This window comes from Vanessa atalanta, chromosome 29 (assembly GCF_905147765.1).
Source record: "Vanessa atalanta chromosome 29, ilVanAtal1.2, whole genome shotgun sequence".
Taxonomy (NCBI): Eukaryota; Metazoa; Arthropoda; class Insecta; order Lepidoptera; family Nymphalidae; genus Vanessa; species Vanessa atalanta.
The window spans coordinates 446,783-567,351 of NC_061899.1; the positions used below are offsets into that span (position 1 = coordinate 446,783).

At 36.3% G+C, this 120,569-nt stretch overlaps 4 protein-coding genes, 1 long non-coding RNA gene and 1 pseudogene across 10 annotated transcripts in view; 2 read left to right on the forward strand and 4 right to left on the reverse strand.

The window, feature by feature from the left end:
• Positions 1-2,143: 2,143 nt before the first annotated feature.
• LOC125074943 (acetyl-CoA carboxylase 1-like) lies at positions 2,144-3,348 on the reverse strand. Its single transcript, XM_047686427.1, has 3 exons — positions 3,343-3,348; positions 2,405-2,794; positions 2,144-2,327 (listed from the first exon to the last, which is right to left on the reverse strand). Exons 1-3 carry the CDS (start codon positions 3,346-3,348, stop codon positions 2,250-2,252), a joined length of 474 nt encoding a protein of 157 aa, XP_047542383.1. The 3' UTR covers positions 2,144-2,249.
• A 3,391-nt stretch (positions 3,349-6,739) lies between these two features.
• LOC125075029 lies at positions 6,740-9,181 on the reverse strand. The gene is made up of 2 exons (XR_007120178.1): positions 9,039-9,181; positions 6,740-8,961 (listed from the first exon to the last, which is right to left on the reverse strand). It is a non-coding gene; the product is annotated as an uncharacterized LOC125075029 (long non-coding RNA).
• Positions 9,182-15,263: 6,082 nt separating this feature from the next.
• On the reverse strand, positions 15,264-15,985 carry LOC125074944 (acetyl-CoA carboxylase 1-like; the record flags this gene model as incomplete). The annotated part of the gene is made up of 2 exons (XM_047686428.1): positions 15,264-15,512; positions 15,590-15,985. Coding segments are annotated over 2 exons (474 nt in total), but the record flags the coding sequence as incomplete, so codon positions are not given.
• A 5,078-nt stretch (positions 15,986-21,063) lies between these two features.
• Positions 21,064-104,869, reverse strand: LOC125075027 (acetyl-CoA carboxylase). Of its 2 annotated transcripts, XM_047686574.1 has the most exons (53): positions 104,556-104,869; positions 93,112-93,212; positions 90,998-91,167; positions 65,029-65,146; positions 64,578-64,685; positions 63,166-63,306; positions 62,584-62,764; positions 61,984-62,091; positions 61,409-61,503; positions 60,895-60,988; positions 60,693-60,808; positions 60,236-60,409; positions 59,672-59,834; positions 59,173-59,335; positions 58,641-58,785; positions 58,167-58,276; positions 57,500-57,666; positions 56,959-57,170; positions 56,304-56,409; positions 54,122-54,259; positions 53,489-53,595; positions 52,966-53,102; positions 52,734-52,820; positions 52,212-52,294; positions 51,709-51,818; positions 51,498-51,626; positions 51,223-51,405; positions 41,565-41,704; positions 40,539-40,749; positions 39,200-39,292; positions 38,661-38,818; positions 38,395-38,575; positions 37,746-37,861; positions 36,868-36,988; positions 36,291-36,387; positions 35,864-35,970; positions 34,634-34,735; positions 34,281-34,383; positions 33,901-34,001; positions 33,337-33,507; positions 32,992-33,211; positions 32,028-32,166; positions 31,603-31,816; positions 31,349-31,535; positions 30,726-30,853; positions 30,402-30,516; positions 30,052-30,229; positions 28,323-28,438; positions 27,937-28,029; positions 22,081-22,175; positions 21,784-21,849; positions 21,389-21,706; positions 21,064-21,311 (listed from the first exon to the last, which is right to left on the reverse strand). In XM_047686574.1, the coding sequence occupies exons 1-53, from the start codon at positions 104,647-104,649 to the stop codon at positions 21,234-21,236; spliced, it is 7,188 nt and encodes a 2,395-aa protein (XP_047542530.1). In that variant the 5' UTR covers positions 104,650-104,869; the 3' UTR covers positions 21,064-21,233. The 2 variants fall into 2 exon arrangements, with proteins under 2 accessions (XP_047542530.1, XP_047542531.1); XM_047686575.1 differs by lacking the exons at positions 90,998-91,167; positions 93,112-93,212; positions 104,556-104,869 and adding an exon at positions 73,575-73,844.
• LOC125075028 lies at positions 40,112-49,484 on the forward strand (annotated as a pseudogene).
• Positions 104,870-110,471: 5,602 nt separating the features above from the next.
• Positions 110,472-120,569, forward strand: part of LOC125075035 (RNA-binding protein 26) — a 20,482-nt gene continuing 10,384 nt past the window's right edge. For 2 of the 5 annotated variants that reach the window (XM_047686582.1, XM_047686587.1), the window contains exons 1-12: positions 110,472-110,704; positions 115,304-115,422; positions 115,959-116,105; positions 116,319-116,440; positions 116,792-116,860; positions 117,288-117,385; positions 118,322-118,414; positions 118,705-118,845; positions 119,355-119,437; positions 119,619-119,865; positions 119,941-120,017; positions 120,123-120,256. In XM_047686582.1, the coding sequence (XP_047542538.1) occupies positions 110,646-110,704; positions 115,304-115,422; positions 115,959-116,105; positions 116,319-116,440; positions 116,792-116,860; positions 117,288-117,385; positions 118,322-118,414; positions 118,705-118,845; positions 119,355-119,437; positions 119,619-119,865; positions 119,941-120,017; positions 120,123-120,256 (1,389 nt within the window). In that variant the 5' untranslated portion in view covers positions 110,472-110,645. The remainder of the gene's footprint in view (positions 110,705-115,303; positions 115,423-115,958; positions 116,106-116,318; positions 116,441-116,791; positions 116,861-117,287; positions 117,386-118,321; positions 118,415-118,704; positions 118,846-119,354; positions 119,438-119,618; positions 119,866-119,940; positions 120,018-120,122; positions 120,257-120,569) is intronic. The other 3 variants (XM_047686584.1, XM_047686585.1, XM_047686586.1) reach the window with 3 other exon arrangements.

The following is a 120,569-nucleotide window of genomic DNA, read 5'->3' on the forward strand; positions in this document are numbered from 1 at the left end:
AATTAGTAGAGATATGCAAATACTGACCTAGACAATAACCCCCCCCCCTCACCGGCAAAATTTAACAAGAAAATAAGCAATAAATATGTTATTAACAGGAGCCTCGATACAAAGAAATCCATTTTGTACAAATATATATCAAAAACTTCATCGCAGTAAACGTTCTGTTCGATCGATATTCACTACGTCGGCTGTTCGATATGTTTCCGTAACGCACGAAGCGGATCGAAAAGAGAACACGTCTTAGAATGAGTTAATAAATTAATTAAAAATGTACCCCGACAGCAACTATCACACAGGGAGGCTGTACACTGGGAGCACTCGCGTCTAACGTAACTGTTATGTTACATAAGCCTATTGTTCTAGACAATTAAAGAATGTTCTAGAATATTTCTGTCCCATTGCTAATTACGTACTTTCGACAACTGCGGGCGGGCGAGCTAGGTGTAATAAGGAAAATAAATTAATAAATACACATAAAATGCAATTAGTCTAAATGAATGAATACGTGTACCGCTGGTGTCTGAACGTTAAACGCGAATGCTCTCCGTGCGTTCTCCTTAAAACCCAATTATTATTTATTACGCTTTAATTGCAATTAGAGTGCGTTATCCAACGGCCGTGACGTACCGAGCGACGAGGGCGCGCCTCTTGTTATATATGTATATTTAAAGCCATACATACATGTACTATATGTCAGTGACGGTACTATTAAAGCAACGAAAATTACCGACCCAACAAGAAACGATTGCGTACAGTATTGTCGAGTATTGGTCCAATAATTTGATGTACCGTCAGAAGAAAAAATTGTTTCCTTTGAACTTTCTCTGAAAGATATTACAATTGCTATGAGTTTGGTCACATTTGAATATTAAATATATATTCGTCCATATCGAACGCCGCCAGCTCGCCACGAATACTCGCTACGTCACGTCACGGCCCTCCCGCAGCTCCCATCAACAAACTTACAATTATATTTATATTCTTTCAAGTGGATAATTCGATAAAATTCGCTAACATCGGACGGACCTATGTTCATGTAACTTTTACACCGAAATAGGCAACGCATGAGGATATTATCTACTTACACAATATTTGTCATGATACGCGACGCGCGAATGTCAGCCATTGCCGAAAACGTATTTTCACTGAGAGATAACCGACGATCTGATTGCGTTTCGAATCATTTTTACAATTATTTTTGCTTCCAAATCAATAATTTTAGTTGTTCAAATGTATTTAACTTTTAACAATTTTTCTATCACGATTCCTAACTTAAATAATTCCATTTGATTTCACCCCCTAACAGAGAGGGACACGTAACGGTTACTTTTTACATAAATCGGAACTGCGGCCTCTCCTTTGCGTACCACTAACTACGTTACAATATACACGATAAATGATTTTTAAATCATTTTAAATATATAGCTATATATTTATTGCTTCAATATGGCAGTCATTCTAGTATTCTATGTACATATAAAAATCCGTGCGCCATGACTTTAGGCACATTGCATTTCTCGAATACGAAGTTTTAACAATCACTGAAGATTCGTCACGGAGCTACCCCGTGACAGCAGATTCAGCTCCACACCCCATTCCAACCGCAAGAGTAGAGATCAATAAACCACTTCTATGCTGATCTGACGCGATATCATTGGCCGAGGCCGATAATCTATGACATTCTCTATGGACGCGAAATAATTGCGTCTTCAAAGCCGGCAAAGCTGTCGTCGGAGCTTTGGAAGTTAAATTAAAATGGGCATAAAGTGAAACAGTGTTATCTTTACTCCTTCCGTTTGGAACAGTGGAGATCCTTTCATCTCGATACAGTTCGAACTATTCAAACTATTTTACTTCCGTTAATGTAGACATATTTGGCATTAATTCTTCAAATTGGACAAGCGGAGCCGGGTGCGCCGTTACGTCACGCGGCTGCAGTATATTGTCTCATATTAACTATCATATAAATCTATACACGACGTCTCAACGCGGTCGATGAAGAACATGTGACAAACGGTCACGTCGCAAACACTTCCCGACATTAAAACTGTCACTTGAAGAGTTTACGTAAAGTGATCACGCGTCACGTGCTCCTCGGCAACCTTCGACGATCGAGAAGACAATTGAACAACTAAAAGTATACAAAATAAATAGTATTTATAAAATCCCAACATTACAATCGATTCTCGACTTCACTACATAACAAATAGGATGCATTTTCCTCGCAAAACTGCCACCGGCGACGATCAGTTGCTGAAGTCCGGTTCCATCCCGAGGGTCGTGAGTTTTCTCACGAACTCCGTGCGCTGAGACGGCGTCAGCTCCTGCGAAGGTGGATCATCGGAATGAAACTCTATTATAGTCTATTCGAGGCGACATCCGGCCCGAAGGAGCAACTCACCATGACGAGGCGGTTGACGGTCTGCACGACGGCGTCCTGCTTGATGGCGCGCAGGTTGCGCTCGAGCACCGAGTCGTGGTCGTCGGCCTGCGCCTCGAGCCAGCGGCAGACGGCCTCGTTGTCGTGCTCCCACTGGTGCGACTGCGTCTCGCCGCGGTCCTCCGTGAACCAGCGGCGCAGCGTGGCGGCGGCGGCGCGCTGGTCCAGCGGCTCGGGCCCCGCCGCCGCCTGCACGCGCCGCTCCTGCGCGTTCTGGCGCAGCAGGCGGCGCAGGCGCCAGTGCAGCAGGCGCCGCGACGCGCGCCATGGGACGATGTCCTGTGCGCGAGCGGGCCCCCTGTACTCTATTGTAAACAGAAGATATAGTAGTGGGCAGGAAGCTGAAGAGCACTGTGGGAGTTACAAAGAGAGAAATGGAGTTGGTTATAGAAGATTAGACTATAACGCAGATTTATACCCTAGAAGAGGTAAGTCATTTACATGTAACTTATTGAATATTCATGTTAAACCAATGTTAGGATATAAGATGACTGGATACGTAGCTCTTTTTGTTTTAAATTCGCGTGTCGGTATTGACCTCGCTGTGCACGAACCTGTGTGTTGTCGGCTGTAATTCTGGAAATCATATGAAACACAATTGTATGTACATTGTAAAATAGTCTTCCCCTCGAGAGTAGAGTTACTTATTTCTTGGGAGTTACCGAGTAAATTAGAAAATAATGTGTCAATAATTTAATTTTTGATAAGCTTTACATAATATAATATTTTATATGAAATCATTAATCATATATCATCAAGACAAAGCAGTCAAATAAAGAAACACCGGTGGAGCCTTCAACTTTGGCATGGAGTGAATTTTAAATACAATAAGTTAAATATCTTAATCTTGAGGTATAACAATGAGACAAAAGTATTGCTGCTTCCTGATGTTTACTAACGTCCATTATTGCAATTATTCCCAGGCGTTAGACGCGGGGAAAGCAATCGAAGTAAAAGACAAGAAAGCGATTACGAAGAAGATTCCCAAGAGGAAGAGTCGACCAATACTGGCGACGATGCAGATGACTACAGCAGACGGAGAAAACGGTACCGCCTTGTAATAACGTTACAACATCAAGTAACACTTACTTGCGCATTTATAACATCCCACTTAACAGCCTGTCCGTAAACTTAACATAACAAATTGCTATTTAAAAGGCTTATAACTTTTTGAAGACAATCTAACACCTGAATTACTATAGTCTTAAAGACCAAAGTGACAATGACTTTTTGAAAATAATTCGCTTATAACTGTCAACATTAACAATAATTACTTAAAATGAATAACAAAATACAAATAAAACGGCATATTTTCTATGACTCGGAAATAGTATGTCCGAGGCACCCAAACTTCGCGCCAAAAATTAACCACAGCGTCTGTGAAAGGCAATCGCACTTTTTTTTTAATGTATTACACTACAAGGTATTGATGCAGGCGGTTTGAATATAACATTAAGCATTTTTCTTGAATTTTAACATAAGCTTTAAATTTTGTTAATTTAAGTGCAATCGAAGACCAGCCTGAACAAAGTGCCGAGCATACTGAGCAAGCTGAGCAGGACTACATCATTACGCTGCGCCCGACGCAAATAAGGACTTTCATCGTAATGTTTGAGAGAAAGAAAGATTACACTTTATAATACTGATACTCAATAATCTCTATCGCTTATGAAGTCAATTGTATTTCTAAGTAAATTATTAAATAATGAAGTAAATCTTATTTGTTTAACTCACCTTCTTATCCCTTTGTATCCGATTTATCTTTCATTTTAAATACTAATATTTGTGCTAGCCTGTCTGGGTAGGCACCACCCACTCGTCAGATATTCTTCCACCAAACAGCAGTGCTCAGTATTCTTGTGTTCCGGTTTGGAGGGTGAGTGAGCCTATGCAACTACTGGCACAAGAGATATAACGTCTTAGTTCCCTAAGTTGGTGGCGTATTGGCGATGTAAGGGATGGTTAATATTCCCCACAGCGCCATTATCTATGGGCGGTGGTGTCCACTCACCACCAGATGGCCCATTTTTTCGTCCGCTTGCCAATACCACAAAAATGCGATGTATTAAAAATCATTCTGGTCTCATCGCAACGTTTAAAATTAAAAGCTAAAAACTGGTTTTAGAAGCGACATTACAATGGCTGAGAAAAGCCGCAACCAATCTACTGATTTCGTATCTAAGCAATAGAATTCAGATGGCAAATGTATCTCTCACAGATATCTGTCTGGATAGATATATAGCTTAAACGAGGGAGTCCCACAGGGATCACTTCTTGGTGCATATTACCTCCAAATAAACATTAATGACTTAGTTTAATACTTTAGGTGACAAACATGAGATACTATCGTAAGCTCGTGATACTATAATTTTTTTTTATCAGTAACCGATGATGCAATTAATGCACTTTAATGATATTCGTTTAAGTGTTTATAATAGAATCAATAGTAAGCCGTTCAAGCATTATGGAACAAAGTACCCGAACATATTAGAAAAGCTACCTCTAAATTTACTTTTAAAACTCGTCTACGCGAGCACATATTGTCAGAAAGCCCCTCGCTCTAATGACTTCTGTTATGCGCTATTATTATTTTGTTATGTTATATGTTTTTACTATAGACGTTATAGATCAATTTTTATTTTGTAGATACTATGTAGGTATGTATGTATATGTTTTTTATATAGTTTTATGTATTAGTATGTGCATATATTGTTAATTCATTTTTAATTACCGCCTTCATGGTTGTCTGTTTGACCTAAAGGTTAGTCAACCTTGAGGCAGAGAATGCCTTCAGGCATTAAGTCCGCCTTTTGACCCATTAACTTTATGGTGGTCAATAAAGTATTTAAATAAATAAATAAGCTAACTAAACTTATTAAATTTACTACTCGAAATGTAAATTGCACTTTTTATATATTTCAACGGTACTTGGTTACGAGATTGTTACGCGATGTACTCTCACCTATCGGTTACAGTCTTGCGGTTAAAATTTCTGTTCTTCTGAGCACCAACTTGTCGTTTATGATTCCGCGATGAGACGCGAAATTAAACAGTATTTTTTATATTACTTATTGACCGCGACTTCGTTTTAGGGATTGATAAGTTTTAGGTATAAAGAGTAGCCTATGTCCTTCCTTAAGGTTCAAGCTTGCTTCGGTTCAGTGGTTTAGCTGTGAAGAGTAACAGACAGACAGTTACTTACGCATTTACAATCAGTGAGCCCAGCTACGTCACATCCCGCTAACACTGGCGAAAGGTGAACCAAAATAAAACGATAAACATAAAATTTAACAAATATTTTATTACTATAAATAGCGAGTACTACAACCGGAATCGATACCGTATCACACTTCGAACCGCAAGCGAAGCGGGCGCTGCGCTCCACGCGATCCTTAATCAAACGAATTAAAAAAAAACAAACAAAAACATTCTTTCTACAAACCAAAACAACAACTAGTTTATTCAATATATAAAAAACAGGAATGTATACATGTATGTTTGTACGTCGACAGGAGTAAACGATTTTCTTGTGACAAAACTTCCATTGAATTCAATGAGAACGAACAATTATACAATTCTGATATGTTAAAACTACCCGCGTTCCTTAAACGATCAGAAAGACAGACATTATATATATATATATATATATATATATATATATATATATATATATATATATAAATAATATTCGAAATTAGCAACGTATACTCACCAACATATACTATGTTTATATGACGCATTCAACGTGAAAAATATATAATTCGTAGTCACACAGACATAAGTCTCTTCGAAGACTCCTGTAACACGCTTATTGCTCATTTAAAAATCACACCAAAATCGGCTTAGTCCCTTGTCTCGTCTGACTTTAAAATACAGTCCGTGTGCTCTGTATAAACACAGACAGACAATTGTCATTTGTCAAACTTTCAGTTAAACCTGATTGACTTAACATACTGAAGTTTTATCAAGTTATTGACGATAAAAAGCTTCGTTATGTATCTCACATTAGTTGAGAAGCTTTGAGGATATTAATTTATCACTTTTGTAGCTTTCAACAATTAATTGTGACTTTAATTATAATTCAATGAAGCACGCTCATAACGTGACATTATTGTTTATACCAAATTAGTAGAGATATGCAAATACTGACCTAGACCCCCCCCCCCTCCTCACCGGCAAAATTTAGCAAGAAAATAAGCAATAAATATGTTATTAACAGGAGCCTCGATACAAAGAAATCCATTTTGTACAAATATATATCAAAAACTTCATCGCAGTAAACGTTCTGTTCGATCGATATTCACTACGTCGGCTGTTCGATATGTTTCCGTAACGCACGAAGCGGATCGAAAAGAGAACACGTCTTAGAATGAGTTAATAAATTAATTAAAAATGTACCCCGACAGCAACTATCACACAGGGAGGCTGTACACTGGGAGCACTCGCGTCTAACGTAACTGTTATGTTACATAAGCCTATTGTTCTAGGCAATTAAAGAATGTTCTAGAATATTTCTGTCCCATTGCTAATATACTTATTGCTAGACGACCTTCGACAACTGCGGGCGTGCGAGCTAGGTGTAATAAGGAAAATAAATTAATAAATACACATAAAATGCAATTAGTCTAAATGAACGAATACGTGTACCGCTGGTGTCTGAACGTTAAACGCGAATGCTCTCCGTGCGTTCTCCTTAAAACCCAATTATTATTTATTACGCTTTAATTGCAATTAGAGTGCGTTATCCAACGGCCGTGACGTACCGAGCGACGAGGGCGCGCCTCTTGTTATATATGTATATTTAAAGCCTTATATACATACACGTGCTATATGTCAGTGACGGTACTCTTAAAGCAACGAAAATTACCGACCCAATAAGAAACGATTGCGCACAGTATTGTCGAGTATTGGTCCAATAATTTGATGTACCGTCAGAAGAAAAAATTGTTTCCTTTGAGCTTTCTCGGAAAGATATTACAATTGCTATGAGTTTGGTCACATTTGAATATTAAATACATATTCGTCCATATCGAACGCCGCCAGCTCGCTACGAATACTCGCTGCGTCACGTCACGGCCCTCCCGCAGCTCCCATCAACAAACTTACAATTATATTTATATTCTTTCAAGTGGATAATTCGATAAAATTCGCTAACATCGGACGGACCTATGTTCATGTAACTTTTACACCGAAATAGGCAACGCATGAGGATATTATCTACTTACACAATATTTGTCATGATACGCGACGCGCGAATGTCAGCCATTGCCGAAAACGTACTTTCACTGAGAGATAACCGACGATCTGATTGCGTTTCGAATCATTTTTACAATTATTTTTGCTTCCAAATCAATAATTTTAGTTGTTCAAATGTATTTAACTTTTAACAATTTTTCTATCACGATTTCTAACTTAAATAATTCCATTTGATTTCACCCCCTAACAGAGAGGGACACGTAACGGTTACTTATTACATAAATCGGAACTGCGGCCTCTCCTTTGCGTACCACTAACTACGTTACAATATACACGATAAATGATTTTTAAATCATTTTAAATATATAGCTATATATTTATTGCTTCAATATGGCAGTCATTCTAGTATTCTATGTACATATAAAAATCCGTGCGCCATGAATTTAGGCACATTGCATTTCTCGAATACGAAGTTTTAACAATCACTGAAGATTCGTCACGGAGCTACCCCGTGACAGCAGATTCAGCTCCACACCCCATTCCAACCGCAAGAGTAGAGATCAATAAACCACTTCTATGCTGATCTCACGCGATATCATTGGCCGAGGCCGATAATCTATGACATTCTCTATGGACGCGAAATAATTGCGTCTTCAAAGCCGGCAAAGCTGTCGTCGGAGCTTTGGAAGTTAAATTAAAATGGGCATAAAGTGAAACAGTGTTATCTTTACTCCTTCCGTTTGGAACAGTGGAGATCCTTTCATCTCGATACAGTTCGAACTATTCAAACTATTTTACTTCCGTTAATGTAGACATATTTGGCATTAATTCTTCAAATTGGACAAGCGAAGCCGGGTGCGCCGTTACGTCACGCGGCTGCAGTATATTGTCTCATATTAACTATCATATAAATCTATACACGACGTCTCAACGAGGTCGATGAAGAACATGTGACAAACGGTCACGTCGCAAACACTTCTCGACAAAGTTAGCGATCCGAACTGCTGATCCTATAAACTAATTTGTCAAACGACCATTTATAAAACTGTCATTTGAAGAGTTTACGTAAAGTGATCACGTGTCACGTGCTCCTCGGCAACCTTCGACGATCGAGAAGACAATTGAACAACTAAAAGTATACAAAATAAATAGTATTTATAAAATCCCAACATTACAATCGATTCTCGACTTCACTACATAACAAATAGGATGCATTTTCCTCGCAAAACTGCCACCGGCGACGATCAGTTGCTGAAGTCCGGTTCCATCCCGAGGGTCGTGAGTTTTCTCACGAACTCCGTGCGCTGAGACGGCGTCAGCTCCTGCGAAGGTGGATCATCGGAATGAAACTCTATTATAGTCTATTCGAGGCGACATCCGGCCCGAAGGAGCAACTCACCATGACGAGGCGGTTGACGGTCTGCACGACGGCGTCCTGCTTGATGGCGCGCAGGTTGCGCTCGAGCACCGAGTCGTGGTCGTCGGCCTGCGCCTCGAGCCAGCGGCAGACGGCCTCGTTGTCGTGCTCCCACTGGTGCGACTACGTCTCGCCGCGGTCCTCCGTGAACCAGCGGCGCAGCGTGGCGGCGGCGGCGCGCTGGTCCAGCGGCTCGGGCCCCGCCGCCGCCTGCACGCGCCGCTCCTGCGCGTTCTGGCGCAGCAGGCGGCGCAGGCGCCAGTGCAGCAGGCGCCGCGACGCGCGCCATGGGACGATGTCCTGTGCGCGAGCGGGCCCCCTGTACTCTATTGTAAACAGAAGATATAGTAGTGGGCAGGAAGCTGAAGAGCACTGTGGGAGTTACAAAGAGAGAAATGGAGTTGGTTATAGAAGATTAGACTATAACGCAGATTTATACCCTAGAAGAGGTAAGTCATTTACATGTAACTTATTGAATATTCATGTTAAACCAATGTTAGGATATAAGATGACTGGATACGTAGCTCTTTTTGTTTTAAATTCGCGTGTCGGTATTGACCTCGCTGTGCACGAACCTGTGTGTTGTCGGCTGTAATTCTGGAAATCATATGAAACACAATTGTATGTACATTGTAAAATAGTCTTCCCCTCGAGAGTAGAGTTACTTATTTCTTGGGAGTTACCGAGTAAATTAGAAAATAATGTGTCAATAATTTAATTTTTGATAAGCTTTACATAATATAATATTTTATATGAAATCATTAATCATATATCATCAAGACAAAGCAGTCAAATAAAGAAACACCGGTGGAGCCTTCAACTTTGGCATGGAGTGAATTTTAAATACAATAAGTTAAATATCTTAATCTTGAGGTATAACAATGAGACAAAAGTATTGCTGCTTCCTGATGTTTACTAACGTCCATTATTGCAATTATTCCCAGGCGTTAGACGCGGGGAAAGCAATCGAAGTAAAAGACAAGAAAGCGATTACGAAGAAGATTCCCAAGAGGAAGAGTCGACCAATACTGGCGACGATGCAGATGACTACAGCAGACGGAGAAAACGGTACCGCCTTGTAATAACGTTACAACATCAAGTAACACTTACTTGCGCATTTATAACATCCCACTTAACAGCCTGTCCGTAAACTTAACATAACAAATTGCTATTTAAAAGGCTTATAACTTTTTGAAGACAATCTAACACCTGAATTACTATAGTCTTAAAGACCAAAGTGACAATGACTTTTTGAAAATAATTCGCTTATAACTGTCAACATTAACAATAATTACTTAAAATGAATAACAAAATACAAATAAAACGGCATATTTTCTATGACTCGGAAATAGTATGTCCGAGGCACCCAAACTTCGCGCCAAAAATTAACCACAGCGTCTGTGAAAGGCAATCGCACTTTTTTTTTAATGTATTACACTACAAGGTATTGATGCAGGCGGTTTGAATATAACATTAAGCATTTTTCTTGAATTTTAACATAAGCTTTAAATTTTGTTAATTTAAGTGCAATCGAAGACCAGCCTGAACAAAGTGCCGAGCATACTGAGCAAGCTGAGCAGGACTACATCATTACGCTGCGCCCGACGCAAATAAGGACTTTCATCGTAATGTTTGAGAGAAAGAAAGATTACACTTTATAATACTGATACTCAATAATCTCTATCGCTTATGAAGTCAATTGTATTTCTAAGTAAATTATTAAATAATGAAGTAAATCTTATTTGTTTAACTCACCTTCTTATCCCTTTGTATCCGATTTATCTTTCATTTTAAATACTAATATTTGTGCTAGCCTGTCTGGGTAGGCACCACCCACTCGTCAGATATTCTTCCACCAAACAGCAGTGCTCAGTATTCTTGTGTTCCGGTTTGGAGGGTGAGTGAGCCTATGCAACTACTGGCACAAGAGATATAACGTCTTAGTTCCCTAAGTTGGTGGCGTATTGGCGATGTAAGGGATGGTTAATATTCCCCACAGCGCCATTATCTATGGGCGGTGGTGTCCACTCACCACCAGATGGCCCATTTTTTCGTCCGCTTGCCAATACCACAAAAATGCGATGTATTAAAAATCATTCTGGTCTCATCGCAACGTTTAAAATTAAAAGCTAAAAACTGGTTTTAGAAGCGACATTACAATGGCTGAGAAAAGCCGCAACCAATCTACTGATTTCGTATCTAAGCAATAGAATTCAGATGGCAAATGTATCTCTCACAGATATCTGTCTGGATAGATATATAGCTTAAACGAGGGAGTCCCACAGGGATCACTTCTTGGTGCATATTACCTCCAAATAAACATTAATGACTTAGTTTAATACTTTAGGTGACAAACATGAGATACTATCGTAAGCTCGTGATACTATAATTTTTTTTTATCAGTAACCGATGATGCAATTAATGCACTTTAATGATATTCGTTTAAGTGTTTATAATAGAATCAATAGTAAGCCGTTCAAGCATTATGGAACAAAGTACCCGAACATATTAGAAAAGCTACCTCTAAATTTACTTTTAAAACTCGTCTACGCGAGCACATATTGTCAGAAAGCCCCTCGCTCTAATGACTTCTGTTATGCGCTATTATTATTTTGTTATGTTATATGTTTTTACTATAGACGTTATAGATCAATTTTTATTTTGTAGATACTATGTAGGTATGTATGTATATGTTTTTTATATAGTTTTATGTATTAGTATGTGCATATATTGTTAATTCATTTTTAATTACCGCCTTCATGGTTGTCTGTTTGACCTAAAGGTTAGTCAACCTTGAGGCAGAGAATGCCTTCAGGCATTAAGTCCGCCTTTTGACCCATTAACTTTATGGTGGTCAATAAAGTATTTAAATAAATAAATAAGCTAACTAAACTTATTAAATTTACTACTCGAAATGTAAATTGCACTTTTTATATATTTCAACGGTACTTGGTTACGAGATTGTTACGCGATGTACTCTCACCTATCGGTTACAGTCTTGCGGTTAAAATTTCTGTTCTTCTGAGCACCAACTTGTCGTTTATGATTCCGCGATGAGACGCGAAATTAAACAGTATTTTTTATATTACTTATTGACCGCGCCTTCGTTTTAGGGATTGATAAGTTTTAGGTATAAAGAGTAGCCTATGTCCTTCCTTAAGGTTCAAGCTTGCTTCGGTTCAGTGGTTTAGCTGTGAAGAGTAACAGACAGACAGTTACTTACGCATTTACAATCAGTGAGCCCAGCTACGTCACATCCCGCTAACACTGGCGAAAGGTGAACCAAAATAAAACGATAAACATAAAATTTAACAAATATTTTATTACTATAAATAGCGAGTACTACAACCGGATTCGATACCGTATCACACTTCGAACCGCAAGCGAAGCGGGCGCTGCGCTCCACGCGATCCTTAATCAAACGAATTAAAAAAAAACAAACAAAAACATTCTCTCTACAAACCAAAACAACAACTAGTTTATTCAATATATAAAAAACAGGAATGTATACATGTATGTTTGTACGTCGACAGGAGTAAACGATTTTCTTGTGACAAAACTTCCATTGAATTCAATGAGAACGAACAATTATACAATTCTGATATGTTAAAACTACCCGCGTTCCTTAAACGATCAGAAAGACAGACATTATATATATATAAATAATATTCGAAATTAGCAACGTATACTCACCAACATATACTATGTTTATATGACGCATTCAACGAGAAAAATATATAATTCGTATTCACACAGACATAAGTCTCTGACTTCGAAGACTCCTGTAACACGCTTATTGCTCATTTAAAAATCACACCAAAATCGGTTTAGTCCCTCGTCTCGTCTGACTTTAAAATACAGTCCGTGTGCTCTGTATGAACACAGACAGACAATTGTCATTTGTCAAACTTTCAGTTAAACCTGATTGACTTAACATACCGAAGTTTTATCAAGTTATTGACGATAAAAAGCTTCGTTATGTATCTCACATTAGTTGAGTAGCTTTAAGGATATTAATTTATCACTTTTGTAACTTTAAATAATTAATTGTAACTTTAATTTAAATTCAATGAAGCAAGCTCATAACGTGACATTATTGTTTATACTAAATTAGTAGAGATATGCAAATACTGACCTAGACAATACCCCCCCCCCCCCCTCACCGGCAAAATTTAACAAGAAAATAAGCAATAAATATGTTATTAACAGGAGCCTCGATACAAAGCTATCCATTTTGTACAAATATATATCAAAAACTTCATCGCAGTAAACGTTCTGTTCGATCGATATTCACTACGTCGGCTGTTCGATATGTTTCCGTAACGCACGAAGCGGATCGAAAAGAGAACACGTCTTAGAATGAGTTAATAAATTAATTAAAAATGTACCCCGACAGCAACTATCACACAGGGAGGCTGTACACTGGGAGCACTCGCGTCTAACGTAACTGTTATGTTACATAAGCCTATTGTTCTAGGCAATTAAAGAATGTTCTAGAATATTTCTGTCCCATTGCTAATATACTTATTGCTAGACGACCTTCGACAACTGCGGGCGTGCGAGCTAGGTGTAATAAGGAAAATAAATTAATAAATACACATAAAATGCAATTAGTTTGATTGAACGAATACGTGTACCGCTGGTGTCTGAACGTTAAACGCGAATGCTCTCCGTGCGTTCTCCTTAAAACCCAATTATTATTTATTACGCTTTAATTGCAATTAGAGTGCGTTATCCAACGGCCGTGACGTACCGAGCGACGAGGGCGCGCCTCTTGTTATATATGTATATTTAAAGCCTTATATACATACATGTACTATATGTCAGTGACGGTACTCTTAAAGCAACGAAAATTACCGACCCAATAAGAAACGATTGCGCACAGTATTGTCGAGTATTGGTCCAATAATTTGATGTACCGTCAGAAGAAAAAATTGTTTCCTTTGAACTTTCTCTGAAAGATATTACAATTGCTATGAGTTTGGTCACATTTGAATATTAAATACATATTCGTCCATATCGAACGCCGCCAGCTCGCCACGAATACTCGCTACGTCACGTCACGGCCCTCCCGCAGCTCCCATCAACAAACTCACAATTATATTTATATTCTTTCAAGTGGATAATTCGATAAAATTCGCTAACATCGGACGGACCTATGTTCATGTAACTTTTACACCGAAATAGGCAACGCATGAGGATATTATCTACTTACACAATATTTGTCATGATACGCGACGCGCGAATGTCAGCCATTGCCGAAAACGTATTTTCACTGAGAGATAACCGACGATCTGATTGCGTTTCGAATCATTTTTACAATTATTTTTGCTTCCAAATCAATAATTTTAGTTGTTCAAATGTATTTAACTTTTAACAATTTTTCTATCACGATTCCTAACTTAAATAATTCCATTTGATTTCACCCCCTAACAGAGAGGGACACGTAACGATTACTTTTTACATAAATCGGAACTGCGGCTTCTCCTTTGCGTACCATTAACTACGTTACAATATACACGATAAATGATTTTTAAATCATTTTAAATATATAGCTATATATTTATTGCTTCAATATGGCAGTCATTCTAGTATTCTATGTACATATAAAAATCCGTGCGCCATGACTTTAGGCACATTGCATTTCTCGAATACGAAGTTTTAACAATCACTGAAGATTCGTCACGGAGCTACCCCGTGACAGCAGATTCAGCTCCACACCCCATTCCAACCGCAAGAGTAGAGATCAATAAACCACTTCTATGCTGATCTCACGCGATATCATTGGCCGAGGCCGATAATCTATGACATTCTCTATGGACGCGAAATAATTGCGTCTTCAAAGCCGGCAAAGCTGTCGTCGGAGCTTTGGAAGTTAAATTAAAATGGGCATAAAGTGAAACAGTGTTATCTTTACTCCTTCCGTTTGGAACAGTGGAGATCCTTTCATCTCGATACAGTTCGAACTATTCAAACTATTTTACTTCCGTTAGTGTAGACATATTTGGCATTAATTCTTCAAATTGGACAAGCGAAGCCGGGTGCGCCGTTACGTCACGCGGCTGAAGTATATTGTCTCATATTAACTATCATATAAATCTATACACGACGTCTCAACGAGGTCGATGAAGAACATGTGACAAACGGTCACGTCGCAAACACTTCCCCCGACATTAAAACTGTCACTTGAAGAGTTTACGCAAAGTGATCACGTGTCACGTGCTCCTCGGCAACCTTCGACGATCGAGAAGACAATTGAACAACTAAAAGTATACAAAATAAATAGTATTTATAAAATCCCAACATTACAATCAATTCTCGACTTCACTACATAACAAATAGGATGCATTTTCCTCGCAAAACTGTCGCCGGCGACGATCAGTTGCTGAAGTCCGGTTCCATCCCGAGGGTCGTGAGTTTTCTCACGAACTCCGTGCGCTGAGACGGCGTCAGCTCCTGCGAAGGTGGATCATCGGAATGAAACTCTATTTTAGTCTATTCGAGGCGACATCCGGCCCGAAGGAGCAACTCACCATGACGAGGCGGTTGACGGTCTGCACGACGGCGTCCTGCTTGATGGCGCGCAGGTTGCGCTCGAGCACCGAGTCGTGGTCGTCGGCCTGCGCCTCGAGCCAGCGGCAGACGGCCTCGTTGTCGTGCTCCCACTGGTGCGACTGCGTCTCGCCGCGGTCCTCCGTGAACCAGCGGCGCAGCGTGGCGGCGGCGGCGCGCTGGTCCAGCGGCTCGGGCCCCGCCGCCGCCTGCACGCGCCGCTCCTGCGCGTTCTGGCGCAGCAGGCGGCGCAGGCGCCAGTGCAGCAGGCGCCGCGACGCGCGCCATGGGACGATGTCCTGTGCGCGAGCGGGCCCCCTGTACTCTATTGTAAACAGAAGATATAGTAGTGGGCAGGAAGCTGAAGAGCACTGTGGGAGTTACAAAGAGAGAAATGGAGTTGGTTATAGAAGATTAGACTATAACGCAGATTTATACCCTAGAAGAGGTAAGTCATTTACATGTAACTTATTGAATATTCATGTTAAACCAATGTTAGGATATAAGATGACTGGATACGTAGCTCTTTTTGTTTTAAATTCGCGTGTCGGTATTGACCTCGCTGTGCACGAACCTGTGTGTTGTCGGCTGTAATTCTGGAAATCATATGAAACACAATTGTATGTACATTGTAAAATAGTCTTCCCCTCGAGAGTAGAGTTACTTATTTCTTGGGAGTTACCGAGTAAATTAGAAAATAATGTGTCAATAATTTAATTTTTGATAAGCTTTACATAATATAATATTTTATATGAAATCATTAATCATATATCATCAAGACAAAGCAGTCAAATAAAGAAACACCGGTGGAGCCTTCAACTTTGGCATGGAGTGAATTTTAAATACAATAAGTTAAATATCTTAATCTTGAGGTATAACAATGAGACAAAAGTATTGCTGCTTCCTGATGTTTACTAACGTCCATTATTGCAATTATTCCCAGGCGTTAGACGCGGGGAAAGCAATCGAAGTAAAAGACAAGAAAGCGATTACGAAGAAGATTCCCAAGAGGAAGAGTCGACCAATACTGGCGACGATGCAGATGACTACAGCAGACGGAGAAAACGGTACCGCCTTGTAATAACGTTACAACATCAAGTAACACTTACTTGCGCATTTATAACATCCCACTTAACAGCCTGTCCGTAAACTTAACATAACAAATTGCTATTTAAAAGGCTTATAACTTTTTGAAGACAGTCTAACACCTGAATTACTATAGTCTTAAAGACCAAAGTGACAATGACTTTTTGAATATAATTCGCCTATAACTGTCAACATTAACATTAATTACCTAAAATGAATAACAAAATACAAATAAAACGGCATATTTTCTATGACTCGGAAATAGTATGTCCGAGGCACCCAAACTTCGCGCCAAAAATTAACCACAGCGTCTGTGAAAGGCAATCGCACTTTTTTTTTAATGTATTACGCTACAATGTATTGATGCAGGCGGTTTGAATATAACATTAAACCTTTTTTCTTGAATTTTAACATAAGCTTTAAATTTTGTTAATTTAAGTGCAATCGAAGACCAGCCTGAACAAAGTGCCGAGCATACTGAGCAAGCTGAGCAGGACTACATCATTACGCTGCGCCCGACGCAAATAAGGACTTTCATCGTAATGTTTGAGAGAAAGAAAGATTACACTTTATAATACTGATACTCAATAATCTCTATCGCTTATGAAGTCAATTGTATTTCTAAGTAAATTATTAAATAATGAAGTAAATCTTATTTGTTTAACTCACCTTCTTATCCCTTTGTATCCGATTTATCTTTCATTTTAAATACTAATATTTGTGCTAGCCTGTCTGGGTAGGCACCACCCACTCGTCAGATATTCTTCCACCAAACAGCATTACTCAGTATTATGTTCCGGTTTGGAGGGTGAGTGAGCCTATGCAACTACTGGCACAAGAGATATAACGTCTTAGTTCCCTAAGTTGGTGGCGTATTGGCGATGTAAGGGATGGTTAATATTCCTCACAGCGCTATTTTCTATGGGCGGTGGTGACCACTTACCATCAAATGGCCTGTCAATACCATAAAGAAAAAATATATACAAATGCGATGTAATAAAACTCATTCTGGTCTCAACGAAACATTTAAAATTAAAAGCTAAAAAACTGGTTTTAGAAGCGACATTACATGAAATGTAAATTGCACTTTTTATATATTTCAACGGTACTTGGTTACGAGATTGTTACGCGATGTACTCTCACCTATCGGTTACAGTCTTGCGGTTAAAATTTCTGTTCTTCTGAGCACCAACTTGTCGTTTATGATTCCGCGATGAGACGCGAAATTAAACAGTATTTTTTTTATTACTTATTGACCGCGACTTCGTTTTAGGGATTGATAAGTTTTAGGTATAAAGAGTAGCCTATGTCCTTCCTTAAGGTTCAAGCTTGCTTCGGTTCAGAGGTTTAGCTGTGAAGAGTAACAGACAGACAGTTACTTACGCATTTACAATCAGTGAGCCCAGCTACGTCACATCCCGCTAACACTGGCGAAAGGTGAACCAAAATAAAACGATAAACATAAAATTTAACAAATATTTTATTACTATAAATAGCGAGTACTACAACCGGAATCGATACCGTATCACACTTCGAACCGCAAGCGAAGCGGGCGCTGCGCTCCACGCGATCCTTAATCAAACGAATTAAAAAAAAAACAAACAAAAACATTCTCTCTACAAACCAAAACAACAACTAGTTTATTCAATATATAAAAAACAGGAATGTATACATGTATGTTTGTACGTCGACAGGAGTAAACGATTTTCTTGTGACAAAACTTCCATTGAATTCAATGAGAACGAACAATTATACAATTCTGATATGTTAAAACTACCCGCGTTCCTTAAACGATCAGAAAGACAGACATTATATATATATAAATAATATTCGAAATTAGCAACGTATACTCACCAACATATACTATGTTTATATGACGCATTCAACGAGAAAAATATATAATTCGTATTCACACAGACATAAGTCTCTGACTTCGAAGACTCCTGTAACACGCTTATTGCTCATTTAAAAATCACACCAAAATCGGTTTAGTCCCTCGTCTCGTCTGACTTTAAAATACAGTCCGTGTGCTCTGTATGAACACAGACAGACAATTGTCATTTGTCAAACTTTCAGTTAAACCTGATTGACTTAACATACCGAAGTTTTATCAAGTTATTGACGATAAAAAGCTTCGTTATGTATCTCACATTAGTTGAGTAGCTTTAAGGATATTAATTTATCACTTTTGTAACTTTAAATAATTAATTGTAACTTTAATTTAAATTCAATGAAGCAAGCTCATAACGTGACATTATTGTTTATACTAAATTAGTAGAGATATGCAAATACTGACCTAGACAATAACCCCCCCCCCCCCTCACCGGCAAAATTTAACAAGAAAATAAGCAATAAATATGTTATTAACAGGAGCCTCGATACAAAGCTATCCATTTTGTACAAATATATATCAAAAACTTCATCGCAGTAAACGTTCTGTTCGATCGATATTCACTACGTCGGCTGTTCGATATGTTTCCGTAACGCACGAAGCGGATCGAAAAGAGAACACGTCTTAGAATGAGTTAATAAATTAATTAAAAATGTACCCCGACAGCAACTATCACACAGGGAGGCTGTACACTGGGAGCACTCGCGTCTAACGTAACTGTTATGTTACATAAGCCTATTGTTCTAGGCAATTAAAGAATGTTCTAGAATATTTCTGTCCCATTGCTAATATACTTATTGCTAGACGACCTTCGACAACTGCGGGCGTGCGAGCTAGGTGTAATAAGGAAAATAAATTAATAAATACACATAAAATGCAATTAGTTTGATTGAACGAATACGTGTACCGCTGGTGTCTGAACGTTAAACGCGAATGCTCTCCGTGCGTTCTCCTTAAAACCCAATTATTATTTATTACGCTTTAATTGCAATTAGAGTGCGTTATCCAACGGCCGTGACGTACCGAGCGACGAGGGCGCGCCTCTTGTTATATATGTATATTTAAAGCCTTATATACATACATGTACTATATGTCAGTGACGGTACTCTTAAAGCAACGAAAATTACCGACCCAATAAGAAACGATTGCGCACAGTATTGTCGAGTATTGGTCCAATAATTTGATGTACCGTCAGAAGAAAAAATTGTTTCCTTTGAACTTTCTCTGAAAGATATTACAATTGCTATGAGTTTGGTCACATTTGAATATTAAATACATATTCGTCCATATCGAACGCCGCCAGCTCGCCACGAATACTCGCTACGTCACGTCACGGCCCTCCCGCAGCTCCCATCAACAAACTCACAATTATATTTATATTCTTTCAAGTGGATAATTCGATAAAATTCGCTAACATCGGACGGACCTATGTTCATGTAACTTTTACACCGAAATAGGCAACGCATGAGGATATTATCTACTTACACAATATTTGTCATGATACGCGACGCGCGAATGTCAGCCATTGCCGAAAACGTATTTTCACTGAGAGATAACCGACGATCTGATTGCGTTTCGAATCATTTTTACAATTATTTTTGCTTCCAAATCAATAATTTTAGTTGTTCAAATGTATTTAACTTTTAACAATTTTTCTATCACGATTCCTAACTTAAATAATTCCATTTGATTTCACCCCCTAACAGAGAGGGACACGTAACGATTACTTTTTACATAAATCGGAACTGCGGCTTCTCCTTTGCGTACCATTAACTACGTTACAATATACACGATAAATGATTTTTAAATCATTTTAAATATATAGCTATATATTTATTGCTTCAATATGGCAGTCATTCTAGTATTCTATGTACATATAAAAATCCGTGCGCCATGACTTTAGGCACATTGCATTTCTCGAATACGAAGTTTTAACAATCACTGAAGATTCGTCACGGAGCTACCCCGTGACAGCAGATTCAGCTCCACACCCCATTCCAACCGCAAGAGTAGAGATCAATAAACCACTTCTATGCTGATCTCACGCGATATCATTGGCCGAGGCCGATAATCTATGACATTCTCTATGGACGCGAAATAATTGCGTCTTCAAAGCCGGCAAAGCTGTCGTCGGAGCTTTGGAAGTTAAATTAAAATGGGCATAAAGTGAAACAGTGTTATCTTTACTCCTTCCGTTTGGAACAGTGGAGATCCTTTCATCTCGATACAGTTCGAACTATTCAAACTATTTTACTTCCGTTAGTGTAGACATATTTGGCATTAATTCTTCAAATTGGACAAGCGAAGCCGGGTGCGCCGTTACGTCACGCGGCTGAAGTATATTGTCTCATATTAACTATCATATAAATCTATACACGACGTCTCAACGAGGTCGATGAAGAACATGTGACAAACGGTCACGTCGCAAACACTTCCCCCGACATTAAAACTGTCACTTGAAGAGTTTACGCAAAGTGATCACGTGTCACGTGCTCCTCGGCAACCTTCGACGATCGAGAAGACAATTGAACAACTAAAAGTATACAAAATAAATAGTATTTATAAAATCCCAACATTACAATCAATTCTCGACTTCACTACATAACAAATAGGATGCATTTTCCTCGCAAAACTGTCGCCGGCGACGATCAGTTGCTGAAGTCCGGTTCCATCCCGAGGGTCGTGAGTTTTCTCACGAACTCCGTGCGCTGAGACGGCGTCAGCTCCTGCGAAGGTGGATCATCGGAATGAAACTCTATTTTAGTCTATTCGAGGCGACATCCGGCCCGAAGGAGCAACTCACCATGACGAGGCGGTTGACGGTCTGCACGACGGCGTCCTGCTTGATGGCGCGCAGGTTGCGCTCGAGCACCGAGTCGTGGTCGTCGGCCTGCGCCTCGAGCCAGCGGCAGACGGCCTCGTTGTCGTGCTCCCACTGGTGCGACTGCGTCTCGCCGCGGTCCTCCGTGAACCAGCGGCGCAGCGTGGCGGCGGCGGCGCGCTGGTCCAGCGGCTCGGGCCCCGCCGCCGCCTGCACGCGCCGCTCCTGCGCGTTCTGGCGCAGCAGGCGGCGCAGGCGCCAGTGCAGCAGGCGCCGCGACGACCGCCATGGGATGATGTCCTGCGCGACAACGGGCCCTATGTAGCGCTACGTTCGTCGAACGAGGCCGTTCGGCGGTTTGGGATTTTGCTACTCACGAATATGCAGCCCTTTTCCAGCATCCTCTCGGCCGTGTCGTGCAGCTCTGCAAACTGGACTGCGATCTGTCCGGAAAAGTATTAATATAAAGACTGCGCAGACAGTGATAGAGATGACTTGTCCACATCTACCTTGAATTAATAATACACAGCTAGTCGAGATCTACGTAATCTTCTGTACGCTACTGATTCGAGGAAAAATGACGTCCAAATTTCTACAAATTCCGTTCAGCGTTGTTGCATTTCTCAACAGAACAGACTTCATTCCGACCGAGAACGATTCTTTTCAATACTCACTTCATGGTATATGGGCGCCAGTTCCTTCTCCCTCGCCTTCATAGTCTTATCGGCTGCTACCAGCTCGGTGTCCAACTCACGGACTCGACTTTCAGCTGAAAATAATATTTGATTAGTCAAGACAATGTGATTATCACCGTTACAACTGTTACCGTTACTATTCCCAGAATAGCAGGGTTACAGGGGACCAGGGGGTTGTGGTTTTTTGCGTTATTCATTTGGGGGTATATGCCATAATCGCCACACTTGGCATACGGGTTGGCGATCGCAGTAAAGTGGTCATAGTACTTAAGAGATACTCTGCAGCCCGTTCTTTTACTTTTACGACCGCCCACAGGACGAGATGGGGTGGTGATATAGTTACGGGTTTTTTTTTAATCATTTATTTTAAAGAGGGGTTTTTTTCTGTAAGAAAATGCCACCCTCATAGTGCTTACAAAACATTAAATTTAACAAATTGATTAATTACATCGATTCATAAAAACACCATCCACTAATTTGTACAAAACATGTGCTGGTTCTGATGTAGGGTCAACGAAGACACTATTACATGCCCCTACCTAACCGCAATGATTGATTAAGCGTACAAAAATAAATTCTATCAGCCTCATTCCGAGCACTCTCCATTATTACATGGTACGTGTCTTTTATGATATTACATGCACTACAGTTAGGTGAAGGTGTTTTACCCATAAGAAAACCAAAGTTATTTAATGGAATGTGGCCGGAACGAAGTCGAAAAGCTGTGACAATTGAAGGCCTGCTCATATTGGCTCCATCAAACCGAAGACTTTTCTAGGTTAGGTTAGGTAGTCCGGGCTGCATAGTTCTGTACCAGTTCCCCTTAGTCAGCGATCGCTCATCAAAATACTTTTCCTTTTATATTTTTGTTTAGCTAGATATAATAATTCCGTATGATATGGTAGGCAATGGTAGTAAATACCATTTCGTCCTGCATTTTTTGCGAATATATCTACTTTTTCATTATCCTCTAGACCAATATAAGCAGGAATCCACTTCAACATCACTTTTTTATTTTGACGAGAGAAACTTAGAATAGATTTTAAGATAGTATAGGCTATCGGAGCTCCTCGAAAGGTCGAGGTAGACCGAGCCACATGTTGGAGAGCACTTTTGGAATCCGAAAAAATTACAAATCTATCACAATCTAATGTACTGATATATGATAAAGCCTCCAAAATGCCTAAGAACTCTGCACGCATCACAGATATCTTAGAATCTACTCTAAGTTGACAACTAGTACTAGTTTGAGGGTCATAAAAAGCAACACCAATATCAGAGCTATCCTTTGAGCCATCTGTAAACACTTTATAAAATGATGAATATATTTCTGAAATTTCTATATTTACTTTTACTTTTGTCAATTGAGGCTAAAGAACATTTAATGAGAGAGGATAAATCCACACTGCTAACCCACGTGTCTAGACTAAACATTTCTAGTTTATTACTTTGGTGGATTTTGGGAGCATTGTAATCATTGTGAATTAATTAAAGAATTAAAATAAGCAATGGTTGTTTTTTTTTTATTATTCTTTATTGTACAAATAAAACATGTACAGAGGGCGGACTTAACGCTATAACAGCATTTTCTGCCAGCCAACCCAGAATAGTGTAGGAGAGTAGTCAGTAGGGTGTGCACAGAAGTTAAAGAATAATTTAAAAAAATATATACATAACAATACATGCCTATAAATATTTCGCCAGTAAGAGTTGGTACACATATCTTGGAATATAATTAACAAATTGATAATTTCATTGTTAGCAATAGATTTACATTTTAGCCAAAATTTAACTCCCAAATAATACCTTCTGATCGACAATGGCGGTACGCAAAGCTCATTTTCCATTATATGGATCGGTGTAGTTGTAACAAAGCCACCAATAAATCTGGGACATTGATTCTGTAATACGTCGACTTTTTTCAAATTTGTGTTACAACTATTATCATATAAGAAGCTGGCATAATCTATTCTGCTACGAATCAACCCAAAATACAGCCGCCTTAAATGAATTGGATGAACGCCCCAGCCCGGTCCTCTTAGAATTTTAATAATATTTAATAAATTAAAAATTTTGCCTCTTAAGTAATTAATGTGTATCGACCATCTCAATGAATTGTCAAGCCACACTCCTAAATACTTAAAAGCGTTAACCTCTTCAATTATATTGTCATTCTTCATCTTTACTGCATATTTTTTACGCCCCTTTTTAAATATGCAAACTTTAGTTTTAGTAGTCGAAATCTCTAGCCCTATATCTAATAAGTGGACAGCCATCGTGTTCGATGACGATTGTAGTTTATCAGAGCTTTCTGTCAAATTATTTCATGAGAAATCAAAGAAAATCGTCCGCATATTGCAATATATAAACTGGGCTGGTACTTTTGCAGATTTTATGGGTCGCGATATTAAACAACAAAGGCGCTAATGGATCTCCTTGAGCCAATCCAAGGCTGGTACTTCTTGCTATTGTGTTTCCGTTAATAAGAATTTTAAGAATTCTATGGTTTAAAAAATTCCACAGATAACGGCAAAATTTTGACCCTACCCACAAACTATCCAGAATCGAAATGAGTGAAGCTTTATTGACATTGTTGTATGCGTTATGGATGTCAATAAAGCACGCAATGGTTGGTTTATTTTCCGAAAATCCAACTGAAGCTTTAGTTATAAAGTAAGAAAGATTGTCCGCACACTGATATGATTTTCTAAATCCTGTAGTATTTATCGAAAAAATGTTATTCTTTTCGCAGAACCATTCCAATCGCTTATTAAGAATACTATGGACAATTTTAGATAAGCAAGACATTAAAGCAATCGGGCGTAGTGACGAAATAGATTCTGAATCTCTTCCTGCTTTCGAAATTGGGACGACGATGATATTTTTCCACTGGCTAGGAAGAAAGCCTTTCTTTTAAATAAAATGTAAAGGATTGTTAACACATGTTTACTATTTTTTGGAAGATGTTTTATCATTAAATATGTAATTCCATCATCACCAGGTGCTGTATTTTTAGATGGAATACAGCTTTCTAGCTCAGTCATACATATTATGGAACCTATTTTATTATTATGAGAACGTAACACAGGGCGCATAGGGGAAACATAATCGGGAGTTAAGCTACGCAAAAGTTTGTTTACTAGATTTCCATTTATTTGTTGTTTAGGAGTTTTATAGCCCTTTATCCACTTCATTTTAAGCCATAACTCTGTTGATGTAGTTTTTTTATTTACAGGCGAGCAAAAATTTTGAAAACATTCGCTTTGAGAGTTACGCATCAGGTTTTGTGCAGAGTTAATTTTATCTTTCAATATATCCAAATTACGTGAGATTGGATTACGACGGAGTTGTGATAAAGCCCAACGTCTCTCAGACACTGCTCTAGATAAATGCTGATTCCAGTACGGCTTGGGGGAGAAGTTCGAAGTGGGGCTTTCATTAAATTTTATTAGAGGGATAGATATTTCTGCAGCTATATTTATATAATCTACGAAAGAGTCGTAGTCTTTTTGGGGGTCATTAAGCCAAGAAAAATTTTTGAACAAGTCTTCAAGTATTTGCGTGTATAAATTTAAAATTTCTTTTATATGTCGATGGATATGAATGACTGAAATTGGTTGACATTTTAATAACCCTGTGGTAACTGCCCAAAGTTTCATTAAGAACTGAATAAGTGAATTGTAGCGCAATATCAGAGGTTACTAAAGAAATATCAGGAGAGTACTCTTAAAGAGCACCGTTATCTTATTTTACCCTAGTGGGTGTGCGGTCATTTAAGGTCACAAGCTGATTATCAGAAAGCGCATCGAATATTTGAAGGCCTCTTTGATCAATTTTTTGTGACCAGTTAGTGTGATGCCCATTAAAGTCTCCAATTATAATTGTTTTAGAATTAGCTATCGAGAAAATGGCGTCCCAATCAGGAGTGCTGGTTCGGGCTGAAGACGAGCAATAAACAGAAATTACATTATCAAATTCTCCGCAATTCAAAAGCTTAACGTGGATGATCTGGATTAATGAATCAATATGTGTATGTGGAGGGATAGCCATAATACAATTATGGCTATCCCTCCATACGAATCAACACGATCACATCGGTGTATATTGTAATTTTTAATATTTAAGTAACTATTTGGCTCTAACCAAGTCTCACATACGGCAGCAATATGGAACTTCTCCTGCCAAAGTAAATTTTCAAAACTTGTCAATTTAGGTCTAAGGCTTTGTGCGTTCCACTGAATTATGTTTAGCTTTGTGAATTTATGTGTTTAAATAGTCTAAAATTAACTTTAAGATAGGCCAATCAGAAATATTTTCAACAACAATTAATGTCTCTATCTAATGGTTTTTTGAGGTTTGCATGATGTAATTCTTCAGATTCGATTCTAGAATCAGGCAGGTTATAGTTTATAGATAGGTTTGTAATTTCGGTTCTAGTCGCTTTATGTTTTTAAGTACATTTTCGGATTTACGATTTATTCTTGGAATTTTAGTCTGTTCACTTGAAACTTGTGCCGAAGAGATGTGTTTTACGTTTTGTTCCTCTTCTGAATCCACGTGAGTACACACATTTGGATGAATGTATGTTTGATCAACGGTAGTATTCAGTTTGGATTTTGTATTTATGGTTCGGAGAATCTGGTAACATTGTACGAGCTTTCCTGTATGTACAATTAAATTGAGACATGATCTCGCGGATCTTATTTTCATTCAAGAAAACAGGACATCCTTTATTGAGTGCCATATGTGGACCTTGACAGTTAACACAAACAAACGTCTTTGTCTCGCAATTTGCATGATTACCACCACATTTAGGGCAAATAATCTTATCTGATGGGCATCTAGATAGTGAATGTCCTAATTTCCAGCACCTGGAGCACTGAGACACCGGGAATGTTGAAGAGGCAACATTAATGCGGAGACTGTCCACGAAGACATGTGTAGGCAAATACGAACCTTTAAAACAGAGACGGACTCTCTCGCCGTCAATCCAGTTACCATCCGCATCGCGTCGTTTCAATCTACGCACTGAACTTAATTCCGCGCGACTATCACATTTAATGCGAATGCAATTTTAATTTCTTCTTCCGTTAAATCGAGGTCCACGTCCTTGATTGTACCACATGTAAAATTGACTTGAAATGCTTTTTGAAATTTCCACCCCTTATTTAACAAATCTTCACAAGTCATCATTCTATTCATATAGTTGACATTATCAAATTCAGCCCTAATTTTGTAAGTATCAAGTATTTTATTTTAGTTATATCAGTAATTTTCAACTGTTTTAATAATTTTGCAAGGGCAAATTGTTTGGGAAACTTTTCTTTACATGAAATGTACATTTCCATCTCTGTGTCTTGAGTTTTAATTTTTTTTTTTCTTTCATAACTGTCTGCCAACCTTCGTCTTCGTCTTTATCATCTCTTTCTCTTTTATTAACTCGCGCTGACCACTGTTCTAAATCATCTTCCATGGGTATATATGCTATCCCTTTCTCACAATGCTCTTTTCTTTCCGTAACATCTCACTTAAGTAGATAGTCGGGCTTGGAGTCCTCAACTCATTATTCACACTGTTCTCATCAATCGGAGCATCTTTTTCATCCATGTATAATAAATGAAAAAATTCGTAGAATTAATACAGCTACAATGATTCAATAGTAAATTGTTCGATAGATAAGCGGCACCGGTCGGCCCGCACGCCAAACCGGTTTCACAGTAATGAACTAATGAGTTGTAAACAAGAAAGTATGCATTCAATACAACAAACGTCCACCTCGCACGAGTACCGATACGAGACTCCTGGTTACGGTTTGATTATATGTATAGTATTTACCCTGTTTCCCGGCCTCCGTCTTGATGAGAACGTCGTCTATCGAACCGCGTCGGTCTAGATTTTTCGATATCTCTTTTATTTGATCCTTGATCTCTGTAACAATACGTAAAATATTAATAATAATACTTAATGTTTTTAATATTTAGAAGTTTGTTCATGTACATCATTAGTATCATTATTGCCTGCCTAACGCTGCGGAATGCGTAAGAGAAAGGGAAGGCAGACAGACTGGCGACGTAACGCGTTACGTAACGCCTCCCATAACACGTCATCCCTTTAAAATATAGGAAATAATAACACAAAATGTCGTTTTCAAAATTCCAATCAATGCCGGTTGATTGAGTGATCTCGGTGAGTCTCCTGAGAGGATGGAGTTCAGGACTTACCCGACGTCCTCGCCCCCAACCTGAGCAGCTCGGGGTCGAGTCTGTGCATCGTCTTCAAGATGTCTCGCTGCTTGAATTTGACTTCGACGATGCCCTCAGCTTCCAGGACTCCGCCTCTGAGGGTGACAATAATGATTGGATTTTTTTATCATATAGGTTTGTTATTTTTTTATCAAAAAGGTAACCGGACAAGAAAATTGGCCACCTTTTGGTATGTTGTCAAAATCGCTCTTAGACACAAGCGATGTAATGAATTCCATAACCATAACCATTCCTTACATAACGAATGCGCCACAAACCTAAGGGCTAACATGTTAGTCAAAGTCAAAGTCAAAAATCTTTATTCAATATAGAAGTGTTTACACTTGCTTATTGATTGTCAAAAATCTACCACCGGTTCGGAATTTAGCACCTCGGACCTGAGAAGAACCGGCGAAAGAAACTCAGCGGGATTTTTTTTTAACCATTTTCCGTGTACTATGATAATTATATTTTAGTTATTTGAAACAGCCTGGAGGCGATCATTTCATTCCCAAGGTGTGCAGTCAACTAAAAAGTCATTAGTGTTGTAATATCCTTTAGCACACAAACGCTCTTTAACGATTCTTTTAAATTTTATAATTGAATAAGTTTGAACGTTTTCTGGGATCCTGTTGTAAAAACAGGTATACATTGCCCCAAAAAAGACTATACTATACTAACCCTGTGTAATCGGGTACTTGGACTAACAATTTTTTTCTTGTTCCTAGTGTTAATAGAATGTACGTCACAATTTCCGGGAAAATCATTTATGTTTTTGCGTACATACATAACATTATCAAAAACAAATTGAGAAGCGACAGTCATTATTTTAATTTCTTTAAATTTACCTCTTAACGAATCTTTTGGGCCCAGGTTATAAATTGCACGAATAGCCCTCTTCTGCAGTACAAAAATAGTATTAATGTCAGCTGCATTACCCCAGAGTAGGATGCCATACGACATTACACTATGGAAATAACTGAAGTATACAAGCCGAGCCGTATCCACATCAGTCAAAAGTCTAATTTTTTTTACCGCATAGGCTGCAGAGCTGAGTCTATTCGCCAATTTATATATATGGGGGCCCCATTGGAGCTTAGAGTCTATTGTCATACCAAGGAACTCTGTTGATTCTAAAACATCTAATGCTTCCCCGTTTAAACGTACACTCGTTTTGACACATCTTACATTGGGAGTAGTGAATTTAATACATTTAGTCTTTTTACTATTTAACATTAAATTATTAACACTAAACCAATTTACTATTTCAGAGAGAGTATTGTTCACATCGTCATATATTGAAAGACGTCTTTTTATTTTAAAAATTAAAGAAGTATCATCAGCAAACAATACTATCTCGAGTTTATCACCTAGGAGATGTGGCAGGTCATTTATATAAACAAGGAAGAGAAATGGTCCAAGAATTGGTTATGTCTCCTGTGCCGGTAGTTGCACAGGCTCATATGAGTGGGTGGTATCTACTCAGACAGTCTTTCACAAAGCCTTATCACCGACTATATAGCAGATATGAAATGAAGATTTTACAGATTTTTTTTATATCTTTTCATAGCTTTGTTTGAACACACGTGTCACGTCTTTACCGATAATCGCAGCCGACCACCTTTGCCATGGTGAAATAACTTCCAAACATATCCATTTAAAGAGGTGTCTGCCCAGCAGTGGGACTTTTGCGGGTTGTTACACTAACCTGGCCTCCGGATCAGCGTACATCTCCATGCGTAGGTTGTTTACACTGGGGTCCACCACGGCCCACGCCCCTCCACGCAGCTCCGCCCCGGGGGGGATGTAGACGAGCACGGGAGCGGTTGCGCCGCGCAACGCTCGCACTATCTCCGCACCGAATTTCAGGATTTGCTCGTACATATCTGCGAGAAATAAACTCCATTCGTTAAAATTATAAAAACAAAATAGATACAATTTATACTTTTCAAATCCTATAGACATATAGTATACTATATATATATGTATATTGATCTCCGAAACCATCAAGATGGTCATACAATAATTGTATAGAAGATTCTGACACTATAATCTCACCCTTCTGTCCTCCACTGAAGCCTCGCCAGTTAGCGAAGATGAGTATCGGGAGGTTCTCTCGGGAGAAGTCGTTGATTGCCTGCGCCGTCTTATACGCTGAGTCCGGGAACCAAACCTATGGACGAGCACGTTATTACTCACTGATTAATCACGAAATCTAAGAAACTATAACACCTACAAACTTGAAATTTGGCAGGTAGGTTACTTATAGGGATTTTACGAAAGTCCACCCCTTAAAACGGGAGTTGAAGATTTGTGTTTTAAAAATTTAGCGCGGTTACAGCCGCAGGTTCAGCTAGTATATGTATATATGAGTCCCCTCACCTGTCCGGCTTGCTGCACAGTCTTCGATTCCGAGTCATAATTGGCAGGATCAGCAGGCAACGTGATCTCCACGGTTCGCGTCTCCACCGCGATCACCCCCACTGGGATACCACCCAGCCGACCGCGACCTACATAACATTTATATGTCGTTATTGTATAAGTGAGTTTGTATAAGTTATAGGTGAATGGCGATGCGCTTATTCAATCTTGAATACAATCTGTAGAACAATTTTTCTTAATCCATTTTTCCGTCTTTGGGAGAGTAATGTTGGCAAAAAAAGCTTGTATGTATTGTAAAAGTTCATGAATCATTTTCGTCACTAACAGAATTTCATATGGATGAAGTCGCGGGTTTTGCTAGTATTATATAAATTATTCGTGACATATGTGTTCCTATATCAATACGATATAGTAGTCTCACGTGCAATTATTACAAATAAGGCATATAAGCGAAGGAGTTGGAGGATACAAGCAGTGTAGAAACAAACTGATTTCGAATGCTAATAGCTTCGTGCATACCCAAATTTGTGGTCGTAATTTACGATCTAGACGTTCCACTGAAGGTTACACAGACGTTATTTAAAATAAAAGGCGGCTCAACCGAGGCACAGGGCAGTACTGACCGGTGATGACGGTCTGCGCCCAAGGTTTCATGATCTCGTCGAAGGAGCCAGCGTCCAGGAAGCCGGCCCGCGCGTTGTCTCCCGTCAGCATGAGGCGGGGGTCGTGTGCGGCGCGGGGGGGCACCCACTCCACGGGCCGGTCGATGGGATCGGCGCACTTCATTATGGGCACCATGCTCGTCTTGTCCTGGAAGCAGAGGGCGTGGGTAGCGAGCGATCGGGCTCGGAGTTGGGCGGGCCGGCGCGGCGCTCACCCTGGGCACGTAGGACAGCCAGCGCACGGCGGTGCGCACGGCCTCCAGGTCGGTGGGCGCCACGGCGTGCGTGACGCCGTTGTTGTGCATGATCTGCACGCCGCCCAGCTGGTTGTTGCTGGCGTACACGGCGCGGCCCAGCACCTTGTTGAGCGCGGCGTAGCCCGTCAGGATTATGTACGACGAGTCCACCTGGATCACGCGGTGCCCGAGCCTGGGGATCGGAACGATTCATTCTACAGGTTGTACGTTTTTAATTAACTAATTCACCTGCCGAAGAAACTGGGACCATTCATTGATCATTATGTTTAAAATTGATACTAAAGTATCAAATTATCTCCATACACTTCTCATAGAACATCAATCCCATAAACTTAACATAAAACGTATCCATGTAATATAAGTAAATAAAATATAGTACCGACCTGACCACATAGGATCCGATACCGATGGCCCTGCACGTGACCACGGATATGGTGACGATGTCTTCGTAGGCCTGCGCCGTCTCCCCGGCTATGAGACCGGCGTCTCTCAGACATTCCACGCCGAGACCGTCTTCCTTGCCTGCGAGTGAGAACGTCTACATCAGTGTACTATTCCAAGCGCGAGATTAACATGATACTTCGCCGGCAAAGCAATAGGTTATTTGACTGGCTTTTAAAATACACTTTATACTATTTAGTAGAGGTTAAGGAACCCAGTAAAAGTTGTGTTTTTTAATTCTAGTACATATTTACTGAAAAATATCAAATTAAAAATTATATATTTAAATAGCACGCGAAAACGCTACTTGACAATATAGCGGTGCCATGGGGTCGGTGACGTCATGTGCCTGTATTGTAATCTATGGCACACATAATCCACATACAGTAAGCGAACGAGGTTATCAAGCATGTGACGTCATCATAAGCCCGACCAATCAGGAGCTTTTTGTGTCACGTGACAAACGTTTAAAAAAATGCATTTTTATGTCTAGATTTTTGAATAAATTAATTATTATTTTCAACTTTCGTTAGTAAATAACCATTTTTAAACTTAAAATATATACTGATTACAATAATTGACACTTTATTTTTCGCATTGTGAAATAGCGTATTAGTATTGGTATGTATCTGGTATGTTTGTCTATAGAGATAGGACAACGTCTCATGGGTATTGCTAGTATAATATAACTCCAATATACATATCAATATGTGAGTAGTATTGGTTGATTTACCACCAACACCCCCCCCCCCTTTCTTGAACAAAACTAAACAAATTTTTTTAGCAAATCTTTGCACGGTATCTTTCGATTAATATTAAATCAATTCCTCTCTTTATATGTAAAAGTAAAAAAGACGACTTTTGATCACATAGTAACATATAGATCGTTTAAATCAGGGCTGGCACCTATGATGTCGGTGATGCGGTAGCGGGCTTCTCCCTCGTCGTCGATGAGCTCCGTCTTGACGCAATTGAGCGCGGCCAGCCTGGAGTAGGCCTCCGGCGACAGGTACAGGTAGCGGAAGCCTCGCTCGGGGCGCTCCCCGTCCACCCAAGCCACCTGGAACTCGCCCTTCAGCTCCTCCGCCACGCCAATACGCGCTCCGGAGTTCACGCTCACGTACAGCTGGCAAATATAATCATTGGAATTATAATGTGTTTACTTCATACAACAAACTTGACTGGTTCAAAATAGTAAAGTGTTTTCACAAATCCTTCGATATTATATAATTGAACGCAACCGCGACGTACCCGCGGGATCTTCCTCTCGCGCGCGTACTCGGAGGCGCGGTAGAAGAGCCAGTCCTCCTGCGGGCCGAAGGAGCCCATGTAGTGCGTCAGGTCGTTGGCGATGAGCACCACGTCGCGCCCCTCGGGGCACTCCGGCGTGCACAGCGACAGGCGCCACGCCACCATGCCCACCTGCCACATACACATACATACACACCGTACAGGCTGCACTTCAGCACTACTCGTACACTCTTTAATCTCTTTAAAAATTTGGATTTGATTCTTTATTAAATAAAACAACGAACACAATTGTCTGGTATTGTTCAGTCGTGTAAAAATGCCATTCCACACGAATCGACATATAGAATTTCATGGATTTTTATTAAATACCAGTGGTTTATCAACAGAATCAAAATTAGACAAAACCTCATGTTAAATAAACCAAAAAAACCAAATTGAAGTCCAGTGGTTCTAGCGCAGTCTACGACTAGCTTCTGGCACCTTTTTTTTTTTCTCGGCACGTCGTACATCTCTTGTTTATCAAACTCACAGCTAGAGTCCAAAGCGAACAGGTCCAATACTCACGGTGTTCTGTCCGGGAAGCCTTGTGACTTCCACCACGCGCCGCTCGCCGTCCGGTTCGATCACCAGCTCCACGGAATTCATGACGTTGTCAGGAGGGGGCCCTGAGTAACCACACAATACTCAAAGTCATTATTTAAGTATTTGAAGAGATATCTTCTACCAACTACTACTACTTAATACAGCGTTTTTTTATTGTTATTGGTGTCAGTAAAATAATTAAATTATATATCAGAAATGTTAAATTAATATAATTAAATACGATTATTACTTCATACCAATAATAGACACTATGTCACCTCGAGGTTTTCAATTCGCTTTGACTTTCATTTCTACCGAGTTAACAATTTATTACATGACCAAATTAAAAAGTCCAAACTCACCATCAACGGTGCCTTCGTCGATGCACTCCCGCCACCGCTTCTCAACCACTTGTCTGAACATGTCCGGTATATCGTACACGTATGTGGTGCCTTGCGACGTGGCCTGTGGAAAAAACGGATTGTTTCAATTTGGGCTACGGCACTTTTGATAATGTTTGGAACTTATCGGTATTTATTTATCTGGCGAAATTATTAGCACAAGCTCCTAATTTAGCGACATATTTTTTTTTAAAGAAGAAATAAGTCTCCCTTGATTTAACATTCGAAATATTTATTTTTTTATTATTTATAATAATATTTTGTGCTTGCTCAGACAATCTCTTTTCTTTAAAGGTGATCTTTTAAAAGCTTACCAAAAACCTCTTCTGCTGCAAATAGTCTTTTGTGACGTAGGGAGTCGATATCGGGAGACCGTGCATCGGACCCTGCTTCGGTCCGAACGATTGGAATATTATCTGTAAAAAAAATTATTATACATGTTTATACTTGTAACAAAAGCGCCTCATTGATCAAGTGGTTAGATTAAAAGGCTGCAGTTACGAATAGCCCTGGGTTTAAATCCTTGGTCGTGTTAATAAATAGTTGTTTTAGATTTATTTTCAAGAAACTGTGTATAAGAGCCGAGATGGCCCAGTGGCTAGAACGCGTGCATCTTAAACGATGATTGCGGGTTCAAACCCAGGCAGGCACCACTGAAATTTCATGTGCTTAATTTGTGTTTATAATTCATCTCGTGCTCGGCGGTGAAGGAAAACATCGTGAGGAAACCTGCGTGTGTCTAATTTCAACGAAATTCTGCCACATGTGTATTCCGCCAACCCGCATTGGAGCAGCGTGGTGGAATATGCTCCAAACCTTCTCCTCAAAGGAGAGGAGGCCTTTATCCCAGCAGTGGGACATTTACGGGCTGCTAATGTGTTATAAAAGAGCCAGACAATAGATTGTCTTTATTTTCAAACACACAGTTGTATACACAGTGTAATAACTGCGCACAGTTGGCAAATCTTTAAGAATGACCATAGCCGGAATGAATTCTTCACTGACGTCCAGGACGACATTTTTTCGATAATCCATTATGAATACCTGAATTATAAGAATAATTGACGCGATACCATTGGTCGAGAGCTCTTGCTCTTAATGTGAAAGAAGTTAATTCATCTTTTTTAATAATATATCGACATCCATACTCATTTATAATATTATAAAGAGGTCATATTTATTTGTTGTTTGTTCAAAATCTAAATATTCATTATTCATGTGGGCTCATTCAGTTATTCAGTTTTTTCACTAATAGAAATCTACATTATGGAGTTTTCTTAGATTTTCGCGATTATTACACATTGAAATAAAATTAGTTTTTAACGGATTTAACGGCAGGCAGACTGTCTGCCCGTGACCACGAACACTGCAAAGTGCTCGAAACGTCGGGATGTTAAAATAATTAATATACGCGATTAAATCCGTTAAAAACTAGTTTTATTTCATTATGGAGTTATTATATTATTATTGAGTGTTATGGTAATAAATTCTACCCGTGCGAACCCGGGTCCGATCGCTAGTGTATAATATGTCTAGGTGCTCACCACGCCGGTCCTCGGGTCGATGACCTCCTCGTACGTGTACACGTCCAACGAATAGCCCGAACCGTTTGAGAGACAGAGACGGATATTCTTCGTCGGAGCTCCGGGCCCTTGGAACAAAGGAAATTATCAAAACACATGTTTTTAAACAAAAATAGCCGTATACATAAGTTTGTATTAATTTAAATTTAGAAAAGCAATCGAAGTAATGCTTTGTAGTTGCTATAGCCAAAATTCGGTATTAACTCAATATCATCTTTTATTTAAAAAAAATCAATGTGATTTATATTATTTTTTGTAACCATAAAGTGTGCAACATAGTTGCGAACAGCGTGCGAGTAAAAACGATAAGATGATTCGCCATTTATATAAAAAAAAACAGTATTAACAATTCCTTCTGTATAAGGTATTGTTCAAATATGTCACTAACCAATTCTGAGAGTAAATCTGATCTCCGCCTGCAGGACTCTCAGCTTCCAGAGCCGGGGCCCGTACCTCATCACCATACCGAGCACCGACTCTTCGATCTGTCGAAGAGAAACATATCTATTACAATTGTTTATAAGCAAACTATAAAATAAGGACAGGAACAAACGTAAATGTCCTGTAGCCCTTCTACTGAGAATAATTATATGAATTATTATGCCTTATTTTTCTTCCAGTGCAGTTTGGTGGGTAAACATGTGTCATAATATCCTACACATGCAGGTTTTCTCACGATGTCTTTCCCCATCGTCGAGCACGAGATTAATTATATATAAAGTCTAAATAAATTCCATTAAATCTTAATGATGCATGTACGGATATAATTAGAACTAAATATATTTAAACCCCAGTTTTACCTAAATATATTTAAACCCCAGTTTAACCCCCTCGAGGGGTGAATTAAAAAGTAGCCAATGTCCTTCTCCGAAACTCAAACTCTCTACATACCAAATTTCATCTAATCCGTTCTAGAGTTTAAAAGTATTAGTTAGTACTTAAATATGTTATGTATGTATGATAACCTTAGCGATATCCATGATGACGGTGGGACCGAAGTTCAAGAATATGTGGTTGCAGTCGGTCCTCTTCGCGAGCTGGTGAGAGAACGCAACCTCCAGCTCGTCCATCGCTTCCAACAGCACTCTGTATACATAAACAAATCAAGAATATAACAAATGTATATACTTCACACGAACAACTACATTTTTGTATTGAACGGAGGCAATCGTAATTAAAATTATGACAAATTTAATTTCTTCTTTTGTCACCAGTACTGATAGTAGTACGTGCAATAGTGTTGTTTTGTCACCAGTACTAAAACACTCACGCAAAAATTTAAACATTCACAATTTATGTGCAATAAAATAAACACCGTATAGTAAGGTGTGAAGTTGTCTATTTCGAGTGACTTGACATTTAACTGACGGTTTAGCGAGCACCTTCGCCGTGTAGGCAGTCTATCATATAGTTGTCACCCTATGAACGCGTATTATAAAAATTCACGGTTACTTTTTCATAATGCGCCTAAGGAAGTATTAGTTTACCAAAAAGAAATAACATATTGTCTATTCCAATGGCAGGAGGAGTGAAGAGAAATAGACGACTATGACCTTGAATTTTAAATGTCGTCGAAGTTACTAGAACTTTGGAATGAAAATCAAATTAATTCAAGGTTTGTTTAATTTTACTCCTCTCGCTATTGAAATTGAAAGTTCGAGCGTGACTGAGCAACAATCAACAACACTGTCATCTCATCTACTGCATCTGTCTTAATATGCCTTGCTAATCAATCTGTTGCGTCTGATAGCCCTTTTATTGAGAAAATATTAATAATACATAATACTAAGACGGACCGTGAAACAGGGCGTTTAACGTGGATTAAGCTACTGCCAATAGTTACCTCTCCCCCTCGTTCTGTAGATATTCGAAGGACGCCTCCTTGGTGATAAGGTCCTGATGCCTGATGATGGAACGTATGAAGAACCTGAAGTCCGTAACCTCTTGGCCTTTCTTTACCTACAGATGATAATATTTTTAATTAATAATTCTATTCATTCAAGAGCTCGAACGATTTTACTAGCTTCGAATTCTTTTTTTTTTTATGTTATAGGGGGCAAACGAGCAGGAGGCTCACCTGATGGAAAGTGATTACCACCGCCAATGGACATCTGCAACCCCAAGGGGGTTTCAGGTGCTTTGCCGGCCTTTAAGGAATAAGTACGTTCTTTTCTCGAAGGTTCAAGATTCGGATCCAGATGTTTTTCATTACATTTTGTAAAATTATATACTTCGTTATATTACAGGATTCAATTGAATATTAAAGAATGCAACTACCGCTTCATAATGTAGATTCTACCGAGAATTGTAAAGAAACTCAGTAGTTTCTGAAACATGACAATGGTAAAGGATAATCGCCATCCACAGACATAAGCGCTGTAAGAAATAATACTCATTCCTTGGGAATAATGTCCTTTGACCTGTAGTTACATTGACAGTGCCACTGATGGTACTCATCAGTTATAATTTAATGACTACCTGATGGTATATACCTTGGCTTTCCCTAGATACAGGTGCATCTTCTGGTTGCTGGTCGGCAGAGCCTCCAGGTCGTAGCTCCTCATCCGGTAAAGCTCCAGCTGGAACGCGGAGGCGGGCTCCAAGTGGCGATAGATCGTGTCCTCCTTGAAGTCGTTACGCGCGCGGTACGTGAAGAACTTGGGGAACTGACGCCTGCGAACGTTTAATACGATATTAGATCCACCGGCACGCGGCGGGGTGCGGCGGGGGGGGGGGCGAGGCGGGGGCGGCGGCGTACTTGATGAGCAGCATGAAGGTGATGCGGCGGATGCGCTTGAGCGCCAGGTCGCGCGCGTGCAGGCGGCAGAAGTGCCCGAAGCGGCGCGACACGGCGCCGTCGTCGCTCTCGCCGCTGTCGCGCACGCCGATCATCAGGATGTGGATCGGCTCCAGCGGCTGCCGGGCGCCCGATACGCATTACATTTCTCGTTTTTATGACGTTAGGGAATATGCGTGTATATGGCATAGCTTATATAGAAAAATTCCGGCGGTGTGACGTCAGAGTCTATGATAAAAAATAACTCGTGATCTCGTGTAGAAGCGTTGTGCTCTGCGATGTTGACATGATTGTAGACTGTGACGTCACGTTCGATCGGGCCAACATTTAATTTCGCACTTATTTTTGTAATAAAAAAAACCACATAAATATTAAAAAATATTTATTGTGGATTTTAGAATCACACGCATATTCCCTATTTTCACTTCAATATCGACGGAATCTTTATAAAGTACTGTCAATCAAAATACTCTTATTTATTAGAACAGCCCGGTACTCACCACTTCTTCCTCAATGTTCGGTTTCAAATCGTGCCCAACGTTGATACTTGTGCTGTCCCTATTTTCACTGCCATCCTGCAGCGCTTGTAAATCCTACAACAAAATACCATTATAAATAAATAAGTCAAAATATACTTTATTAAGGTTGGTTTTTACTAGTACTTTTGAATTATCGCTTTAGAGAACTGTATCTAGTCCAAAGGTAAAACCAAAATGTAGATTTGACCGAGAAGAACCGACAAAAAACGCAGTAATTACTCATTGCCAATATTAAATTATTTTTAATAACATTGCACAAAGGTCGTTTGAAAATGTATTGTGAGTTAGTACATTTTTAGAAATGATATACAATAGGTATCAATTATCTTAAGAAGATTTGTTCCACAGATAATAAAGATGTTTGCTTTATTTTATTAAAGTAATAAAAAATTTAATAAATAAAATTATTAGTAGATATTTTTTTTTGGAAATCAAAAATGTTTGGAAATGCAATGTTATGTTTATTTATTTTACAGTAATACCCCGACTTACGCTACCTCGACATACGCGAATTTGGAGTTACGCGATTTTTTAATTTTCTAGTCTATTTGTCTTTCGGAAAAAACTCTGTCTATTTTTTTTCTGTACTGAGACGCAGGCAGAATCAGTGCCAGGGCCTGACGAAATTGGTAATGTGATGAGAGACGTTGTCGAACTTGTTAGACAAATAAATTTAAAAGTGAGTAGCGATGACGTTCAAGAATTGCTGGATTCACACAACCAGGAGCTTAAAATTGATGAGTTAATAAAAATGCGTAAACAAGAGGAAGACATTAAGAATCTTGATTCTTCGGGCACAGTTCAATTGACAGTTGGAAACTTGTGTGAAGCCCTCAGTTCAATTGAGAAAGGGTTAACAATTATGGAAAGCATATGTAGATTTCGAACGAAGAGCGCATTTCTGTTACAAAACAAGGAATAAAAAAATTACTAGCATGCTACGAGCAGATTTTACTGGAAAAGAAAAAATCATTGACTAGTCAGAAGACTTTGTTAGATTTTATGAAACCCCTTACAATAAAATAATTTCGAATTGTGTTTATACAGTTTTTAATAATATATTTTGTCATATTATCTACAACTAGTTACACATTTATTTCCTAAATGATTGTTTTACTTACTCTCCGGTCCCAACTAAACATACTTTGTGTGTCTTTATATGCAAAATTGTACCCCGACTTACGCGAATTCGACTTACACGCATAGCGCTCGGTCCCACCTATCGCGTAAGTTCGGGGTATTACTTTATTAACTCTCTATTGCACCCAAACTTAAAACTAAAAATTTAACTCAAATTCACCTCTTTCCTGACGGTGGCTGAGCTGGCAAAGTCGTGCACGAGGTCCAGCAGCTCGTCCGCGTACTCCACAAACTGCTCGAACGAGTCGAAGGCGGCCAGCGCCCCGGTGCGGTGGTGGCACTTCCTCATCGCGGCGGTGGACAGCTCCGCGGGAACGCCTTCCTGATCCTGGGCTGACGCCAGCTCGATCTCCGATTGACTTATTGGTATTCTGGTAACGAACATTTATACATATAAATATTTATTCGTTTTCATTTACATTATTTAAAATATCAAAGAAATATTACATACCGATTAAGAACTGTCTAAAAATATATATAAAAAGAAATGTATTCGGTATTGACACCAAATTAAACTGAAAGCATCCGCTGAAATATTCCAACTCACAGAAACAATTAACAAAATTTATAAAGATTGAAAAGAAAAATACATTTTTGTAGCGACTGTACATCATTTTCTGTATTCTTTTCAAGACGTTTCAACATACAGATATGGAATCAATTTACTTTACTTTATCAATTATTGTACACTACACAGAGAATATAAATATTTATAACTTAGATCCAGTCTAAATAAAAGACGCGGACAATTTTGGCGACCTTATCGCTACATAGCGGTCTCTTCCAATCCAACGGTTGTTAGGATAGCTCATAGAATTAATTAACCAATTTATTAATCTTTACTTGGTGGTAGGTCTTTGTGCAAGCCCGTCTGGGTAGGTACCACCCACTCATCAGATATTCTACCGCCAAATAACAGTACTCTGTATTGTTGTGTTCCGGTTAAAAGGGTGAGTGAGCCAGTGTAATCACAGGCACAAGGGACATAACATCTTGGTTCCCAAGGTTGGTGGCGCATAGGTGACGTAAGGAATGGTTAATATTTCTTACAGCGCCATTGTCTATGAGCGGTGGTGACCATTTACCATCAGGTGGCCCATATGCTCGTCTACCAACCAATACCATCAAAAAAAATGTTGATTTGTAATATATTATTTCGTTCGAAGGTACAGAAAACTTAACAAACCTATTCGGATGACCAGTCGGTAGCACGAATTGGAAATGAACGACCCCCAATTCGCCGGACAGCGCCAAATGCTGCAGACACGTGATGTCGTAGGACGTGTACGCGCGACGGACGTATACTTCCAGCGCTGCGTTACATACCTGTAGGATAATGTAAATATATAATACCACTGTACTGTTCCAACGAATTGCCCAGTGACGGAAAAGTCTTGGAATTCTGTGAAAACAATTCCCAGCTCAAAATGTCATGTTTTATTTGGTGGGTGGAAGAAGATTTCGGTCTTCTGGTATATTACATTTTGAATGGATAAGTGGCTCTTAATTATTCCAGAACATATACTAATACAGCATCGTAATCTGACTATAACATACTATAACAGCATAAGAGATAATGCATTTAGCCATAAATTGGATTCATATGTCCTGAAAAGTATAATAACAATAATATTACGCAAAAATTCAATTGTTTTTCTTTTGTTTCATCCTTTTTATTAAATTGAAAAAATTAATTCGTTTGTTACACTTAACGTCTTAATTACTCAAGTGATCATAGTGAAATTTAGCATTCGCATTGTGACCAGAAACCCCCCCCCCCCCCAAACGCATCACACGCGGCTACAGTCACGAGCAGAAACTAGTTCCTAATAACTTTTAATAAGCATAATTCAACTTAATAAGAACTTAATTCATTAAGATATTATTTTATTCCGTTTGATTTATTACATCGAAAGGTTATGACAATTTTTTATCATTAAATAATTTCTATCATAAAGCTCAAACACTAATTGCTAATTTAATATTAAATAAGATATTATCTATAGTAATATAATCGCAACGATTCCTTTGAACACGATATGCTTTTACACATTACTTGTATTGCCTGAGGCATTATCAAGGATGCCAAGAACGACCAAGCCGAATATTTGTAGCAATTTATTTCACACGAGTTGGTAACAGTACTGTAAATGTTACACTGCTAGACGAAGGCGTTCGCAAATTTTGAGAGCTTATTTCACCAAGCATTAATGAGGCAAAATTTCATCTGATACACGATCATCGTCCTCCTGCCCTTGTCCCAATTTAACTTGGGGTCGGCGTAGCATGTCTTCTTCTTGCATACTTCTCTGTCAGACGTCATCCCACAAGTAACATTCTTTCTAACCATATCGTCTTTCACACAATCCATCCATCGTTTCTTTGGTCGTCCCCTCCCTCTATAACCATCCACATACACTCTCAAAACCTTTCTCACAACATGCTCCTCATTCCTCCGCATGACATGCCCATATCAAGACAGCCGGTTTCCAGATAGCTTCTCATTCCTTACTCTATCCATTCATCTGATACACGAAATTAATTAAAATACATTTTAAGTAGAAACAACTTACGGTGCCCAACAGAATACTATTTATTGCCAAAGGTTTTTTTGAGAAATTTCTTTGAATAGGATCTATGGTATATCGGTCAATGTATTAGGTAGCAAACGCAAGATCAGATTTAATCGTACTGAGAGCGATCATAATTGAAACTATAACTTGAAAAACTTCTTGGCGAGTTTTAGTTTATTCTAGATCAAAATGTCGCCTACGATTTACTCCAAAATCCAAACTGGAATTACTCCAAAAGTCTGCGGAAATATATCTTTGACATAACAAAACTTAAAACGTCAATAGTTCAACGGCTTTATCGATCGATGTTAATTGCAGTAATTGAATCCTGACCATTAGAGCTACTGTAGTGTCATTTCTGACACAAGTTTTACTGTTAGATTAATTGGAGAAAATATTTGGAATGGACAGACATTTTTTTCATATATAAAATCCTAGACACAATTTCTGAACACCCTGCTTGTATACTTATATGAGCAATTGAATAAAAAGCTGTTAGATACGTTATCTTTATAGATATCCATTAGAAACTTTACAAGATGGACGACCACAAAAGCAGCAAGAATAATAATAAAGGTAATAACAGCTAATGATCGGTTTCTGAAACTTTTACCAAAAAAAATCTATCTATTCTTTTAAAATCAAGTTAATATTTGCTTTCGTTTAGCGTTCATAGTTGCTTTAGCAGCTAGCTAATAAGGCGAGGTCCTTGGTTCAAACTCCACATCGGCACGTATAAAAGCTATTGGATGTTTCTGTGTAGTTCGTGGTTTAACCCATAAATACTGCCCAAGACCTCTCATGCTAATGATAATATATACCCAGACTTCTTATGACACGTAAACCAAAACTTTAGATATCCTCTACAAAGCATAAAGTCTATTAATATTATAAGCTAAGTAAAATTAACACGATACTCTGTATGACTGTCTATCCGTCTATGCTCTTTCACGGTAATACCACTAAATTTGATGAAATTTGGTATGAAGCGAGCTTGAACTTCAAGGAAGGACATAGACTTTTTTATACCTAACACCTGAATATCAACCTTCACCAGCGAAACCACGAACGACAACTAGAGAACAATATATAACATAATATAATTTTATAGAAATAATTTACACGACCTTTGTTGACACGTACAAGATTATACCCTTCGTGATGGGAGTCGGGTTAATATACCCGAATCCGAAGACGGAGACGCGACGTATAGTCGGTATATGTAAGTATCGTTTCACTATTTTATCTTTTCTATATTAACTGGTCTTCAAGTATTGACTGAGTTTCTTGCCGGTTCTTCTCGGTAGAATTTACATTCGGAACCGATGGTAGCTTTACTTTAAATAGTTTGTTAAATGACGATTCAAAAGTGCTTGTAAAAGCCTACTTGAATAAAGTATATTTTGATTTGATTTGATTTGGTGGACTAACATCTCCTATCCTATTAAGAAGATATCATCTTATTCTAGGCTGATCCAAGTATGGCAAAAGTTTAATTGGAATTATGTAAATTTAAATTTAAACGTTATTAAGTACTAAATAGAATTCACTTTTGCCAGCAAACTAAGCGTCAAAGCAAACTTTTGTTACAGTATCTAGTTTCCTATTTCATTTCCAGTGCTTGTCCTAATTAGTGTTGTACCTTTATCGATAATGATTCTAATCGATATGTACAATTGCTGGAAGCGACGTGACATCATCAACATCATCAGACATAGCACTGTCGTTGGACCGTTTCTCGGGGGTATATTCAAGGTAAGTATATTTCATAAATCAATTAAAAAAGAAGGGGTGAATAAAGTAATTTCATCCATAGTGCCTAATTTTAATTCTAGACATATTATACTGAGCAATAATTATTGATTAAACTTAACCTAATTAATATATCATCAAGACTATCTGATTTAGATAATAATTTGTATTTCAGACAGCATAAATAGATATATCGAATAGATCAATACAATTATGTACTTTAATCGATATTCCTCGTCTGTCTAAAGTTCATGTTTAGTATATCGTTATACAATATCTTATTTTTTAATCAAAAATACGTGGCATTTGGGGAAATTGACTTAATGCTCACCATGATCCATATATATAACACTGAAAGGAGTCGAGAGGGCCTAGAGTTAACGCGTGCATCTTAACCGATGATTGCGGGTTCAAACCCGTGCTCGGCGGTGAAAGAAAACATCGTGAGGAAACATACATGTGTCTAATTTCAACGAAATTCTGCCACATGTGTATTCCATCAACCCGCATTGGAGCAGCGTGGTGGAATATGCTCCAAACTTTCTCCTCAAGGGGATAGGAGGCCTTAGCCCAGCAGTGGGAATGAATGTACATTAACAATGTAAAAAAAAGCTCGAGTTGGTAACAAAGAATCCCATTAAACGAGTTCGTAAAATCAATTCATAAAAGCCAACATTTGCCAAACAGCGACAAACGTTGGTGTCAAACTTATAACCGACGAACATGAAACAACGCAAGAAATAGCGACTTAAAATTGACCATTACCCCATCAGATGTTCATCATGTACTACAAGAAGATACCCGCAAAGGGAATCGTCGACGAAATCGACAACGACTATGCATCCTTTAACAGCCTACCCCCCAGTTACAAGAGTATCATTAACGAGAGCATATCCAACAGTTTGTTGTACAGCGAGAAGTGCTGGGCCGTCACTGTTATCACTTGTGTCATGACGTTTCCGTTCATGGCTGTCACGTTGAACATATACAACTTCCTTTTCAAATCCGAACCCACAAAGCACATGGTACACGACCTGATCATACCATTTATGGAACCGGAGGGGAGGTTCGATTCGCCGACCTTCGAAATAATGTTCATTTACATGTTGTACGCTTGCTTGTTATACGTCATAAACTTCACCGGGTACGATGGATTTTTTGGACTATGCATCAACCATGCTTGCTTGAAAATGGAGCTGTATTGTAAGGCGGTTGAAGACGCGCTGAGAGCAGCTAGCGAAATGGATATCCATGATAGAATTGTTGATGTTATTCGAGAACAGAATAAATTAAAGAGGTAATATAAACACATGTATATGTTACTGTAAAAGCTGGAACTACGGTAAATATAACCTAAGATTTACCGATTATGAATGGTAAATGGCCATAAAACTTTGTGATTTGAACTTTTACCATCATTCACTTGGTAAATCTTAGGATTTACATGTTAGGTTAGGTTGAAATGGTGAAAGTCCGAAAAAGTCGTCCCTTTATAATAAATACTTACATTTACCAACTCATATCGGTAAATCTTAGGTTTTACTGGAAAATCTTAAGATTTACCTTAGTTCGAGCTTTTACAGTAACATATATACCAATTTAACTCCATTAGCACGATCACTTTTGGATTCGTATGAATGTAAATATATTACAGGTTAAGTATGATTCAGAGAAGAACCGACAAGAGTGAGAACTTCTTCACGTTAGTTTAATTTGGAGACACAAGTGTGAGAGCTTACTTGTTGACTTTCAGACAGGACGTAGTAATTATATTTAACTGTAATTTTTTTTTTTGGAAATGATGCTGTTGTTCTCGGAATCTACGTTCGGAACCGGTGGTAGCTTTACATTTGATACCGTTCTGTAAAATGGAAATTCAAAGCTACTTGTAAAAACCTACTTAAATAAAGTATATTTCATTATTATTATTAAATAATATATGCTAAATAATTGAAGGACGAAATGATAGAAAGCATCGACCTCAGTCATGTCAGAACTTTCAGAACATAATCTGAAACATGCAGGATACTTGACAACATCATCATTTACTTGGTGGTAGGGCTTTGTGCAAGCCCGTCTGGATAGGTACCACCCACTTATCAGAAATTCTACCGCTAAACGGCAGTATTCAGTATAGTTGTGTTCCGGTTTGAAGGGTGATTGAGCCAGTGTAACTACAGGCACAAGGGACATAACATCTTAGTTCCCAAAGTTGTTGGTGCATAGGTGATGTAAGGAATGGTTAATATTTCTTACAGCGCCATTGTCTATGGGCGGTGGTGACCACTTACCATCAGGTGGCCCATTTGCTCGTCCGCCTACCGATATGATAAAAAAAAACGCTACAGCACACGTACGATAGTGTTGCTTGCCTGAATTTCCAACCTGAATCCAACAACTGTTTATTCTTCTCTTCTTTCCTAATATTTATGCGACAACCGTATGGTATGGATAGTGTCATATTTAATCATAATTCACTTGTTTTAGATATGTAGATTTAATCCAGGATACCTTCAACATTTGGCTCGGCCTCATTTTAATCGCTACAATGATACAAATTGGAACTTGTATGTATCACATAACAGAGGTAAGCTGTAGAGCAATAGATTATTTGATATAAGTCGGACGGGCAATTGGGCCACCCGATGGTAAGTCGTTAACCACTTACCGTCAGGTGACCCACTAAGTGTTTTTGTGTTCGGGTTTGAAGGCTGAGTGAACTAGTGTAACTACAGGCACAAGGGACATAATATATTTGTTGCCAAGGTTGGTCCCGCATTGGCGATTAAAGGAATGGTTAATATTTCTTACAGTGCCAATTTCTAAGTGGATCCACTTAATATGAGGTACCTCATTAGCTCATCCGCCTACCTTATACATAAGAAAAACCGTCTTTACATCTGTCTATATCAAATAACCAGTTAAAGTAATTATAATATTTCTATAATTTTTTTCACTTCCAGGGTTACGGTTTGGATCTTCGGTACATCATTTTCATGACTGGAACAGTCATACATATATACCTACCGTGTCGATATTCAGCTAAACTTAAACATATGGTAAGTATACATTGTAAGTACAGAGAGTACCTAAATCCTCAACGAGCGGACGAGTGGACAAGTGGGTGTTCCAGCACAGACAAGACACGAAGCCCTACTTTACAAATTCGTTGTTTATTTCAGTCCAAATGAGCCGAGATGACCCAGTGGTTAGAACGCGTGCGTCTTAATCGATAATTACGGCTTCAAATCCAGGCAGGCACCACTGAATTTTCATGTGCTTAATTTGTGTTTATAATTCATCTCGTACTCGGTAGTGAAGGAAAACATCGTGAAACGGAAACCTGCATGTGTCTTAATTTACAGGTGGAAATTTACAGGCTGTTAATGTAAAAAAAATTGAATTTCAGTCCATGGAAACTGCTACGTTAATATACTGCTCGGGATGGGAGATCATACCTTCGAATAGTATCCGGAAAACTCTACTATTCATGATTGCTAGGGGCCAGGTACTATTTAACACATATTTCCTCTAAAAATAAATCACCAACAGTTCATGTGTGATTTTTCAACTAATAAAAATATATGTCATCTAGCTACGCTAGCATAGGGTACCATTGTAAATCAGCTTTGGGTTTTTGGAACCCCATTTGGAAACTGAATGGTGCACCTTAGGCCACGATTACTATCATTGCTTACCAAATCTCTTTTCTTGTATTTCTTTCCCCTTTTTTGTTGTTTTATTTTTTGTACATTAAGTAGTGTATTCTTTATTTTATTTTTTTATACTTTTTCTAATAGTGCCTTGTCCTAAATAAACATTTCTTTCTTTTTTAAACGCAAGGGTATTTCTATATAAGTGTTATAAGTGTCGCTTTTTTGGGGAGCACGCTTACGCGAAGGTTTCATCTTAGATTAATAGTTTTAGAACGTATTTAAGACTAATATCCAATATATTATAACAATATATTCCCTTTTCGAAATACTTGCAGTATTTCCAATATCGTATATCCATGACTCATCCTTGGTGTTTGACTCATGGGATGAACCATAATAATTATTATTTACAGATACCCATCGAGATAACAGCGTTTAATATAATGATATTCGACATGGATTTATTTGTAACCGTAAGTTAATTTAGTATATATAATATTAATGTCAATAAAAAAAATAAGTTTCAAGAATATGAGTAGAGAGAGAAGGGGGGGGGGGTGTATGGGCGAATAGATTCACTATATGAGAATAGCTCTTTTTAAAATGAACACGAAACAATAAATAAAAATGTCTTGACGATGTACTGCACAATTGATCAGAGAATATCAACAACATCGCTTATATTGAATAACTATTGATTGTATGCAATGCAAATATGGAAGTATAGAAGCCGAGATGGCCCAGTGGTTAGAATTCGTGCAACTTAACCGATAATTGCGGGTTCAAACCTAAGCAAGCACCGCTGAATTTTCATGTGCTTAATCTGTGTTTATAATTCATCTCGCGCTCGGTGAAGAAAAACGTCGTGAAGAAACCTGCACGTGTCTAATTTCAACGAAATTCTGCCTCATCTGTATCCACCAGCCCGCATTGGAGCAGCGTGGTGGAATATGCTCCAAACCTTCTCCTCAAATGGAGAGGAGGCCTTAGCACAGCAGTGGGAAATTTACAGGCTGCTAATGTAATGTAATATGTATGGAAGTTACCAATTATAATATTTTAACTATCTTATTGTTACAGATACTGAACTCTTCGTATTCCATGTACACATTACTACGATCTTAGAAAAATTATTAGAGCACTTGAATTTTATACATGTTTTAAATACATTTATTTAGCAATCATTCTGTATTTTTTAAGCTTAATTTTATTATATTAATGACGGACAAATGGACCGACTGCTGATCACCACTCAGACATTGGCGCTGTTAGAAATTTTAACCATTCCTTACATTGCCTTTGAGATAAGGTGTAGTTACACTGGTTCTCTCACGCTTCAAACCGAAACACAACGATACTAAATTTTGCTCCATTGGTTTAGAATATGTGATGAAAGCGTGGAGCGCGGATAGACCTACTTAATATAATATTAAATAACGCATTTGTTTTTGCTATTCAACAAAACGGCCATTCAATTACATTTTACTGAAAATGATTTAACTCGCTAAAGTAAGTTCCACATTACTGATGTATTCGATACGTAGTTCAACATTAAGCTGCCTGACAGCCGCGGAGCGAAAGAGAGGGAGAGGTGTTGCGGCGAGAGAGGGACAGCGATATTTCTAATAAACTGTGGCGAGAGAGGGACAGTAATACTTGTATCTTTAGTTGAGCTGTTTTGAACTTTACTTATCTGATGTCAGCTTCTTATTGTATTAATAAAAATAAATATTGAAATGAATTGTTTAACTTTTAGTTACTGTATGTACAATAATGTTACAAATGCGAAAGTAACTCTGATGTCTTTGATATGAGGCGAGCTGTAACTGCAAGGACAAAGGCTTATTTCTAATACCTAACATCTCACGACTACTTCTAAAACGCGAGCGATAAAAAAAATCTTGATTAAATGTACAGTCGGGGTAAGAAAAGGTTCGTCACCTTAAGGTCTATTTTCGTGTGCTCAGTATGAGCGATAATCTGCTTTACCGATTGAGTTTGACATATTGCGTCGCAATGTACACTATTTTGAACCCAGTTGTCATACTGTGTTAGTGTAATTGTATGTGCATTAGCAGCCCGTAAATGTCCCACTGCTGGGATAAAGGCCTCCTCTCCCTTTGAGGAGAAGGTTTGGAGCATATTCCACCACGCTGCTCCAATGCGGGTTGGCGGAATACACATGTGGCAGAATTTCGGTGAAATTAGACACATGCAGGTTTCCTCACGATGTTTTCCTTCACCGCCGAGCACGAGATGAATTATAAACACAAATTAAGCACATGAAAATTCAGTGGTGCCTGCCTGGGTTTGAACCCGAAATCATCGGTTAAGATGCACGCGTTCTAACCACTGGGCATGTATGTATGATTTAGTTTCATAAAGTACTAAAAGTTTACGACTTGATAAAGGTTTTCTTACTCTGACTGACGTTGAAATTTCGCTAAATCCTCGTTCCGTACGCATATATTTTGCAGTACTAAAGAAAGTTTTGTTTCCAAACAGAAAACAAAAACCAAATATAGAACATTAGATAGAGGAAACCCTTTTTTCGTTGAAAAAACGCTCTTAAGCGTTTTCCCTAAGTGAAGAGGGATGCTGGAAACGACTGGTGCTACCGCAATACCCTCTAAAAGACCAACGATACCCACTCCGTCTCTTCAAAGGGGCATCACAGGATCGCTTGCTCATGCTACCGTGAAAAGCCCTTTGCTCAGAAGTTGTTATAATTTAGTTTTTAATTGGAATTCTTGAATAACCGACAAGAGCTGTATGAACTTATCATCATAAACTAATTCCTTTGGGCATCCTTCGCGGTCCGTATTGATTAATGTAACCCCCAATGAAACGTAATCTCGCTCACCGCGGCGTTCGTGTGGTAGAAGAAGTCGTGCAGTATGTCGAAGATGGACGTCTCGGAGAGGATCAGCTTCTGCAGGTTCTCGGGGTGGAAGTCGTGGCCGTACATGTCGACCGCCGACAGGAAGATGGACTCCATCTGGTTGTGGCGCAGCTCGTACGCGGGCTGGTGCGCGGCGATCAGCACCTGCGACAGTCAGCGAGCGTTCACAGCGCTGTCGCCCCACCACCAGCACCACCACCAGCACCACCACCACCGCCACCGCCGGCGGGCCGCACCTGCCGCGCCCGCAGCGCCACTCGGCTGTGCTCGGCGCGGTGCAGCGACGTGAGCTCGTTGAGCGTGGCCGCCAGCTCGTCCGTCAGCCCGGGCTCGTTGGACCACAGGTGGTCGATCAGCATGGTCACCTGACACACGAGAACGAGAGTCACTTAGCCTGGCGACATTATCTCACCATAAATATAATTAATTAAAGGGCGAGGCACTCACCAGCAGGTTCTTCTTGGCGACCTGGTTGTGCGAGAAGATGATGTTGGCGACGGGCTGCATGTCGTCCTTGTGGCGGTCGCGCAGCGCCATCACGCACTTGTCGTACGAGCCTGCGCACGAGCGGAACGCTTAACAAACTTACGACCTTTTGCTGGTAACTACGATAGGCGATACCTTCCCACAGATATCTCTGACTCAGTATGGTATCGTATGAGCCAATGGGACCTTCTCAATGACGCCCAGTAGACAATTCTACCGATAGGCAAAAAATTGTTTCATATTTTTTATGGCAAAGGGAGGCAGAGTGACAAATGGGTCACCCGATGGTAAGTGGTCACCACTACCCAACATCAGCGCTTTAAGAGAAATATAAGATAAGTATGGTACTACCCGTAGCTACCCAGACGGGCTTGCACAAAGCCACAATAAAAATATTTTTTAATATAGTCAATGTATTTCTGTATATCGGAAATAGTATCGTTATAAAATATATTTAGACTTACCCAATTGGAAGTTACTCTCGACCTGATAATATTGCTTGAGTAGATCGTGAACAGCTGCCTTCATGCGGCCACGGATACCATTCCTATAAGCAAAACATTTAAGAATTAAAATACTATTATCACATTTTACAAAAAAATATTATATCATCAACTATCATTTATAAATCTTCTTTACACTATGAATAACCAAATAAATTAACAAAAACAATATGGCATATGGGCCACCTGATGATAAGTGGTCACCACTGCCCATAGACAAGGCGCTGTAAAAAATATTAACCATTCCTTACATCACCAATGCGCCACCAACCACTGGCTCACTCACCCTTCTAACCGGAACACAACAATACAGAATACTGTTATTTGGCGGTAGAATATCTGATGAATGAGTGGTAGCTACCCAGACGGGCTTGCACAAAGCCTTACCACCAAGTAAATACTTATAGAAGACTTATAGAAGTCTCTCTAAATACTTATAGATTCACACGATATTCTTGTAAACATCGCCAAGTCCGAAATCACCTGTATCTCTGCACTAAGACGACCAAGGCTTGTGTGCTCATGAAGAACACATCGCGATCCGCTCTCTTCGCCAACGACGCCGCGTGACTGAAACGAACGAAGTTCATCTTTAATTTAAACAGACTTAAGTTGGAGAAACGATTTGTCTTAAACATGTCTTTACTATATTATATAAAGTTTAATTAATATGTGTTTTAATAATTAAACATTTAAACGGGAGGATTCAACTCACTGGTCGATGACGCTCGCGATTTGTTGACTGGGGAACTGAGCCAGAACACTGGTGATGTTCCTCTCGTACAGCGCCATCAGCTTGCGGACTTTCTTCTCCACGGAGAGGGGTATGCGGCCGGATGTGGACGACAGCACCTGGAGGCAAAGAATTTGATTTTAATCTGGGCGTTTTTAAAGTAATTTCAATCGAATATACATTATACAGCAACCATTTACAAATAGACTACGTGATTTTAAGTGAAAACAACCATCCATATACGTTGGCTCTGTAAGAAATATAAACGATTCCATATACCGCCAATGCACGCCCAACATTGGGAACTAAGATGTTATGTCCCTTGTGCCTCACTCCACTTTAAACCGGACTGTTGTTTGGCGGTAGAACATCTGATTAGTAGATATTACTACCCAGATGGGATTGCCCAAAGTACTACCACCAAATAAAATATGGTTTAAATAAAAAAAAATCTTCATAATTAACGAAATTGTGTGTGATCTTATATATAACGTAAGTTATTAACCTCTTGCAATTCAAGTAGAGGTAATGAAGGATCTCGCAGACTCTGCATGAACTTCTCGACGACCTCTCGCAACCTCGGCGTGTTGTACGGGTCGGGGAGGCAATAACCTATAAAATAACATTATTATTAAGACTATATAGAATCAATGTAAGATGTCTTCATTGAAATATGCGCTCTAACACTTTGTTTTAAGGTCGAATTTCTGAAGTTCCTTTATTTCAAGTAACAAATTGTATTTTCATCCCCACTCCTTGTCCAAGCTTTAAGCTAAGATGTAGGAATGGTTAAGAATAATAGTAATTCCTTAAAATAGGGGCATTGCTATTAGTAATAGACTTAATTTAGCATCCCATATGAGGAAGTGCGAAAGGCCTATGACCTCCGTCAGTTCCGTTAAGGTCCAATAATGTAGTCGTTAAGTCTCCTCTTGTTTATGATTAAATACTATCAAAAATTTTCCATTAAAAACACAGCTTATCGTCAAAAATCATTAGTGACAAGGCAAGTGACAAATGACATCTTTAAAGTGAACGAAAACCCAACTCGACAGTCGAATCTATAATTTCATTAGTCTGAATATAATCTGTGGTCTAGACAACTGTCTATGCTGCCTAACTATGACATAGAACTCACCAGCGAGTGTGTTGTCTAATATTGCCCTGTATTTATTGTGGGCGTGATTCAGTTTCTCCGATAGTTGCGGGTTGTCCTCCAGCGGGAACTGTCCTTTGTAAGGCTGAGCTGTTGTCACTAGGGACGGATCGTCGAGTTCTGAAACATTGAATAAAAATTAAAATCTAACTCAACTATAACCAACATGTATAGACTAATAGTTTAATAATTTGACAAACAGCTACGCATTATTTTTTATAATAATATATATTTTTATTTTATTTACTGAATTCATTTTTATGAGATGAGCAATTGAGTTAAGTAGAGGTCACATGAAGGGCAAACCTTTATATATAAACATTGTAAGAACCGCATGACTCTTGCTGAATAATATTTCGTCATCCTGGAATCTAAGATAAGATATCCCTAGAGCCTGCTACTACACTGGCTTACTCACCCTTCGCAGAGTAAAAACAGTATAATAGTAGTCTGTGAATATCCCACTAACGAGAAAAAATCTCCTCCCCTCCTGAGAGTAAAGATTTGGAGCTCATTCTACCACACTTCTCGAATGCAGCTCGGTGAATTCACACGAGGCAGAATTTCATGTCATACATGAAGATTATTTTATCATCTACATTCTACACAAGAAACAATTTGGATTTACAAGGGGTCGCTCGACAACTGACGCTGGTGTTGAGCTCGTTAAAAATATTTACAGGGCCTGGGAGGAGTCACAGGATGCCTTAGGGATATTTTGTGATTTATCTAAGGCCTTTGATTGTGTGCAACACGAAACTTTGGTCAGGAAGCTACGTCATTATGGAATTAGGGACACTGCACTCAGTCTTCTGATTTCGTATCTGAGCAATCGCATTCAGAGGGTTGATGTAAATGGAAAGAGATCTCCCGGGTCTCCAGTTACTGTGGGGGTCCCTCAAGGATCAATTCTTGGACCATTTCTCTTCCTTGTTTATATAAATGACCTGCCACATCTCCTAGGTGATAAACTCGAGATAGTATTGTTTGCTGATGATACTTCTTTAATTTTTTAAATAAAAAGACGTCTTTTAATATATGACGATGTGAACAATACTCTCTCTGAAATAGTAAATTGGTTTAGTGTTAATAATTTAATGTTAAATAGTAAAAAGACTAAATGTATTAAATTCACTACTCCCAATGTAAGATGTGTCAAAACGAGTGTACGTTTAAATGGGGAAGCATTAGATGTTTTAGAATCAACAGAGTTCCTTGGTATGACAATAGACTCTAAGCTCCAATGGGGCCCCTATATATATAAATTGGCGAATAGACTCAGCTCTGCAGCCTATGCGGTAAAAAAAATTAGACTTTTGACTGATGTGGATACGGCACGCCTTGTGTACTTCAGTTATTTCCATAGTATAATGTCGTATGGCATCCTACTCTGGGGTAATGCAGCTGACATTAATACTATTTTTGTACTGCAGAAGAGGGCTATTCGTGCAATTTATAACCTGGGCCCAAAAGATTCGTTAAGAGGTAAATTTAAAGAAATTAAAATAATGACTGTCGCTTCTCAATTTGTTTTTGATAATGTTATGTATGTACGCAAAAACATAAATGATTTTCCCAGAAATTGTGACGTACATTCTATTAACACTAGGAACAAGAATAAACTTGTTACTCCAAGTACCCGATTACACAGGGTTAGTAACTCTTTTTTGGGGCAATGTATACGTTTTTACAACAGGATCCCAGAAAACGTTCAAAATTATTCAATTATAAAATTCAAAAGAGTCGTTAAAGAGCGTTTGTGTGCTAAAGGATATTACAACACTAATGACTTTTTAGTTGACTGCACACCTTGGGAATGAAATGATCGCCTCCAGGCTGTTTCAAACAACTAAAATATAATTATCATAGTACACGGAAAATGGTTAAAAAAAAATCCCGCTGAGTTTCTTTCGCCGGTTCTTCTCAGGTCCGAGGTGCTAAATTCCGAACCGGTGGTAGATTTTTGACAATCAATAAGCAAGTGTAAACACTTCTATATTGAATAAAGATTTTTGACTTTGACTTTGACTTTGACATCTCACGATGTCCTCCTTGAACACGGAGTACGAGATGATCAATAAAAACATTGGAGCGTGACCGGGTTCGAACCGGCATCTTCGAATGTGATCGACGAGAGCCAGCAGTGGGGGTGGGGGGTACCGACCCAGCGTGCCCATGAGCGTGCCCATGTCCAGCACGGCGCCGGGCCGCAGCGACCACGTCACGCGCCCCGCCTCGGGCGCCGACAGCGTCATCACCATCTTCATCACCTGCGGGCCGGGGAGGATGGCGGTTACTATGTTATTGTGATACATCTCTGCAGTCCGATGGTAGATATTTCTTTTTTTTATAAAATATTAAGTGAAGGGACAAATACGTTATGGTAAGGGGTCACCACCTCCATAGACACTAGTGTCGTAATAAATTTTTAATTATTCCTTACAACTCCAAAGGTCCAGCAACCTTGTGAGCTAAATTATAGTTACATTGACTCACTCACTTTTAAAACCTGACCACGACAATACAAAGTATAATGATAAAAATAAATGGCAACAGTTCGGTACTCAGACGAGTTTCAACTAATCCTATATTTAATAGAAGATATTTGTAATAGCAGTGAGTTAACGAGTCAACAGAGGCATCTAAATAAAAGTGAATGTCTTGAGACAAATATTGCTACCTCGTTCTTTTGTACCAAAAATATTAGTCGTAACAACCGAACTTGTTCTTCAGAGCGAATACACGATGTTTTCTATCACCCCGAGTACCCGTTCGATACCACCACGAGTGTCCCCTCCCCCGACGAGCCAACCGCGCACCTCGATCTCGGCGTAGGGCTGCCCCTTGTCGACGTGGCCGCCGTCCTCCACCAGCGTGTTGATGAGCTTCCCGGCGGACGGCGCTCGCAGCTTGGACGGGTCCTTCTCCTTCTCGAACACGACCGTCTGGTTGCCGATGACGATGCGGTACTTGTCCACTTCGTCGCGCAAGTAGGTCGTGTAGGAGGCGCCGTCGACGGACAGCAGGGTGCCTGTAATTATATGCCAATTTTATTTATGCTGATCTTCATATATATCTGTATTATATCTGTACCTATAAATGAGGGGATTTTTTAATAAAAACCTAAAAAACTATTTAACCAATATAGATTAAACTTATATCACAAGATACAACGCGGTTTGGAAAAGGTTTAAGTATATAAGTGGTTTAGCATTTGTTTAGCCGTAGGGCAACAGACAGTATGAATAAATACTACTATTGAAGTTTTACCCAATTTAACGGTCAATTTAAACCTACGACGTGTCTGAGCGTGAATTTCAGGTTCTTTTACATAGAAACACTTAATATATATTTACTAACCGCCATCAGTGAGTTTATGCACTTCTAACTCCTTGAAGCTTCCGTTCATTGACAAGAAGTAGGAAGTTGGACCGGATTTCGTAGCTTGGACCTTATATTTGTGTCCGCTGTGGATCAACTCCACATCGACACAGTTGGACAACTGACTCGACCCTTGGATTTGACCTCTGTGAACAAAGATATTATATTTGTTAAACAAAAAAAATATTTAAGGTTTTATTATAAAAGTCAGGTGGATTAAGCGCTATGACAATAAAACGGAAATTGGTCAAAGTATATTATTAATGACAGTTATCGAGAGAAGGAGCGTTAGCAAAGAATTTCTGAACTATGATTATCCGACCCCGGATAAGTCAAAAGTGGAAATGGTTTTGCAGACAAATTCCATATAGATATGTGTGTCAGAGTATTTGTATGTATGTTTGACTGCCAAAAATATTTTTTTTAATATTTTTTCAAAATCTCACCTGTCTCTAAACTCATTCTTATCCTAATTACTAAAAAAATCGTACAAATGAAATTACAACGAAGAACATTCACACTAATTAATAAGTAAACGTCTCACAAACTTCGACGCGCGTTTTCCGACGTCACGTGCGTTTCTCAGCACCAAAACGTCGTATCTCATTTTGGTCGTACGTCGATTATAATACAAGATTCAACTTACTTCTCCAAAGCACTCTTGAACTCCTGGAAGTGCGCAGTTATGATGCTGTCCGCTATGAGTATTGAGCCGCAGACGACGCCCAGCATCACGTCTGGCTTCTCGCCTTGAACCTGCAAAACATTTATATCTTTAGAAGATAAAGACACAATTACTTAGATATTATTTAAATTAGTCCATTGTGCCAACTGATAGTCACGATTAACCAACCACAGCTATTAGAAGAACTTTTAGAAGTATTTGATCATTCCTTACACCTAACATTCGCAGCGGACAATCTCAGGGCAGATGTTATATTCCATTACACTGTATGTATGGAGCTAAAATATAAGCTGAGACTATACGTTCCAGGCGCTTCTCAGTTATATAGATATGACAAGTAATACAGACAAAGACCCACAAAATAATAATTTTCCTACCTTACAATATATATTCTAAATATACCTTCCATTCACATATAACATATAAAGTACTTACCCTTTCAGCGATGAGTGCATCCAGCCAGCTAGTATCGATATTGTTATCTTGGAAGGACGGAGTCTCCAGCAATGTGATCAGATATTCGACGGTCGTTCGGAAGTCACCACGAATGCTCAATTCCTTAAGAGCGATTACCAAATTTCTATAAAAGATAATGAAACAAAATTTTAAATAATGTCTTATAAAACAGTACCCCGTTAACGGGCAATCACCGCAGCTTTTAAACATTGGTACTATAGGAAATATCAAACTTCGCTTAAATGGGCAATGCGCAACCTAGGGAACTATGTTAAATTTCTAATACCTTTAGTTACACTGGCTCACTCAACCTTCAAACCGAAACACACCGTACTGAGTATTTAGCGGTGGAATACATGATGTGTGAGTATTTAGTCAGATAGGCGTGCACAAAGCCCTACCACGAAGCTCCGTAACGTGTGCCATCTCGGCTCATATGCTCTCATATGCTCATATACTCTTTCACACTCCACCAGACCATACACTCTTATAAAGTTTATGAAGTACTCACTCTCGCGCCTGCTCCCTGGTCTCGCCCCACGAAAAGCAATGTCCGAACTGAGAATCGGCGAACTCGTGAAGACCACCTGAAGCCGCAACACTGAAGTATCCCCACACGTTCTTCGAAGACCGGAAGTTCAACTCCTGGACCGTACCGGACGATGGCTTAAAACCTATTGATATAACAATAACAAATGTTGTATATTTTAGAATAATTTAACTCTATTATGAGTGGATTATAGAAGGAAAGTATATCTTTAATGAGATGAGATCTCTTGCGATAGGTATTTGGCATACATTACTTATACTAATACGCATCCATAGAAGCACCAATAAAATTGTTAATATTTAAAAGAGGAAACCATTCTTGTCGTGACAGTAACCTTGATAATTTATATATATAAATATATATATGTACCTAAAATGTTATGACAAATTATCTAAAAAACATTTCACATAAAATACCGGCGGCGAGACCCCGGTCTCCTAGGGTCTCTCGGTCTACCCACCTTCGTCGGGGTTCTCGGATGTAATTCTAGCAGCGATCACGTGACCCCACGGCGACGGCCTCTGCTTGGGTTCGTCAAAGTCAATCTGTGTCATGCCCCAGGGGGACTCTCCGTACAGCAGCCTGACGTCCTTGATGTGGTAGAGTGGCAGTCCCATGGCAATCTAGTTAAATGAAAAAGTATTTTATATAAACTAACATAATTAAATCACGCTTGTCACGTTAACAGATTTTTAATTACACATTACACAAAAAAGAAAAACATTTATTAGCAGAGATTAAATCAGAGTTTAATCAAAACTTTAAATAAAATCTTAAATCAAGTAGCTCTTTTAAGTAATCGTTATAATTAAGAAATATGTATATAGTTACTACTAGTTCAGGATTTTAGTATACTGAGAACTACAGCATGGGACTCCGTACAATTATACATGTATATCCTGTATGAAAATCAACAAAAACCGACTACATGATAATAGGGAAAGTTTAAAGAATAATCTTGTATAACAACGAAGAGTCGACTCCAAAGATAATTGTTTTAACAATCAAAACAACTGAAACTCACCTGGAGCTGCGCGGCGGGCAGATTCACGTCCGCTACCATCTCCGTGCACGGATGTTCCACCTGCAGCCTCGGGTTCAGCTCGAGGAAGAAGTAGCTGCCGGTGAGCGGCTCGTACAGATACTCCACCGTACCCGCGCTCACGTAGCCCACCATCTTGGCGAGCCGGACTGCGGCCTGAGGATGACACACTTCATGAAGCGAGTACTTCTACTTCTAAGTCACCAAATGGTACGTCAGGTACGATTCCATTATATATTTGAATAAAACGTGCATTCCACTTGGTGGTAGGGCTATATGTAAACCCGTCTGGGAAGGTACCACCCACTCATCAGATATTCTACCGCCAAACAACACTACTTAGTATTATTGTCTATGGGTGATGGTGACCACTTACCATCAGTTGGTCCATATGCTCGTCCGTGAACTTAGGCAAAAATAAAAAAAAAGATAAAAAAACCTTTTCCATCTCAATGAAGACATCGGGCTTAGCAATGGCGGCCGGAGCCTCCTCTATGATCTTCTGGTGACGACGCTGGATGGAACAGTCGCGTCCGAACAGAGATATCGCGTTACCTGTAAACATTGAATACTCATTAATACCATACTAATTTTTTTATCATAAAATAATGTTTAAATAGAATTATGTATGTTTGACTCACCGTACTGGTCAGCCAAAAGCTGTACTTCCAAATGCCGAGCTGATCTTGCTAGTCTCATGACGAATATCGGGGATCCGGGGACTTCAGCTTGAACCTATATCAAAATAATTTTCAATCATAATACTGTTGGGAACATATCATGTTAGTAAAAAGTATCAAAATTGTCTATGTCAAAATATTTGATAATAAATAAATCTAAGATATGTTTATTAGAACTCCTCATACCGTTTAAATTTACTATAGCTTGTGTGTATGTGTGTGTAATGTGCATTATCTGACATATGTATATATATGTTACAAGAAAATATAGTCGTTAGTTTACATATGGACGTATAAAAGATAAAAGTGTCGCACTACAAAAGAATAAAAAAAAAACCAACGACTCGACTTTTTTATCTTGGTGTGCGAGACAGGTACGCTAGACACTTGCAAAGTATTTTCATCGAGACGTTCTCGACTTTGACAGCCTTTATAGACATACAAGTAATCAGAGACGTAGTCAATGTAAACAAACCTGTCGGAACATATTGTTGAAGTCATCAGGATTTTCGACTTTCCTAATACCTTTACCCCCACCACCTTCCGACGCTTTTATCATGACGGGGAATCCTGGAATCAAATAGGAATAACGATCATCGATACATGCTTTTAAATACAAAGCTTATGGCTAAAGTTTTTAAGATGTCAACCATATATATAATTTAAGTTTATGCTTGCTGTCTATAATAATTGTAGTTTTTTTTAAGATTTGTGATGAATAACAAATATGTATTTTACAATAAAGTTTCACCAGGATACACAGCGTGTGGATATTATTATTAAGCCTTGGGAACTAAGATGTGATATCCCCTATGCCTGTAGTTACACTGACTCACTATTGGTATTACATGTGTCGGTAGAATATTTGATCAGTGTGTGGTACCCAGGCGACCTTGAAAAAACCAACCACCAACTAAATCTTTCTTTCTACTTGGAATAATATCACTTATCCATCACCCCACTCACCTTTCAGGCCAGAACACGTCAATAGATGCATAACATTCGGTAGAATAAAATATGACTGGGAAACCCGCAAGCCTGGGTACTCACCGATCTTATGGGCGGCCTGCAGGCCCTGCTCCGGCGACGTGACGCAGCCGCGCGCGAACAGCTCCGATGATATTTTGATCTTTTTACTGTTGTACTCGGCCTTCAATTCTGAAAGTAAATAAATTCATGGTAAAAAATATTTAATTTTCTTTCAATATGAACTGATATCCTATATCGGTTTCCCTCTCTCGTATAAGATATACGCGAGTGTGAGAGGGTGCCAATGAGTGTAGCAAAAAGTTTACCGGGCTATTATTGAAAATTTACTGACAATAATAAGTTCATAACTCTTATTGGCGTAGTCCGCTCGAATGCGATATTTCAGGTGACCTTGAGATGAAAAAAAAAACCCCTTGAGTTTCTTTCGGCGGTTCTTCTCAGGTCCAAGTTGTTTATTTCCGAACTGGTGGTAGATTTTTGGCTATCAATATGCAAATGTAACGCTTCCATATTGAATAAAGATGTCACTGACTTGTCACGACTAGTAACTAAACTTGAGACCTAAAATTAGTTCAAGCACACGTGACACCATATGTGTTCACAGTGAACCTATCTTTATATAGTTAGTTATCGAGTAAACAGTAATTTATTATAACTCACCACTGCCACTCCAGGGTAGGGTGGGTATATCAGCAGTCTGAGCCACGATTGAAGAGGCGATCTTGTCTCCCAAAGCCCACATAGCTTTCTCCGGCGGACCGATAAAGACCACGCCAGCTCGATGGAGCATCTCCGGCAGCTTAGGGTTCTCTGAAGCGTGACCCCAACCAGCCCAGACAGCCTGTGAACAGAGTGTGAGAATAGAACAAAAACAGCTCCTCAAGTTACAAGTTCCACTTCCTCCACAAAGAGGTTACCTAGACAATTTTTGTATAAAAATATAAACTGACCTGACTGACTGACTTTTTTTCTGACTCTACATATTTACAGACTGTATCTCTATACTTACGTCTGTCTCTTACGCGTTATTTTTGTATGTATATATCATATACGTCATGATAAATCTATACATAATTGAAATATAAATAAATTCTATAAAATATAGCTATCTCTTTCTCACTCATATAAATAATAGGAGAGAGAAAGAGACATACATACCTACCATAAATTTATTAAAAGAAAAATCCAACTTAACCAAATAAATAGGAATATGGATCATAATAATGAGAGTATCGAACTCACCTGAACTTGAGTTCTCACAGCTATGTCCACGATCAATTCGACGTTGGCATAATTGTTGTTATTCGACCCCCCGGGCACGGGCACGTAGTGGTCGGCCATTTTGATGTACTCCGCGTTCGCTTTCAAGTCTTCCGGTGTCACCTGTGAAGTACATCCATAATAATTATTGTATTTATTATAATTTTTTTTTTATGTTGTAGGGGGCAAACGAGTAGGAGGCTCACCTGATGGAAAGTGATTACCACCGCCCATGGACATCTGCAACACCAGGGGGGTTGCAGGTGCGTTGCCGGCCTTTATTATATTGGGACATTGGATAGAGCTCTTTTTTTTTATAAAAGAACTAGCGACCCGCCCTGGCTTCGCACGGTTGTAATGCTGATACTACATAACCTACAGTTTTCACAGTTTTTCAGTCGTTAGACAGTGGAAACCGCTCTAAGTCTCTGCGTTTTAAATCTGAATCAGTCTATCTATTTAAAAAAAAAAATCGCATCAAAATCCCTTGTGTAATTTTAAAGATCTAAGCATACATAGAGATCACAAGTTATTACTAGTAGACTCAGCATCGATCCTGACCCCTTGATAGGATAGGACTTTTTACATAGGCGGGCCTTAAGCCAATACGCTATTGTCGCTTATTTCTATAGGGTTCCGTACCCAAAGGGAAAAAGGGGACCCTATTACTAAGACTCCGCTGCCCATCCGTCTGTCCGTTCATCTGTCACCAGACTGTATCACATGAACCATGATAGTTAGACAGTTGAAATATTCACAGATGATATATTTCTATTGGCGCTATAACAACAAATACTAAAAAACAGAGTAAAATAAATATTAAAGGGGGCTCCCATACACCGAGGGTAATGTTTTTTGTTTTGATTGTTTTCAATGGTACGGAACCCTTCGTGCCTGAGTCCGACTCGCACTTGGTTTCTTTTTAAATAGTATTTTGTTTTTTTTTTAATCTCATTTTTCATTTAAAGATTAAAAGTCACAAGATATATAACATCTTAGACTATTATGTATACATAACAAGGTAGCATCTATGTATATAAAAATAAGCAAAGACAATGGGCGCCAATTAACTATTATTAATTAAGAGTACCGTAAGATAATTACAAGTCTATTATTTTTTTAATAAAATTTGACTAGAGGTAATATTATCTTATTATACATATATATCTTATTATACATATAATAAAATCGGAGTGTCTGTTTGTAATATTAAAACAACCGCTTTTTACTAAATGCTGTCTGTCTGTTTGTTCCGGCTAATCTCTGCTGAACAGCTGGACCGATTTTGACGGGACTTTCACTGGCAGACAGCTGATGTAATAAGGAGTGACTTAGACTACAACAACTTCTTTGTTAAATTCAAACGCGCACGAAGTCGCGGGCTAAGCACTCACCATAACCACGAATCGTATAGCCCTCTCGTTCTTGAACATCTCGTACGACCATCTTCGTATTGAACGCATACATTTTACAGCGCCGATACCGTTGTTAGCTATCAATACCTAGAAGATAATGTTTTTGTTAATGTCACTGAAAATACTCTTACGTTATATTCATATCAGACACCGCTGAAGAACAGCTCTGTAGAACACTTCATGCTGAGTAAGAACTTAGGGATATTTTTTTTATTTAAATGTATACTATTCAAAAATGAAAAATCTTCATTCAACATATTTACAACCCACCATAGTTTGGAAAAGAACACCTCAGACTTGGGAAGAACTGGCGTCTCAGATTTGTCATTGAAACATTAATTGTGTTTATAAATAGTAGTTCCTGGATCTGATCTGTTTCTTAGACCAACAAGATTTCCATAATACTTTACTAATACTATAAAATATCTACCTTATTAATAGATTTTGTCCCTTGGAAACGACGAACAAATTCTTCCGGTGTTGCAACAGTAAAATCTTTCTCTTGGAAGCGCTGGCTGTGTATAACTGTGCCTTGGGACATAGATGGCCTGTAGATTAAAAAAAAACATTATATTATAATAAAGCTTTTTAATTTCATTTATAATATATAATAAACTACAAAAAAAATAGCAATATATTCTAGAACACTCATTAATAAATATAAAATTAAATTATAACATAACAAAATATAACGCAATAATTATTATAAGCTTATTTAATCTATTTCAAATCAATAAATATGCTTGTCATTTATTTCATAATTTGTTTTTTCTTAACATTGTGTTCTTTGCATATTATAAATTTAAAAAAAAAAACTACTTTATGTTATATGAGGAAAAACCCAGTATGATCATGTGGAAACCATCATGCTCATATAAATTTAAATTAAAAACAAGAACCAAAGTTGTATATATATATGCTACACACAAAAATAGTATTTAAAATAGTTTTACAGCTTCAAGTGAATTCATTTATTATATTAGATTATCGTAACATTGACGCAACAATTAATTATCATTGCCAATAATGATTCCAGCTGATCATTATATAATTAATTCAGTCAATAAGGACGTAAACAGTCACATAAATCAGTTACACAAATAATATTTACTGGCAATCAACGAAAATTAATTATAACAAAGAAAATATGAGTTGATTTCTTTGTCGTATTCATTTTTATTATTTATTTATATTTTACAACATGTAACAAAGATAATTTGATGCATCAATATATCTTATTTTATAATAACATCTTTTACAGACAACTTTTGATGAAATTACATATATATATATTTATTGCTAGTAAATACAAACTATAATTACTAAGTGTATTAAAATGTAACTGTAAATTGTGTTTTTGTATTCCGTACAAGTACTACTAACTTTATCTGAGTTAAATTTGGTGATTCATAATGAAGGTAAATGATAACAAATTAATATATGTACTAAATGATTTTAGACCAATTCAATTGAATAGATTTAAAACTGATTAATCATAGAAGTTTATACCCATTAAAGGGAAATTTAAGGGCTATGTCTAACTGTATATAGTAATCATTCAAATATAGGAAACTGTGACCAAGTGCATGTTAGATTTTTTCGTAGTTCAATACCATCGTAACTTACTGTAAAACATAAATACCAAAAATAGTTAGTTTGGTATTTATGCTTTACAGTACCTACAACAAGTGTGCTGATGTGGCATTATAGAAATAATCCTTGTGAATTTATTAGCTACATTAAAAAAATTAAAACCTAGGCAAGGCAAACACATTCTCAGTGTTAAATGTGAGAATAAGACAGAATGATCAAAAAAAAATTGTATTACATGTGGACCTTGGTAGAGCAAAAACTTTCATTAAAAGTATAACACCTTATTGCCTACAACGGTGAAAGGAGGGCTGGTTTATTTTTTGCCCAGAGGATTGGAATGAAAGGAGTAAAGTACTACAAGCATTTTTGCCACCTTTCAACGTGACCATGTTTTTTTTTAATTTTTATTTGTATATAATAATGGCCTTTATGTTAATAATAATAATAACTTAGATCTTTCTTTTAAAAATCTATTTAAAAATCATCAGTGCTAATTCGTTCCTCAATCTATAACTTTGTTAAAGTTTTATTTATTTTTTCTTGTAATATTTATAAATGAACTGCATTTTGATTTGTAAGAAAAATAGAAATAGTTTTATTGATAAGCTATGTGTTTAATCATAATATATAATATAAGTTCATTTAACAATTTTAAAAGTACATTCTAAATGTACATAATGTATTTTGATAAGAAATTACTTACTAATTCAAAGACGATTCTTTTTTTTCTTAATAAATTTTACCTTAATTTATGTTTTTATATATAAAAAAATTAAAGTTGTCTAATTCAGTTTGGTTTTGTGATAGTATGTAGAGTCTTTAATTATTTATTTATCTTCGCCATAATCAGACAGCAACAAAAGTGAAACAAAAAGTTATCATGATTTTTCTCTTATTTACCATGTTCACAGTGGCAGAATATTGTATAGACAAAGCCTTTATAAAGGGAAGGGAAAAAAAAAATCATCATTATATTTGATATTTTTAGTTATTGTTATTAATAATGAACATTTATCATATTTTAAAAATGAATGGTTAAATACGGGACCATTTTATGAAGTTTTTGAAATAAGTTTTTAATTTATATTAAATTATTATGATGATACAAAATTCCAAAAACCGCTATTGTGGTAAACTTTTACAGGTTAAATGTTGTAAAATAAAAATTGAATATAAAACAGTTTAAATCTCTCTCATTAAATTATTATATACTTTTGTTATCCTTAATATAAATATTTTAAAACAATTATAAACTTTTTTAAATATTTGTTAGGTCTGTGACATTTTTATTAATGTTGAAATCTTAATGATACATACATTCTTCAGTGCAATTCGTTTAATTTGAGATTCGTATAAAAAAAAAGTTACGAGAAGCAAAAAAGAATGTCAATTAATACGAAAAAGTGAAACTACGAAACAAATATCTTCATAAGAATGCGACAAAAACTTCAATTTTTTTTTAATACAACAAACACAAAAGGCTTAAGACATAAATTATTCGACTTTTATTTAAAAAATTAAAATATTCCTAAATATAATTACGGTAAATTATCTCATAAATTGCTCTAACCTGTAAGAACTTTCCGAGTACAATCCATTCATCGAAGGATACATTTTCCACAAGGATATAAGATAAAAAACACACTTTTAAATATCGAATATATTCACAACAATTTTTAAATCGTATAAACAGGAATTAAACATTTCTTTGCCGAAAGCACCGATTCCGTTTGTTTTCGTACACTTTCTGAAATATGACGTTTAATTTGCCAATGAACTTCATACGACTGATCATACGATATAGCCGTCTCGCTCACACCAAGGGAATTAATCACTTGTAAATCTAAGAGGAACAAAGACAGAGGATCAATGAAATGGAGTTGCCGTTATTATTAATTAAAGCGTAGTGGTTGCATAAGATAAATTGTTTTTCCACGATTTGCGTAGTAATGTGAAAGGTCCGCTTAATTATCGATAAATAATTCTGCAACAAAACAAGAATCTTGGATAAGATTGCCGTATTATAAGAATAAGATAATTCTTAATTGTTATTGTAGATAACTTGAAAGTTAATGATAAACAAAATATTATTAGAATTATAGAATTAAATTAATTTTATTTACAAAAAACTATTAAGTTTTTTCCTAGCTTTAATGTAGATTTAAAATAAAAAATAAAAATTTCTGACTACGTAGATGATTAGGAATTTATAAGGTCAATAATAATTATACATACAATTATTATTATAAAGCATTTATATACCATAGCTGCATTTTAATATTTATCTTATTTCCTCAGAACGTAACTCATAAATAACTACTACTACGTGTTGTAAAGAATATAACCTATTTGAAAAAAGGAAGTAATTAAGAATGCACTAAAACTGTCAAATAAAAAAACTCTCAGTCTTGAAGCTGGGAAAATAAGTCATAACTATTAAACTATTGGATGTACATAGAAGCTAAAAACGTATACTAAATACATAAGCACAATAACCTTGTTTAAACAAATAATACAATAAAATAAAGCGTTTTTGTTTCTGCACACAACTTAATCGTAAATATGATTATAATTACATATACGGCGAAATCTCGTCTTTACAATCCTGGTCAGACCTGTTAAAATAAAACGCAATATTATGACGTCACTGTAATTTTTTTTTAATAGGTATTTTTTAATTTTACCAGTACATATTTGCTGTGTCGTGTGATCGTGATGTAATTGTGATTTTATACATGTTTTCGTATTTTACACTTTAGTCGTTAAAAAACAAATTTAAGTACATATGAGTTGATATCGACAGAGTTATACTGGACGATGTTGTCATATAAAATTTGTATACATAAGCGACAAATTTAATATGATCATAATTCTATTATATTCAGTCGAAAATATATTAATATGACGGGACTAAAAGTATTGTCATCCTTTTTTAATACAATAAAAGAGAAAAAGATGAAAAATTCCATGCCGACCGATCTTATTATTTTTAGGCATTTGTATTTTCATTATCTTTACTAACATTGGGTAGAATTAAAAAACTAATGATAGAACCACAAACCTTCAATACTTAGTTCCATCAGTTCAATGTTTTCCACCAAGATAATTTTTAAATGTTTAATTCGACGTATTCCCGTTACGAGGTGATAGGGGTGATTATTTGCGATAATTTGAACTCCCATATGCATGATACAAAATTGAACCATTTTTGAGTTATCACGTTATTTTAGCTTTTTCTGAATAATAATCTTATTTTTTTCTGATTTATAAAAACTATTAAACACTGATACGAAACAACAATCCTAACAGGAATACGTCGAATTCCCAATAACCCTGTACAGAGAATTATAAATATAGTCCATTTAATAAAAAAATGTTTAAAATATGCATGTGAGCGGCACATGTGCAATTCACTCAAAGTAGTCTAATTAAATACTTTCCTTTCTGTTAAAGGTTGTGAATTTAGTTTATTAAACGAACATGTTGTTAACAAAAATCATATTACATACGTTACAAGTGAAACTGTGCCATTTATTATGACGAATCACAATTTTTAGATATTTAGGATGCTTTTTAATTGTATATCGGACAACCGTTGTGGTTTTGAATTTAAATAAAAGAATAATCACAATCGATTAATAGTCGAAAAAAAAAAAAATTATAATGTAAAGAAAATTCAGGCGAATTGTTAACCTTGTCCACGTTTCAAGTACTACTTTAGCCGGTAACCAGTTTAGGTAACTTTATAATTTTGTAAGTATAAGTTACGTGAGTCTTCGTTGACCTGCATTGATATATATTAGTTACGTATACCTGTATTATCGACTGCGTCGTTGGTCAAGTGGCTAGCTTAAAACCTTAGTATAACATGAGTTCAATCTCCGGGCTGATACCTACTATTAAAAAAGTTATTAGGGTTTTGTTGAAAATTTCTCTACAATCGTTTGTTTTTTAATTCACTCATAGACACTGGCATTGTGAGGAATATTAACCATTACTTACATGGTCGATAGCGAATCCATGGTCGAACAAAATCATAATTTACTTTATAAGGTAAGCTCTGTAAGCTCCTACAAGGTTAATTTTAATATAAAATTAACACCGGTTCGAAATGTAAATTCTACCGAGAAGGACCGACAGCAAAAAAAGTAGTTTATCCTTTTTATTAATAAAGAAATGTACGTGTAATAAACAATATATTTGTACAGTATACCAATTGTATAATACGCCTTTTAAAATAAGATTTAACAGCGCAAACGCAGGTGCAGTCTTATAATTCGATGGAACGGCAATTCAGACACGACTGGAAATAGTTTAGGCGCAGGGCTTTACGCGAGGCATGTGGAACTAAAACTATATCGACAGAAAATCCCAATAAAATATATTTTATTGGGTCAGGCCATTAACTGGGGTTTAAACCTTTATTAATACCATTATGGGCACTATATCTATTCACTATAAAATTATTTATATATATGTAACATGACAGAAAGCATTTGAATATGATTATATTACGTAATAAATAGAAGTAATTCATTCACTGACAAGTCGATAACATCACAAGAATAAACATAATGACAGTCGTAAATAATACCTACACGAAATACCTACATCGATCTATCGTAGGTACATTGTAGTTATTTACCTTAATCGTTATACATACTAACACGTTTCTTTTATATATTACTAGGCGAGACAGAAACAGTAAATAGAAATAGCACGATAAAATCAATTAGGAAATAAAATAAAAATATCGATAAAAAATATCCGCATCACTAAATCTTAAGTTGAATTTGAATAATATGTTATCAATTCATAAATAAATAGGCAAAGACAACAACAGTTCAGTACCATTTTCTTCTCTAATTAATTTAAAAAATAAACGATTTGCATTTTTTGCTTTCGGTAGATATTGACGAGCGCATTTAATTAAATATTAATTTTATTTATTTACCAATAAGCGTTATATGTAGATATTTAAATATTCGGGAGAGTTCGGATACTCGCACTGACTGTTATCAATAATTAAAGCTGGAAATGAAGAAAAAATATGCTCGGGACATGCAAATTCTGTTTTCATTAGATTTTCAATAAAGATTATGCTCGAATTTCGATTATGGGTATTCCTTTGTGATATTGAACATATGTAAATAATTACAAATTGACAACACTTGGTAAAAACCCACCTGGAAAGGTAACACCCACTCATCAGATATTCTACCGCCAAATAGCAATACTTTGTATTTGAAGGGTGAGTGAGCCAGTGTAACTACAAGTACAAGTAACACCTTAATTCCCAAGGTTAGTTGCCCATTACTGTTACAATCTACACTCAGGTGGTCCGGATGGGCATCCTATGGCCTATATCATAAAAAAAAAATCAGCTGAGTTTCTTACGCCGATCTTTTTAGATCAGGGTATATTGTTTTCCGAACTGTAGTAGCTTCTAAATTGTATATAATATAATAAAGATATTCGATTTGATTCCGTTTACTGTGTAAAATATATATTATAGATGTTGTAACAGCTCCGTGTTATATATCTCAAGTTTATGTAAGCTCGTATTATCTGTTCTTATCACTGCTTATGACCTGTATTATCTTAGTAATCTTGATCTTTGATATTCAGTGTCAGAATTGAGTTGCAATTAATTTCCACAATGCTATACTGGTAGTAATATAGATCGGCCTTTTTCCAGTATTCTCTATTCTAACTATCAGATCTATTTCCAGATCTATTTTTCTATTTTTCTTGTAAAAAAGGCATTTAACCAACAGTTAGCCGCCAAGTACAGGGACACTAAGTAAAGTAGGTATGACGTTTGGCGAGTGTCAGGAGTGTCACGCACACCAAGATAATAACGTTGGCTCTATTGGTTTATTTTTTTTTATCTAAGAATTGTCCTTTTTTAATTCCTATAACAATTGGTACATCCGAAAAAAATTTAGTACCTGTTGACCGTGACCGGAACAGATATATAAACTGAATCTTCTATATTTAAAACTTGATAGAAAAAAAACTAACTTAGACGATGTAAACAATGAATTTTACTCTACAAAGTTAGTTCACCTCAAATTATTTAGTATTGAACATAATTAAAAAAAAATAGTATTTACTACACTTATTGTAAAACTAAATCGTTTAAAGTTGATGTTCCGTAATATAAATAGTTTAACTGAAGATTCAGATTCATTCTCGGTACGATCTACATTCTGATCTGGTGGTAGCTTTACATTCAATAATTTTGAAGCGTCAATAGCGCAATTGTTGAAGGGCCGCCTAAAGTAAGTAAGGATCTTGAACTCTTGCCCTATTGTCGTCTCCACTCCTAAGACAATTTTTAAGCTGAAAAGGAGGAATGAATAGCAATATTAGTAATTCCTTACAAAGGGTCATTGCTTCTATTCTATTTAAAAAACACGTAAACGATTCAAAAGTGATCTACGTGACTAAGAGCCGAGATGGCCCAGTGGTTAGAACACGTGCATCTTAACCGATGATTTCGGGTTCAAACCCAGGCAGGCACCACTGAAATTTCATGTGCTTAATTTGTGTTTATAATTCATCTCGTGCTCGGCGGCGAAGAAAACATCGTGAGGAAACCTACATGTGTCTAATTTCAATGAAATTCTGCCACATGTGTATTCTGCCAACCCGCATTGGAGCAGCGTGGTGGAATATGCTCCAAACCTTCTCCTCAAAGGGAGAGGAGGCCTTTATCCCAGCAGTGGGACATTTACGGGCTGCTAATGCTAATGCTAATGCTACTTGACTATTTTGATTATCAATAGTATGGGACTATATTGTCAACTTCCTATCTTTGAGATACTTCGAAATATTCCTATTTTTTATTTCATTTTTAATAGGTAGGCAGACTGCTAAGTGATAAATAGATATCCCCACTCATTGTCATTTTCAATGTACGTGTATTTCAACCATTAGATCTTAATAGAATATTCGAAGACTGAGAGATACCTATCCAGACGGGCTTGACCAGAGTCCTGGACCGAAACAACAGAATAACTTTTTATACCCTCGAGATGTGTACTATTATAAGATAGCCACATGACCAGAATCCAACAAGACGTATGCTTCTTACATTTCGCACCATATCTTGCAATTATAATTGTAATAATATAATTTGACAGCTGTCACTGTCTTTTCAATAAAGAAAAGATAACTCTAACAGGGCATTGTTACGTCATTCTTAGAAAGTAGATAACGCGACTAATTAAAAAAAAATATTTACATCCGTAACTATAAAAGAAACTAAAAGAGAAAATGTGTGACTTATTTACACTTTGAATAAATTCTCATTAAATGGACTATATTATTGTAATAAATATTATATGATAAAATAGAATTAATATTAAATAAACTTACTGTAACGTCGGAGCTGGTAACCGGAGCAGTCTTCCATCCTGCTCTTGCACGTCATCCTTATCTGCCGTCTCGTTTTTATCCGGATCAGCATCCAAGGTCATTTGGAATTTCTGGAGCAATTCCGATGGCATAACATCGGTAGCTTCATCATCGTACTTTCCTTCATCGACCGAGGTATCACCCAAAACGAATCGTTTCGATGTCCTTCGTTTTAACATCGCGAAGAAATTTCTCAAATAATTCGTAATAGTAACGGATCGGTGTTGTACGAATCGATAAGTCTATACGCGTCCGTATTGGCACATCACTACACTTTCACTTGTCACAATTTGAATATCGATAGTGTTGCCCGATATTCTCGTTATCGATGTTTATTTAATTATTATCGTTTTAATAATTTACTGAATAATATTTTTATTTATCTATTAAAGAATGTTCGTTACGCGTTTGAATGATGAAGTACGAATGATATTTTTAATTGTTAAGTTAATGGTAATGTAATTATTTTATCAAAATTCAAGTATGTACAGAGGTAACTATATATTACACATACACATACAGATTCGTTAAAACAACTAACTGTTTTAAAATACTAATCCATAATAATATCGTGTTTGTGTGAGCACAGATCGAGACTTGAACAAGACAATAAAGATTAGGCAATAAAAGTTAGACACTGAGAATAATTAACGTCGATACTTAAGAACGCTTATTCCAATTGCCGCTTCTCAGCATCTGACATTTTTAAGCTTGTGTGTGTAAATGCGTATGCGTGTATAAGCACAACTACTATAGTCAAACCAATCGATATAAATTATTACTTTATGAATAAAAAATAAAATGACATACGACTCATAACATAATACTGAAATAATTATAGTTTGCTGGATACACACAGTTAATAAATTAAAAAAACCTTTGACTATAGTATTAAAATCGATTGTCACTCATAGTAACTGTAAAGTTTACGGTGCGATCTCTTAAGTAAATCGTATATACATATTTCAATAGCATAATACCTCGTGTTATTGCCAGTGGCGTAGCTAGGTGGGTAAGGGCCCCGGTGCATAGAAAAAGAATCGGGCCCTCGCCCCCTCTTTAACGTATATTGGCATTCAAAATTATAAATAGTAATAAAAATGGGATACAGGATACAGTGAGTTGAACATTGTCGATCTAAATTGATCTAGTTAAGCGTGAAGAGGTAACAGCCAGAGCTACTTTCGCATTTATAATTTTAGTATATAAGTTTAATTTAGTAGCGTTATACCGTTCACCGTCACGGCATACGAACCTGACAGCCGGAAAACTATGTAAATGTTTCATATCAAAATGTGTTTATTCAGTAGGGAATCGAAACTAACGAAATGCAAATAACACAAACGGTGTCGGTCGTTAAAAATCAATATGTCACGTGTATTTTAGTATCCGACGCAGAACATTGCATTTAAGTAAATAATAAAAAGTAAATAGTAAACGCTGTCACCTCAACGGGTACGTCAGCTTGCCCTTCAACATAGTGATGTTTAAACATCGATTAATCGATATCGACACTTTTTTTTGTAATATCTTTGGTAATTTTTAAGTACATAGCCCACAGCTGGGCAAATGCCTCCTCACATAAGGAGGTCTAAAGCTTATTCCACATTGAAAACTGGTTGATGTATAGTCGGCAATTTTCTGCCGATACATATTTTACTATAAACAAAATACACATGAAATTTGAATCTGAAATTTAACGCAATTCACGTGTGTCACTGGGTCACCTCGGATGTGTAATGCTTTTAGTTCTATTAATGAAAACCAAGAGCCGAGTTGGCCCAGTGGTGAGAACGCGTGCATCTTAACCGACGATTTCGGGTTCAAACCCAGACAGGCACCACTGAATTTTCGTGAGGAAACCGGCATGTGTCTAATTTCAACAAAATTCTGCCACATGTGTATTCCAACCACCACCACCACCAAACCTTCTCCTCAAAGGGAGAAGAGGCTTTAGGCCAGCAGTGGAAAATTTACAGACTGCTAATGTAAAATGTAATGTAATGAGACACACGATAGTGGTCATTTTGATTTAAAAAACTCGATAGCACGCGCCGTCGTTTAATCCGATGGCCTTGATTTAATAAGTTAGAATCGCTTGTTTGCTAGACGTTGTTTGTTTTTAATATATACTAATCCTATATATTTATTTACATAAGGATTATCAATATCAAGAGTGCTAACAGCATATCCCCGTTAAGACAAAAAAATAATCAGTCCACTAGTAACCAACGGAGGCGTAATCCTATTGAATCGCGAACGAAGCCGCAGGCGGAAACTAAATCAAAATCAAAATATACTTTATTCAAGTTGACTTTTACAAGCACTTTTGAATCGTCATTTAACTATTTAAAGTAAAGCAACCACCGTTTCAGAATGTAGATTGTACCAAGAACCGGCATGAAACTCAGTAGTCACACTTTTTCAACATTTAAAAATACAGTCATGCTAGTTAAATACAATTATATATGTATGTTAGGTTATGTAAAGTACGGAATAATGAATGAAATCACACAAATGAATCTCTAATACATTGTAAATTAACTATTGTAGTTTGACGTGTTAACTATTTTACAAATACTTGCTTGGATATTATAATAATGGTAGTTCAAAGGTCATGCCTCATTAATAACGAGTTTACTTTAAATATTTTTTTGTGAACGCCTCGTTATGCGGGATCGTGTGTAACACGATAACAGGGGCCTTTCTGAAGGTTCTTATTGTTAGAATAAAATAAAAATGCCTAGTATATAACAAGGGAGAGGAGGAGTGGTCACTATGCAAAACCTTCCTCCCTGTAGGCGTCGCAAGGACAAGGACGCGCTCGGACGACAAACCCCAAAACGCGAGCGACGCCGCGTGTGACAGATGAACTAAGAAATAAATAAATAATTAGACGATTACAAACAAGGCTCACGCTATGTATTGTATGTTTTAATTGTAATAATAATAATTGAATTTATTATATAGTTATTTTATAATTGTATTGATAACATTGATATTAAAATTAGGGGGTACTTTGACTTTTCTGTTCATTATTGTGAGTCACATGATTTGTGGTGAGGCTTATATAAGTGATGGAAGCTTTGATCCTGGACCAGCAAGGTGCTAACCAATGGCGTAGCTATCGTAGGGCCAGGTGGTGCAGTGCACCAGGGCCCCGGAGCTCAGGGGGGCCCTCTAACCTAAGCTTTGAATAGAGATGACATTAGGATTTAGCCTACTAATGATAAGTTCATCTTAATGTATCCTGCATCCTATTCTTTATGCTATCTATAGTTTTGAAGGGCAATAAAAGTTGAAGAGGGGATGAGGGCCCGTTTCTTTTTCTATGCACCGGGGCCCTTGTCCACCTAGCTACACCACTGGTGCTAACAATTAAGGTACGATATAATTTTGTAATAAAGTATAATTATTATTATAGCTTGTTAAATTATTGATGAGTATATGAATTGCGTTTTTTTGTAATTATCAAGATACAAAGTTAGTATTAAGGTAATTGGTGTTAACGTAAATATAAATTAATACAATATTCCGATTACTACATTATAATGGTTAAATAAATATTTGTGTTTCATATATAATCTTATTTTGTCATATAACCTAAAAATATAATAAAGAAATGGAAATTATTCTTAAAATATCCTGACATTATGTATTAATTCTCTATGAAAAATCTAACACGTGCAATAAGTAGTACATCTATGTCCATATATAAATTTAGTATTACAAAGCTTTTTAGTTTAGACCAAGTTCTTTCAATACAGACAAATTGAGAACCCCTTAAATTTGAAGAAATATTATATCTATATTATAAACATACATTAAAAATTAAACATCCTTATTATTATGTTATTTGTCCTCAATTAGACCGGAATGGGATTTTCGATAAACGTAATACACAAGGAAATATACCTAGACTGAGAAAAACACGTGTAATTTCCTTAATAAACACCGACCGTTATCTGTGTGTAAAACCATTCTGCTGACTGAGTCAAAATCTTCAGCATTAGCTGTTAATAAAAGTTTGAAGACCATCGTTACGTAATGAGGCTTTGTACAAGTCTGTCTGTCTAGGTCATTCCCAGGGTCAGAGGCGCATTGGTGTGTTGCAAGGAATAAGGTTCTTCCGTCGCCATTGTCTTTGGACAGTGGTGACCAAATTAATTGTCACTTGATAATTTGATGATAGAGTTTTGTGCACATCTAGGTATCATCAGATAATCTACATCATCAGATGATATACCGACAAACAGCAATACTTATTGTTGTGTTCTGGTTTTAAGGGTATGAGCCAGTCTAACAACAGGTACAAGGGACATCTTAATTCCCAAGGTTGGTAATGGTAACGGTAATGGTGTAAGGGATGATTAATATTTCCCAGAGTTCCAATGTCCATTGTCATTGCTAACCAATTACTTTCAGGGGTTCTATTAACAATTCAGTAATTTTAAGATTTTATTAAGAATCACAGACGGACTAAATAACAACACGGTTTAACATAACAGCGCCATTATCAATTCATGGCAAAATAAAAACGAATTACGTCATATCTATAAACATAAAGACACTAGTATAGCTACTTATAACCCTGGAGCAACAAGAGGAAACCCCTAATTCTTTGCTCAAATAAATTCAACAATTTGGAAACTGATCCTCTGGGAACGTTCAGGTACTGTTCCATTCTGCCACCAGGGTAGCTGATCGATTGGTACTAAAAAGTAACCGTTCAGGCAATTGATATATTTACATTTTACGGATTGAAGTGAACGAAATAGATAAATTGTTTTAAACCCGGTCATGAAACTTTAAACATTGATAAATGAGGAATATTTCTCAAAACAATATTATATTAAAAAATAAAAAAGCGTGGACTTAGTATTTGTTGATTTCTAGTTAGAATATAAAAATTTAATTGTACTGACAAACTCTGTAATCAAAATGGTGGAAAAGAGTCTACTGAGTTTATTGCCGGTTCTTCTAGGTAGAATCTACTTTCCACTGTAACAAACACACTGTAACATGACGATTCAAAAGTGCTTTTACGAGCCTACTTGAATGAAGAATATTTTGATTTTGCAAATGATTCTAAAACAGGTTACATTTAATAGTTTAAAAGGCCACGGGCTTCATTTCTGAACGATGTTCATTGGCCTCTCTCGATATAGCACGCTATCTTAGCGCATTATATTTAGTAGTTCGGAGTTATAGATACGTACTTATATATAAACCTATACGAGTGGTTCTTACGAAACATCGCGTTGATTCAAAAGATTTTTTAGGAATTTCGAAACCTATGACGGGTTTTGTTTTGATTTCATTTTATTGTAAACTGCAAGTCAATACATTTGGCGTGAAAATGGTGAAACCTCTTTAAAATTAAATGAATTTTTAATATCAAAGATTATACATAAGTTCATTTAGAATAGATGATAGCCGAGATGGCCCAGTGGCTAGAACGCGTGCATCTTAACCGATGATTTCGGGTTCAAACCCAGGCAGGCACCACTGAAATTTCATGTGCTTAATTTGTGTTTATAATTCATCTCGTGCTCGGCGGTGAAGGAAAACATCGTGAGGAAACCTACATGTGTCTAATTTCAACGAAATTCTGCCACATGTGTATTCCGCCAACCCGCATTGGAGCAGCGTGGTGGAATGTGCTCTAAACCTTCTCCTCAAAGGGCCTAGAGGAGGCCTATATCCCAGCAGTGGGACATTTACGGGCTGCTAATGCTAATGCTCATTTAGAATGTTTACGTATCCTTTATTTTTTCTTATACAGCCGTAGTACCGTTCTTTAAAATTAATTCTTAATTAAATCGTAACAATTTAGTAAATTGCGATCAAGAATCCTCTTTAATATTCTGCACATCTGGCTGGAGTTCCTCAAAATGAGACCATGACCGATTCTCTATGTGCAGCTATATTATCACAATCAGAGGGACGATAATCGGCTTACGCTATTAATATATCAGATATAAATGTTATTGACTTCGTATTTTCTATAATTATAGTCTATAATTAACATTATAAACAATACGGATTGTTGATTGTTATTTACTTTGTTATATATTACATATGTATTATAGAACTGTTTATGTTTTCAGTAGAATCTACATACATTCCGAACCGGCGGTAGCTTTTCTTTAAATAGTTTGTTAAATGACGTTTCAAAAGTGCTCGTAACAGCCCACTTGAATAAAGTAAACTTTGTTTTTGTTTGTTCGTGTACAGTTGATAGTTTTTTAAGAATCTCGGCAGATCGTGTAATGTCAGAGTGAGATGCGTAATTTCTTGTTTCTTTTTGTTTTAAACAATGTTCTATTACAAATAATTTCTAAAAAGAGTTTACTATTACTAATCTTCCATTTAAGCTTAAAGCTTGTGTTAGGAGTGACGACAATAGACCTAGGGGTCAGATCTTAAACCATTGGGCTATTGACGCTTCTAAAACAGTTATACTTAAATACTAAGGGCGCTTTCAAATTAAACGATTTGTGACTGACTGCTGCCCCACGGATACGCTTGATTTATGCGCGACTCGTACTGCAACAACGTCCCAATTCTAATAATTTGTAGTTTATCGCAATCGAATCGAAATAAAATCGTTGTCGTTCAGTGGAAGCTAGAAAACCTCGAGACCCTGCTCACAATATTTTTTTCGATCGTCGAGTTGAAGAGGGGCTGGATAGAGGAAATGTGCGCAAACAAAACACAATTGGGAAGAGCTGAGAAAATAATAACAATGTCACCCTGACCGAGTTCGCAGCACCTGTGTTTGTGCACGAATGATTGCACAGGTGCACACTCTTAAGCCAATTGAACGGCAAATCCGAAATAGTTTCATCGGGAGCGCAGGATCTAACTTACAGACTCCGGGCTGTTACTGATGATATCGATAGAGAAACCCAAAGCAAGTAGAGTCCTACTTGAATGAAGTATATTTTGATTTTGAATAACTTTTTGTCAGCCCAACCAGCCAACCAACGAGGCAGACAAACACAATCGTTATAAAACATTAACAATAAATAACCATACTATAACTATTTGATATATAGTAGCAGCCCGTAAATGTCCCACTGCTGGGATAAAAGCCTCCTCTCCCTTTGAGGAGAAGGTTTGGAGCATATTCCACCACGCTGCTCCAATGCGGGTTGGCGGAATACACATGTGGCAGAATTTCGTTGAAATTAGACACACGCAGGTTTCCTTACGATGTTTTCCTTCACCGCTGAGCACGAGATGAATTATAAACACAAATTAAGCACATGAAATTTCAGTGGTGCCTGCCTGGGTTTGAACCCGAAATCATCGGTTAAGATGCACGCGTTCTAACCACTGGGCCATCTAGGCTCATTTATTTATTTGATATATACTAAATAATATATATGTTATTGAAACAGAGTTAAATAAATATGTAGCATATAAGTACGTATTTGTGTTAATGTATTTAAGTACGCTATGTCACCGTTTCCTCAATATTATGTTTTAAATAATATAGATAGTATAAATATATCTTGTTCACTTTGTATATTTTACAGGATAATTATAAGCATCTAATAGCGAATTCAGGCTAAGACTTAACGCCAAACCCCCCAAAAGCATATTGGGGGGGGGTGCTTCTTCATCTTATTATAATTAGTGGTAGGGCTATGTGTAAGCGCGTTGCGCTCGTAAGTTCGGTGGCGCATTGGCGACGTAATGAATGACTTATTTTTAATAGCACCAATTTCAATGGACAGTGGTGACCACTTACCATACACACACTATTTAAGCCAAAAAAACACCCTAGGTACACTACCGGGAATTTACTTTATTTGAATTCAGGTAGTTTTCATTTCCAGGCAGGAGACATAACATACATATATATTTGTATTCAACTAACATGACTGTATTTTTAGATGTTGAAAAAGAGTAACTACTGAGTTTCTTGCCGGTTCTTCTCGGTAGTATCTACATTCCGAACCGGTGGTAGCTTTACTTTAAATAGTTTGTTGAATGATGATTCAAACGTGCTTGTAAAAACCTACTTGAATAAAGTATATTATCATTTTCATTTAGAGACGCCCGCGAGTCCATCTGCGTTAGAGTGATGGCCGTAGTATTTAAGGTATGAAAAAGTAGCATATGTATATCCTTGGGGTTCGAACTTGCGTCATATCAAATTTCATCAAATTCGACTTAGTGGTATACCCCTTAAAGCGTACCAGACAAACAAACAGATAGAGTTATTTTCGCATTTAAAATATTAGTATAGATTTTCTATTACAGAAAAATGAAGAACTTCTATAATCTATTCCAATCATAAGAGGCAAAAAGCCAAATAAACAAAATTTGACAGCAAATTGACGCGTCATTGATCGAGAGCTTGTTTAATCACTATGGATTTACGATTAATGGCGCTTTGAACGTCGACGAAACTGTTATCGGAATTTTGGAAGTAAAACTAAATAAAAGGTAAAGTGCAATTCTGATTATAAATAAAGATATATTAATCATAAACTCTTAATAGTGCAACATAGCTGAGTTGTACACAAATCGCATGAAATATGTAAATCTAAGGTTTGTTTATCTTTTTTCCTACTTCTATTGGAATAGGCTATAGGTATATCGCCTCTTAATTCTCTAAACGGCGATGTCAGAACTTACATCCACATTAAATAGACAATGTTATGTACACATTTAAAGACGTTAGTTGATGGTGTAACTATTTCAATAAATAAATAAACATACGAAAATTTTAGAAATAAATCTAGACTAGCGTGTCAGCCAAGTTCAAGTAACAGAACTGGCGAGCAGCACCGTGTGTAATATTACACGAACCATTTGGAGCCACTTTTGACCTCCTCATAACTCAAAAACTATTTTTAATATAAATAAAACAAACAGTTACTTACACGTGAAAAATAATACTCACAATTAATATTAAATGCGAAAGTAGGTAACTCTTCACGCTTAATTTATTGATTTAGATGAAATTTGGTATGGAGGAAGTTTGAGTCCCCGGGAAGAATATACACTTTTTTAATTCCTCCCTCGAGGAGGTCAATTGGGGGGTGTGACAATTTGTGTACTATGGCAAAAGTTTTATAGATTTCACGCGGTTTAGCTGGTAATAAATTAAATTAAAATAAAGTATTCATTTCAATATTATATCAGTGACCTATTTTGAACGATTCGTAACATCAATATATCGATAATATTTGTCTAGTGTCAAAATTTAATTCGATAGACTATAGAAAGGAACAGAGGCGAAAATTTATATCAAGATAGATTTACGATCAAAAATTTAACAGAATTTTTTTATTTAGAAGTCATTGTAATATTACAAATAATAAAATACTATTTAACAACCCGTGCGCGCAAGGGAGGAGAAGTTGGGCACGGTATCTTTTTTCTGTATCCCTAACAACCCGTAATCCAAAGTTTCTTGATACTCGGTGGAGCAGTTGAGCAGGTATCAAACGCACATACGCACACATGATATTAATTAGATTATTATATAAAATCAAAATATTCTTTATTCGAGTAGGCTCATAAAAGCACTTTTAAACCGTCATGTTACAGTGTAGAATTAAATGTAAAACTAGCAACAATTTGTCACAAAAGGTAGCAAAAAAATAGTTTTAAATTATAGTTAAAGAAAGTATTATCTAAACAGAAAAGGTTCTTAACTTATGTCTTATTGACAAAACCGAAAGACTTTGATTAACTCTTTAGAGTTTCTCTATATATTTATATTTAAAAAAAACTGCTAAATAAATGTTAATAAAAACGAATTGAATTATAAACTATGCATTGATTTAATCAAATATTAAGTTATGAATCGTCCATTTGTACACGTGAAAAATAAATAAAAAAATGCCAAACAAAACAGTTTCACTGATCACAAATACTCACAAAAAGTCTCGTAGAAACATGTCGTGATGTCGTTTCATTGGACTTTTAAAAGTGTGACGGAGTCTGCACTGCACTGATACTCACTGCACAAATAGCTATTCCTTCAGAGGACCGGGCCGTACACACTGACAGATAATTTTTTATGTTTTGTTATTTAATAAGCGCCGTTATCACTAACGATCCGATAAGAATATTTTTTCCAAGTCTTATTTTTCTATGTTTTCCTGTTATAAAGATCATTGTCAGCTTACGATTTAAATTTTGTAATCTAACGTGCCCACAGATTTGCAATTTGATAGATACGGCATATTTATTAATTTAATATTAAAAAACAGATCGTTTCTTTGCTTCATACAACGACGTGATGTTAAGCTAAAATGGTGGTGGTGATGGTATCAGGTGGTTTGTTATTTGTTTAAAAATAAAAAATGTATGTACGTATGTTTGCGAGTGATTAGTTCTGGTTCTCGGGCGGAATTAAAAATAGTTTATTATTTCATGGAAATAATTAATTATACTAAAAAAATAGTAATCTACTTATTAATGATAAAATAATATATGTATTTTTTTTTATATTTTTTAATATTGGACAATATCACATACATTACTCTGATCAAAATGTAAGTAGCTAAAGCACTTGTGTTTTGGAAAATCAGAAGTAAGGACGGTACCACAAACACCCAGACCCAAGACAACATAGAAAACTAATGAACTTTTTCTACATCGATTTGGCCGGGAATCGAACCCAGGACCTCGGAGTGGCGTACTCATGAAAACCGGTGTACACACTTTTCGACCACATTTTTCGAGGTCGAGAAGTATGTGTATTATTATGAGAAATGTAATTTCTTATTTTTAATTCTATACTAATATCGTAAATGTGAAACTCTGACTATTACCTCTTTATACTTAAACAGTTGAACCGATTTAAATGGTATTTGGTATGGAGTTTGAATCCCGCGGCATGAGCTACGTTTTTTTTTATTCACCTCTCGAGAACAGCTAGTTTATAATAAAATATACATTGTAAAATAAGATAAGGTGTGAAAGTGTCTTTTTCATTTTTCATAACTAAAACAAGTATAACTTCAAAAAAACACAAGAAAATTTTCCTTATTCTCATAATAGTATAAACATTTCGCTTTGTGATAAATCTATGTAATTTATAAATAATCGCCGGATCAACTTTAGCTCTCGTTAAATATTAAAACCTAAATACTTACTATAAAAATGCCAGAAATATTGAAGTATTTTTTAATTATATGCTTAGACGAAAGGGCAGATGGGCCACCTGATGGTAAGTTGTCACCACTGTCTATAGACATTGGCACGATAAGGAATATTAACTATTGCGCCACCATGAGAACAAATATTTTATTTCCTTTGTATCTGTTACACTAGATCACTCACCCTTTCAACCGGAACAAAAAATACTAAGTATTGCTGACTGGCGATAGAATACCTAAAGACTGAGTGGTACTTACCCAGACGGGTTTGAAAGCGAAAAAATAAATTAATTAAAAAAAAATAGCCTTATATTCTCTGTTTCAAATATACTATTAACAACGTATTGTTGTTTTATTAAACCCGGAAAATCAAAGAGCCTATTGCGTAATTTATCTCTTCATAAAATGTATTAAATACTTGTAAGTATTTCTGCCACCATTAAACACAAACATAAAACATATATAGTATTCTATATAGGTTTTATTTAAGAGGGTCGTGGAAGATTAGTGAAGCAACCAAATCTAATACAATACAAAGATATAGAAACGAGACGTCTTTTTGTTAATACGTCAAAAGTCACTTTTCATATTAGTAGTATCAACAATTGCTAATAACAAACACTTCCGGGAATTTGATTTTGTTTTCAGTCGCTGCTCGACTATAATGTCCCAAATGCTCCATTTGCCCGTTGTTTTATAATCTGAGGCTTTTTTAATGAAAATTAATATACTTTTTTTACACACCACAATCGAAACTATGAATATGAATACAATGTTTTTGTAAGAAATTCCGAACCAATTTACGATTAATATTTACCACTAGTTGTCACCCGCGGCTTCGCTCGCGTTTTAGGGGTTGGTCATCGTGGGGTTGTTGCTTGCTTCATAGGAAAATAATATTAATATGAAGTACAGTTAATCCTGTAAAATGATATATCTTAAATTTAGTGTAGGTACTATTGTGTTCAACAAGGTTAATGACCCTATTGCACATAAATATGATACATGTTGATGAAACACAATCGCCACCTCAAGGGTCCAATGGTTAGATCAGAAGTGATCATTCTACAATAGGCGTACTTATAAACATATCGTAGGACTAAAAAGGAAGTTCTTTATGAAACAAATTCGACTACTTGAAATAATCTTGGACATGTCTGGGCCGGGAAGCAAAGGATCCAGACGGACATGGATGTTTGCATTTTTGATTTTTTAAGTCATAGGTAGGCGAACAGGCATATGCCACCACCACCCATAGACACTGGCATAGTAACAAACTATTGACCAGTCAACACATCAATGCGCCACCAACATTGGGAGCACGTCACGTCTCTTGTTCCTTCCACACAACAATACCAAATATTGCTTTTTGACGGCAGGATATCTAATGAGTGGGTATCTACCCAGACAAGCTTGCACAAAGCCCTACCACCAAGTCAGTCAAGTGGAATTCTTCAATATTGAATCAAGAATTTGATTTAAATGCTATCATGTTTAAAGCTTAGATGGATAAATAGATAATAAAATGTTATCGAAAAGAACATCTATGATAAATTGACATGAGGAAATTTTTTATCTTAGTTTAAATAGAAAACAAAAATTCAGTATTACGAGGAAAAAGATAACGTAAGTAAATAAATACTTTATAACGGGGCGTTTGAAATCCGCGACTTACTGAGGGCATGATGAAGCGAAGAGGCGTGGCTATATATTTTTTTAATATAAGTTTGCGGATGGGCAAATAGGCTACCTGATATAAGCGCTGTAAAAATTATTAACCATTCCTTAGATCGCCAATGCGTCACCAACCAAGGAAGCTTGGATGTCATGTTGTTGTATACCAAGAATTGCTCTTTGGCAGAAGAATATATGACAAGTGACAAGCCTGCCAAGATGGAAGCCCTACTACCAAGTAAATGAAATGAAAAAAAAAACACGAGGTTTCCTTTTTTGAGGACATTACCATATTTAACGTCGCATATAACATTCTGAAATTCTTTATCGAGTTCTACGACGGATATTTATTCACAGAATAGGTGCACACACAGTCTAAGTATGATTAATTAACTTGTCAGTAAGTAAAGAGAACAAAAAATATATTATCTTGTACGTTTATTGTTATGTAAATGTTTTTAATTTAAATATCGTAGGTAACAGATAACTTTATATTGTTAAATATGTATTCTTTAATCAAAAAAAATAAGTAGCTACGGTACAAACAACCGTATTTTTTTTTTATTTTTTACCTCTGTTGGTTTTGTAGTCTATGGTCCGAGGTCCGTTAGAAATACTTTATTTAATTATTACAGTGGCGGTTATTTAGGCTAAGGGGTTTGAGCTCCCAAAAAAAAAACAAAGTTTGTCCGTGACATATCTTAAAGATAGCTTATGTCGTTTAGAAACTGAAAGAAACAGAGAATTAAGTTATACAAGTGATTACCTTAAAGTGTGTGCTTTTTTTTCATGGTCAACGACTCGCATACAAATATTATAATCTTCTATCTGGGCCGAATAATATCATAGAAATTTTTTGATTGAAAAATTACTTGTTATATATTTTATTCGTGATGAAGAAGATAATATTATCAACACAAGAAGAAAACATGAAACAAGGACAAGAATGTGAGTGCATACAAGTTTACTGCAATGAAAAATGGTGATCAGTTCGATCTCGCTCAGACAAAATTTCTTCAGACTTCGAACGGATTCGAACGGAACTTGACCGTTAAGAATAGTATAATTTTTTTTTTATTATTTATACCGGACCGCGAACGAACCGTGATCGAACTCATAGTATGGATCCAGCCTTAAAGCTGGTGACAACGCGCGGAGTGGATCATATAGATGCCTCCGGCCTTCAATAGTCGCCACCAAGGTCTGACCAAATTACAAGATGGCTGACCTACACATACATGTACTTATACGTTTGTGTGAATAATGAAAATAATTACGGATTGTAATTTTTTTATTTCATAATAGATAAATATGAACATTTACGTTAATTATATTATTAGTGTTTTGAATATGAATAACCGGATATGACGTAGAAAAATCTGTGGCCGTCACTGGTCGTCCGGCTGATTTGAAACATCGAAATTGTCGATAATTGAAATAATTATTTATTAATCGTTAATAATAATATTTACGTCTTTATTTTCGAAATGAAATGTTCTTAATCTCTAGTATTATGGGAATATAAAATTATTTTAGTATAAAAATACAAACATATAATGTACCTTGAAATGCATGTAATGGCCGTCTTAAAAAGTCTAACACTTCAAAGTCTAAATTTGTGACTTTAACGACTGCTGAAAATCCTTAATAATTAAAAAAATAATAATGAAATTAACGATTACCAATAAATAATAATAAAAATTGTATTATTATAATAAACGAGTCATCTCGCGTTTGTTCGTGAAGGAAAACAACGTAGGAAAACCTCAAGTGTCGGTTTAAATTCTGCTCCATGCTCCCAAGCTTTAAAATCAAGCCTTAAAGTCCTCAAAAGTAGAGGAGCCCTTAGGCCCAACGTTGAGACATTAATTTACAGTCTGTTAAGTACTTTAATTGTACAAATATTAAATAATTACTATATTACATTAATATCATTAATAATATTGTAATAATTTTAAATTAGTATTTGTCTTTAACTGATGGCTTATACCACATAACCAAATGTAAAACGGACCGTTCAGCGAAGTACAGCCGCAGGTTCGAACTAGACTCGGGCTTATCGTATACACAGAACACGAACATTATACTAAAAGCCGAAAAGTTACATATTATATTCATTAAAAAAAAACCGTACTTTGAAAAATTTTAATTATGTAAATATATTTAAGATAAAAAAATATATATAAATATCTATTTAAATTTCGTTCGTTTCCTTAAACTAAATGTAACAGAAGCAATGAATATTTTATTATAACGTCGTCATACAAGTTAAAGTTAACCACAATTTAGTTACGGTACGTATTACGATAATCTGCGTTTTAAACTTGTTAGAGATCGACCTACTGGTTACATCAATAATACATGAGAGTAGCTTATCCAACTGTAATTAATTATTGACATAGATATTTTTTTAAGGGCAAAGACAACAAAATGAAATCCATTAAAAAGGAGGTTAATTATAAAATTATATTAAATACTCACTCCATGATAAAAAAAACAACTGACACCTGTTAACTTATTAAGACTTAACGAGTAACTTTATACTCAAATAGTTATATTTACGTGATAACATATCTTTAATCAATAATATATATGTGCAGATACAGTTAGTACTCTTATCATTGATTATCAAATTCATCGCACGATATTTTGCAAAATATATATAGTATATATACAGACCAAAACCTTTGATTCATAAATAAACGTCATATCGACATTGCTTATCGACTATCACTGTACATCACTTAAATTTATACCTTGATTACATTACGAATAACAAAAAAAAAAAACTAACAAATGTAAATTACAATTCGAATAAACACGAATCATCCAAATTTAATAGAAGGTTATCCTCAACGCTTACCACTTTGTTTATTTAACGTATTTTAAATTAACGAATAAAAATTTTTTAAACCGTATATTTAATCGCGCGTCAATGGCGGACGTCGGACACGAACTGGCATAGTTTTGACAGTTTTCCTTTTCCCGCCATTTCTGTCATGAGCTAATCGCAGTATTAGCCGAACGATTAAGAAGTACAAGTATAAAGTAACATTCTTTTATATGTTTAGTGTACATTTATCGTGACAGTATTATAGTGTTATTTCATTAAAACCTCTTGACATTAATCTATCTTTAAAGTCGAGTTATAATTTAACTAACCAAAAGATTAAGTTATTCAGCAACGTCGACGATGGAATATATTAATTTAAAATATATGTTTTATATTATAGATATTATAAAACATTTATTGTATTATTTAATTATTTCTATAATGAACTATGAATACATGTACATTATTAATCGAATTAATAATATATTAATTATTCTTTTGCAGATAAAAAATATAGTATTTTTTTATATATAATTTAAATTTAGAATTAAGTGTCGTACTACATAAGAAGTTAAACAAAACCTTTACTAGTGTGCGTGAACTTAGTGACCAACTATTGGCCACTATATTTTTCCATGCGTTATCAGCTTTGACGGTCTGAACATATACATAATCAATGAATAATACTTTGATTTCAATTTATTTAAAATCTATTTTTTTTGGAACGAACACTTTAAATGCGAATCGAAATCGAATCGAAATTTATTTCGTCAGAGGTATAAAGTATATAATCATAACCCTCTCTTGTTTACCCACCAGCCTGGTAGAGCTGTGTGGTGTCTTTACAGGATTTAAATTTAAGTAATTTTATAAAATAAGTTACAAGTAAGCCTATCAAAGGTCTTGTAGATTCTACTATGTACTCTTAACCAATTAAAGTATATAATTATGATAATCTCATACATGGTTATAAGTACCTATTACGTCTGATTTATCAATGTTCTGGTAATTAACATTTAAATTAACGTGGCTTCAAAGCTCATTAATGTATTTGCGTAATTGTATACGAGTCATAGATATACAATACAAGTATAGTATGAGTTTTTGGACTACAATGCCGAAACAAATTATTTAAAGAATAAAATAGATTCCGTGGGCTAACATGAGTATAATAATAAAAACAGTAGCCGAAATGAGGCGTACGTTTTCGGTCGTACAGCACACTGTTGCTTTGCATCGTGATTCGTGCAAAAACAACTTAGACGTAAAATTGGCGTGCTATCATTGGTCGATATTTTGAATAAAATGGTATTTATCGGGGGATAATGAAACAATGGCGTTTTATCGCACGTGACATTGGCGAAATAATCTGTGCCTTTTTGGCACAAATAAAAGCCAGAAAAAAAAACAATGTCGTTTTAAATTTCGACCAAGTTGCTATCGGAATTTTGGAATTAAAATTAAAGTGGACATAAATAGTTAAGAGAAATAGTGTATTTTAAATAATTATATATTAATCAAGAACTGTCTGTTGTGTACAATATAGCTGAGTTAATAGCAAATCGCACGATATATGTACGTATTATATTCTTTATGTTTACGTCTTCGATTGGAATATTGAATTCCATGATGGCCGACGGTAGAAATCACTATCGCTCCAAATCGTTCGTTTACATTCAATTTATTTTGTAAGAGAACCAATTAAAAGTGCTATAAGAGTTGAATGAATCTCGTGTTATTCAACTCACCTGAGTTTGCTTCGCTTTTCAGCGAGTGCTAGCTGCTGGGCCACTGTCAGCTTAGGGCGTAGATTTGGAGGGGGTGCGTTTGGGAAGACGTCGCCGCCTTCGTGCGATGGTCCCTCGTCATGTTGGTCACCGTCTGACGCTTCATCGCCGACCACGAAATTTGAGTTTCCCTGAAAATTTAATTTTTATGAATCATATCATGATTTTGTTATCAGTTAAGATGGAAGCGTAAAATAGAGTTGAGTTAGAAGGGAGTAAAAAAAAGAACAAAAATCTCGCTGAGTTTCTCTCGTCGGTTCTCCTCAGTTCATGGTATTTTCTTTTCCAAACCGGTGTTAGTGTTTAATTTGACAATCAATAAGTAAGTGTAATGCTTCTGTATTGGATAGCATTAGCATTAGCAGCCTATAAATTTTCCCACTGCTGGGCTAAAGGCCTCCTCTCCCTTTGAGGAGAAGGTTTTTGGAGCATATTCCACCACGCGGGTATATGTATATGTATGCGGGTTGGCGGAATACACATAAGGCAGAATTTCGTTGAAATTAGACACATGCAGGTTTCCTCACGATGTTTTCCTTCACCGCCGAGCACGAAATGAATTATAAACACAAATTAAGCACATGAAAATTCAGTGGTGCCTGCCTGGATTTGAACCCAAAATAATCGGTTAAGATGCACGCGTTCTAACCACTGGGCCATCTCGGCTCTTGGATAAGGGAATTTGATTTGATTTTAATAATAAATTGTCTGAAACGTAACGGTTTAACTCATTTATGTTTTTACTTCATTATTTCGTTTTGGTTACAAGAAAAAACCTTAGGAAGGTAATAGTATAATGGTTATAACAGCATCTAATGCTAATTATGTATTAATTACTCGAAGCTGTATTGGACATTACAAGAACAATGTAGGTACAACTCTGGCATTCTGTCAAATTTTTGGATCTTATTATAAATAATTTTCTAATCCCATAGACAATTACTACGTTTGACAAAGAATTGGGATTATTTATAATCAAATCAAATCAAAATATACTTTATTCAAGTAGGCTTTTACGAGCTCTTTTGAATCGTCATTTAACAAACTATTTAAAGTAAAGATACCACCGGTTCGGAATGTAGATTCTACCGAGAAGAGCCGGCAAGAAACTCATAGATAATATATAATGATATACTCATAGGTATAATAGATGTCAGAATAAATTGTACCCTAAATATTGAAATTGAAATGAAAAAAAATATATCCCGCTGAGTTTCTTTCGCCGGTTCTTCTCAGGTCCGAGGTGCTAAATTCCGAACCGGTGGTAGATTTTTGACAATCAATAAGCAAGTGCAAACACTTCTATATTGAATAAAGATTTTTGACTTTGACTTTGACTTTGACAAACTTGCTGTAGAGCGCTGTGATGGAAAAAGGTCCAAAACCCCACGCAAAGGGGAGGTGGTTATGCAAAGCTGGCTATACACTACTCGAGCCAAGTTTCCCCAGGGTTAGAAAGTTGAAAATTCTCTGCATTATCGAAAATCTCCCAATCACAAACAATATACTTGTGACGTCAACGCATTAAATACCCCTAATAATATATGGCGTTCTAAGATCAATCTCACACTCTCACTCTTCAATACCATTCTTGGAACGATACGATATTATATACAAAAAAAAAACAGTAAAATAAATGAACGTCGTTTGACAATTAAATAAATGACAATGACAACATTGATATTAAAAATCACGTGTGAATTAAAAAACAAAGAAAAATAGGTTCCAATAATTTTATACAAAATCTTATACAATAGAAAGAGGAAAAGGAGGAAAAGATGCCTGGAGGGGTCCGCTTTTTTTTAACGTGACGACTTCTGCCAGTACAATATACGTCTACTGTAAGCCGCGCAAAATAACTTCGTTCCAAAATAAATATTTATCTTTTTTAGAATCGATATCAAAGTAAAAATATTCATGACATGAAGCATTACACTTGCTTATTGGTTGTCAAAAATCTGCCACCGGTTCGGAAAGGGACGCCACGGACGAAGAATCTACGAAACAATCTCAGTGGGAATTTTTTCTTCAATTGTTATTTACGTTGCATGTAGTAGGTTAGTTACAATACTTACGTTGGATTCTTGTTTCGCTTCTTCGGAATCTATTTTTTCAAAGTTATCGCTCTCACTGGAAGAGCAGCGCACCTGCTCCTGCTCAGCCTGCTCCATATTTTCTATAAACAGAAAACAAAAAATGTTAATCGTTCTTCTTTCAGAGAAATTAAAATTATGTAATATAGTGCGTAATAATACAATCCTCGGACCTGACTATTTATTGAGACATTTTGTAAAAAGAACAAATTGCTATATTATTTACAGAGGCGTTATTTTTTAGTAGAAAATTTGGATTCCATCTTATTTTGTCTATCCGCAGATATTTTCAACTTTGCCGATTTTTAAATTAAAATTTCGTTTGTTAAGAAATATCAATCGTTGAGGCATATTATTCAACACAAGATTATAATATAGATAATAAAAAAGGTTAAAGCTAATTGTTGATTTTCTTCTCAGTATTTTTTTTTAATTAACGTTCAATACAGTTCTGTAAAATTACGACTGAATAGTGCTTGTAAAAGCCTGCTTTACATTAACAGCCTTTAAATCTCCAATTGTGGGCTAAGGCCTTTTGAGGAGAAGGTATGAAGCATATTCCACCACACTGCTCCAATGCGGGTTTTTGGATATATCCAAATGTGATGTGAAATTATTGTGACTTTGTAAGAATTACTGGACTACATGGAGACGGGATCCTCGATTTTTTTTTTAACATAATTAATGTATTCATCGGTAAATGTGCGTACATGTAAATATAAACTAATTCAGTTGAAATATTCGTAATGAATAACAATGTTGTCGCCTTTATTTATTCGGTACCTGGACGACCATGTTTCATTCGACTCTAATTAATAATGACTTATTAAAATAATTATATATGTATTGGAAAAATTGCGCTTTACAAGAAAATTATTACAAAAGCAAAACATAGGACCAAATCTTCTAACTTGAAACGGTTATGATTCTATTGTGATCCAACCGCCCTGGAACCTCCATAAGAGGAGGGGGGGGGGTCTCAAACAATAGAGGTTCCAACGAGTTAAGAATTTTAATGTAATATTACTAATAACTGTTTTAAAATACACTAATACCAAGAGTAAATAAATTATTGACAAGTTTTACTGATAGAAATGAAATTGTTCAAATTAATTTGTAAAATAATAATTAGGGGGCCACTTCTGTGTTGCCCAGGGCCTCCAGATCTCCAAACCCGATTCCGGATCCAACTTCGACTATTTCTTACAATATTTATTTGGTGGTAGGGCTTTGTGCAAGCCCGTCTGGGTAAGTATCACCCACTCCTCAGATATTCTACCACCAAACAACAGTACCCAATTTCGTTGAGTTCCAGTATGAAGATTGAGTGAGCCAGTGTAACAACAGGCACAAAGGACATAACATCTTAGTTCCCAAGGTAGGTGGCGCATTGGTGATTTATGGAATGGTTAATATTTCTTACAGCGCAATTGTCTATTGGCTATGATGACATTAATAATATTAGTATTGACATTAAAACAGAGGGTTATTCCAGGTTAGGATATTTCGTTATTCAAGATATGCAGATCATTTCAGGTCAAATAATATCACGACAACTGTAGATACGCATGTAAGATCGCTATGACCCGATTACAGCACGGATGGCATCTGCGTTAAGGAATTCCATAATGAAATTCAATGGCGTTCCTTTTATTATTGGAAATTCCTTTAGAGTTTTAGACGATACCTATTAACCGACATCGAAAATCAATTAGGTGTTATTTATTGTTAAATGACTGTTTCCACAAAAAATGTCCTCGGAATTTCGATATTTTTTGAACCGATTTGGCAAATTATTTTTTGTTTGGGTACGCCTCCCGTTTGGTTACGTTTCAATTTGAAGAAAACATACCAAAACTAAATACGACGGGTTGTAATTTTCTATGGCCTCGAATTTGGTTCATAGTTTATTTTATCAGATTATTATTTGAAGTATGTTTTTTCTTTAATATTATTTCATTATAATGAAAAACCAGCTGTATAAATTTGCATTTTCAATGGAAGAATTCGAATTAATATCGCTGTTTCACCGATAAACCCCTTGAACATCTTGCCTTATATTTTTTTAATTACTTAGGTTACAGAGTATTGGCTTTCGGGCTTTGGGTTGTACATTTTTACACACTAAAACCCGCGAAACATCCGTTCTAGGCGCGGATCGAACTTATAAATCAAATCAATTCATAATATACTTTATTCAAGTAGGTTTTTACGAGCACTTTGGAAACGTCATTTTCACAAACTGTATTTTCACCGGTTCAGAATGTAAACTATACCGAGAAGATCCGGCAAGAAACTCAGCTGCTTAAAACGCTGCCCCTCCCGTGCTTTAGTCCAATAGTAAATGAACTCTCTTTAGGGTGAAAGAGAGAGATATTACACCCGTGTACTCCTACAACGTTGGAGTATCTAAACCAACGAATCGATTTAATTCATTGCGTCAAATTTCTGAACGCCACGATGGTACCAAATGGTAATATTATCTTTATGGTGAGAGTAGCTCACATTAAAAGCGAAAAAGCCCTGACGTTGAAAAAAGGCAATTTATTCATGAGTCTAGTCATTCATCCGTTTGACAGATCGTCGTAAGAATTATGATGGCTAATATAAGCGTTTTGGTCAAGTGACTAGATTATAAGGATTCATAGTTTATGTTCATATAACAAAGTAACTGGGTTATTTTCTGTCGAGAAATTCTCAGTAAAAGCCTGGGGAATCCGGAAGTTGGAAGTGTGTACACTCCCTTGACTAGCAAAACTCTTAGAGCAGTTGGTCTAATTTGGTCTAATTTGGGACCATCTCTTGAGCTCTTTTCGTCGTGTCGGTTTCTCTGTCCCATCGGATTTTGAGAGTGAGAGAATATATACTCTGTTCCAACCATAAGAGGAGAAAAACCATCAAATTGATGCAATATGCGATATAGGTATATATATACAATCATAACATACATACATAAAAAAAACATAGTAAAAAAAAATTTGCTCCCGTCGTCTGCACGCTTAGATCTTTTAAGCTACGCAACGGATTTGAAGAGCCGCGATGGCCCAGTAAGAGCCGAGATGGCCCAGTGCTTAGAACACGTGCATCTTAACCGATGATTTCGGGTGAAATTTCATGTGCTTAATTTGTGTTTATAATTCATCTCGTGCTCGGCTTTGAAGGAAAACATCGTGAGGAAACCTGCATGTGTCTAATTTCAACGAAATTCTGCCACATGTGTATTCCGCCAACCCGCATTGGAGCAGCGTGTTGGAATATGCTCCAAAACCTTCTCCTCAAAGGGAGAGGAGGCCTTTAGCCCAGCAGTGGGAAAATTTACAGGATGCTAATGCTAAAAAAAAAAACGGATTTGAATGCAGTTCTCATCAATAAACAGAGTAACTCAAAATTTTCATACACATATAATACATACATATTATATTAAAGAAAAGCCGAGAATTTTACCTTTTCAATGCGGAAAAAAGACAGTTTTTTTTTTAAATATTTACTCAATCTATAAGTTTTACACCATAGACCAGATACCCTATTTCCATACCGTATCTGACTAGCGTGACCACGGAATTATAATTTATTATTCGAATAAACAAAACCCGTTTAGGTACATGATAAATGATACTTGATTAAATTAGAACAGAGTCTTGTATGTTTGTATATTCTTAAAAGTTATCAAATCAATTTTTTTACAATGAAAACTTTATTCAAACAGGCTTTTTATAAGTATTGAATCGTCACCTTAGGAGATGAATTAAATCAAACTGTAAACTCAGTAGATACTCTTTTTTATCAAACGTAGAATCGCTCGCGGCGTTATATAAATGTTAACAGGTTTATTATAGACAATATTAATAACATTAAATAATTATTACCTCATAGAGCTGTTGCTTAATATGAATATAGAGGCAAGATTCGTTTAGACGCGGTACTAACTTTCCTACGATGATATTTTTAGTTTAAAAACATTTAACACTTTGTAATTATTTGAAATTAATATTAAATTTGTATTGATCTTCAAAGGGTGACCTGTACACCGACACACGTGCTAAACAAAATCAAAATATTCTCTACTAGCTGAACCCACGGCTGTGCTTTAATTTAAATCATCCTCTACATAACCTAATACATCAAAATTGTACAAATATAATTAGATTAAATAAAATTAGATGCAAAATATTTTTGTAAGTTGGTTAATTTTTTTTTTTTTTTTTTTTTCTGCGTCATAAATTAACTTAAATTCTGTGTTACTTTTGTCATTTCTTTTTTATCATCTTATTTTTACTCATGTGGTGTGATCCAAATAAAGACTTTATATATCTATCTATCTATCTATAATGTACGTTAACGAAAAATGTTATTATACGTAATGAGTTTAATATTTTTTTCCTTAAGAAATGATTGATTGTGCATATAAAAATTCCAACCCCCGTTTCACACCTTCAAGGGATAATTTCCGTGATAAAAACTAACTATGTCCTTCTCCGGAACACAAATTATCTTCAAACTCAATTTCATCCAAATCGGCTTAGCATTTTAAGCGTGATTATGTAACAGTTACTTTTGCATTTATATTATTAAAGTATAAATTCAAGTAGGCTTATAAGAGCACTTTTGAGTCGTGATAGTATATTTTAAGACCCTAAAGGTCACTAAAAATATTTTTTTATTCGCCATAACACTGCAACCGGGAACTTGTGTTAAGACAGAGCTGTCAGTGTTATTAGTATATTGAACTTAAAGCACCGCACCGGTTAGGATAGTAGATTTTATCGAGAAGAACCGGCATGAAACTTGGAATTCAAAGAATCAAACTTATAATTCGGCTATATAGTATTTTATTGAGTAACAAGACTTATTTATCATTATTATTTTGGTGATACGCCAGTTTGACGCGTGTATCGTATATATTAAGCAATATATGTATATATAAAAGCGATTAATCACGAAATCTCAGAAACTTAAACACATACAAACTTTGAAGGTTCCTTATAGGGTGTAGACATCTGTATTTTCAAAACTCTACCCCTAAGGGAGTTCAACGGGGATTGGAAGTAAGTATGAGAGTCCTATGTTTTTGAAATAAGAAACTAGAAATTTAAAATGTATGCGCTTTAGATGGTGTGGAGGCGTCTTTAGAAATCTAATCCCTTTTGGGGGTTAAAACAAGCGCTCGTAGTTTGTATGAAAGTCCAATGTTATTGAATATATAGTAGGATTTTAAATGGTATTTAAGTTTATGAATTATTGAAAACAATTATTTACTATTATAAGGAGAGATGTTTTAGTACAACAATAAGAAGTATTTTAGCGCGGCCCGTGCGGACCGAGTCGTAGATAATAATATAATGAATAAAGATTCGTTTGTTTGTAAAAGATAGAATCTGAATCAGTTGAACCGATTATCCAGCAATAACATTTTATTTTATTTCCGTAACAATAGGATTCTTACATTTACAAACTGAAATAACTGCGGATAAATTCGCGAGCACAGCTAGTAATTTTTTAGCATTAGCAGCCTGTAAATTTTCCCACTGCTGGGCGAAAGGCCTCCTCTCCCTTTGGGGAGAAGGTTTGGAGCATATTTCACATTAGACACGTGCAGATTTCCTCACGATGTTTTCCTTCACCACCGAGCACGAGATGAATTATAAACACAAATTAAGCACATGAAAATTCAGTGGTGCCTGCCTGGGTTTGAACCCGAAATCATCGGTTAAGATGCACGCATTCTAACCACTGGGCTATCTCGGCTAGTAATTAATATAGTCTATATCACTTATCGTTTCTTGATATATCACGCTCGTGTCCTGAGGTGAGTTTCGAATTCCTTCTTACAGAATAACGCTTTTCATTAATGACACAAGTTAAAGGTTTCACTTAGTTTTACAAACTGCGGAATTAGAGTCTTCTAGCGCGTATTACGTTAAGTTCTTGAGGCTGATTTTGACCGAGGCATCCCAAAAGACCCTGCAGTACTACATACATGAATTGACCAGAGCTTCAAAATAAAAGGTAACGCTGTTCATTGGTAAAGTATCGCTTCACCATATTTAAGAGACCGAGTTTTTTCAACAGCTTTGTTGGATCAGTCCTGATGGGTCTTCCAAAGTTAATAGTGGACATAATAGTTAACTTGGTGGTAAGGTTTTATGCAAGTCCATTTAGTTAGGTACCACTCATCAGATATTTTACCGGAATAAAGCAATTCTTAGTATTGTTGCGTTATGTTTTGAAGTGTGAGTGAGACAGTGAACTACAGGCACAAGGGACATCTTACTTCCTAAGTTCAATGGTGCATTAGTGACGTTAGGAATGGTTAATCTGATAGTCAGTATCTAGGAACCGAAATTCTTTGGCCGGTTTGCTCATGCGCTATACTTAATATTATCATCATCATCATATCATCCAGTGCTTTGTAAAATATAAAACTCTGGCGTACGACAGAGTACATCTCATTTAGTTTAAATTAAAGATTAATTCTTCAAGTAATTAAAAAAAAATAAAAACTGGTTTCATCGGAACCTGTTTATTTGAATGTTGGTTTAAATACGTATAGTGATACGTTGTTGGTCTAGTAGATAGATAAACTCCAGGCCGAGCTGATAAAATGGGGATTTTCAGCCTAATTCTGTGACGACTTACTTGGTGGTAGGGCTTTGCGCAAGCCCGTCTGGGTAGGTACCACTCATTCATCAGATATTCTACCGCCAAAAAGCAGTACTCAGTATTGTTGTGTTCCGGTTTGAAGGGTGAGTAAGCCAGTGTAACTGCAGGCACAAGGGACGTAACATCTTAGTCCACAAGGTCGGTGGCGCATTGGTGATGTAAGGAATGGTTAATATTCGAACAACGCCATGGCGGTGAACACTTAGGTGGCCCATTTGCTAGTCCACCTACCGATATCATAAAAAATAAACGAATCTTTACGTTTTCTCTCATTACGTTGGTACTTAGTTTGTTATGCTAGTGCTTCAATGTAAAATAAAACTACCCACTTTATAAAAATATGTTATTGTTGCTACCATCTTATAAAATAAACTGAACTATGTGTGTCGAAATTGATTTGTCTGTACGCTTAATATATATGAAGGAGCGCCGTTATCATAGGATTTATTTCACTCATCACGAGGGCGCGGGAATGTTGTAGTTAATTCCAGAAATAAAAGTTGGTATCGTTAAGTTATAATGTAGTAATGTTTAACACATTAGCAGCCTGTAAATTTTCCCACTGCTGGGCTAAGTCCTCCTCTCCCTTTGAGGAGAAGGTTTGGAGCATATTCCCCTACGCTGCTCCAATGCGGGTTGGTGGAATACAAATGTGGCAGAATTTCGTTGAAATTAGACACACGCAGGTTTCCTCACGATGTTTTCCTTCACCGATGAGCACGAGATGAATTAAAAACACAAATTAAGCATATGAAATTTCAGTGGTGCTTGCCAGGGTTTGAACCCGAAATCATTGGTTAAGATGCACGCGTTCTAACCACTAGACCATCTCGGCTCTTTATGTTTTACACGCGTTCGTACAATTTTTAATTGTTAAATCGAATAATTAACTGGGATTCCAAATATTATAGACGTACACACATACACAGCCATTATCGGCTGTTAATCATTACCTTAGCAATATCAACCATCTAACGGCGCTGCCCGTCAAACGTTCCACAAGAGCAAGCTCGACTCATCCTCGTCCAATAAAATCGAAACCTTACAATTTAATTCGGGATAAATCAATAAGATGGCACCGCATTTGGCGCGCGCCGACATATATGTTAAATTATTATTATAAGCTAACCGGTAAGTTCCTATAAGTGAATGTTGTAACATTCTTATGAAATAATAAACGTACCTAATTCTCTGAACAGCCCGGAGTATGAAAGATGTTCTAATAGATCTTCGCTCTCCGGTCGAGTCGGATTTGTCGTTCCTTCAGGTTATAAAAATGATTGAATACAGAGCGCACTGGGTTTGTGCACATACATGTGCAGTATAATATGTTCTGCGTAGTCTGGTCTCCCTTGGGATTGCCTGCTGCGACCAAAATCGGTCAGGACATAACTATATCGACCATTTAGTTACTCGTGTTACTAGCCCAGCGTGCTCGCAATAAGACCACAATAATTATTTAATTTTGGAATGTTTGTTTTTTTTTTTATTGTAACACTAATTTTCGTCAATAGTTACTAGAAAATAAAAAAAATGTTGATAAACAATGGAAAAAATGTTACTGAACTGTTAATTTATTTGTACTACATATTTAAAATAGTTTCAGTTAAGGAATAACCCCATAACACGCACACACATATTACAACAAGAAAATAACAAACAATGTCATTACGAATCGGAACGTCTCGAATTAGTCTCTAGTGATGGCGAAAGACGATATCGATAAACAGCGTCTAATTAATACTTATCTACCGTTATCTAGGGTCAGGTGTCAAGTGTCAAAGTGACAGTTGAAGGTGAATCAGGACGCGCTGTATCAGTAGGAAGTGAAATAGAGGACGTAATATGCACGCGTTATTTATAACGTACAATAGAATTTTATATATAAATGTAAATAAGAAATTTCTATATATTTGAAAGTTATTACGGTCGATACAGACAATAAAATGTAATATATCTCCTACTGGGTGACAAACTTTAAAAAATAACCCGGATTAAGATTTTATTGCGAACATGTTATATAACATCCTGGAAATGGTATGTCTACTTGACCTGAAAAGGCGTAATTGCTTGAAGGCCAGAACACCAACGGCTGTAAAACACAATTTCCGTTTATTTTCCCATACAACATGTACAGCCTGTAAATCTATACTGCTGGGCTAAGGTTTCCTCTCCCTTGAGAAGGTTAGAAGAAAGAGTAAGTTAAGAGCATATACGTATATTCACCATATTGCTCCAATGCGAGTAGGTGGATTCACATGTGGCAGAATTTCGTTAAAGTTAGACTCATGCAGGTTTCCTCACGATGTTTTCTTCACCGCTGAGCACGAGATGAATTATAAACGCTAATTAAGCACATGAAAATTCAGTGGTGCTTGCCTGGGCTTGAATCCGCAATCATCGGTTAAGATGTACGCGTTCTAACCACTGGGCCATATTATAGGCTATATAAGCCACATCAAGGCAGTGGAACGAAAGCAAGTTAAAAATTTTATATAAGGGATGCTGTGGCCGAACCTTTGTTGGTCAGCAAGAAGGTTGACTAATGGATTAATATTTGTAAAGATTGTAGGTTTTTAAGACCTAATTAAAGGTGGCTTACAAAGTGTTTGTTAAGCTGATGCGAGGACAAAAAGGTGACTGGATTAAAAAATAATAAGACATATTTTACTTTATGTCCCTATAGTATGTACGTATATATTTGTCTACTTCAGTTTGAATAGTTAAAGATTTATGATAATTTATATGAAATATCCATTAAACTTAAAAACCTTTGTGTTTTAACTGGTTTTTACTGGAAATAACATATTATATCTCGCTTGGTAAATTTATTGCTTTGTTTTATTTAATTAATCCACAACAGATTATTTGAAGACAAATTGTCGAGATTTTGTTGAAATGATTTTATAACATTTGAAGAGCTAGCTGCGCGCATCACGATACCAGTATTCCCGAATTTTATTATTAGTGGACGAGGTCATATTGTATACATTATGTATGGAAATATTTTCCCCGCAGTTAGTTCGACGATTGTAATTTCGATACCACAAAACCAAGAGTAAATTAGTTGACATGTTTGTACTGTGAGCTAACCGCCCGTCCCGACTTCATATGGATACAATTCATACAAAGATTTTCTTTCTCTCTAACTTTCTCCCCATAAAAATGAAGTCTACAATAATCCTATCTTAACGAACGTTATCTTTACTAATTTTACATATACGAAAGCAACTCTGTCTGTCTGTTGTTCTTTCACCTTCAAACCACTGAACCGAATTTTATGCCCAACACCTAAAGACAGCGACAGACGCGTGACATTATTCAAAACTAGATGCAGCACGAGACTTCGTCCTCCGGACCGGATCTATCATATGGCTTTTTGGGCTGCAGCCCAGGGCCCCATGGATTCAAGTCAAAGTCAAAAATAGACGATAATGCGAAAGAATCCATAACTTTATTATATTAAACAGAACGTATGCTTTGCAACCCTGCGAGTTCTGCAATTAATCAAAAACCCCTTCAATTAATTTAATGCAAGTCTACGTGCAGATATGTCTTAGATGTCCCCAAGGAAGTATTAGCCCAGGGCCCCCTAAACTTACAGTTCGGCCCTGTTCGTTCTGGTGGTGGGAGGGGTTAGGTCTTGGGAATGGAAACATTAAACTCGGTAAAAAAGATGAGTTTTTTTATTGAAAAATACCATGGCAATTTTATTTATTACCGCATCTCTAATTTTTTCTCTCTCTTGAAAATGCATTACGCGTTTCCCCCACGTGAAGTGGGGGTATGTGGGACTCGCCGGTACACCGAAATACCCACTAAAAAACCAGGTACCCTCTCCGTCTTTATATATATTAATTCCACTACGAAGATGTTGTATAATCCACAAAAAACAACATTATTTAACCATAATATAGACAAAACTATCTTACTATATTAGTGCTTACAAAACTCGTTAAAATATCAATTGCATGTTTTTTTTTTCTTTTAGCAAACAAAGGACAAGGTACATGATAAATGGAAAATAATATCTTTGCCACTATCAGACTTTTTAATCTTGAAAATAAAGGGTTCTTTTAAAACATTTCGTATTTTAGTATATCGCAATTTAGCGAACTGCGTGAGATTCATTGATTTAGATTTTTTTTTTTTAAATACATATCTAATTTGACACATTTGAATAGAATTATAAATACTATAATATTAATTTACCTTGAACAAAAAATTGCTTAAATTTAATTCTTAGACAAACATTTTTTATTTTGATAAGTATCAAGGCTGAGATAAAGAAAAATAGCAACATATTAAATTTAAAAATTTTACGAAATATAATAATGATAAAATATCGATTAAAATGTTAGAATGTAAATATGGCAGTATTTTTACTTTCTTTCGCATACTTCTTGCAGAATTTATGCAATGGCTTAAACGGCTACAGCCATAATTATATAAAATGAGATCTAGTATTTGGTTAAAACGCTTTTTTTTTTCAATCGTATGTTACATATACTTATTATTCGACGTTTATTATAAATTAATTTATTCATTATTGAATGCTAATGGTCTACTATTGTCGTCAAAAAGTTCAATAAAGTCAGCGATCTATACGATTCTTAGGTATTAGTTTACGTTGTAAAATATTAACCAAATTAATATTTTAGAAATAATACGAATGATAATTTTATTAGATTTAATACGGATAATAATTTATCGAATTATTTATCACGTCACTATTTCGAAAGACATATTAAAAAAAAATTACTTACGTTCCGATTCGCCTTTGTTATCCTCGATTTTTAACAAGAACTTTAAAATGTAACAAAAAAAAACAACTCCAACTAAAAAAGCAATTGTCAACATCAAAAAATAAAACCGTACCACAACACAACACTCATAGCCGCATAAAAAAAAATCCGTATTCAAAAACGTCTTCCCGCCAACAATAAAAACGGCGAATGTCACTTCGTACCATCAGCCGATAAGCAACAGAATTCGTTTAACTATCAATAAAATCCAATCAGTGCTTCAATTACGTCACATTATACGGAAAAGTTGAATTTATATTTCCTTTTAAACAATTCTAAGGCAACTGCGCACCATTTTTATTTGAATGTGTAGGCAAAACATACGTATACGAACACGCGATGTTACATGGCTCATTCACGCGGCGCGGGTGACAGAACAACCGAAACACGCTATGTATAGACAACAAGCGATCTTGTCCTTGCTTTATATTTTGGTATTTCGACGTATAATAGAGATCGGCGCTTTTGATAGCGCTTTTTTTGCTGTATTATACAATGACTTATCGTACGATCCCAATGAACTCGAATCATGCCTACCTATAATATAATTATGTATAACCTTGTAAATATTTTAAAACTACTTGTAAACCGCGAATTTTGTGCGGTAACTGTTATTTGTAGTATGTTAACATATTAATAGTTAGTTGAGGTTGATTCAGCTATATACATTATTATTATAACTATAAATAACAGTATACTTTAAAATGTATGCTTCATAAAACCTTATACGACCATAATTTATACACTTTTTATGTTATAAAACAGACACTTAAGCTAAAAACGTATTTATTTAAATAATTACAGTCGATATCGCCATTAATCGTCATTAAATATCAATTTGATTAATGACAACTACTGAGTTTCTTGCCGGTTCTTCTTCGTAGAATCTACATTCCGAACCGTTATTTAATTTAAATTAATCATGTAAAATACGATTTTAAATCATCACTTTGAAAGTCAACTTAAATGAAGTGTATTTTATTTTTACGACCTGTCTGTACATGTAGTACCGATCAGATCGTAAAATTAAAAGTTTTACTATTTTCATAAATTTGATAATTGACGAAATAGAGCAATAGAATAGACTGTGAACTGGGAAGGTATATTGGCAGTACGGAGTCTCCCCCTGACCCTCCACAGATTTGCAAGTTGTCAACATTTGAGTCGAAAGATTGCTCACTAAACGCGCTTCGTTTCATAGTTTTCTGCTAGAATCAGACTTTCTTTTGACTTTTTTGACTCTTGATAGCTTCATCTACTCTTCTAGATCCAACGACTCACGTGATGCCTATGGACACTGGACATAACAGTAAATACAACCTATTTCAAATTGCGTTATAAATTTGCCGATTGTTTTTTTCTTAACAACTATAAAAGAGACTGCTAAATAATCGGCTTCAAAGTTAAAAACATCAATTAAATACACAATTCAACAAAAGTTATTTATAAGTAGTATTGACTCTCAATAATTCGCACCACAGTTGCCTTTTTTTTGAAGACGAGCATGTGTTTTCTTTGACTACTTGGCGCGGAAGGGGGAGAATCTTTTTGGCGCACTTTTGCAGATAGCAATGATCCGACGGTCTGGCCGACGATGATGATGAAACAAATCCCTCTAAATCTGATCCTGTATTTTTAGATCTTAAGGTCCTTTAACTGGTCCGGTGCTGTCTGTGATACTTTCGATCAGTTTGAACAATGAATGAAGGTTTGCGAACTCTGCGAACAATTTCAATAACATAATCTCATTCAATTATTCATCGTGAAGTTGAACCCTTTTTTGTATTGCCATTTTTTTCAAGCAGGCACTATTAAATGACACCTTAGCCGAAGATCGTAGTTATTTCTATTTCGTCTGTCAATATTTTTATGTATTAATATACACTCGGGTCTTTATGCTCATGAATCGACTTAGTAATGTTTTTGTAGGGTTCAGAATAGCTTGGAGCTATTGACATTGTCGTATTTTTAGATGTTGAAAAAGAGCAGTACTGGGTTTCTTGCCGGTTCTTCCCGGTAGAATATACATTCCAAATCGGTGGTAGCTTTTCTTAATATAGTTTGTTAAATGACGATTCAAGAGTGCTTGTAAAAGCCTACGTGAATAAAGTACCTATATTTTGATTTTGATTGGTATTGGAAATTGTTAATTTTGTTATATAAGTATTTGAGGTTATAATTTGTCATAATTTAGGAAAATCATTAAAAGAGACAGTATGTTAGAAAAGGACGAAAAATACGTACACAAAGAAGTTTCGTTTTTTATATGATTATATCGTTTACAAGGAAAAGAGAATTCTAACGATGGTAGATATATAATTAAATCCTATTCGTATCGTGATAAAGTATATTTTGCAATAACATTTGATAACAACCATTCTACATAGTTTATCTGAAAATTATAATAACATCTTATATGGTTAGAAAACATCGAGATATAGACATGAGATTGCCTATTTTTAAACTTGTTTACAGATACTAGAAAATAAGACAGATTTTTTTATATGATAAGTATGCTAGGGATGGGCCAAATTCGCCAAAAACCGGGCCAAAATCGGAAAAGAAAGCAGGAATTTTTTAAAAATTATTAAAAGTATTAAAAAAACATTCTGACAAAAGTACCTATATATTTTGAGTGAATATTCCGTTATTATTTTTAGATATTCGGTTAAACCTAAAAGTTAATTTCATCCATTGTAACAAACGTATAAGAAAAACGTATTGAACTTATGTATAGTTCCATAACTATATAATCTCTACTAATATCATAAATACGCAGGTAAACCATGGGTTCAGCTAGCTTAAATTTAAATAAAAAATGTCTTTATTAAGCCGGTAGGTACAATCGTAATAATATTCGATATCAATAGAAAACTACCGTCGAAAACGTTGGCGGCGATACATTCGTAAACGTTATATCGGTTTAACGCAAAATATTAAATAATAACTTCATAGCATCAATTATGCAATTACGCGTCGGATGAAAATGACTTGGAGTCATCATCGTCGTTAACCTCAAGATATTATGCGAGGCAAAGGAACACTCACTAGTACAACATAATACGTAAATACACACATGTGCACAAAGCAAACACACACATGTCATTTTAAAAATCGAATAAGCATTAGTTTATTCGTATCCAATGTATGACAAGTCAGCTTAATATAACATATATTATATGTGTTATAAAATACTACAAAACATAAGGATTTGGCAGTCAACCTGTCTGCCCTTCGTTGGTTTATTGGAGACTAACTAATCCCACATTAGATACAAATGTGTCATCAAAAAAGCACTCTTTATTTCCGATGTTCCGAAACAGATATCTTTAATATAGAAATATCAAGATCTACCGTGAAAAGCTAGCAAAAAACTTAGACATTATTTCTCATTATTCGAATTTCATGTGTTATCAATAATATTAAATTTATATATGAATGAAAACTAACATTTATCAAATAATTCCACACACTTCATCTTGTATCGAAAACTAAGCTAATTTGTAAGATAAAATTGGTAAATGCAAGATTATTTATTTTTTATTATCAAATCGAATATAACGTATGATTTCTTGCAGGATTTGAATCCTAGCAGGATTAGGAAGAATACTAATTCCTAAATTTACGATGGTAGATTTACTTACAATAAGATTTCTAGAGACAAACATTACCTTAAACCTTTTTAGTTTTATCTTGGCTAAAGAAAACATATTACATTTTTATTTTTGACATTTAAAATGAAAATCGTTTGATTTAAGCCGATTCAGTACCATTGAGGATACATTGTTAACTTATATCACAATTATTAGTTAATTGTCTGCCAAGTTTTAAAGTTAATGAAACATCAACAGTTTTATAAATATCGATATTTAAAATATCGTTAAAAGTACCATTTATACATACTAAATATAAGAAGAGAACTAACATTAATCCTTGTGAAACCCCCGTTTGAGTCATTTAATTTATGGAATTATGTCCAATTCTTAGACTTAAATTTAAATCAATGAAATCGATAGCATCAACACTATATACTATTTAAGCGTCTAATATAAAAGAGTCTGCAGAATCAACTGGTCCAAAGAGATCACGGAATACTTAAATAATATAATTGCCAACAAAAACTTTAAGATTTATCGGCTTATTTTAAAGTTTTATAAAGAATAATGTCAACCAGTGACCTGATTCCCTTTAAGAATTATGGGACACTTTTAGACAGTCAAGGTTATTAATCATTTAATATTGGTTGAGGACAGCTATATTGTGAGCATCGACTGAACACTTAGATGAGTGGAAAAGGAGTCTTTTCACACCGCCCTTTTTTGTTTAGGGAGTTACTCTATATTTTTTCCCACGATTCTCTTATTGTATTAATTAATCATATTATATCCATATTCCTGCTCTATTGAGTTCTTTATAATAGTCCTGATGATGGCCGAAGATCTGATGGACTGACACAGAATTCCCGTGGAAAGGCATTGTTGGACGCTACACGCATTTGCATCATCCCATATCAGGAAAATATATTTTAACATTTGGCTTAACAAAGTTGGGTTAGCTGTAAACGACTGATGAAAATTTTAATTTATAATTAAATAAACAATTTTTTTTTTTAAACATATTTCGCGTCGTAACTTTTGTTTACAGTTTTAAGCTGTTATTTATATAGGTTAATATATTTAGAGCCAACTACGTCCAAATAAACTATAGCATTTGGTAACAAAAGTAAAATATTTCCTCATTAAATAAATTAATAAAGGCATTTTTAATTCTTCTGCAGGATTGCCATTTTCGTATTCCTTTTTTTATTTTATTTTAGTTAAATTTTGACCATTGCCTGGAAAACCATTCATTCCTAATACGGAAGAAAAAGCATTATCACATTTGAATCTATTAAATAATAATAAAGTAAGTGACAAAAATACCTCCATATCATTTGCAAAAAAAAAATTAATATATATTTAAAAAAAAGACTATTTAAACTTTATATAATTTTCACCGTTACTTTATATTTTCTAGTTTTATTAAGCTTCTAGAAACTATATAAAACTAAAAATATAAACTTTAACGTTTTATATAGATTTATTATTAAACTGAATATTCTTGAACATGGCGTCACTGTAAATGCAATTTATTATCTTATTGGAACTTGCTTACCTACGGGCGTAGTCTAATTGATTATTACAGAGTAATTACCGGTTAACTTCGGCTTAACATAAATATTTGACCACATAGAAACGATTTTCATATTAATAATTTTAGATTTAGGACAAGCCATAGTATACAAATATTACAGATTAAACTAACAATAATAACGCGATTATTTTTTTGGCCACTTGATTACCACCGCCCATAGACATCAGAGCTGTAAGAAATGATAGTCATTCCTTACATCACCACTGCGCCACTAATCTTGGAAGGTAAGATGTTATGTCCTTTGTGCCCGATATACTGCCTTTATCGCTTTAAACCGGAACGCAACAATACTAAATAATTCAGTCTTGCTGTTTGGCGGTAAAATATTTGACCAGTGGGTGGTACCTATCCAGACATGTTTGCAAAAACGCCTCATAACAAGAATATATTTTATTGCATGAATAAAATTGCATAAAATAAACTTCATCTTCTGATAAAACAGAAAGGAAAATTCATTAATATGTAATAAAATCTTATAAGTTTTATGTTACTTATATTATATTAGAATGAGATTTGATTTTAATTAATTTGTATTAAAAAAGTTAAATTCGCAAAAAAATAAAATTCTATGAATACTTTTCGTAGATAGCAATATTTTTATTTCATTTATATTGCCATAAACAAAAATCTCTTGGTTTTTTTTTTTTGTCAAACTGTCAACATTCCACAGATTCGTCTTGACAACTGTGGAATATAGACGACGAACAAAAATAAAACTTTGGAAAGTTATTCGCGAAAGAACTGAAATAGTTGCGTGAATTTAAGTATACTTAAGGTGGTTAATTTAATTTTAAGTTTGTGTTGAGTGTTTTTACATGGATTTTATGTGTTTATGAGATACTTTTTATTAAATAAAACATGATCATAGAAAATCCCGACGCTTTCAAGAGTTGGTTGACGTCCATATTGGAACCACTGTGAGTACATGATGCGCCATGTTTATTTCGTATATCACGTTACAAAATATGCTAAAACTTAGTTCTGCTTTTTTGTTTCTTGAAATAAAAACTTAAAAATGAAAAATACAAATTTGCTATAGCATCGTAAAAAAAATGTCGAGTTGTCATTTCGATTTCGTAATACTTTTTTTATCAGTATGTTACAACTTTCCTATCAAACAAACTTTTAAAACGTGTATTTTACTAAAAATATATTGTGTAATTTTAAAAATCGGTAATAAATTATATCTATAATTTACTTCTTGCTAAGTTTTGAGATTTAAATTAATTATTAAATGCCTTTTATAATATAACCTAAATCTGTCATTTGAATGAATCAAAGTTCGTAAACTTCCGAAAAAATATGGTTCGAAAAGTTTAAATAAAATGAAAATGATTAAACCTATATATTATAATGATATTTATTGAGACTTGTTTTTACAATATTGTGTACACAAATTAGGAATTTACAGCGACTCTTAATTATTAAATTCCAATAAATCTTTGATAATGTAATAAAACTTTAAAAATAAGAATTATTTTGCCTCAATAAATTTACCTAAGTAATTTAAGAATTAAAGTGTTATGCATGTTCAAAGTAGGTAACATTCTTACAATTAACTAACGCTACTTTCAAAATCTAGCAATTAGAGTTTTTATTTATCTGTTGTAAAAGTTTTTATCTATCAGACAACTAATTACAAAAATATCATATTATTATTCTATAAGATGTACTATTCATTTAAAAAGTCATTAAAACTATACTAAACCTAATTCGTAGAGTAGGTATTTATTTTATAAGGTTCCAATATAAAATTAATGAAAAGAAATTATGTGAAAAAACGAAGAGAGGTGTCTTGAGAAACCTGGTTGGAATTATGTTGTTCTTGCTGCATATTATGTATTAAATAATAGACAAGGAAATAACTCAATAATAATTAAATGATAAAATTGTTATTATACATGCAAATAAAAAGCATAACCACAATGCTCCAATGCGGGTTGGTGGAATACACATGTGGCAAAATTTCATTGGAATTAGACACATGTAGGCTTCCTCACAATGTTATCCATCACTGCAGAGCAAGAGATGATTATAAACAAAAATTAAGCACATGATAATTCAGTGGTGCTAGGGTTTGAACCCTCAAGTCAGTTAAGATGCACATGTTCTAACCACTGGGCCATCTCGGCTAATAGCAAAAAATATGTTTAATTAATATAGTATAAAACCATATATTTTAGTAAGAGAGGGAAATGACACCTGAAGGGGTCATAACGCTTTTCTTTTCTGCCAGTTCACTCCACTGTAAACTGTAAAACTGCATAAAAACTTCATTTTGAAAAAAAAAAGCATCCCCACATCATTATTCCGATGCTTAAAATAAAAATTGACTCACACATGGTATTACAGTACACAATCATTACATCTATTTTGAGCCGGACCTACACTGTTCACAGTTTTTATTGCCACATGGTTACTTTATATATAGCTCCGATACTTAGAGTTGGTAATTTAATTTTAAACTTATTTAATGTATAGATATAGGTTATGATAAAGAAACATTTGATAATAAATAAATTGTTTTGCTAAATATGTTACTTAATTTATATAAGCATTCATTTAAACAGTTGGAACCACAGTTGACCAATTTTTTTTGGAATACAAGTTGTCGTTGCAGCTTCACTCGCATATTAGGGGTAAATCAGCAGGTGAAAAAAGTAGCCTAGTATCCCTGGAGTTTGAGTTTACTTCATACCTAGGTTCAGTGGTTTGGCTGTGAGCAACAGATAAGAATTTCGTATTTACATTATCAGCTTAGATAAATGCTAATCAGGATATTAGGTATGACTAAACTGAGTTTTAGACAACAATATTGTCAAAATGAATAAAATTGACATCCTCACAATTACTCCTATGCTTATATTTGGTAAAATAATTTAGACAACGATATACACTTACAATATTACTAGTATTAGTATTTAATTGTAGATTTTGTCTGAATACTGTATTCTGTTTTGTTTCTTTTTGGGATAATCTACATTCCTGACCGGTGGAAGCGTTTATTACAATTCGAGTAAAATGGCGATTCAAAAGTACCTGTAAAGGTTTATAATTAACATTATTTTGAGCTGATCTAAGTGAGATAAGAATCTCATCATCGACAAAGATTCTGAGCTAAAACTCCTTACTGAGTTCTCTGAAAGGAATCTGTAATTAAGTCTTAAGTATTTTTTGTGGTGTAACTATGAAGTTTACCAATGCCAGTGTATTGATATGATAACCTTATTATAAACATAGATAATTATTTACCTAAATTTATTATAAAACGAACCACTGTATTTATTTATCTTTGTATAAAAATGTAAAGACAAAATAGTTCAGTATATATAGTATTTTCAACACTGTTTGCTCGCCATATTCAATTTATTTCACTTGTTTAGTTGCTGTCGGGAAGCTTCGGTGTTATCAATGATAAATAAATAAACAGAAATATCTTCGAAACCTGATTTTTTTGTTCTATAATGATTTCGTTGTAATTCAAACACTGTAGACTAGTTGGAGTAGAGTAATTCTTTTATCTCTAAATATGATAATTATTTTACCTAATTTGACATAAGATATGGTTGTACACAGATAAGCGATTAATACGCATCACTATTTAAGTAATAATAAACAAATAATGTGGCGACAAACAAAGGATATCTTAAACTAGTAGAATAATTACACAATGGGTCGAAAAATATGATTACAGGTGTATTAAAATGTATAATGTATACTCTGTTTTAAACTGTTTGGTATTACTGCTCTAGCCCATGCCTCTATATTTTATTTTAATTTCATTAGGACAACCAACAGTAGACGCAATATCACATACAAAATTTTAAAAAAAAATTACATTTCAAATTATCAAGGTTCTACTACTTACAGGTAGTCTCACCATGCATTATCTTTAATAGATAGACAACCAAGTGTAATAATTAAAAAATTTCTTGGTGGTTTGGCTTTGTGCAAGTGTCTGGTACCAACAGCACCCATTCATCAAATATTCTAGCTTCAAACAGCAGTTCTGTATTGTTATGTTTCAATTTGTAGGGTAAGCGAGCCAGTGTAACTACAGGCACAAGGGACATAACATCTTAGTTTCCTAGGTAGGTGATGTAGGCAATAGTTAATATTTCTTACAGCATTATTGTTTATGGGTATTGCTTTCGTCTATCTATAAATAAAAAAACGATAAGATTGAAAAATATAGTTATAATACTTGTGGTCTTCCTGAGTTATAAATTAAAATGTCTCGAAAACTTATATGACACATAGATTGAAAGTAGGACAAATTCATTATCACTAACACACACATAAACACACGAATTATAAAGATATTGTTATTTGATTTATCAACCATTTTGATGTCTCATTATATTTTATTTTATATAGAAGGCAGATGCATGCTGTGTAGTTTAAATTTGTAAGATTATTAATGTTTCTACCCAGGTAGGTTTGATAAGCCTTATTACCTAGCCTACACCTCGTTAAGTCAGAATTACATTGTCTCAAAAAAGTATGTAGGTATATGATTTAACTTTTGGAATTTAATTATTTCTAACTTTCTATCTGACATAAGTACTAGTCCTACTAGGTTTTTAATTCAATTCTTAGTTTAATGGCTTTGAGTTGCGCCGACAGGGCACAGATTTATTCGCCAATGCCACGCAGGATGGAGAAGACACGAAAGAGATTGATTGGTACGGTTGAGGAAACAAACTTAATTAAATTTTGAAGACTACTAGGTTTTGGTTCCATATATAAAGACCTTCCTATGTGACCCAATAAAAAAAATTTTTTTTTAACACTATCAACAAAAAATAAATACCCTCCCAAAAACTAAATCTGAAAATCAGGCTAAAACAGTGTGCCAAATTGCCTATGTCGGGTAGTAGCCAAATATGACCTCGTTATGATGATAAGTGCTCGGACATGCAGTGTAATGTGACAAATATGAATGTCTCATTAAAACATCAATAATAATTAACAAATAATAAAAAAATGTACCGCGTTACTCGGAGTGTTGTCAGGATTATAACAATACTCCATATGTTCAAACATGTCAAGGTATTTAACACGAGTTATGGTGGAACGGAGTATACATACATGTAGCCTATTCCAATCGAAGTAGGAATAAAGATAAACAAGCTTAGATTTACGTATTTGCACTACTGAGAGTTTATGATTAATATATTTTTATTTATAATACAACACTATTACACTTAACCACTTATATCCACTTTAATTTTACTTCCAAAATTCCGGTAGCAGTTTCATCGACGTTCAAAACGCATTTTTTTCGCAAATCCATAGTGAATATTATAGATTAATCAAGACCATAAATCTCGATCAATGATATAGCGTCAATTTCTCCTCTCATGGTTGGAATAGAGTATATATTAATGGTGGATTTAAGTAAATAATATACATAGCTACATAACACTTCTCTAGTCACGTAAACATCAAGAAAGTTTAAATTTTTTAATTTATATTATGTAAGTATAAATCATTATTTATAATGACATTTTCAGATGTGATGCAGATCCACCGGCACTCGCCAAGTACGTTTATGCGTTGGTGAAGAAAGACAAGCCACTCGATGAGCTCCGGGACGGGATGCTGGATCAGCTCGATGTGTTCCTACAGCAAGGTAAGCTCCCATTGGTTGAATTTGTTTGAATTTGATTTTGATAGTGAGACAGAATGATTTAATGAGAGAGAGAGAGAGAATGGAGAATCAGCGTAGTTCGTTGTTTTGACTGATCCCGCCGAGACTTTATTAAACCTAAAGATCTTAGTAAGATGAGGGGCGAATTTATTATCTAGACTGAATTATTTCGTAAACTTCAATTATTTTTGCGAAGTTCTAACTGCTAAAAAATTCTCATCACATCTGTTCGCCCCTTTAAATTTGGTCGGGATTTGTTCCAGGTTTACTCGTCTTATAGTTAAATTTGTGGTGGTTTGCACGCATACTGGAGCACAATAAATTATTTCCTGTTCCTGGGTAGTTGGCCATTTTAGAATTGAGTATGGCGGCGCTGACCGAAATCGTTCAGGCGAACATTATTATTGTTTTGATACAAGTGTTAAACATTCTACTACCCAAGTTTCCTTAATGTCTGTTTGGCGTTATTATCAAGTATCACAGTGATGGCAAATTTATAACTAATATGTATTCCTCAGAGACAAAACCCTTTGTGGACATGCTGTTCAAGACTCTCGAGAATCAGGAGTACCTCAAACACGCTGACAATGATAGTGAGAAAAAAGAACCGTCACCACAGCCGGAGCCGGTGGTGCTCGAGAAAGAAATCGAAGAGGAAAACCACGGTAAATTATAATATATGATGTTTATATATATGTATGTATATACATACATGTATATACACACCTGACAAAAGCTCACTTAATCTGAAACCAAAATAACAATAAATAGAAAAAAAAATCTTAAGAAACAATGACAGCATTCATGTTCCAAATAGGTGACATTATAAATGTCTCATCTATCGTATAAATGAAGATAAAACAAGAATATTAATGCAGACGTGCCCGTTCCAGTCGCCGCAGCGCCGGCCGTGCGGGCGCGCGCCGACAGCGCGGGCGCGCACCGCACCGTGGTGCCGCGCGCGCGGGGCCCGCCGCACCACGAGCAGACGCTGGTCAAGGTCGGTCGGCTCCCTGCGGTCCCTTACCTTGCGCTAGAGATATCCCAGATAAAACTTGGTGTGATGTCACCGGTAGATTGACTAAGTTCTCTCTTTGGCTTGAGAATATTATCAGGGGAACTTTTTTATGACCAAGATTTTTTTTCGTAAAAGAAATAAAAATAAAAATATACTCTATACAAGTAGGCTTTTACGAGCTATTTTGAATTGTCATTTTACAGAACTATAAGTGAAGCTCCCACCGAAGAAAAACTATAAAAAACTTATTTAAAGTTCTCAAAGGATATTATAGTGCAAATGCGTTAATCCGAGGATAAATATAAATTAATTAAATTAATTGTTTCATCACAGGTGTTGCCAACTGAACTTCTAGAAGAACCAGTCGACCCGCCCAGGAGAAGAGACAGAAGAAATGATTCGGTAAATTTAAATAGACTATCATATATATTTTATGTAAAATATGTCGTCCTCAGCATTGTGAAAATACATTGTGAGGAAGCTTACTTCTGCTATATGGATATGTATGAACGTATCTCCTTCAAAACTTTCTCAAGTGGGCATATATTCATACACGGTAGTCAAATATGTAAGGATTATAATTGTAAGTGTAATTAAAGCCACAGGGAACGTAATTTCTTGGTTGTTACGTTAGGTTAGGTGTATTGATGTCGTTAAAACTATTTATTATATCTCACTCGCGTGAGTGTCTTCCCTGAGCGTGGATTGAAAAGTATGTGAACTAGAAACATTGAATGTAAATTAAGAATAAAGCCAGCTTCTTTGATTCATACGATGCCTATGAATATAGTCTATAATATCCAAGTGATGTGTGTGCGTGGTGTTGCAGTTGCGCGACAAGGAGGAGCGCCGCCGACGCCGCTCGCGCTCGTGGGAGCGGCGCGGGCGCGGCCGGCGCGCGCACGAGCACGAGCGCAGGTGCGCCAGGTACTACTAACACACTAACGCCCCCATGCCCCCCCCCCCCCCCCCGACGCACTAACCGCACTAACCGCACCAACCGCCTAGCCCGACTGCGAGGCGAGTGAAGATAAACAAAAAACTTTGGTCGAGATCTTGGATAATTGATCTTTGGTAATCGTTTTTGGATTCAGAACTTTGCAAGTAAAATTAAAGTGGATATTAGTAGCGTGAGGTTTGTTTATCTTTACTCCTTCGATTGGAATGGGCCGTATAATAAATGCCGACAAAATCATTCGTACGCGCACGTGTCGCTTCCCCTTGTATAGTAGTTGGATAATTACACAAAAAATTCGAATGTCCAAGATATTGTAACTATTCATCTGCTTATAAGGTTCATTTTAAAATCGAAAATGTATCAAATAAAGCAGCTACGCTAATTTTCATCATAATCGGATCATCTGTTATCGGAGTTCAGTTACGTACAAAAGATTTGTCTATATAAAGTGTCATTTATCTATCTTAAAAAATAGTCTCAATATTAAGCTGCATGCAAGATGCATTAGTTTAGTTATTTTTGGGTAAGTTTTAAGAATATTACTACTTATAAAGAAGGACATGTAAAAGAATTGTTACGAAGACGTGAACTTCGAATTATACGTTGAATAGTTTTTTTGCTAACTGTACTATGTTTAATTTCTCGTACTAGTACATGTTTTTTTTTTTTTTTGTTAGAAAATAGTGTGGCGGCAAACACACTATTTAGATTAATTATATCGTTATTTGAATAACTTCTTTGCAGGATATAATGAATATTTAAATGTGACTTAGAATTTTTGTAATAAAATTGTTAAAACAAAACATTTTTTTTAAATTAATATTTTTAAGTAATCAATCGTATATATAGGAAGTATATTTAATATTAAATGTTCTAGCATATTTTTAGTCGTTTATTCCTCCTAGGAGACCGATATCACGATCACCGTCACCCCGCGGTCGGTATCGGAACAGAAGCCCGCCGCCCGCCAACGCGGACCGGCACGGGAGCAGATCGCGGTTAGTTCCATGCTAGACACAATCTCATGCTTAAGTAACACCTCGTTTAAGTCAAAGGCAAGGTAAAGCTTTCCGTGCTTTTGTCCACCAGAGTAATAATAAAAAAAGGAATTTATTCTGTTGACCGTACTAACGCATACTACCTTCAGGTTTTGTTCCTGTATATCATCATCTTGACACAATTTGTCTGAATTTACACATTGAAAACATTATTAATAATAAATCGTAGTTATTTCAAATCTTAATGTTATTTGATTAACATTGTTTGTTATTTGTTATACGTTTTCAAGGTCAAGATCTCCGACGTTAAGGGAACGTGAGCTGGACCGGGAGAGGGACAGAGTGCGCGTGGTGCGCGACATGGAGCGAGACAGGATGTCGCGGGACCGGGAGCACAGGGACCGGATCTCGCGGTCTAGGGATCGAGATCGGTGAGTCAAGAATAGTGGCTAGCTTTTTTAATTATATTCAAGAAGAAAGTGGAGGGGGGGGGGTGTGTGTCGTTCTTGGTAACTTTAAACTTGATAACCTCTCCAAGGACATTTGGTGATGGGTGGAAATTGATGGAAATAGTTGAAATTAACCCATCTGGGTAGGTGCCACCCACTCATTTATTCTGCCGCCAAACAGCAGTACTCAGTATTGTTGTGTTCCGGTTTGAAGGGTGAGTGAATCAGTGTATCTGAAGGCACAAGGGACATCCCATTTGCCGGCCCATTTATAAAAAAAATAAAATGAAAAAAAAAAAAGGTTTTTTTTAAGATTGTCGTGTCGATTTATCGTTTTTACAGATGGAAACTTGTATTGTTTTTTATTTACTCGGTTTAAATTTTTTTATGTACCAATTTTATTTTTGCTAAATGTAACTATGTATATCAAAGTCGGAAGCTAGTTTGTAAGTCAAATAGTAGTACATAAGATAATTGTTTTCCATCCGCAGGTCGCGGGACCGCTCCATGTCGCCCCCCGGCGCACGCATGGACCACGCAGACGCCTACAGGCGCCGCTGTCGAGACTTTGACGGTGAGACTGTATTTTAACGAGCACTATGACTTAGCACGTAGACGATACTCGCCTCCTATCTCGATATCTCTGCGGGCTTAAAAATGGATAGATTGCCCTTAAATATGAAGTAGATTCATTGAAACGAGTAGAGTCGCATAAAAATATGAGTCGGCTAAAATGTAACCCGCCGGGCCCGCAGTGAAGGGCTACTGCATGCGCGGCGACCTGTGCGAGTGGGACCACGGCGCCGACCCCGTGGTGCTGGAGGACGCGGCGCTGTCGCGCGTGCTGGCGCTGCCGCCGCCGCTGCCCGTGCCCGTGCCCGGCCCGTGCGGCGAGTACAACCCCGCCGCGCCCGACATCTGGGCCGCCGGCGTGGTGGGCTACGCGCCGCCCGCGCACCCGCCGCCGCGCCTCGCGCCGCGCGAGCTCGTGCCCATCCCCAGGTGAGTGCCGCCCGGCCGCCCGGCCCGCCGCTGGCCGTGTCCGACCCGTACTGACCCGTCCCGTGCTGTCCGCAGGGTGCGCCACGACGCGCCTGCACCGCCGCCGCCCAGGCACGGCTCCGGGAAGAAGGGCTTCGAGTACAACAGGCTCGGTATGACGCTTACCTATATATATTATACCGCTACGGCACTCGCTTACCTATGGATATATATAATGGACTATGACCAGCAGTTAGATTTATATTTATATATATCAGGTGCCCCAAGACCTCCTCTGCCCGCTAACGCGGCGAACTGCTCGCTCGAAGTGAAAAAGGTTCCCCCGGGCCTGAACGAGATCAAACACTTGGACAGTCATTTCAGCAAGTTTGGGAAAATTGTTAATATACAGGTAAGCCGTACTGTCGGTCGTACTAACTCTAGAGTCTATTCCAAGCAAAGAAGGAATGAAGATTAGAAGTAACAATCAGTTCTTGATTAATATATCTCTATTTATAATACAACACTATTACACTTAACTACTTACATCCACTTTAATTTTACTTCAAGTCCATCAAATCCATCCATATCATGGATTCAAGCTCTCGACCAATGATATCACATCACTCCAATGTCAAATGTTGTTTATTTGGCTTTCGTCCTTTTGTGGGTGGACAAGACTATATATAAACTGGTTACTAGAGAGATATGTATCAAAGACTATA

Bases quoted from the DNA above. Each gene is read 5' to 3' on its own strand.
- LOC125075027 (XM_047686574.1), bottom strand. From the start codon at position 104,649: ATGTTGACAATTGCTTTTTTAGTTGGAGTTGTTTTTTTTTGTTACATT. The intron at 60,410-60,692 runs GTTTTTTTATCT...TGTCATCCTCAG, and splicing joins TCTTCATTGAGATGGAAAAG to GCCGCAGTCCGGCTCGCCAA. The intron at 28,030-28,322 runs GTAAGTCCTGAA...GTATTGTTACAG, and splicing joins GTTGGGGGCGAGGACGTCGG to AGATCAAGGATCAAATAAAA.
- LOC125074943 (XM_047686427.1), bottom strand. The intron at 2,328-2,404 runs GTGAGTTGCTCC...CCACCTTCGCAG, and splicing joins CCGTCAACCGCCTCGTCATG to GAGCTGACGCCGTCTCAGCG.